General features: G+C 46.5%; 1 protein-coding gene across 4 annotated transcripts; it reads right to left on the reverse strand.

The window, feature by feature from the left end:
- Nucleotides 1–3498: 3498 nt before the first annotated feature.
- Nrp2 (neuropilin 2) lies at nucleotides 3499–119874 on the reverse strand. 4 transcript variants are annotated; one of them, XM_052191950.1, is made up of 17 exons: nucleotides 118951–119873; nucleotides 103940–104117; nucleotides 84562–84743; nucleotides 78688–78918; nucleotides 77565–77720; nucleotides 75774–75943; nucleotides 73853–74008; nucleotides 62013–62157; nucleotides 59728–60077; nucleotides 57750–57894; nucleotides 53720–53836; nucleotides 50680–50820; nucleotides 38558–38820; nucleotides 36914–37010; nucleotides 35758–35778; nucleotides 9440–9490; nucleotides 3499–6812 (listed from the first exon to the last, which is right to left on the reverse strand). In XM_052191950.1, exons 1-17 carry the CDS (start codon nucleotides 119021–119023, stop codon nucleotides 6508–6510), a joined length of 2781 nt encoding a protein of 926 aa, XP_052047910.1. In that variant the 5' UTR covers nucleotides 119024–119873; the 3' UTR covers nucleotides 3499–6507. The 4 variants fall into 4 exon arrangements, with proteins under 4 accessions (XP_052047910.1, XP_052047909.1, XP_052047911.1 ...); XM_052191949.1 differs by having other exon boundaries at nucleotides 35743–35778; XM_052191951.1 differs by lacking the exons at nucleotides 3499–6812; nucleotides 9440–9490 and adding an exon at nucleotides 22667–26265 and having other exon boundaries at nucleotides 35743–35778; nucleotides 118951–119874.
- Between the last annotated feature and the right edge of the window lie 24305 nt (nucleotides 119875–144179).

The following is a 144179-nucleotide window of genomic DNA, read 5'->3' on the forward strand; positions in this document are numbered from 1 at the left end:
CTCTGTGGATCTCATAAACATTTCCAGAAGGATCGAGATAAGAAAAAAAAGTTCTTCTGTAAACATTAGATGGCTAGCAACCAGGAGATGTTATTAGTTTATTAAGATTTTAAAAATACCCAAAGCTCAAGTAAGGAAGAAAGAGATGTGCTTACATTTTACGCTCTGTTCCTGTTACAGGGGTCAGTAACTTGTTGGAAGTCCAGGACTCAGAAGGCCTCTGAAGTCCATGAAGATCACAGGAGGGGCCAAGAGCTCCGTGGCAGATTTGACTTGAGGTGACCTTCCGCAGCCTGGGAGTGAGAGGGCGACTGCTCCTTCTGAAGATGAAGGGAAGCCACAGACTCATTCAGATAAGAGAGGGTCTCCTCACTCTGACCCTAGGGCTCCAGCATGATCTATGCCCTCAGGAATCAAACTCTTAATTGACTGCTTTGTGTCCTGGGAAGGCGGTGACCTCTTTTCCCTCAGAAGGAACTGAGCAGCTGTCTCTGAGGCCTTTTTTCTTAGCTCCTCCTCCTCCCTGGAGTTAGGACAAACAGCATCCTTTTGGAGGCCTTCCTGGAGGACTTATTTAAGACAGTAATCCTGGTGATTCCTGTTAGAGGCACCTGCTAATTGCTTCACTGCATTTCCTGTATGAAGTCCTGATTCTGGGTGTGGTGTGTGTTTGGTTATTTTTCCTCCCACTGGAGTGTAAAACGTCAGGAAGTGTTCAAAAACATTTTTTTCTCGAGACAGGGTTTCTCTGTATAGCTCCGGCTGTCCTGGAACTCACTCTGTAGACCAGGCTGGCCTTGAACTCAGAAATCTGCCTGCCTCTGCCTCCCAAGTGCTGGGATTAAAGGCGTGCGCCACCACTGTCTGGCTCAAAAACATTTCTTAAATAATACAATCAGATCAATTTTCTTTTTGGAGTGTGTGTGTGTGTGGGGGGGGGATGAGGCAAGTTCAGCTCTGGTTTATAGCTTCCTCAGGGAGTGGGTCATTGTAAAGTTCTACCTGGATTTGCGTGGTAACTTGTCCGCCACGGAACAGTACTGCCTTGGAGTGTCTCTGGCTTCCTTTTGCTTTCATTGTCTGGGTCGTTTCAAATCCCTTTGTGAGGCCAGGTGTCATAAGATAATCAAAGAAATGCAACATCTACCTCATAAGACATAGACGGGGAGGTACAGACAATCAATGGCTGACCGGAGATCCCTAGAGTGTCAAGACCTGCTCCATGACTCTGCAGTGGACCATGCTAACCTACAAAGATGTACAGCCTGGTTACTGCTCACAGGCTGTTTCCTTTCCTGTTGCTGCAGACTATGGTTTCCCACAAGGAATGTCTCCATGGGCTCATTCTGATAGTGCTGCATCTAACAGATGTAGGATGCAGGGAGAAGAGGCCAAAGATGCGTAAGGACTAAATCAAGGTTTAGATAACACAGTGCTGCCAAGAATGACCTGGTTAACATGGCAGCTGCTGAATATCTGGGGGAACAACAAGTAAATCAATAACCATTGGTATTATATAACCAGTTGCAGCAAGAAGTCACTTGTGTGATTCTATACAAATGTTCGCAGGATGAAGACTGTGTGTTCTTGTCCCACATGGATAAAGTGTGGCATTGCATCTACCCCCGGGTCTAAGCCTCCTCTGTAATCCCCCAAGTCCTCAAACACTCCATCTCTTGACCCAGAATATTCATTTCCTTTAGACTTGTGGTAGGTTTGGTTGATTGGTTGCTTTGCCATGGGTTGGTCCTTTATTCCTTTTTTTGGCCAAATCATATTCCATTGTATGAACGTTTTTGTTTACTCAATTGAACATCAGGATTTTATTCCCTCTTTAAAGGTTTGTCTTTATTATTTATTTATGTCTATGTGGAGAGATGTCTCTGTGTGCTCATGTGTGCAGGTGCCCAAGGATGCCAGAAGAGGGTGCTGAATGCACGGGAAGTGTAAACCCCTCATCAAAGAAACTTCCCTTTGCAACTGACGGGGACCATTACAGAAAACCACAACCAATCAAAATGTAGAGTTGTGGAGTTCAGTTGGGGACATATCTATGATACACTCCTGTACCTAAAGATCAGGGAATATTGTGGAAGGAGTGGAAGAGAGATTGCAAGTGCCAGGGGATCAGAGAGTTTGCTGTGAGATTATCTCCTAGAAATGTCAAGCGACACCCATAAAATCTCAGCAGCATCACTCCCTAAAAATGATCTGTACAGGATAACGCCAATAGACATACTTAGTGTGGTTGGGGGAAAGACCGCACAGGTTACTAAGGAATGCTGAGAGCAGGAGAAATAACCGTCCTCAGGGAAGAGCATGCTGATTGGTTAGCCAACACTAAATAGTCAGTCCTAAAAACATACATGCAAGTAACATTATACAGACAGAGCCAGTTATATTTAGGAATATATATGTATGTACACATACGCATGTAACAACAGTTAATAAAGCAAGGGACTATAAATTTAAAAGAGAGCATAGAAGAAAGGGACGGGGGAAATGATGTAACTTTAATTTCAAAACCTAAAGAAATAATTGAAAAAAAAAACTAAATAAAACACAACTCATAGAATGGAAGAAAACATTTGGAACTCATATATTGAATTAGAGAGTAATACCCAGAGTAGAGACCAGTGGCTCCTAAAACAGAAAGAGCCTCAGGATTCCCTGGTGGGCTTTTTGAAATACAGAAATACTGCCTAGGCTCTGTCCCCAGAGTTTCTGATTCATTAGATCCGGGATAGAACCCAAAGTGTGCATCTCAAGTGAGTGCCAACCGACGCCAGTGCGACTGGCCCAGGGCCATGCTGGAGATCTCTCGTTGGCCTTGAGGCCATCAGAGCGGCTGAGAATCAAGTCAGAGAAGAAAGGGAAGAGACAGAAAGGAGGGGCAGTGAGAGGGATCAGGGCTCCCGAAGTCTGCCGGGTGAGACCTACAGTTAGGTGTTTCGCCTGGCTGGATGAGCCACTGTTGACTTCAGAATATCTTCATTTTATAAAATGCCAACAAGTTATACAGCCTACTGACTCCAAGGTCAAGTAATATAGTCCTACGAGAATGACCAACCATCTCAGTTCATTCACAATTGAGGGTGTTTGTATTCTCTCCAAATTCATATAGTGAGACTCTAACTTCCTCTGAGGTAGGTTGTGCGGTCTTAGATAATAGTTAGGTTTAGAATGGGTTACAAGGATGAGGTTAATACTCTTAGAGGAAGAAACAGACAAAGAAACTTGAGGGAAAAGCCAGATGGTCTGTGAAGGGAAAGCAGATGCCCACAGATTAGGAAGACTCTTAAGTGTGCTGGTAGTTGCCTGAACTTGATCCCAGCTTCCAGCATTAACTGGTTAAGTCTAAGTCGCCTGATGTACAGTATTCTGTTCTAGCTATCCAAGATGACTAACATGAAGTATTTCCCAGGACACAAAACTTTGAGTGGTAAAATCCAGACAAGTCCCCAGTCTTTGTCCTAAAGAAAGACAGTGCAGGAAAAATAGTTCTGGTATATGTTTATTTAAATAGTAATCTTAAAAAGGCTTTATACAAATCATATAAACACCGTCTGACATTGTTTTATTTTTTTTACATTGAAGAATCACAGTAAAAGCTCTCGAGTTCCTGTGATCTGGCTCAGCCAGTGAATGGTCAAATACCTTCAACAGCACATCCTGGAAAAGCTTACTGTCCCCCTTGTTTTCTTGTCATTCATGCTCATTCCTTGGACCCTCATCCCTGTCGACTCCCCATCCCCACAAAAGAGAGAAAGCAACCCTGTGGCCCTGTGGACTGCTTAGTCCGGGAGAGCGTGGAGGTAATGTGTCATTCAGTACAAGGCAAAAAGGAGATCAATACTGTGAATTAGATTTCCCAAAGGGAACAATTCAAAGAGATGGGCCAGCTAGCCTACCTGCGGACAGAGACAACAAATGCACCAAGGTGTCCCCTGGCTACCTTAGAATCAGATCCAGCTGTCTTTCTTTACATCTTAAAACAGACCAGCCTCTAGCCTTGGTGAGGTATCTACATGTAGCCCTGGGGACCCTGCTTTTGTTCAGCCCTCAGGACCCACCCAGAGCCTCAAATTAGCCAAAAATGGTGTGGATGCAGGACTTGTAAAGGGATGCAGGTTGAGTTGCACATGACTTTAGACAGGGCTGATCTTTGGGGGTAATTATGGTAAATGGTCCACTGGGCATGTGAGGGCCAGGACCCCCAGAGGTGGCATGTTTCTCCTCCTTAGAAACCCTCAGCTTTCTGAATCCTAGCTGCATGGGAGGGTGAAGAGGAGGGCAAGCTAAATACCAACTTTCTTCTACTGTATGCCCAGCTCAGAGGGCTTCTAATACTATGCCCCCTGGGCTAGACAAATGAACTTTTCACCTCTACCACTGGGTTGACTAGTGCCAAGATCAGCAGAACACTCAGGCTCTAGGTCAAAATCACAACACCAGCACTGAGTCCCACGTTACCACTCACATACACAGTAGATACAGAGAACTCAAGGGTGGGAAACACCACACACACACACACACACACACACACACGGGAATAAATAGCTGTCAGTATGACTATTCCCCCCTGCATACAAAACACTGCGACATTACCATCTGAACTAGGGTTTTCATAAGTTAACATTTAAAGGGACCACAGCCAGTCCCATTCACCCTCCCCCTTTTGCCTGGGTACAAGACAAATGAAATTGTGGGTGATCACAGCAGCAAAAATGGTCAGACAGTTTACCACTGATATGCAACAGTCTGGACATACTGGTGGGGCTTAGAATGTATTTCTAGGGCACAGACAATCTTTAGGCATTAACACAAAGTCAAGATTTGGATCTCGATGAGGACAATCTTATCCTTCATACAACTTCATTCTCTTCCTGATGCCTCCCTTTCTGGAGTCATCTAGGGCTCTGATTTTCACCCCGGGTAGCCAGACTCATTCCACTGTGGGTTGGCAGTGGGTAGGGGGGGTTGGGAATGGAATCACTGGGGCGAGGGGAGCAGGAGGATTGCCTTAACTTGTGAGACAGGGGTGATTCCTACCTAGAGGAAAATACATTTTTCTTCATTGTTTTCAAGGCACTTAATAAAAAACACATGAACTGCTCTGTGTGTGTTTGTGTGTGTGTGTGTGTGTGTGTGTGTGTGTACATGGCACATATGTGTATGAATAAGAACTCAGGTCTCCTGAGGTTGAAGCTCTGTGTGAACAGCTCCATCTATAGAACTCACAGACCTGCATGCCCTTGCACTTACATCCCTGTAAGAATGAAGCCTCCCACAAGAAATCAATGTTCTTAACCTATCCAGGACCCTGACTCAACAAAACGTCTCTATCCACAGAGGTCATTCTTCCCAATACAGGCTGTGCTTCTCTCTCCTCCTTTGTTATTCTTTCCCTCTGCTCTTAGACTAAATAGAGACCGCAAAATCTCTCCCTTCCTCCTTCCCTCCCTCTCTCCTCCCCGCTGTGTGTGGTGTGTGTGTGTGTGTGTGAGCACATGAGCTGTGTATGAGCACACTGCGTGCATATGTGAATATATGCAGAAGAACAAATAGGCGGGAAAAGAAAAGGCAATGCCACCAGCTGAGGCCCCACAAGGGACACCCCACACCCACAAACTCTGGGTCTAGATTAAGAAATGGCACCCAGTCATCAAAGCATTTTAAGGCTTGTCTGTGTCTAACCATAGAGGTGTGTCTATGGATTCTGGTGTGTGAAGTTTCTGTTCTGGTTTATTTTAAAATCTTATATAAGAAAGAATTGTTCAAGCTGACCCTAAAATGGCAATCTTCCCCTGGATTAAAAAAAGCTAAAGGCAATAGCATCCTACTTCAATATGCTAGGACCTGAAACAGCAGCTCCTAAGGTTGGCTGGCAGAACCTGAGCACACCCCAGCAAGTCTCTCGAGTTGGGAGACCACCCGAGGGTGAGCTGAGCTGCGTGGCTTTCGTTTCTTCAGTTCCATTTCTCAGGATGGAAGGGCTGAAAGGCCCCTTTGCTTTCCAAGTGTTGACTAGAAAGAGATGTGGAGAACGGTGATGATCTCTCCACTTCCTGCGCCCGATAAGCCATCCTCTTCTGTGCCACTCTCTGTGTCGGTGTCTCTGTCTCTTCTGCCTCTTTGAGTTGCTCACAGACCAAAAAATAAAATAAAATATAACCCATAGCAATCATAATCATAACAAACCCACAAACGAAACAGAAATGTGACTCTGAAGAGATGCACTTCTGTCTGTGTCCCAGCAGAGAACACGGGCCCGGTTCCTGCAGTAACCTGACCACCACAATCCTCGGTGGGCAATGATCCCCTTCACGGCTGCATCTCCCTTTCTCCCTAGACTGGCCTGTCTGTCCTGTCCATACCTTCAGTATTCTGGATCAGTTTGATCCAGATTATGGCATTCAGTTTCCAAAGGGGGGGGTGTGAAAACTGGAATCTTTGCTAGCCCCTCTCACTGGAATGAAACGCCAGAAGCGATTGGGACGCCATTGGTCACGCCTCCGAGCAGCACTTCTGGTGATTGATTTTGACCTTGTGCTTGAGGCCATCGTAGAGCTCAAAGTTGTAGTTCTCCAGTGTGGTGCAGCTCCTCGAACTCAGACCGGAGTAGGAGCAGGTGCAGTAGAGGAGGAGACCGGCACAGGTGGCGCCCAGCAGGACGCCCAGCGAGCTCATGGCGATGATAGTGATCAGGATGGGGTCCAGTGTGTACAGCCAGCTCTTTTCTTTGCCTGATGAGGGGCCGCCGGCCCCTGAGGTAGAGGAAGAAGAGTTGCTCCAATCCCCTTCATATTCATCTATGGCACAAAATACACAAGATTTTAAACATGGAGACAAAAACTGAGGCTCCCCAGACCCAAGTCACTTCAGGGCTCAGCAGTAAGCAGCAGGCACTTGGCAACCTTGCTGTGTCCTAGCTGTGCCCTTTGAGGCAGGTGACCTAAGCCCTTCTCTGACTCCAGTTTTTCATCGTAAAGTGGAGATGGCAATAAAATGACCTCCCTGGGTTATTAGGAGGATTAAGTGAATTAATAATTGTCAAGTGCTTGCAGCCTGGCACAGAATAAGTGCTCTTTCTGTGTCTCTGTCTCTCTGTATCTCTCCATATATGTGTGTGTGTGTGTGTGTGTTTTACATATATATGTAATATGTATACATACACACATATTACACTTTATTTATAACAGGGTATCCCAGACTGGCCTTGAACTTGCCTGTAATTCATGAGTAGTAGGACTATAGACATGCACCACCATTTCCAGTTTTATGTAGTGTCAGGGATCAAACTCAGGCCTCAGCATGCGTTAGCCAAGCACTTGGCCAACTGAACTGCAGCTGGCCTACAGACTTGATTTTTAAGGACTGGGGATATAATTGGTGATAGAGCACCTGCCTAAAATGGATGGGGGTCCTAAATTCAATCCCCTGAGCCACAAGATAGATAATAAATATCGGAGTCTTGAGTAAGCTGACTTACATTAGGTGAGTTCAGATTTGTTACTGTTTTGCTTGCTTTTGCTGGGGACGATCAAACCCAGGGCCTTTTGCATGCTAAGCAGGTGTATCACCATGATGCTTGCTCTCTCTCTCTCTCTCTCTCTCTCTCTCTCTCTCTCTCCTTTGTTCCTCCTCACTCTGTCTCTCTCTCTCTCTCTCCCTCCTTCCTTCCTCCCTCCCTCCCTCCCTCCCCCTCCCTTTTCCCCCTTCTCTCTGTCCCTCTTTTGGTGGCTCGGGTTCTAACAGGCTCCTTGGGGTACTTTGCGATGCACAGGACGACGGCCATGTGTCCCAGGCACGCTTCTTGGTGTGCCTTTACATTCCTCATTTCCTGCTGCTTCAGGTTAAACCAACGACTGGCTGAGATTGTTTTCATGTCGAGAGCTTCTGCTCTTAGCCTTCCTGGCTATGTATGTAGCAGATCTCCTTTCTGGCCCTTGGACTTCCCCTGACATATACACTTTATTGATACAGGTTCAATTGGCCTCGACTGTTCTTGTTTAAGTTCAACCCCTTACTGCTTTATTAGAATGTGATCTTATTAGGAATCAAGGCCTTTGCTGATCGACAAGAAGCCATTAGCTGGGCCCTAACCCCAATCTGACCGGTACCCTCATGGAAAGGGAAGAAGATAGACATGAGCAAATATGGAAATGCTCATGCACAAGCCACTGAGAGGGAGGGACAGAAGAGAAGGGGGAAATGGGAGGGAGGGAGGGAGAGAGAGAGAGAGGGAGAGAGAGAGATCCTTATAACCAGCCTTGATCAAACCTTCATCTATGACAAGCCTCCAAATCAGTAAGAAAATAAATTTCTGTGAGTGAAGCAACCAAGCCTTGTGCTTGCTCTAGTCACCCGAGGAAAAGGATATGCTTACATGTCCAGTGTAGGAACAAGACATGCGAGGGCTGAAGGACCTGGTGACCAGTGACTGGCACCAGACTGTGAGCAAGCAGTTAGCACAGGGCCGGGAGCCAGCCTCCAGCCTCGCAGCCTCCTCCCTGTGATCTGCTTGCTCGTGCTACTGTTTGATCTCCTGCAGACTCCCATATAGGCCAGTTGTGCGTTTTTGCCCATAAAAGGAGACCTGGAGTGGGGTTTGCTGCAGCCAGCTGACAAGGTGCTGTTTGGGTTTGCCACTCTACTTTCTCTGATGGCATTTGAAGTTTCTGATTAAGGTCAGGTGAAAAGCAACTGTTCTCCTAAATGTTCATGCTTGGTCTGAGGTTGCTCTGTGAGTAGGATCCCAGAGATCAGGCCTGATAACTCCCACTGCTGAGTTGAAGGCAGAAATGACACCTAAGTGTTTGCACCCCCTCTCAAGACTCCAGAATTAGCTTCCAGAAGTATGTGCATTTGAAATGCAAAACTAGAGCTTGGAATAAATATGAAAATATGAGGTGGGCAGTGTAGACAAAACCCCTAAATCTTCAAGAAACAAGTTCTGGCATCTTGGATAGTATTACAAAGCTTCCCTGTGAGCGGGCGGTGGGATGAACTGTCCACGCTAGCCTGAGACTGTTCACGTTCAGATAATTCACTCTGACCTTTCTGCGGAGGAGGTCATGGGGTCAATCAGTGACAGCAAAGAGGGTGGGGGTCAAGCAGTGATGGCAGAGAGGGGCTCACTTTACACTTCTGAAGGGATTTCCCAGGTTTGAAGTCCATCCATAGAGAAAGTTGCCTGAACCTAGGGGCCTGTTTCATATTAGGCCGAAGGGATCCGGTAAGCTTTCTAAGTCTGGAGCTTTGACCCTGGCAAGGTAATTAATGGTTCCTTCATTCTTCGCTGGGTCCTTTTCACTTGTATTTCTAACCAATAGTTCTAAATTCGGGTCCTCCAATAGCCAGAGCATTATTTTCATTGACATTTTTATAACCAAAGTTTGAATTCCATGATTATCTGCTAAATCATAGTAATACCTACCATCAATCTCATCTTCATAGCCCTCTCCTCCATGGATTTCTGGGATGTCCACTATGAAAAAAAAAAAAAAGGAAAACAAACACACCAAAATTATCAGAAATTCTATCATCACAGTTACAAGGCAAAGAGCTAACCATTGTTGAGCCAACTCCCATTGTGGTGAGTCTCTAGAGAATCAAGCCCACTGTAAGATCACTTTGCATGCACGCTGCTGGATTATTTCTCTTACAAAGGAGCTTTCTTTCAACAGTGACCAGAAAACAAACTAAGAGGTCACACCTTCAGTGGCAAGCTAGCTCAGCCTCTTATGTTCCCATAACTGTTGCTCATTACCAGCTGTGGTTTGGGGTTTCTAGGAAGGCCTCTCAGCACCTATGTTACATCCTCAGCCACCATTACAATGTCACATACTTAGCATAGCAAACCGCGTCTCCCCATATATGTGTACCTTAGAAGACACGTGGCAAGCGAAAGAAGTCATGCCTCATCATTAGCGGGCTTAATATGAAAGAACTGGAAGAATGTCTCAGTGTTCCCCTCTCACATGTGTGGGGCTGTCTCTTGTCTTCCCCATCCCAGGCTATTTTTGCGTTGTTACCCCCCCAACCCTACACCATTTAGAAGAGACCAAACACTGGCACCCAATCTGACTAGTCCAGGCGTGAATAGAGTTAATTTGCTCTGAAATTTTCCAGTATGATCATTGCCTATCTTATTTTTTTTATATGATAATCTGAAGAATGTGCAATATGGGTGAATTTTTTTGCACAAAATTGTCCAACTTATAGAAATAAGAACCCATGAAAATTACTCATCTAAAATGCTAAAACATCTAAAAAGAGAGTCCAATATGTGGTAATAAGCAGGGTCTTTTCATTTCTGCTCGTGTGTCATGCTGGTTAGGACACCTAAAACCTCCAGAAGCTGAAGTAGCAATGAGAAGAACTGCAGACTACACGGAACATCTTGTTCATCTGTATCGTGTATCCTAGACCATCTCCTTGACCGTGAACTGAGCTGGGATGGATCTATCACTGTCACTCTGGAAATCCACTCATTTCCAATCATTGTAAAAGTCTTCTTCATTCCTGGCCAGAGTGCTGAAGCATGCTCACATCCCCTCGGCCTCTAGAAAAGGACACCCGGAACACCCTGCCAAGATTCACCGGAAGGGACCACTGCCATGTGGCGCTAGTCCTCTGTGAGTCCAGCCCGTTCCTGGCATGCTTCTAGTACAGCAACTGGCACCTGCAAGCCATGCCAGCTTTCCTACCTCGGTGCCCATTATTCTCCATAAATCAGGCTCCCATAAAGCAGGCTGTTTCTTTGGAATGAAGATGTGAAGATGATTGGACAAGACGCAGGTGGTGTCTGTCACAGGGATCACAGTGAGCTTATGAAAGTCAACCCAGCCTTTTTTAAAAATAGAATTATGTATTGAAAAACAAGAGGAAGCTGGAAAAAGCTCACATTCCTGACAATTAATCACTTTGATGGAATGCTCATATGTCTTAACATCTTCATGAGCAGAGGATATAGAAAATGGATAAGAGTATGTGAATCAGATATAGGCAAGAACCTTGGGGATTCTTACCAGTGACCATGGGGCCAAACCCTGTACTTGATTTAGGTGTTTGGTCTCTGTCAAAGACAAGAAGAAGACCAAGGCCACCACTGATATGGTGGATGTGACATTGGTCTTGAAGGAAAGAGGGCAAATGCGTGGCAGTGACAGTGAGGACATTTCCTCCTAGGCCTGTCATCTCTAGAGGCAGAGGACTGGTGAGATGCCTTCCTAAGAGCTGGCCCATTCCTTGGGTATTCAGAGCTTTTGGGCTAATATCCACTTATCAGTGAGCCCAAAAGCTCAGAATACCCAAATACAACTCAGAGAACACATGAAGCTCAAGAAGAAGGAAGACCAAAGTATGGAAACTTTGATCCTTATTGGAAAGTGGACCAAAATACCCATGGCTCACAGCCAATCAATAGAATGAACACAGGGTCCCCAATGGAACAGCTGGAGAAAGAACCTAAGGAGCTGAAGAGGTTTGCAGCCCTGCAGGAGGAACAATAATATGGACCAACCAGTACCATCAGAGCTCCAAGGGACTAAACCACCAACCAGAGTACACAATGAGGGACCCCTGGCTCCAGCGACATATGTAGCAGAAGATGACCATTTCAGACATCAATGAGAGGAGAGACCATTGGTGCTGTGAAGGCTCAATTTCCCAGAATAGGGGAATGCAAGTCAGGAAATTGGGGGGTAGGGATGAGCAGGGGGTGGATAGGGGATTTTCGGAAGGGTAACTCTGAAAGGGAACACCATTTGAAATGTAAATAAAGCAAATATCTAACAAAAAATTAAAAAAAAGGAAAAAGAAGAAGAACTGGCCCATTCCTACGTTTCAGTGGAATCGCTTGCTCAGCCCCAGCTGAGACGCCACACCTGGAGAATCAAAGGCCACTTAAGGTAAGGAACACTTCAGTGGCTCACCTCTGCTCTTGGAATAATCGTGATCCTAGGAATTTGGGTGAGTGGGAAGGGGTCAAGAAAAGGATAAGTTAATCAACATTTTCAAAAGCGCATCTGTTCGCCAAGCCTTAAAGAGAGAATAGCACACTGGGGAAAACCCAAATAAAAGGAACATTTGTACAAAAACCAATTTACTTTGATAGCAATTTCTCCAGTCCCCTTGCTCATGTGCTTCATATCTGTATTTGATTAAGAGATTTTTCTCTCAAAAGCATCTTTGCTTTTCACTGGCCAATTGCCTTTTCTGTTGCTCACACTAAGTAAAACTAGGAATGCTTTTATTTATTGGGAGTTTTGGTTTGGTGTTTTTTTTTTTTTTTTTTTTTTTTTTGATGAAGACTGCAAGAAGGTGGTTGGTATAGGGAGTTCTGGAGTTCTGGCAAAGACAACATAAGAGAAGGATGGGCACTTGCTGTCATAAAGTCCAGAAGGAGAGGGTCCTGGCTTCTGCATGAGACAGGAAGAAGGATGAGTTTGAGCACCAGGCAGGGAGTGAGGTAGCAGCTGTGTGGGAGGGAGAAATGTCAGCCTCAGGATGCTGAGCCAGCTGGGAAACCGAGGACAGGTTGGAGATGACAAGGATTTAGAGTCTAATCGCAATGGGAGAACCGTTTGGCGAACATGATCCAAAATCCCTATTAGTGGTAAGGTGTGCTTGTGAGTGTGAGCGAAGCTAGGGAAAGTGAAATGAGCCACAGCGCACAGCAGGACAGGTCAGGAAGAGATCTCAGCACCCACAGGACTTCCACGTTCAGCCTTTGTGCTCCCATGACTCTGTATTGTTCTTGGTCTCTGTGAGGAGTCAATCTAAGCCTTACCAGAGCCTGACCGCTAACTCTCAAGACCTAATGCAATGGCTACCCTGCTCACTCAGTTGGTTACTCAAACTGAACTGGACTAATGGGGCTGCTGAGACTTGTTCAGTTTCTCTAGGGGGTACACTGCATTGCCACACACATCTCTACTACTATCCTTTGGTGCTTGTGTGTGTGTGTGTGTGTGTGTGTGTGTGTAAGCAAGAGGATAGCCTCAAATATTATTCCTCATCTTGCTTTTCTTGGTTTTGGTTTTTGTTTTAAAGACGGTCTCTCACTTGCCTTGGAACTTGCCAGTCCAGCAAGCCTGGATGGCCAATGAACCCCAGAGATCTGCCTCTCCATATCCAGTGCCTGGGATTATAAGCATATATAATCTCACTTAGCATTTCTATACGGCTTCTGAAGATTAAACCTCAGTCCTTACACTTGTGATGCCAAATGAGCCATTGTCCCAGCCTCTCTACTCTATCCTACAGAAACAAAGCATCTGCCTTGCCTGAGATCCCAAGTGGCAGAATATGCATCCTCTAGACACTTGGCTGGATCGCTCCGGATCCTCTAGACACTTGGTTGGATCGCTGGCTCATCACTTTGCTGGTATCTTCTAAGGATTTTTTTATTAGTGATCTGAAGTTTGGAACTTCGAGATTTCTATGATAGGCATAACCCAGAAAGAGGAGGCTGAACGGCATTCAAAGCACAGTCTCAACTAACCATTGGCCAACCATCACTTATAAAGAAGGTTTACCAGGTGCCCAGAGAGCACACTAAGGGATTCTTGTAGTAAAGATGTATGGGATCTGGTCTCTATCATTAAGCTACATCAGTATGACTGGGAAACAAAGACACCAGAAGAGCATAAGGAAAAATGAAGCATTTGTAAAGGGGACTCCACAGTGCTGCTGGAGCCCAGGGGAGGAACTAGGCAAGGGAAGCTGGGCCCTTGTCAGCTAGGAAGCTGTGGGAGCATAGAGTTGGATATTTCAGAGTTCAGGTTACTGCAAGGTGGGCTTGGGGGCACTCCATGTCCACATCTGTGTGACTGTCAGGATCACATCTGAGCCTCTTCACCCACACATTTATCTTTTGGCTTTTTGATTTGCAATCCTTTCTGACTCACAACTCTCCCACCTTGCATTTATCCACCAGTGAGGCAGATCTCTGCTCACTCTCAGTGGCTGAAGACCAGTATAGTGAGATGAGGAGATGAAATCAGATGACTGAAAGCCGTTAGTTAATTTGGTTTGAGCAGCCAAGGTGGCAGAATTGCCTCCATTTTAGAATGAAAACAACCCAATGAACAAAACCCTGGCTGCACTGATGCTGCAATGGAATCTGAGGCCCGGGAGTCACCTTGTCTCCTCAAGTCTCCCTTCTTTTTACAGAATCAAGAGCCCATAGTCGCAAGACGATGAGTGTCTCAAGTTCTAACCTAGCTCCTGTTAAGCTGTTTCAGAAAGAGAGATACCACAGCTAGTTACTAAAACCTCTCTGGACTGCTCCAGAGTCATCCTAGAAGAGTCCTGGTAGTGTCCTGCTTAGCAGACTGTGTACTACAGCACAAATGGTGAGCAGCCACACCCAGTCACAAGCAGCCTTCTCTAATGAAAAATGTTTCTCCCTAAGGAGGCCTGGAGCTGTCAGACCCATGCTTATCGGGGAGACACCCCTTGACACTCCTACCTGCAGTTGGGAGACTCCCACCAACCTCTCCAGTAGGGGGGTCTTGCTCTCACATTCTCTCTCTGCTCTGTCTCTGTCTCTGTCTCTCTCTCTGTCTCTCTCTCTCTCTCTCTCTCTCTCTCTCTCTCTCTCTCTCATTCTCTGGGGTTAGCACACCTTCATTAGTTCGCCTTTCTGTAGTTTCTAACAGGAAATTCTCAGCCTTCACTGTCTCTGCTTGTTATGCTATGGTTTCCTGTGAGAGCATCAGCCTTGACAGTGCTCTGTGTAGTTTCTGCATCGTAAGGAACTTCACAAGATTGCCAGGGGAATGGGCAGCCTGCTTCAAACCTCCGGCTGCTTTTAGATAAATAATGTAAGACCGTCCATCCCTGGGTCACTTGCATGGATCATTACAGAACATGATACACACTGATTCTCTTCCATGAGGCCCTTCCATGACAACTCTGGGCAGGGGCTAAGGAGACCAGACTTGCCACCCAATGCATGGGACAAAGACACTCAGAGGAACACTTGGCATATATATCACCCTGTGCCAAACAGACGTGGCATGGGTGTACAGGCTCTGGGCCAGGAGCAGATGGTCTTCTGGTTCTAGGTGTCAGAGCCCCTTCCTATCCTGACCCCTCTGAGTCCACTCTCTGCCCCTCTGCTCTAGAATTCCATCCTTAGCATTTCTTTAAAAAAGTCACTAAGGTCTACATTTTTCAACATTTGCTTGTTTGACTTTGGAACTGCTGCTGTTAACTGGAGAGTGGGGACCTGATGAAAGGGGTACCTTGTGGCCCCATCTTATGTCTCCATCTTAACTGGGGCTGGGTAACAACCGCTTATAGAAAGCTAGTCTGGATGCCTTCTGAAACCACTAACATTCAACTCGATTTGAAAGAATTCAAGAGCCTCTTACAGGAAACCTCTGGACGCTTTCATTTGTGAAGGTACCAGGTGGCACTACTTCTCTTTTATAGATGAAGTGGCTGAGGAAGGTAGAAAAATGTAGGAAGCCACTGAACAAATCATCCAGAGACCGAAAGCAAGCTATGGGGTTTCAGCACCTTGTTCGCAGCCTGTGATTTATCTCCAAGATGCTCTCAGCTGCCGAGAGCTGTTGTTGGATTTGATTCCAAGTTCTGGAAGACCCCCCCCTCCCCACACACACCCTCAGCAGCCAGCTAAATCTGTGGGTCATTCAGGTGGAAGTCGCCTTCAGAAAATTCTCTCAGCCATTCTGTTTTATATTTTTCCCCCAGCAGGAAGCACAACACTGAGATCTCACTAAACCAGAAATAATGGAGGACTAAAGAGATATTTCTTGGCACTTCAAAATGTTTAATTTGGTTTCGCATTTAGTGTTGGCTGAGGGTTCTCCCTCCCCACCACACTTAATTTCCCTAATTCAGTTTGTTCATCCCCAGTTACAGTGAGGAGCCAGAAGTTCAGATGTTGCTACAGCCTTTGCCAAATCTGCATTAGAAAGTCAGGCTACTTGAGAGCTCTTCATCTCTTGCTGGGCTTGGCCTGAGTTTAGGAGCCCACCAGAAGATCCTTTAGCATGGATTTTTTTTAATCATTCAGGGTTCAGCCAAACATATGGAGGGTCACAGAAAAACAAGTGTTGGAATTTTTCCATGTGGTTTTCATTAGGAAAAGACAAAGGGGGTTGGGATGAGCTGAGTGAGGGAGTGTCAGCTTGTGAACAATCATTATTTTCTATTATTCATAGTTAAAAACCAGGAAGAAACCCTTAAAAGGCTTGGAAATACTACCTGCAAATGAGAAGCTTGTGAAATGACCTAGTAACACCTTCAGGCGTGAAGGCAGATGAGCAACTGGGCCCAGGAAGTCTCCACTGAGCCTCACCAATGGCATGGAAGAAAAATGCAGCCAGAGAGACATTTATAATCTGGATGGGCTTACAAAACAAGGGAGAATATTCTGGTATTTGTTTTTAAACCAACTAAGTCTTTGAAAAGCCAGATATTCTCCATCCCCCAAAGTAGGTGTGACACCAAGCAATTGGCTCTCTGTACTCTTTCGTTGGATCTAGTTTCTCCTAAGAAATGATGGTGAGGAAGGTACAGAGAATCTAGGGGAAAGCGTTCTACCTTTCTCCACATTCCTAGAGATGTAAAATAATTCTAAACTTATATGCCAGAGATTTTTCTTTTCCAAGGGGGAATTTGGATATTTCTTATATCCCTGAGTCCCAGTAATCAAGACGTACTGAGCCAGTCAGCTTGTTAATGCTGACCAAATGCCTGAGAGAAACGAAGGGGAGCTGTTTGCTTGGCCTCGTGGCTCCGTGGGACTTGGCAGCTACTGGTCCCATCACCGTGGGCTCTCAAGGAATCAGAGAACATGGCGAGAAAGGAAGAGCAGAGCAAAGCTATTCACCTCATGGAAGCCATTGGGAAGCAGAGAGAGAGAGAGAGAGAGAGAGAGAGAGAGAGAGAGAGAGAGAGAGAGAGAGAGACAAGAAATGGTGAAGGCCAAGATACACCACTCAGAAGCACGCCCTCATTAACCCACTCTCTCCAGCCACAGTTCACATTCTAAAGCCTGTTTAGTATTTCCTTACCAACGGCTTAACCCACTGATAAAGTCAGGACTCTCCAGATAGTCACCTCCCCCTTCAACACATGAGCCTGTGGGGACATTTTATTACCCAAACCATAAAGTAAACATAGAAGAAACAGCCCTCAGGTAGAGTGGTTTGATGCCAGCTTGGTCAAGAGGAAAGACAAGGCTGAAGAATCAAAACCAAATGGGTATTTTCTAAAGGATTGGCGAATTCTACTACTCTGTCCCCACACATGTCCCTTATGAGTTGGACTCTGCTCAGACATTCTTATAAGTAAGAATGAGTTACTCAATAATATAATTTTACAGCAGCTAATAAGGAACCATTCTCAATCCATTCATGAGAGGAATTTCTCCAGATGCTGGCTTGGGGTTGAGGACTATAGTCTCAGCAGAAAGATTCTGTTGGCTTTAGATTGTCTTCTGAGAACCTTTCTCTTTGGGGAAATACCAATTAAGCTTTTGAGTGAAGGATTCTGACCTATGATTTTTCTGGGAGAAGATGTTGGAAGAAGGATGGTAGAGAGTGTGTAAAGACACCAGAGAAGAAAAGGGACCACCAAGTCAGGAGAAGATGAATCTGAAGATGAACTTCACTCAGTACAAAGGTAGGGGTGGAGACTGGGTCCTCCTTGGGGGAGAGAGAGAGGCACTATGGCCTTATCTAGAATTTGAGACCCAGAAAGAAATGATGGGCCCGACAGTTTCCATGAACACTATTGGTAGGGTCACACTTTTGGTTTACAGTTGGCTTGAACAGAGGTGTCACCTTTGGAGCTCTCTGGACATACCCTTGCTAGCTTTGGTCTAGGTTCTAATGAACCTAGATGGTAATGACTATCTTCTTGTTCTCAATTCCTTATGTTGGAATTTTCCTAGGGGAGCAATTGAAAGGTTCTCAATAACCTCTCCAAATCATTACACTTCTTCTACTAGATCTCAGTCGTATAATGAAATACAAACAACAAAAAGGCCGTTGGTGCTGAAATGTGTTTCAATAACCAGGAGACCATCAGCCAATAGGATTTTGGTCAAGGACACATCCATCTCAAAGTGCTTTGCACATTCCTACTGGAGCTGGTAGCTTTCTAGTGAGTTGCAGAGATGTACTCTCACCTGGGTTGGATTCACTGCTTTGAGAAGTGATAATGTTATTAAAAGGGATCAAGAGTGTACCACTGCATAGAGAAGACAAAATAGGATAATGTGTGAAGTGCCTGATGTCTGGAGCTTACCAGGTCTCACACTGGCAAGACTGCTTTCTGAGTTAAGTGTTCAAGTTTCATGTCCAAGAGGAAGGGTTCCTGAATCTTTGGCAGATAATAAAAAGCTCACAAGGCACGTAAATGGCCCTACACATTGTTACCTATGCTCAGAGCTAATATGATATTATTATGACTCTCTTGCCTCACATATAATGGAACTTAAGGCAGTGCTCTTGTTGGAAATAGTGTTTTGGACTCAGGTCTCTTGGCTTCCCCTCCTGATGCTATTCCTTGCTTGAGCTCTGTGGGGTAAACAGATTTGCCTACATATCGAGACATCCCACCAGAGAACAGCCCTGCTGCCAATATCTTTCTTTCATTGCCAAAGCTCTGAGCCTCCTTGGAATAAAGATCAGTGCCTCCTCTCCGCCCACAGGATCTGTTCCTCTCAGGGCAACACCCCTTGGGGAAGCTTCTAGGATCTGAGACTTCCTCTTGGCATGTGGGTCTACCTGAGGTTGCTGGAATCATTCGGTTTGCAGTGCAATGCCGTGCAATGACCTTAAAGAATATTTTTACATGAATTTTTCAGTAGAAAACATAAATAAATAACAACGAGGCACAACACAGTCGCTCTTTGGAGAAACCAAGCAGAACTCATTAATCATGGACAACAGGACTCTTTGCTGAACCCAGGGACAGAATTAACTTGGGCCACAGCTGCCATGTTCAAAAAGGATTGTATTCTCTACAACTTGGCAATTAAAAAATATTTTTTAAGTCCTAGAGAAGTACTCCCTGAGTTTCAAATTTCCTAAAACTGGCCAAAGTCTTCTGTGGCAAGGACTGTGCCTACTCTAGAGAGTCACAGAGGTTTGGCAGTTTGTTCAAATATGGCTGTCCCCAGTTTCTGCAATTCTCCCAAATGAAGACCGGTTCCTTCATATATAAACCTTTCGATATTTATTTGCAGCGTTTATTAAAATGGAAACAGGAATCTCTAAAGAGGCAACTTCAACAGTGTCCATTGCAGTATTGATGATAACAGTAAAAAACAAAACAAATAACAAAAGAAAACTAGACACAATCTGAACATGGACAACACAGATGGGACAATTAATAAATGACCGGGCATCAGCACAATATGGCCGGAAAGGGTGGAGTAAACCTGACCATGCCTACTGAAGGATCTTCAAGATGGCATTTGAAAAAAAGCAGGTTGTCCAGCCAAGAGAAGAAACACTGTGATACTCTGGTGAAAAACAAAATGAACTGCAGCTAAACCAAACTGCAGAATTTGACACGAACTTCTGTATCTATAAAGGTATAAAGAGGTGGCTTCAAATCCTCTTTGTGGTCACTTCCAGGGAGGAGACTGGGGTTGGTCAACAATAAAATTAATTATTGCCTTTTCTGTATTATTGTACTTTTTGAAAGGTAGCCATATACATTTGTGAATTGAGAGACAGACAGACAGACAGACAGAGAGATAGAGAGACAGGAACAGAGACACAGATACACACACAGACCGAGAGAGAGAGAGAGAGAGAGAGAGAGAGAGAGAGAGAGAGAGAGAGAGAGAGAGAGAGAGAGAGAGGGAGAGAGAGAAGCACCTGCCAGTTACCATTTGAAAAGTTCCCCCTCCCCCCCCCAACAACCTTGTTTGGTGTTGCTAACTACCAAGTGTGCTTCCAAGGGAAGGTGTTTTCCCACCCAACGCCCAGCCCTGCCTCCAGGCCCTCTGGTTCTCAGCCCTTCTGAAGATGCTTCTCATTTCTTGGTCTAATGCCCATGAGAATTTACATTAGATTATCATTAACTATTTATAATTACATCGTGTGTCTCTTTAAGATCATGATGGACAATCCCTAAGCAAAGACATTACCCACAAGAGAGATACTTGTGGGTCTCTTGTCCATAGGATTTGGGACAGAAGTGGCTTCTGCTGGTACCTGAAACTCTAGATTTGTTATCCCACCACCCCCATCTTGTTAACTAGGGTCCTGCTCTGTGGAGAATTTCTAAATCCTGGATCATTCCAGTTAGGACTGGTGCCATGAGAATGCTCCCAAGGGGTCAGTGCAGACAGCCCAGGGCTCTGTTCATGGTCTGATGACTCTTAAGGGAGTAGATTTCTAGTTGGAGTGGACCTCAGTACAAACTCCTGTGTACCTGACTGAGATGAAGCTTAATTAAATCCCCCACCACTTCTAGTTCTAACTTCTTTGTCTAGGGCAATTCTCCCCACCCCCTGCTGATTCTAAGATGATCTGCTTGTGTTCCCCTCACCCCTCCCTTTTTCTCTGGCTGGATTCATTTTGTGTTTTCTTTGGGCCATCATTGAAGTGGATGAAAGGCAAATTACAGCTGGGAGAGCCTCAGTGCTCTGCACATTGAGAGAGAGAGAGAGAGAGAGAGAGAGAGAGAGAGAGAGAGAGAGAGAGAGAGAGAGAGAGAACAACAAAACCAAGCTCACACCTAGTGATCTGCAGCTTGCCTCAAATGGGCAGCCACAATACAGACAAATCAAAACTTCAAAATGAACCGCTTTTCATCACAGTTTGCAGAAGGCCACAATGTTTGTGCAGAATAACCACAGTCAATGAAGAACATGAGAAAAACAAACTCCATACCACCCTGGTATGGCCGGGCTTTGGAGGTCTGAGCTAGGCGGACCAGGGTTGAAGCAAGAATGTATATTTAAGTCATAGAGAAGACCCAGGTAGGGGCAAACACACAGCACACTGGGCCTCGACACCTGCTACCTGTGATTCATGGAGACATAACTCCGTAACATTTATAATTGGGCAAAGTCTGCAAAGCGTGCAGGAATGTTTTACTGGTGAAAGCGCTCTGAACAATGTGTGAAATTGACTCGTGACTGTTGCCATCCTCCCTGGGAGAAGGGGTACCCCTAAAATAAATCTTGGCACTAGGGTCAAGGTGAAATACTTCCCACAAGTGGCTCCAAAACTCTTAGTAATGCCAACAAAATGTAAGTTCTGATGTGTTTAACTCAGCCTGGCACATAGGGTCCTCCTAAGTCATCCCAGGCAAGTATGGACAAGTCTTGGTCCTTGTTGGAAATAAACACTTTGAGAAGCTTCCATTTTGCCTTTTGCTATCAGGAACCAAGAGTTTTAGGCCAGCCAAATGTTACTTAGACAAAATGGGTAATTGTGCTTGGCATAGGAAAAGCAGACAATGTTCTAATCATGGACATTCGGCTCTGTGCCCCTGCGAAGGACAGACAATGACATCTACCCTGAACCATCTGTACTAGCAGTCTCCTGTGAGTCCTGAGGAACTAGGATTCCCTTTGCAGTGTTAGGACAGGTTTCACATATGAAAAGTGCTGAATCCTGGGTCTCGCTTGTGATGGGACCTAGGAGGAGTCAGGGCTGTGGCAGAAAGAGGGTCCTCTGGACAGGTCTCTTATTGCAAGGCCATCTAGGATGGCCATTCGGCCTCTTAGAAAGATCTCTGGGGTGACATGAGAGGCAATATAAATCCTCCTGTGACAAATTCTTGCCTCCCATTGAAAAACTCAAAGCCACTTGGAAGTTAACTTTCCTACTCTCTGCCCCTCAGAATGTCTCTCAGATTTGGACATCTACCACAGCCACATCACTATGAAGTGGACTAGACCAAACCGAGCAGAGCATAAAACTTGTTGAGTAAGTCTCCTTACCCTAAATGCTTTTACATAATGTTCCTTTTATAAAAGGGCATCTCTGGGCTTGTGGTGTTCATCGCTTCATTTCCATTTTCTGTCCCTAAACGAAATCTTAACCACCTCTGAATCCTGACCGTGCTACAAGTTCCTGTTCCCTTGCTCCAGGGACATCATTCATAAATTGGAAATCAACATCCCTCAGGAAGTAATAATTTGGTAGGTGTGGGACAAGAGGTCACCATTTCTTTTCCGGAGGAAGGGCCCTGCCTCTGTGGGGCTGAGTACCTCATGCCTGAGGGCTGCACCCACTCCCCGGTCGGCTAATTTGAAAGGAGATTCCAGTGTTCAGGGATTTGCCATCAAGAGAAATTTTGTGGAATCACATTGAGCAATTTAGCACTTAGCAACTTTCACAAAATCCCACACCAATCATGAAAGTTGGCTCAGCTGCACAAATTGGCTAAAACTCCTAACAAGCAGTTATGGAAATAAAAAGAAAGGAAGGATGACGTTCAGCCTCAAGGAGAGAACATCCCTCCATCCCTCCCTCCCTCCCTCCCTCCCTTCCTTTTTCCCTCCCTCCCTCCCTCCCTTTCTCCCTCCCACACAAATGCCCTACAGTTCAGAAGGCAATGTGTAAACTTTGGAGACATCAAATTTTTTCTTTTCTTTTTTTTCAAAGCTTAGATTTCAACTTTGTTCTCACAGGCAAAGGGGCAGGGAAAAAACCCAGATGTTTGTATAAAAATATCATCATTTTATTACATTCCACACAATACATTTTCAAATAGTTTTCAACATCCACAAGTTATTTTGACACACAGGCAACTGAGCAATGCAAAGGGTGTCACAGTTATAGGGAGGGATAAGAATAGGAAGTAAAAATCTGTAGGTTTTCTTGTTTTGTTGTTCTTTGGTAGATTTTGACCTTTTAGGTGTTTGCTTGCCTGCTAGCTTTTATCTTAAAGACGGGGTCTTTTAAAAGATGGGGCATCAACCTCAAAAATATTACTTGATCTCCTATTATGGTTTTAATCAAAAGAAGTGGGACGGGGGGAGGGATGACTTTATTTTGGGCATCCTGTTTTGTCAATAGCAATACTAACTTGTTTTGTTTTGTTTTTCTGCTTTTGCCAGCAATAGGAGCCGGCAGCTGTTAGCATACTCTCAAGGAAAGGTTCTTGTGAGACCTCTAGTAAGGCGAATGCTGTGTAGCCCAGCTGGCCCTTCACCTCATTCACACCCTCTTCCACATTTTAACAGTTGGCATCACTGCTTTGTCTTCTGAGAAGCAGTGCTTACACTGGTGCATGCGCAGATTCATCTGTCCAGTCCAGTCTTTTTAGAAGAGAGTGTCGCTTTCCTCCCTAACAGAATCTAGAATTTTGCTTTCTAAAGCAGCAAGGCATGGCATTTTACACACGAGCTGCCCTTTTAGATAATACTATGAAAGATGCTGGGGGGGGGGGTAGAAGGAGAAAGAAGAGAGAAGAAGGGAGGGAGGGAGGAAGAGAGAGAGAGAGAGAGCGAGAGAGAGAGAGCGAGCTTAGGCATGAGTCCTAGCTGAAGGTACCATGGGATTCACCATCCTCTCATCTGTGCTGTGTATGTGACTATGATGCTGTATGGGGCATCAGATGGGCATAGAGTAAGTTCACAATGTGGCCGCCATTTTCTTTTAAAGAGGAAGCTGCTATGCTTGATTGATGTTCTAGCTGTGGCTTTCTAATGCTTCCACAGGGCACCTGTAGGAATGTCAATCATTTGCAAGGAATGCCTGGCCCTAAATGCTCAGTTAGTGGTGAATAAACAACTCTGTTTAAAAAACAACAACACTAACAAAAACCCTTGCTAACCCCGAGGGCATGGTTCTCTCAGCCCTCAGGGCTGTGGCCCACCTCCAGCTCACACTTCCTTCTCTCCATCGTCTTGAGGGAGGACACCTCAAGATAGCCACACTCTAGCCTTTCATCTTTTCTTTCCGTGGCAGGGCTGCTGTGGCGGAGACAGAATCGCTCTTTGAAATAGAGTAAGAGCGAGAGAGCAGTGTCCTTTCAGGAGGATGAAAGGAACCAGATGCAAAAGCTGAGAGTGTGCTGGAGGGACCTATCTGGCTACCCTGAAAGAATGCTGAACGGCTCGCTCTCTCTCCCAAGTAATAATAATGGGGAAAAAAAAAGAATAATTAGTATTTTGTTCTTAGGTGTCTGGAGGGTCATGTGACCAGGCAACCATCTTGAGAGAATTGTTCACTTTCCAAGAAACTTTTTAGTTGAAAAGTAGAAAACAAATGGCTCCAAGACTGAGCCCTAGGATACTTGGAATCTTCAACTAGACACTTTGTTGCAATGAAATTGACTTTGCTGTTTAATGCAGCCTTTTGCACAGTATCCTAGGGCCACTTCTAACAGCTCTCTCAGTGGAGAGTTTGGGGACGGAAAAGTCAGCTGCAATGGGTGTACCTTCACCACGGCATCCTCTCTCTGGCCACGCTAGTGCAGCTGCTGATGCCAGAGTGGACACTGGGGGTGTATGCAGACCAGACGTTGGGGGAATATTAGCCAGATGCCATGAGTACTTTAACTGGCAGCACGTGGGTTCATTTCAACAAATGATTCCTTTCTATTTTCTCATAATATTTAACTAAGTCAGGAGGACAGCCACATACTTCAGTAGCTATAGATTCAGGCACACATTAACACCATGAAAGGAAAGCAAATAAACCCCCTTCCCTCATATTTTACAAACGCTATTACAATGACCAAAATAATACCAAAGAATATCTTTTTCCTCAACCTCATCCCATATTAGGCTCAATGCAATGATGCCTGGGGGGCAGGGTTAAGGAGGCTCTGCAAAGACAACATCTGGGTCTATCTATCTCCCTTCTATCGTCCCCTGCTGCTCGCAATTAAAACAGACTACTGAGTTTACATCAGCCCAGGTGTGTTATCCTTTATGACTTATTCCACAACTGGACCGTCAGAGCTAAACATTCACCATGAACGTTTTATTCCTCTTCTTTTTTTCTTTTTCTTTTTCTTTTCTTTTTATAAGGCAACATGAGACACATTTGCTTCAGGGCTGGAAGTAGAGATGACTCCATGCACCCAATGGCTGTTATCTTGTGACTTCAAAGACACCAGGAAACATAACAAAGGGGGTCATGTCTGGGTGCACTGGAGGAACCACAGTCTTGGGTCGGGTGGCTTGGGATGGGGATAAGGATGGGTGCGGCCACATTGTATTCCGAACGGTCTCTATTTTTCTAGGTACCTGGAGATGACAATGACAGCCAACAGAAACCCAGCCAGAGCGTAGATAAGGCAACAAAAAAAAGCTCCAATCTCTTCTCCAAGTAAACAAAATGTGTACAGTATATTATTTTCTTGAAAAGTACCCCAGAAGAAGCGACGCAAGAAGGGGCCCCTCTCTACACGCACCAACACATTCCCCCCTCCACAGTGAATCAGTCTCTCCCTCACAAATCCACCACACACACACACACACACACACACACACACACCTCTTCACATGGGAGTGTACTGTGTACATACAGGACCAGGCTCCCCTCAAGACTCCTGGCAACCTGCCCAGGAGAGAAGGGATGGGGTAAGGCCAGGGGAGAAAACAACAGGGCCTGTCTCTGGAACAAAACCAGCAGAGCCTTGGGTTGTGAAGGGCTTAGGGGCGGGTCTCTTCTGGGATTCCAGATGCAGCATTAGAGTTGGGTTTAAAAACCATTAGGAACAAAAGGGGGTCGGGGAGGGAAGAAAGGAATAAAAGAGAAAAGTTAAAAAGGAAAGAAGAAAAGGAAAAAATAATCATAAAAACAAACAAAATCAGAGCAAAGAGAAACTGGAACCAAGAACTACAACGAATGGTGTGGGGTACAGAAGAGAGCGCAGGGTTGGGGACCCTGGAGAGAGAGATGTCTGAGGGTTCACGCAGAGACTAGGCAAGGAGAAAAAAAGTGCAAAATCGAGGCAACGTGTTTGCAGTCTTTCTTGGTTTTTTTGGGGGGCGCTGTTCCTGCTTCGGCCCTCAGCAGTGCGAGCCCCGCTCTTGCTCTAGCTTAATGGTTAGGGTGGGCTCGACCGCCAAAGGGGCCCCGTTGGTGTAGTGGGAGGTTTTGTAGGTGATGGAGTGATCAGTCTTCTTGGCCGCATAGCGGAACCGGTGGTAGTGGAGCACCAGGGCCAGGACGACGGAGACCAGCACCAGCACGGCGCCCCCGGCCGCCATAACGTAATACCAGTAGGCTGGAATAGGCTGCACGGGCACCGTGTCCACTGTGGGCTCCGTCCCTGGCGGGAGGGTGCCCCCTGGGGGAGAGACACAGAGAGTGTTGCTAGGCTGAGAGCATGCGGACTCATAAAAAATCAATTAAAAGAAAAGAAAATAAAAAGGAAAGAAAAGAAAGAGAGAGAGAGAAACACACATGCTTTCGGCCATAGAGCAGGGGCCCGGGGACGCAGGCGATACTTGGCCTTCTTATATACCAAGCCAGTTTATAATCTGCAATCTCTCCACTGGTCCCTGTATGCATCAGGTACTTTAACCCATTCATTCTACAGATGAGGAAGCAGGTTCAGAGAGGTTCAATCGACAATTGCTGCTCACCTGGTAGTATAATCCTACCCTTACAAAGTTTTCTTTACTATTTAACCAGAATTACTTTACTATGTGCAAACGCATTACAATTTTCTCTCATACACACTTCTCTTCTTCTTTTCTCTTCTCTCCTCTCCCTCTCTCTCTTTCTCTCTCTCCCTCTCTCTCTCTCTCCCTCCCTCTCTCTCTCTCTCTCTCTCTCTCTCTCTCTCTCTCTCTCTCTCTCACACACACACCACATGCCCACAATGATGCTGCAGTATCTGCTAGTATTCAGATTGGTGAATTCTTCAAGTGGGTGGAAAAGCCATATTTGGTGTGGCTGGCCAGAATTCTCAACAATGTATTAATTAGGCTGGCTAGACTTGAAGGTAAATTCCACTGTGGTTTGCCAAGGTTTCTGTGCCCATTGAAATGAGCTTGGACTTGTCTAAACAGGTCAATTACTACTGTCAAGCAATGACTAACCCGTCTTCATTTTTTTAATTGGATGGAGAATTTTAAAAGCAGATTGGATAAGGAGTTTCAAGAAAAAAAATATGAGCACAAAGCGATAAAGGAGTGTGAGAGAAGGGACTTCGAGCGAGGGAGGAAAGGAAAGAGCCTCCTTCTTAACCGTGGAGAAGAGCAGGGAGAAGCTTGGGGGTGGGGAGATGAGGAGGCAACCGAGTTTACTGGCCAGCCTCTGGTTGCCATGGAGACGCTGTAGTAGAGTTCCGCTCAGGGTAACTCAGGGGAAAGACTGGATTGACTCCCACTCCATGCAAAATAGTGCTACAACTTGATTCTCCCAAAGATTTACATCAGATGAGAATCTGGCCCAGAAAGGGGCTAAGGCGGTTTTGAGCTTGCCAAAGGCAGACATGATCTTTACTTCTGGAAAACGATGTATGCTTAACCTATGAGAAAAGCTTCCTAAGCTGCTTGCACCATGCGCGTGGCTAAAACTTGCTTCCTTTACTTCCAGGGTGCGCCTCCTTGCTTATCCTCTGCATCTATTCTGTGGACCCATCTCTGCTCACCACGCAGGCTGGGCCCTGTCTACCTTTCTTCTCTCCACCCCCAGCCCCCACCAGACTTAAAGCTCCTGAAGTAGAGGAAGCCAGACTCAGCCTCCACTGAGGAGGACATGCCGTGAAGGTGCCCTGTAAAATGCCTTATGAAGCAGTTGCTGACCCACTGAACGGAAGCCCACACCCCCAGTTCTCAATTCATCCCGTTCCCGCAGCCTGATCCCCAGAGAGCTAAGTGGAACGTCAGATCTCATGTCTCCTCAGAAGTGAGAGGAAAATATGGGGATTTTTTTTGGAAAATCTGACGAAGCCTGTCCATCTTGAATTACTCTGAATTCAAGAATAGCTCTGAATTACTGTTTCCTTCAGTTTGGGGAACCCCTTCCATCGGGGTGCAGTTTCACCTTGTAGGCCATCAGAAGTCCTCTAATGTTGGAAGAGCTTTGGCCAAGACGAGTTGCTTAGTACACAACTTGATAACCACATCTGTATCTTTAGGGTGAAAAAGATCCCATTATCCCAGAACTCCTAAGAGCTGTTTCTAAGACCTCAGCCTTTCCCATGCGACTATATGTTCTTTCCCTTTGTCCTAAAGTATTTTCATCTTCTTTTGTTTGCTTTCTTGAGACAAGTGTTCACTTTTTAGCAGAGGTTAGCCTGTAATTCATCGTGCAGCTAGCCTTAAACAATCCCCTTGCCTCAGTTTCCCAAGTGGTGGGACTACAGGCATGAGCCACCACACTCAGCTCAGATTTCCATCTTATTTTTTTTTAAGATTTATTTAGTATTTATATGAGTACACTGTAGCTGTCTTCAGACACACCAGAAGGGGGCATCAGATCCTAATACAGATGGTTGTGAGCACCATGTGCTTGCTGGGAATTCAACTCAGGACCTCAGCAGTCAGTGCTCTTAACCACTGAGCCATCTCTCCAGCCCCTGATTTCCATCTTTAAATTCCTTCACCTCTCTCTCTCTCTCTCTCTCTCTCTCTCTCTCTCTCTCTCTCTCTCTCTCTCTCTCTCTCATACTCAAATTGAAACGAGAAAAAGAAAACAAAGTATTGAGAATGGTTCCTTGAAGTGGTCAGGTTGCAAGTCCCAGTCAGCTGACATCAAGTCCTGACTCAGGTCACCAAGAGCACCCGGTGCTTGAACCGCCTTGCTACTGGATTTTCCTGTGAGCTCACAAAGCTGTGGGGACCGCCTAAGTGCACGGGTGGCTCGTGAGAGCCGTCTTTCTGTGCTCCTTGGCTGCGCCTCTGATTCTGGTTCGCTGCTTTTTGAGAACCAGCCTCTAATGAGCTTGCAGCTCGCCCATCAGAGAAAAGGCAGCAGCCCTCTCTGAAGTGCCTGACCACAAAGATAGGAACAGCTACAGCCACTTCTCTTTCCTCTGCCACCACCTGGCTGGCCCCAGTACAAAAGTTCACTGCTCCAAATGCTGGGGCTGGGAAGGGAGGAAGCCGTGGTGCCGCCTTGAAAGTGTTTCTGGTGGTAGACATAACTTGGGGACACAGTGGGGAGACACTCCTTCCTCCCATGAGACGACAAATCATAAGGAATTAGTATTCAGAATCAGATGTGTGGGCTGTCTTCTCATCCCCTCAGAGTTATCCTGTGCTATCGTGGAAGGAAGACAGAATCCTCTGTATGCTGAAGATTCCTCCTTCCTACCAAGGAACACACACACGCTGGACCTAGGCCTCCCGGCACACATGTAACACATGTGCAGCTTGATCTTTGTGTCCCAAACTGGAGTGGGGGCTGTCCCAAAAGCTGTTGCCTGACTGTGAGGTATGTTCTTTTAGCTGGGCTGCTTTGTCTGACCTCAGTGGGAGAGGATGTGCCTAGCCCCGCAGAGACTTGATTTGCCAGGGTGGAGGAATACTGGAGGGGGGAGGGCCCACCCACTCAGATGAGGAGAGAGGGGATGGGGGGAAGGACTGTGGGAGGGGATGATTGGGATGGGGGCAGTGAGCAGAATATAAAGTGAATAAGAAAACAAAACAAAACAAAACAAAACAAAACAAAAGGACTCCTCCTTTCCCACCAAAGCCCTCTTGCCTGAAATTATCAACATGTACACTATGTGATAATTTGAATGACAAGAGATAAGTTTGTCTTGACCTCTTAAACATATTCCTTGGACATGTGTTTGGAAAAATGACAAAACATACTATATTATTCTGTTAACACTGAAGGAGTTAGAAAAAGAGAGGCTATGACGAACAGTACCTCCCTTATGTCCCAAAAAGGAGTTTAGGGATATCTTGTAGGCACCAGAAGGTTCTCAGAACATTCTCCAGGTAGATTCCAAAAGGCAGTGGCTTGGAATCTGGATCTTCCACAGTCATGAGGGTTATGTGTTCATTAGGTTGTGGTGTGCAAGTTACAGAAGAGGAAGGTAAGAAATCAAGCAGGGCTAAATCTCTACTCAAGACATCTTTCCAGCAATGGGAGAAAATCTAACAAATGCCAGATGGATGGATAAGTAGACAGATGGATAGATAGATGGATAGACAGACAAACAGAGTGGTGTAGGAATGCCTTTTGGACCAATGTTCAGACTCCCTGGGAAATGCTGATTTCCCGCTAGACTTTACAGAAAAACTCTCAGAAGGTTCTAGAAATGCTTCCCACTCATGGTGCCACATGGGAAAATAGAAAAAGATGCTGGGCACACAGGGAGCTGGGCTTCAGTCTTGTCCACCCCATGTTTCTTATGGCGTGACCAGCCTATATCGTCATAAATAAAGAATCCTGGGCTAGCTACACCAACCTGTGAATGAAAACTGTAGATGAGCCATCAGGCTTGCCCAGAGCTGTAGTGTGCGTCCCAACTTTCCACCACTTGCTCACAAATCCTTTTCTTTTCTTTTCACTTGGAAAAAAATGTTTTCAATTCCTCAACCATTTTTTATTAATTTCCATCCCCCCAATTCTCCACAAAGTTTTCTCATTGTTTGAGATAATGAGAAACAGATACTAAATAGTCAATAACTCCGAGTGCATTTGCAAGGTTGAGCAGGCTCCCATCTGCAAAAGTTCTGAACTCCCCGGAGAAGAGAAATGTGAAGGCTAAGAATTTGGAATTCGAGAAAGAAACTCTTGAGAAGTCACACATGGGGAAAATGAAAAGATGTTACCTGTTACAGAGTGAGGCTTCCCACATTAAACAGTGTCCCTGGCTTACTGAATAATTAGGGACTGTGACTGTAAGAACAGCGACAATCGATGTTCCTGGTGTCTCAGCCCTTGGTTCATGGGCTTTACATGAATGTCTTTATTTTCCATGAGTCTTAAGTGGGGAATGTGAGGAGCTAAGAGGGTGAGCAGTTTGGAAACCAAGGAAGACAGCAAAGTGGCCCAGGGGGAAGTCCCAGGCTTTCTGAAGAATGGCTTACTGCTGCTATGTGACTGAGCCAGGCCGGAAACCAGCTTTACAAAACTCTCAGCTAACTGCAGCCCATTGCGCATTTTTATAAATAAAGTTTTATTTGAACTCTGCTATTTGTTTATGCCCTAAACAACCTGGGGTTGCCTTTGTGCTTCATTGGCGGAGCATAGTGCTTGCCAGAAGGGCTATATGTGCTCCAAAGCCTGGAATATTTATTATCTGGTCTTTCATAGTACAACTTTGCAGATTTTGCTCTAACCAAGTAAGGCAGGAACAGGAAGCAGCCTTCTCTCCCTTTCTGCCTCCTACTCTTTCTGAACCTGTCAGAGAATTGGCACAATGCAGATTCACCATGAAAAAAAAAAGCGTCTCTCACAGCTATGTTCATGAAATATCACTGGGACCTGGAGGAGCTACCCAGCATCCCCAAAGGAATGTTCTGAAAGGCACCAAGGGTGGGTCTCTCTTTCTGAACTTAAGAACTGTTTTATACTGCAGGTGAGGGGGCCCTTTCCACACCAGCTGAGAAGAAACACAGTGGAAGGGACAGTTCAGGAGAAGCGGTTGTTTCATCTGTGGGATTACACAAACACAAGAGAAAGCTTGGATCCGCTAGAAAAGTTCATGGAAGCTAGTGGAAGAATGTGGCCAGGCCTCCTGTGCTTAGGGGATGCTAAGTTCGAAGTATTGCTGCTGGACAAGCAACAATGCTGAGGTAGACCCATTAGAGGTTTGCAGTGAGCCTGCAGAAACCTTGGGGACTCCCCACTCTGTCCCCTCCCCTGTGTCTATCTAAAATGCCTCCTCCGTATTCAACCCCTTACTGGCTGAGGCAGGCACTTCTCTTCTGGAGTTTAGGCTACATCTTTTTTTTTTTTTAAGATTTATTTATTATTATATGTAAGTACACTGTAGCTGTCTTTAGATACACCTGAAGAGGGCATCATATTTCATTAAGGATGGTTGTGAGCCACCATGTGGTTGCTGGGATTTGAACTCAGGACCTTTGGAAGAACAGTCAATGCTCTTAACCTCTGAGCCATCTCTCCAACCCCGAGGCTTAGCAGGTCGTGCTGTTGGAGAGAGATGTAGGGGAGAAACACTTTTTGCTGCCCTTTGGCAGCTGCTTAGATGCCCTAGCAGGGAGGGGGATGTGCCCTGTGCCGGTTTCTGTGTCGGAAGAGGCTGAATATGCAAGCAAACTTCACAAACAGTGCCTAGGTGTCTTGTGGGCAGAGATGGTGGCCGAGCAGCGCACAGTAGTTCCATGCTTCTCTTCCTGTCCTCCGCTCTTGCAACACCTAGTCTCAAGTAGGCAGCTGGAGATGGGGGTGGGGCAACGGGGAGGAGTCTCGCATCACTGCTGCCTCTCTGGAGCCTGGTGGCTTTGGGGGTTTAGAGTACTTCTCTAACTTCATCCACGCGCATGAACTCTCTCTGCTTCCCAGGGAGACAGCGCTGTAAAGGGAAGCTGCTAGGAAAGATACTCGGATGGGGCCTTCCAGCCCTGAATCCAGGGGTGGGGTGTCTTACTGGCATGCGAGTCTCTGGATTCGGAGTGAAAGGCAGGTCATGAGAATGACCGTGGTGGTAGAAAAGAGATGTGGGCAGAAAATGGCAGATTGGCCCGTAGGACCCAATAAATTAACTCAAAATCTGAGGCATAGAATCAGGTGCCAGCCTGACCTCAGCTTTACCCTACATGCATTTCCCTTACGGTGATTCCCAGCCGTATCCCCAGGACAGCCTTTGATGCTCATTTTCTCTTGGTTGTATCTGGATGAAAATTGGGGGGTGGGATGGGGGTGGGGGACAGCAGGAAGGCACACAGTGGAATCCAAAAGATGGAGTACAGTAGCCTTAGAAGTCGTTGGAGACATATTCTCAACCGTGGGACTATCAGAGCATACGCAAGCTCCTTTTAGGGCCCTTAGTAAGAAGGTAGTTCAAGGGTACCTTATCCCAAGAACCCCGTCACAGTCAACCCCGCCTGGGGCTCCATGATTTCCGGCAGGTGGTCTGCTCCTACTGCGTTCAAAACACACAGCCTCCTACAGGAGCAACAACTCTTCACCAGAAGCTACTAAAAATGTCCACCTGGTCAAGAGCCACAAGATTCTGATTATGGGCATTATATATTTTTTTACTGGCTTCTTGCTTTACTGCCTTTTTTTTTTTATTCAGAAAAAGATAAAATAAAAACAATTCATCACCTTCATTTTACCGCTTCTCGGTCTTTTCCCCCTTTCCCTTTATACATGGTTTTTTCATTTGTTGAAGCTCAAACCTCAAGAACAAAGATGCATGATGACACCATGTTTCTAGCCACTGCTTATGAAAGCAAGGAAGCACACCCAAGTTACATTGTTTAAAGCATGACTCATCAAACAAAAAGACCTTCTCCATGGCATGGCGACACAGTGTTTCACTTTCTCTGCCTCCTCTCTATATACGGTTTCTCTTCCACACTAAGTCACATCCAGGAACCCACCCTGCACGCATGGCATGCAGCAGAAAACACAATGCAGTTAGAATATAAAGACAGACGTGCGTAGCGAGAGGCCAGTGAAAGGCAGAAAGCGGAAGATACGCCAAACTAAGAAAGATGGAGAGCAGTCCATCAGCACAGGTCCAAAGGCCACTTTGTGTTTCCTTAAAGATCCACCAAGAACACACTGTTCTCCTGTAATGAATAGGATTACTTCTGCTGCCTGACTAAAGTAAAAAGAAAAGCAACCCTAATTCTAAAGGCACAGAAGCAACACAAATGTGGTTATAAGTGGTGTTCCCATATCAGCTCTCGGTAACTTGCCTGTCTGAGTCTGATTTTGCTGTGATTCTCTGTTTTGAGTAAAAATACTGATTTTATGTCTTGAGCAAGAGTCTCCTACTGTCCTGAAGAGAACAAAAACCATATTTCCTTGGTGGAGACCATTTGTTTGCATAAAGATAGATGTGTGAGAGAAGGTCTCCATGCCTGGTCCCTGGTTCACCTGGCTAGCACCCAGGAGTATCCCAGAATACATCAGTGTGGCGGAAACTTCTAATTCCCACCAGGCTCTTGGCTCTCTGTGTTCTTGAGCCAAGTCTCTGCCTCCCTAACACTTGGTTGCCTCCTTGACATAGCTGTATCCGTAAGCCAATGCTTGCAACTAGAGCCCTATCTGTACAGCCCCAAAGCATCAAGAGCATTCTGGGAAGTCTTACCTTCGAGCCACTGAGCCCAGTATTTATTTAGCCTAAGTGCACATTTGCCACTCAGATGAGACTTTATTTATATGTATTTTTACAGGCGGACAGGCTGTGCAGTCTTGTGCTGCACATGACTTCAAGGAGAGCACGTGTGCTTGGTTTGTTCATTCTCTTAGCAAAGTGCAGCCCTCAGTCACGACCAGACATGGCCCGTGCACAGCTTTTATAGCAGTTTCTGGCCAGTCTTGAACTAGCCTTTCAGGGAGCTTTGAGGCTCAACAGTCTACAGAGAGTCGGGAGCAGACTTCTCTTCCCCAGCATAAACATTGTGCTGTATCCCGAAGGTTAGAACCCAGCTGCAGTCCAAGCTGTTCAGTGTGCACCCTTGCTTTCCTTGTAGGGCTTTGCCTTTGCAGCTATAACCCCGGGAAGCAGCAAGATGTGCACATGATACACAATACTTCCAAATGTGGTGGGGAAGCACAACAAGAGGGGAGAAGAAATCAAAACGTATCCTGGCCCTCTGTTCTACCACTTCCCCCATGTTGATTGCCTTAGAGCTAGGGATGAATGGTAAATTAGGCAGGAAGACTTGGATTCAGGGAGCCCATCTAGGGGTCAAGCCAAGGGCTCATTTCTTTCTAGTCAGGAGCTAGATAGATTAATGAGAGCGGAGATAAAATATGGAGATGTGGGATATATAACACGGGGAGCTTATTTCTAAAATGCTGTCACCTAGAGGGTTGAACCTCGGCAGCACAAACAGGGTGTAATGACCCCCTCACGGCTGGCAGCAAACAGGCCCTTAGGACTACGCATTGGACGAGGGTCTGTGAATACACTGCAGCCAGCCAGCTGCAGGGGAGCACTTAGCACTTAGAGCAGCCACCGAGTCTTCAGTAGTAGAACTTGGGCAGCAGCAGTGGCCAGGCTGACTGTGGAGGGCAAGTGTAAACCCACTGCATTTGAAAAGCACAAACATAGCCTTTGCTCCAGGCTGGGAGGCCTTGTGTCTTTTCTTGGATGAGGCGAGCATCCCAAGTTCCCTCTGCTTCGTTCTCTATTTGCTTTCTCAGGGAGAAAGTGTCCCTTTCTGCTCCCAGCCTTGACATTCAAGTGCTCTGACTCTAGTCAGAGAATGAGCCTTCTTGCTCCCTCTACCAGCTTCTGAATTCAGCACCTTTCCCCCTGTTGAGATCACAGCCCTCCTCAGGGTTTTTTTCCCCAACATCTTCACTAGAATTCCTGGGACTACACCTCACTGAGGGTTAATCTCCCCACAGCCTCTCCTTTCTCACCACTCCTGCATTTTCAACCTCATTGCTCCCAAGTGGACAATGCAAGGCTCAAAGGTTTATCTGTAACTTATTTGTCTCTATTACAGGTTTCTAAACTTTAATTAAATGAGAGACATTGAGGATCTCAATCCCCGGAATCTATGGGTGTCGCTGTTGCCACCTAGTGGTGAGAAAGTGAAGCATTTGTTTTCTCCTGCAAGCTTGTTACAATGGGGGTTACTCCCCCCACCAAATTCACATCACATGGAAAGAGAAAAAGCCATGCAAAACAAACTTTTTTTTTTACCTTTAAAATCCTCACCTGCAAAAGCTGAAATGGGTTCTGAAAGAGAAACAAAACGGAATAAAGGTTGAGTTAGATAAAGGAAAAGTGAACAAATACGACATAGAATCTGTTAGGTCAATTGGCTATGGCTACAGAACGTTGTCCGCCCCTTGCATGTTTTCTAGACTCTGCCTACAATTATCATGGGGCTAGATGATGAGTAGAGAGGAGGATGCTCAAATCCTTCACAGAGCAACAGGCCCCCAAGGCACTGTAATCAGCACTTACCACTGATGGTTTTCTCAGACCTGGGATTAGTTTTAGATGCCCAAGCCCTGAGAGTTGCCTTGGGGACTGGGAAAGTCCCAGTCGCTCCTGACATCACTAGGCACAGACACCCAAGGTCCAAGAAAAGCACTTAGTAACTTATTACGGCAACTCTGCCGGCTGGGATCAAGTCCTAGTCCTTTGCAGGACTCCTTTTCTGTCTTGGGGAAGACCCATCCTAGGGTGGGAGGTGGTCAGGGTGCCCTGAGGGAACCCCTGCTCAGGGTGAAGCCTTGGGCAGAAATGTGTGCACTCCAGGAGGGCTGGCTCCTAGCACTTCTGACCAAAGAGATAGTGAGGGGGTAGCCTTTATCTGCTGGTTTTCTACTATGCTATGCCTAATCCTACAAGTCTAGACTCTTGGGCATTAGAAGTATTAGCTCAAAGACAAAATGTAACGTTTGATTTCTTATGTGGTAATTTTCCCTGCAGTTCATTCATGTGAAAGAACAGTGTGGGTAATTGTGTTAGCATTCTTATATAGCACAGGTACCATTTTTGCCCACCACTGAAGGCTTCCATTAACTCCATCAAACCTTCCCAGCATGTAATTCTGACTGGCAGGCACTCCTGTCCTCTAGCATTTTCTTTGCTTAAAAACTGGAGTCTGAGGATGGGGTCTTGGGACCTTGAATTTTCATATACTTAATGCACATCTATTTCTAATTAGGAGATGGATATATAACCCCCACCTCATGTCTTACCCCTCCCACCCTTGCCCAAGACTCAACCAAGCCCACACTTCACCTCCTGCACTGACTGGTGTAGACTGACCCGCTGGGAAATGTTAAGACAGCAGATGCTTGCTTCTGCGTATCTTAAAGCTGTATTTGAAACAACCATGAAGGGAGAGGAAATCACGTACCCATGCAGTTCTCCAGTGGGACATCAGTGCTTATCCGAATGTCGTCGATGGAAATCTCTCCTGATCGCCCCTTCCCTATCACTCCCTCGAACACAATCTAGAACCAGAAGGACAAGAGTCACGATTAGCTCATCTTCCCGGTTCATCCGCTGCAGACTTCCAATTTTCTCTTAACAGCCGTGTGTGTGTGTGTGTGTGTGTGTGTGTGTGTGTGTGTGTGTGTGATTGCCACCTGGTACACATCTGTGGACCACATGGCTCCATCTCTTGAGATCTTAATTTAAGAAGAGTTGGTTCAAATCAATTACATATTTGAGAGGATAAGAAAATATAACAAGTTGATGGATATTGTTGTCCAGTAACAAGAATATACTGATTAAAAGGACCCCAATTGAAGCAGCCTTGAGGGAGAGGGGTGCTGAAATGCCCCTAGCTATTTCAGAGGTCCCTTTCTCGTGAATCCTTCAAATGCTCAGCGCAGGTATTTGAAAACTCAGAGCAGGTGATGGTAATGAAGGAAACATGGCCTTCTGCATGACCTCTCCTTGCACTCTGACTTAGAGATCTGTTAATACAGCAGCAGGGAAATGATTTACTCTTCTATCAACAATTTACTGAGCAGTTTCGATGTGTTAGGCACACAGATGAGATAGTAACAAAATCCAGTAAGATACAGCTCTGCCTGGAGAAACTCAAAAAAGACAAAAAACCGGAGACAAAAGAACCTCCAACAGGTTCTTCCAATGCCCGGACTAAAGTTAATAAGTGCACCGGTGACCCAGGTTGGGGATCGGAGGTCTCTGGATGCCTGGCAGTCTCAGGAGTGAGTGACTACACTTTGGCCCCGCCCACGCATGGAAGCCCCTCAACTCTGTGGTCTTTAACCACTCCTCACTCTCGCCCTCCCCAGGTTCTTTCTGCGAACGAGCACGTCCTCTGGCAAGCTGAAGGAGCAGTTGGCTGCCTCACCAGCCATCTGTTGCTGCTCTTCGCCTGGGGAGGAGCAGGTTAATGCTTTGGCTGATTCTCAGGCACCTCGTCCACAGTGTGTCTACTCCTATCCAAGATGCGGGTACAGATGTGCAGGCCCATCTGTGCCTCAGTCTCTTGCTCCACCTCGGGACAGAAATAATAGAAGCTAAGAGAGAAGCCACTTGTTTGGGGCTCTGGGGTCTGCTGGCCACAGATGCATGCCCAACCATCTATGCCCCTTTCTGGATCCATGCTCTCTGGAGCAGGTCTGGGAGGGCATGGCCACAGCCTCCGGCCTTCTGAGCCCACCGCTGCCTTGGGAGTAGAGGGGACATTTGTGCTTATTTCCCTGGCTTGTGTGTCCCTTTGTCAGCCTACCTGATAGCAATCTAAAATAAAATGGAGAGAAGAAACATTTGTTGGAGAAGATTTCAGCAATATAAAAGGCAATAGGAGGAACAAAGAACCAAGTCTGGGTATAGAGATAGGCACATTCTGAATAACAAATAAGAGTGTCATTTAGTTGCCATGGCAACATAAGAAACACAATGAAAACAGCGGAGCTTAAACGCGTTCCTTAATGATGAATGGACAAGGCTCTTTGAAATATTGGAAAGGGGGTCACAGTGATTCCCTTGCCTCAGGGGCACCCCCTTTTCTTCCCTGACTCACCTGATACTCCATGTCATAGCTGGGCAGGATAATTCGTCCATGCTTCCACTCGCTGCCCTGGTCCTCACGGATGACCCAAAGGAGTTTGCTTTCCTGGCTGGCTTCCCGAACCACTTGCAGTGCCACCCCGTGGCCGCCCATGGCTTGGTACTGGAACTCCATGCACACAGGGCTTCGGGGCAGGTGCACCGGCGGGCTGATGAGCCGCCCATACTGACCCTCTCGTCGTCCATCACTCTGTAGTTTCAAGAAGTTCTTGTCATCTGGGGGAGACAATCCAAACACAGGTGGTAAATGCTTGGGAGACATACCACTTTGTAACTGTGGGCTCTCCATCAGAAAGATGGACAGGAGTTGGGGTGTCTTCAATGTTTTGAAACATGTTGGGTCTTGCTGGCCTTGAACTTACAACCTTCCTGCTTCTGCCTCCTGAGTTCTATGACCACAGGTGTGTGCCGCTACGCTGAGCCTGCTGTGCTTTTTTTCTTAGGCCCGTTTAGACTCTTGATTCAAATGCTCTGTTCTCTTGATGCCCTTTCTTCAATCCTTAAGTCACCCCTTCAGCTCTCGCGTGTCATGTCCTTCATATACAGCCCCTGAGGTGGTCAATTTCAGATCCTGGCTATGGACAGACTTGTCTTTTCTCCCTAGAGTGAAGAGGCCTGACTCGTGTCTTCCTCATCTCTGGCTTACCCAAAGGGCCAATGCAGTCTAGTGAACTGAATTACAGGGATCAGTTTTATAGGGTGAGGTGGCTGCCAGATTGGAGTGTGACTCTGGTCAGGTATTGTCTGGCTTGGCACTGTCCAAATGGAAGGCATTAAAAACCTTCTGTCTCTGCCAGGGTTGCTAGATGATGCCTAAGCCTCAGTAACTGTCACGCAGACACTTAAGTCAACTCTAAGCAGACCGGGAATGGGGGCAGCTGGCCACCCCACTTTGTGCCTGGCCTTGGTCTTTCTCAAGCAGCCATGCATGTCTAGCTCCAGTGGCTAAAAAGGTATGCCATTATCGTTAACAAAGGCCATGTCCTTAGCAGAGAATATATGTGTTCTGGGAAATTAAGGGCTCGCTGTCCAAATGTTTCAAGAACGGCCTTCTTGGCAGACTGGGTTTAATTCCTTCGGATACTTATGCAGAAGGCTGAGCTCCTGTTATGGTTGGCAGCACCTGTGCCTCACAGGCACAGGTATGGAGTTGGGAACTCCAGCCTGTGTGCAGAGAGCAAATGCTCAGGGAAGGAGGAGTTCCCAAGACCTTGGTCCCTGGAGCATGCATGGGTCATGGTCTGCTAAACCCCTCTGCAAGCGGGTCAGGGACATATCTTCGCTGTACAACCAACTTAGAATGTGAGCAGGCCAGACACTTCAGGGTCTGGCTAATTTGATGCTATGTCAGTCTGAGCCACAAGCAGAGGTTTTCAGTCTGTAGGAATGGTGAATACCTCGGGTTCTGTTGGAGAAGGACGGGCTGGGGCTCCAGGAGCCTGGGTCTGCACCCCTCAGGGGTGGGGATCTCCGATTCACTGCTGTCATACCTGCTGGTGTTATCTTAGGTGAGAGCTAAGCCTGCGACAAAACCTCCTCAGGCAGGCCTACTCAAGGCAGAGATAAGGGAGAAGAGGCTGCCCGGAGAACAGAGCTTTAATGATGGGGTCGGGGAGGAGGGGCTGCTGATAGCATCACCATCACTCGCTGATCTTCCAGCCCTCTGTTTCCACATCAGATCTTCCTGCTATCACTATTAATGAAGATAATTACAACTCAGACTTGCATAATGCCTTTCAGGTTACCCAGCATCCCGCCATGCCATCCGTCCCCTCATCCTTGGTGTAGACCTGTGAGCTAAGACATCCTAATTTTACTTTGCACATGGCGGAGAAACCAAGAAAGTTTGGAGCATCTTGTCCAAGAAGGAAACGCTGGTGCAGAGGTAGGTAGACCCCAGACTTCAATGAGGGATCCCACATCTTCCTACAGTGAACTCTTCAGCTGCACATAAGTGTCTTGCCCCAAATCCTTGCCATCCCTCCCTGTCCGAGGCAAACCGTCTTCCCCCTGGGCCTGTCTTACAGCCTCGCTGTACCCGAAGCTCCTTGCTCTTCCTTTTCTCCACCTAGTCCGTGTCTTCTGCCAGCTTCTTCTGGCACGTGCAGTAGTTGCCCTCTCTTTCCTAACTATTCTAGTATTTGCTCAACACCTGATCTTACCTTTAAAAGGAGTTTAGATTTTCCATAGTGACTACCCCCCTACCTGTCCCTCTTAACAGGGCCATGCATCTTCCCTACATCTCAGATTTTTAAAAAAATATTTATTTATTTAATATGTGTGTGTGTGCACATGTGTGCACGTGCTTGTGCGCATGAGTGTGCCACAGTGCACATGAGAAAGCGAGAGGACTATTTGTAGGAGCTGGCTTTTTTCTTCCCACTATGTGGGTTCCGGATTAGGTTTGGTGGTGAGCACCTCTACTCAGTGAGCCGCCTTCCAATCCCCTGTCTCAAATTGTCTTGCACACAGAAGGTTGAGTATTGCATCTTTCCCCTCTCCATAGTCTGTGCATATCTACAGAAATCCTATTCCATGAATGAATAAATGAATGAATGGCAAACACACAGATGAGAATGGAAGATATGTAATGAGGAAAGAGAATCTGTTAGTCTCTGCCAAGCCTTCAGTTCACACAATCCCTTGCCACCGGTTCTGTTTTCCTGAGCCAGCAGGGCCCCTTTTAAAGATGAGGTAACCTAGTACCGGGGTCACCTGTGGAGGCTCCCAGTAGACTGAGACACCTGTGAGGGTCCCTGATCCCCTGTGCTCCCGTAACTTCCAAGTCCTTACCCTTTCCACCCCATCTATAAAGGAAAGCAGATTTGAGAGCCTTCTTATTCAACTTTCTCCCATCACAGCTTCTCAAATAAGACCCACTTGCTGCCTGAGAATTGCTTGGCGGAAATTCTGTCACTTGTGTGAATTTGCATTCTTAAGCAAAGGAATCATAGCAGGGTGGTTACAACTGGGAAAGCCAAATGTGTCTGGGGTGTGAGATGGCAGGCTGCAAGGATTTTCATTTGGGTCTATCTTGTCTTCCCACTCTGACATTAGAATTCAACCAGACCAAAGGTTCCCCAGTCAGCTGGTCTGGAGTCTCCAGAGCCCCAAAGCCCCCGCCTTTCTCCTTTCTTCTCTCCTTCTCTCACAGTAGGCTGATAATCACTATGCATGATTTACAGGACCACGGCAGGAATCGAGTTAATGCTAGTGGCGTGCTTAGCACGAGCAGCTGAAGGATCATAATTCAGCGCTGACATCTGAGCTAATCCATGGGTTTGCAGAGTCTCCAGACAAGCAGGCCTCTGGATTTCACTTAGTTAAATCATTTGTGCCCCACTTGTCTGTTAAGTGCTATGAACTCCAGGGAAGAAAGATGATATGTAAATTTAAGGAATTAGCAGGGACATCAGTCAGAGGGATGCTGAGCTGCAAAACATCCCTGCCTGTCATGACAGAGGCCTGATTAGAACGAGGAACACCAGGAAGGGAAGACTCGGACCAGGATATGCACAAGGAAGGGAACCAAAAACGCAGAGGACAAGGGTGACCAAACTGAGCAGGTTCTTCTAGATGACAGACGCTGCAGCTTTACCTTCAGTGATGGTTCGTAACCATGCCCGTGCAGTGCGGCCAGCAATGTCACCTCTCTCTCTCTCTCTCTCTCTCCTCTCTCCCTCCCTCCCTCCCTCCCTCCCTCCCTCTCCCTTTCCCTCCCTCTCTCCCTCCCTCCCTCCTTCCTTCCCTCCCTCTCTCCCTCTCTCTTTCTCTCTCCCTCTCTCTCCCTTTCTTCTTTCTTTCTCTTTCTCCCCGTCCACCCTCTTTCTAGAGTCCTGCTAAGTAGCTCGGGCAGGCCCTGAACTCATAATCTTCCTGCCTGTCGCTTTCCAGTGCTGGATTAGAGATGCGCCCCCCTCCACATCAAGCTCATTTCCCCTCTGAAGCTTAGAGATATGAGCTCATGCTTCTAGGATTAGTGCTACAGAGCGACACAAGTAGGCTCTGGACCCAGATGAAACTGAGTTACCTGGCTGGAGGCTCTAAACCTTTGAAAGCCTTAGTCTTTCCATCTATACAGTGGGTATAATAATGGTATTACTGCATGAGGGTGTAAGACTAAGCCCTGTAGGGCACTCTGCAGGGTAACAGGGATATAGCAAGAGCTCAGTTGAACTACTGATGCCAGTCCACACACTGCCTTCCGTACAGACTGAAGACCACCATAAACCTGAGGAGCCAATGCAAGATACAAAAAAAAAAAAAGTAGGATACATCTTGGGGAAGGTATTGACATTCTTTGAAATAAGATGCTTTTCCAGACCTGTCTCAGCCCCAGGAACCAGCCAGCTCCCAGCTGTCCATTAGGCACCCCTCCCATTGGCACAGGTTTTCTGTGCCAATCTACAGATGATGAAATAAAATGAGATACTGTCTTGGACCATGAGTGGAACCCCATGTGACTACTAGCACTGGCCAGAAGAAGTCTGTGGAAACATCATGACACCACACCACCGCCCCTTCCCTTCAGAAAGAGGCTCCACAGCCACACTGGCAATGTGTTCTCCAGGACACAACCCCGGCTGTCAAGAGCATCTCACGTTCAGTTTGACACCTTCCTGCTGTCATGTGGACACACTTCCTCTATCTATCTCTGATGGAACACAGCTCATTTCCGTTCTATGACTTAGAAGCATTTTTATTCATAAGGAATTAAGAAGTCCAGGGGGCTGGGGACATGGCTAAGCGTATAAAGAGTCTGTCTCACAAGCTTGATGAGCCCAAGACTGAAGTAAAAGCACAGGTCTGCAAACTCATCTGTAGTGCACCCCCACAGGGAGATGGGAAGAAGATACAGGAAAAAGAATGGAAGTTTCTAGGTTAGCCTGAGGTACACTATGCTGAACAAACAGACACTATTTCAGACAAGATACAAAGGACTGACATCAGAGGTTGTGCACTATGGTGCGCGCGTGTGTGCGCGCGCACACACACACACACACAAACAGAGAGGGGAGAGACAGAGAGGGAGGGAGGAACGGAGAGACAAAGAGGAGGAAGAAGAGAAGAAGGAAGAGAGAGAGATAGGGAGAGAGAGAAGAGGAAAGAAGAAAGGGAGGGGGAGAAAAGGACAGAGAGAGAGATGGAGAGACAGAGGGAGAGAGGGAGAGGGAAATGGAGAGGGAGAGGGGGAAAGACAGAGATAGACACACACATACACACACAGAGAGACAGAGAGGGAGAGAGGGAGAGGGGAAAGGAGAGGAAGGGGGGAGGGGGAGAGAAAACACACACACACACACACACAGAGAGAGAGAGAGAGAGAGAGAGAGAGAGAGAGAGAGAGAGAGAGAGAATCAATTAAGACCTTTAGTCTGTGCTTCCCCAGGAAACACAGCCCTACTTGTCTTTAAATCTTTCCTTTCTGGGTTCATGGAGTGCTTCAGCTTTCCAAAGTCCTGACATTCAAACAAGGTACTGAGCTTGGATGTATTCTGAAAGTGAAGACTTTCTGGAATGTCCCAGCTTAGGGTCTACCACCACCAGATACTAAGAAAGGTCGAGCACACAGTGGCTGTGGGTCACCTGATAGAGAGAAGTGTGGGCATGGCTGGGGTGGGGGCAGGGCTGCTTTATGAATCTCCTTAGTCCTTAGGAAGGAGCCCTTTGGATTGCAAGAGGTTGTCCTAATATGACAAGCAGCCAGCTAAGACCCAGTCCTGTCAGCTGGAAGCTGCCTGTCTGTGGCTGATAGCTAGGATACCGGCAGTGAGTAGCTTCCAACAAAAAGACAATGGAAAGGAAATCTCTCTCAGCTGCTGACAGAGAATGAAGAAATAATGTCCCTAAGATACAAAATCCCTGTCCTCCTGGACCTGACTTATTTAGGAGGCAATTTTGCTGTGTCCTTGCTTTGCAATGTCTGCTGTTGCCAGTGATACGGAGCAAACAATCACACGGGAATGAACAACTCAAGTTCCAAAGGGCAGAGAGGAAGTGCAGAGGACAGGGTCACTTAGGCGCTTCACCTGACGCTGGCTCTAAAAGGACCTCTTGATATTTCACCTGGCGATTTATGGTCCCATCTGGCTCCAGCTGCTTTAGTGTCCGATGGACACGTGACTGAGGTTGGCCCAATCCGCAATGGATTCAATTGTGTCTACTCTCCTCTAACCAACCCTAAAATAAATCACCAGCTTGATCCTCCTGGCTATTGCAAAGCCAAACACGCCATCTGTCCCTCACACGCATCTCCTGGCTAGCATCTTGCCCTCCTACTGGAACAACCATCTGAAAGAATATTTAGTGCAGCAGGAGATGGAGTCTCTTAGTATAGGTCATACTTAAAGCATGAGTCAGCCCCTGCGCTGGCCTCCCAAGGTCAGTCTATCTGTGCTAAGGTCCTCAAATTAACAACCAGTTAAGGGAAGCATTGACTTTGGATGAACTCAGCAGGATGTTTTCAAGGTTTATGACAGAACATTGGGCAGGCATTTAAGGATTCAGCCAGGCCAGTCCTTGCAGGCAGCTAGCTACCTGGAGGTAGTTTTCCATGTGATGTGTCAGTTTACACAGAAAGCTCTGCCATCTACATAGTTCCTTCTCAATTTCCGCCTTTATCATCACCCCAGTCTCTCTCAAGTTTTCAAGAAAAAGGGATAACAGCTTCTCTCTGTTTTCTTCTTTTCCACAAACAGAACTGTTTTCCTCCCATCTTACAAGAGCCTCCCTTCCCCCTATTCTTTCCTGTTCTAGTTGAAATGATCCCTTGATTATTGCAGGCTCTCGCTCAGCTCTTCCTGTCCTTTCATTATCTATTATGGTCCATAGCCCCAGATTTCTGGTTTTATATTTTTAAGGGCTATGCCTTAGCCAAACTGTGGCCACCTCTTCCCAAGGCAGGTCAGTCTGAGGCAGTGGTTCTCAACCTGTGGGTCTTGGTCCCACCAGAGGCTCAAATGATCCTTTCACTGGGGAGACATCACATCAGGAGGACCTGTATCAAAGGGTGGCAGCATCAGGAGAGCTGAGAACTACTGATTCGACAGTGTCTGAATTGAAAGCTGTCACCTGATCTTTTGCGCATAGAAGGAGGTTTTTAAATTCAGAGTCATTGCTAGCTTACAGTCAGAAAGCAAGCCTGTCTTAAATGCACCCACCAGGGCTCTGGTCTCCTACTCTGCTGGCGTTTATCAGCAACCAAGTCTGCAGCAAAACAACCCCAGTAAAAAGCTACCTACATTTGAAGGGATGGCCAACATGGGTAGTGCTCGAGTGTTTACATTCTTGGCTTCCTCCCTCAAGCTCTCCTCTGAGCCTCCTGCAAGCTGGACAAAGCTCCCTTCACAAGTCTGTCCTAGTCCAAGGAGACTTTGCCTGTTTTCTTTAGATGCTTTCATGGCTTCTAGTTACCAAAGTGAGGGAGCACTGTAATCACACTTCCCAGGGCCAATCAAAGTATGAAAAGGCACACACATTCCAGAGTGAAAGAGCACAGTTTCCAGATCACACTTGGGTCTTGATAGGGAGGCTGACTGGGCAGAATCCTGTTCATCTCTGGTCTTATCTCCTCCTCTTCCTCCTCCCTCCCCCCACCCCCTCCTTCTCTCACCCAGGGGTGCCTGGGATTGGATTTAGTCACTCTAGACACCCCCAGATGCTAGGTGAGCCTCTAGCTCAGCTCTCCTGCTTCCATTTTCTTTTGAGGCAGAGTCTTGCTAAATTGCCTAGGCTGGTCCTGAACTCATTCTGTAGCCCAGGCAGGCCTTACATTTCCAATCCTCCTCCCTTGGTCCCTCAAGTAGCTGAAATTATAAGCTAGCAGCTCCAGGCCCAGGTCTTAGTCTTTATAACAATAATGACCATAACAATAACAAGTCTAATACTATTGGTATTACTATTTACTTAGTGTGCTATTTCTGAGTGACCCCATATAGTCCTTAGTGCATTATCCCTTGTTAATTTCCCATAGTTGCCGAGGGAGATAGAGTGGCATGGATGGAAAATCAAAATAGCAACACATGCGAAATGGGCTAAGGCAAATCCACCTCCCTAACTCCCTGCTTCATGGTTCTCACTAAACCAAGCTACAGAAGCATCAGCGGGGATTAGGGGCTTGCTCTTCTGCTGCCGCCCAAAGGCGCTACAGCAGTATTGCCCAGTACGTTACTGTGATGTCGCTTCCATGCATGGACAGTATGGTCTCTGCATCCATGAAATAAGACCAGTGCCACGGCAGAACTGAAACATTGGGTGAATCGATTTTAAGTCATTAAAATTATACTAGAAATAGTCACAAACAGCTTGGCGGGGGGGAGATCCTTACTCAACATTAGAGAACTGGACACCAATCTTTGGGGGAGCTTGTGTTCTTCCTTAAAGACCCAACACTGATTAACTCTAAATGTGCCTGTTCTAACAATGACCCCATGTCATTGCAACTTCAAAGAGAAGACAAAGTGGCTTGTGAGGGAGGGTGGGGCCCGCTCCTCTGCCACCACCAGGGGTCACTGGATTTGGAACACAGTTGGTGGGGGTGGTGTGAATACTCTAGGCAGCTTAGCCACAAGAGCTAAAAAAAGAAGTTCTGAGTGGCTTGAAAGGCAATGTTGAAAAACAAAAACAGTGGAATGAAACCATTGGGTGTCTTGTCAGCCTGGAGCAACCATTACCACTAGCCAAAGGAACAGAACTAATTGCTGACTTAAAAGGGAGCACGGAGAGGAAAGAAAACACGAGAAAACAACTCAATCAGAAAATATCTCAGCAATGTAAGTAGTTTCCATGGACACAAGCGATCAACTGTCTGTGTGAATTTCAGCATGGCCATCCTTCCCTGCCTCTGTCTCCCCCTTCATCTTCACCTCCTCTGTGTTTGACTGAGATACCTCTTTTCCAGAATGTAATGACTTCTCTTGCACACTCATTGAGGAGATGAAGCATGCCGCATCCTTCTAGCGAGCAATGCTCTGGTCTCTTTTTGGAAGCTTAAAGTAGGGTGACACAGTGGCTTTCAGGGTTGGGGCCAGGAGTAGGCCATTCTGGGCCCATTAGCACCCTTCCCACCCCAGCCCAGCAACAGCTGTTTCCTTTCTCCTGACTGCTTCCCTTGAGGCTCCATTTTTTTTTTAAAAGAACAAGAAGGGATCACCCCAAACAGAACGGGTGTCTGTCTTCTGCTTGCAAGATGATTTGGTATTTTGTAAGCAGGTCAGTGGGAAACAGAGAAGATGGGATTTTTAATCATCTGAGGGATAAAGGGTTCTGAGAACAAGATTATGATTTTGTTTTCTGGAGTCAGGTTGCAAGTGTCCCTTTCCCAAACTTCAGTGATTCCTCTGGAAAAGGAAAATAATTATTTCCCTTCCTAGCGTCTTGAGGCAGGAACAACATTAAACCCAGCGGTTCCTAATGGCCCTAATTTTCTTTCTGTGCCCATCGATTCAGCCAGAGGTTGGAATTCCGCGTGTTCTGAAAAGCATCCCCCCACCTCGTCGCTGCAGAGTGTAATGAATCAGCTGAAAAGAAGACAAAGGCTACCATTTCCAGTGAGTAGCAAGGGTCAAGGGATCAGGTATTCAGGTGAGGGTGGAAGTACAGGGTGGCAGGCTTGGGCAGAAGGGAGGCAGAAGAAGCAGAACTGCCACTAGCTCACTGGTGGCCTTGTGGTCTAGCCTCAGACACCATCAGGAAATCTTTTCAGAAGTATATGGAGGGGAAGACGGAGGATTAGAAAGGACCCAGGGTAATAGATGATAAATCCTCTTACCCTACAGAGAGTCCACGTGTACAACCCTGTAAAGGGCCTCGGCCAAGCCAAGCCTTCTTTATCTCTCATGCAGACGGAATGTAACACTCACTCACACACACAGACATGCACATACACACACACAGACATACCACACAGAAACACACACACAGACACACACAGACACACATACACAGACACACACATATACACACACATAGACACACAGACACACACACAGACACACACATACACACACACAGACACACACAGACACACATACACACACACAGACACACAGACACACACATACACACACACAGACACACACATACATACATACATGCACACATATACACACACATACACACACAGACACACACAGACACACACACAGACACACACATACACACACAGACACACACATATACACACACATACACACACACAGACACACACATACACACACACAGACATACCACACAGACACACATACACAGACACACACATATACACACACATACACACACACAGACACACACATACACACACACACACACATACCACACAGACACACACACAGACACACATACACATACACGCACATACAAACATACACACATACACACACACACACACACACACACACATACATGCCCCATTCACCTTTCTTACATTCAGAAAAAGATGGGGGCTGGGGAAAAACCACCAATTAATTGCTCCCAGTCTCAAAGGAGAGGAAATGAAATGAAAAATCCAGGCTGGGTTATAAAAATAAGTATTTTTTTCCCAATGTGCAGGAGGCTCATTATATTAATTAAGCATTATTGCAGAGACTGAGAGGGGGAGGGGCAGGAGCTGGGACTGGGGTAAGTGCTCTCTCTTGTGCCCGGGGCTGCGGTGATCCTTAGATACAAATCTCTCTGAGCCAGCACTCAAATGCTGAAGAGATAAACACTTGAAATATGAAAATGTTTTTCTTCAGAGCAGATGCTGTGACCTCTGGGAAAGCAAGTGTGGCTGTGGCAGGAAAGTGGCCCCACTTGTCCTTCTAGAGCTTATCCCTGTCACACCTCTAACTCCTGGGACCAGAGGAGGCGCCATCAGCAATTAGGGTGAAGGTGGCTCTGAAGAAGTCAGTCAGGGGGAAGCCCCCCCCTTCCACTTTCTAGCTCTTCCCCAGTACACACCATCAACAATTAGTCTGCTAAATTCCCAGAATTAAATCCCCTTTTCTCTCGGAGACTTATTAATGGCCATCTGAGGTCCAGGCAAGAGGTGTATGGAAATTGAAAGCTAACGGAAGTGGTTTTTAGACCAATGTGTACTGGCTTGTGAGGGCCACTTGCTAAATTTTCTGGCACTTCACAAGCCAGTTAAATATAATCAGTATTAAAAATTAAATCACATAAAGCTATATTCGATTATATTTTAAAAGGAAAATAATAAATACCTCCAATTCAACATTTCCTAATTATTTCAGTATACCTTGCTCTGGAAGTGATTTATGTTCCTTGTATCTGTACAATGGAAAAACACTCCCCCAGCCCTCCTCCTGCTTGTCTCAGCTCCACCTCAGAGTCTGTGACTTGCTAAACTGTGGAGAGAGTAATATTTTTACTATTGAATGTGGCACACCTTGTCAAGCAAGTTTGGGACTTTGTTTCATTCAATCCTTGGGAAGTCTATTGTTAAATATTTCCAGAGGGCAATTGTTAAAGCATGCACTGTAGAACCAGCAGATACCTCTCCTTTCTCCTTGTTCACAGGGCCCAAAAGCAGTGCCAATCTACAGTGTCAGGACGGGTTTCTGAGATCTGGCTCTTGCTAAGACACACCTACCAGCATCATCACATCTGTGGGGTTATCCTTTCTATAGGGCAGCATTTCAGTCCGTTGCCTTGATTGACTCCAAGAGGTGGCACTCACAGAACTGGGAGTCACAATCAAGGCCGGCAGTTTTCCCAGTGAACAGCTTTGGAAACAATACCTACCTTGACAAGAGGCGATGTGACAGTAGTAGCCAGTGCTGGCTAGGGGAACTGGAGGACACTAACAGACCCCTTCCATCTCCTAAGGCCCTCCCAACGGCTTCTTCTTTCCCCCTTATCCTGGTTTCTCTTTCTTCCTAGCAGGCTGTGCTGAAATTCTCAGCAGGCCAGGAGCTACACACCAGCTAGTGTGTGTGCTGATGTCTGTGGTGGTTTGTAGTTAAAGAGCAGACCAATTTGCCTTTCAGTGGGAAATTCTGAAGCTTGCAAGGGACTTGGGACCCGAACCTTGCAAGCTGGCTTTCCATCTCTCATAGGACACCTCCGCTGCCTTACCTGGAAACGTTCTGTCGTTGGGGTTAGCGCTGCTGATCCAGGTGCTCCGGAGCCACTTGGCATGGTCGTACATCCAACCGCAGGGCTCTTCAGGGAAATCAAAGTTGCAGTTGAATCCGGAAGGAAGTTGCAAATCTTTGTCTACAAGGGAAAGAAAAGAAACTGAAAGGCCGGCAAATGAAACAGCACTAGAGAGCAACCACGGGGCGCTATTTCAATGGCTGGCAAGACCTGAGAAAGGCAGAGAAAGAAGGGCTTCCCATTGCTGATGCATTTCAGACATCTTGGCGATGGCTGACGTTCTGGATCAGGCTTTGGTCTCATCTTCCCGGGCATGAAAGCCAAGTCTGCCAGTGGTTCCCATAGTAAGCAGTTAGAAATGAGGCCACCAAATGGCTTCAGGCTCTAATCAGCCTCCTCTTTTTACCTCAGAGAGCAGACAAATGTGAAAATTGCTGTTCCCTAAATGCCAGAGAAGAATGTCTCCCCAGTGTCTCGGTGGAAGGCTGGCTCCCTAAAAGGGTCATCTCATCTCTTGCCAGCCTGGCTCTCAGAAGTGACAGGGCAGCCCATTAAAACCCAGAGGGACCTGAATGCCAGGGAACTTCTGACCGATGCAAGGAAAGTGACCTGGGAAACAAGGCTGGCTTGCTTGTTCTCCTTCACCCCTTGGGGACACGGCCCTTCATTTCAGAGGGCCGGTTAGTGTGGCATTGCCAGGTGGGCAATCTGGCATATTGAGAGTGAGGGCAAAGGTGCTGTCTGTCCTTGGAGTTGCCCACCACAGTGCTGAGGAAGATGGGTATTTTTATATGTTAGGCCTGGCGGCTCGGGCCTGTAATCCTAGTTACTCTGGAGTATACTGGTTGAGATCCCATGGTAGGTGAAGAACATGTTCTCCACAAATCTCTAAAAAGTGACTGCATAATAGCTCACCATGTCTACTTTTGGAGATTTACTGAACTGAGCCCCAAAGTGGAACCAAGTAGGTTTTTTTTTCCCTGGGGTTCCACTCAGATCTAAAAACCCAGTATGAGGTAATACTAGTCTTGGAATTAAGTGGGGGGTGGTACGGAGTTGGGGAAAGAGAAAATGGGAAGCCAAACTTGTACACTTGCCAGTGACCGAGGACAAGCCTTGGCAAAGCTGGTAGTAGGGAGGAAGTGAGGTTCTTGGCCTTCTCACTTCCCTTCCCAGGTTCCCAGAGAGGAATCTCTATGGGGAAGGCTCAGAATTCTGGCTAAAATGTCTAAAGGCAATAACGGCTGGGTAGAAACCACTTGCCCGCCATGGGGTGGGGGCAGCTTGGCTTCAGAGGAAAGAGTTCTGCTGATCTCAGCAGCAGGAGGCAGTTGCCAGTGGACCCTGCTCGTGTGCCCCTTCCCAAGAGGGAACACCAGTGTTTGCCCACCCTTAGCCAGAGTCAGCTGGAGGCGAAGGAAACACATGGAAACCATCACGGAAGCATCAACCTGTGGCTTGGGAAAGTCAGTCTTCAGCACTCGCCAGGCCCTTCTCTCTGCAGTGCCTGCATGTCTATTTTTCCATTCGAAAATACAGAGTAATTCAATATACCATAATTCCCCTGTAATGTTTATATGCATACAATCTCTCAGGAACCAAATTCCACAAAAGAGATCTTTGCCTAAAGAGAAGGGAGGGACCATCAAAGAAACCTCAAATCAAACAAACCGCTGTAAACGGTAAAATTATATTAAAAATAAACTTCTGAAATTTTGCAGCAGGATCCTTAAATTTTCCTTTGGATCGCCGTTTAGATAGACTCGCCATCCCCAAGCCTCCTGACATGCTAACTCTGTGAACTTAAAGCTATGCATTAACTCCCTGTGTGTTTCATTTTCAGTTCTCTGTCTCAGACACGTCTTGGAAGATTCTCCACTTCTCATTATGAAACTAAAACAAGTTCATTAAAATGTCAAGATTTTGTATTCAAGTAACCCTGACCAACAGTATCCCCTACCCGCACAATACACCAAAGTATACACCCCAAAGCATGTGAATTAAATTATCATTTTTCAGTCCCAAAACTTTCAGCATTAATGTTTGGCTTCCTTCCCATTCTTCTTAGTGGCTATTTTTTGGAGACATCCATACCATCCAGGGAGTTTCCCATGTTGCCTCCTGGCTAGGAGCAGGCTCCGTGGTCTCACCAGCTATTTACATCTCTGCATCCCTTCTCAAGTCTCCTTGGAAATCTTCCCTCATTTTGTTTAGTGAACATTTAATAATGATCAGTAATTTACTGTAAATCAAGGCTGTCGAACTTTAAAAAAAAGTTGTGGCTTCTTAGCAATGTCCTAATACATGGGGAGTTGAACAGTAGGATCAAGAATTTAAAAAAAAAAAAAAAAAGACCTTATATTTGGGATCTTTCAGTTACAGACTTTACCTAACTTGGATGTGTTTAGAAGATAAAATGAGGGAGATACAGATTTTCCATGTGAAGAGATGATCCAAAACCTAGGACCCCCCTGGGGTTCCGAAGGACTGGCTGAGGGGCCTCACGCCCTGCCTCTGCCTGTGTGATCACTGCAGATGGGATGCAGTCTGGTAGAACCACCCCTCCTACGTTTTCATAAATCGAGGTCATAGCAAGACACAGGGAAGTGTGATTCATCCTTCTATATCACAAACAATGCCCCTTCCCCAACCCCACCAACCCCCAAAAGACATCAGGTCTTCCTATTACTATACCACAGAGGAACATTCTAGCAGGAAAGGCTGACATCTCTAATAATTCTAAGACTGGGGATGGTTTTCCTTTAACTAAATGAAGATTGTGAGGACTCTGCCCCTCATCTTAACCCTGGATTTGTATCTTTGGGCTACACGAGTTGTTACAATTTCTAGCGGCTGCCCTCAGGCCACTGAGCATCTGTACCTCCCTGAATCCTTCTGTAAGTTCGTGTGGACCTCCAAGCCAAGGGATCTGAAGATCTTGCCTGATCCTGGGCCATCTGCCTGGTTCGTGGTACCCGTGTCACCCAAGACGAAATACGATTCTCATCCCAGTCCTTACCATCCTCAAAACTGCAGTTTTCCCCACACTCAGTGGCATCCTCATCCATGGGATATGGGGTGGTAGTCTCTTCACTCTTTACGGTGGGTCCCAGTGTCTCCACGGTGGGCTTCGAGTCTGCGGGAAGGCGAACAGAAAAAAAATTGCTGCAGAAGAATGCACTGCCACCCAGCAGGAGACGATGCCCCAAAATGAAGTCTTCTCTCCAGGTGTGGCCTTGTGAGGAGGAAAGGAAAGATGGACACAGACCCGTAAATTCAGGCCTGCGAGCTGTTGGTGGAGCAAGGGATCTAGAGCTGCACCAGAAGAGGCGTGGACACGAACCCACCCTGCAGGCTCTAAGGGCAGCACAGAAGGAGCAACCATGAGGTCTTGGGTGATGTTGACCCCGGAGCGGAGCTGAACTGCATTTGGGTATTCTGTTCAGAGGGCACTGCGGCAGGCAGGGCACACAATCGAAATGAATGTTACCCACCAAAGCCAATAGAAACTTCTCCATGCATTACGAAGCTTGTTTCTGTTACGTGCGTGGGAAATGGGCCCCAGCGCTCTGTGGCTTCAGTGGCTGCTGGTGAGTCTTACTGGTCCAGCTTTCTCAAAACACACCCTTTCACTATACTAGACAGGATTTATTCGGACTCAAAGTGAATCAATCTGGCCCCCGGTGCCCACCTACGGATAAAATAATCAGAAGCACTTGTCACCAAAGCTGTAAGTGAGACAGCAGCTTGAGAGACCTTAAGGCCAGACTGTGTAGTGTTTCATGGAGATGGACAGATGGGGACATGGATTTAAAGAGACTTCAGCTAGGTGAAAGTAGTTTGGCCCAACCTTCTGGCCTCGGTATGGCAAATTAAAACATCACTGGATACAGCTACCATTCTGTGGGGGTGATGACTACAGGCAAAGGAGTCGGGCATGGTGGAGATAGTGGTGGTGGGCACAGGCGCCACCAACGCATCATGACTTGATTCAATAGACAGAGGTTCAGAGAGCAGAAAGTCTACTCTCACTAGTTCTCCCAAAAGACCCTCCCCCCACCACCCAGCAAGGGAAGCTTAGCATTCCTTAGTAAAACCTCCAAGGATCACAGCGCAGAAGCAATGCTAATAATAAGGAACACACAACAAACCTAGCCTACGCTGTAGGCTGTCAGTTCCCACCTAGGCCAGGTAGGTGACTCACACTTCCGTTCATTCACTTGTATAGATGCTGCCCCGTCCTCACTCATTCATCAACTATTTGGGGAATGAATGAGGTTGTGAGTCAGGCCCTGGGTGGGGTGGGAAAGGTTCTGGAAAACTTTGTGTTACAGAGTGGTGAGTGTCTCCTAGAGGTGTCCTTCAACAAGGTGTCCTGGAGAACCGAGAGGAGTGAGGGCGCCGTCCGTCAGTCCGTCCTGCCTTTGTGCACGCTCCTTTGCACTGTTAGATGCGATTCGTTGCCTTTGTGGGGCACCTTTCAGGAGACTATTTAATAAAGCCAGGAGCTGAGGCCATGGGTAAATATGCTGAAAAGCTTTTTCACGGTCGACTTCCCGCCTTTCTGCTATTAAACACTACGTGCATAACCTTTCTTGTTGCCCATTGCCACGTCTGCCTTTTGCTCAAAGTAAACAACAAATAACCTCGAAGCGTCCTAATTTGTGAGTTCAAATTTGTCACCGTGTCATCGAATCTCAAACTCAATTGTAAAGCAAACTATGGGCGGCAAGGCAAGAAGTAATCATTCGAAACCTATACAAACTGGCTAACAGGTGAAGCAGGCCGGTTAAATTATTTAGCCGGACCGGTTTAGCTCAGCCCATTCGTTTTTCGGTTATCCTTTTTGGGGAAGAAAAAAAAAATAAAAAAGAAAGGAACCAAGGGCAGGTTGCCGACAGAGATGGTGATTTTAAAAACTAGAAGAATGTGCACCAAGAACTGGAAGTTTCAGGCAGAGCTGGGCAGTTAGTGGGAGGAGATGAAGTGAAACCCAGGGGCAGGGAGGGGCTGATCACGTGACGAGTGGGCAGGGTGTGGGAGGCAAAGCGGGGAAACAGGAGCCCGCCTCCGTGCCCACTGTTTGTACTGGGTGCTCCGAGGTAACCGTTTCACCAAACAGCAGTGGTCCTCCAAAATTAAAACCAGATGTCAGAGACTTCAAAGACTCGGAGCTGGGCAGAGGGAAACACACCCCAGCTCTGATCTTCCAAGAGTAGGGCTGGGCTTTGAAATGGGAAACCTGTTGCTGTCGCTGGGGCAGTTTGGGGCAGGTTGCTGTTGGAGGGGACAATGAGGGAAGAGGCCATCAGCGCCTGACCAGCTGGTCATCACGCAAGGCCAGCCTGGGAGAGGTGCGGCACAGAAGGAAAGGGGTCAGAGGGAAATGTCACTTGGCTCTCAGACCACTGGATGACCTTTCTGGGACTCAGTTTCCCAGTCTGTGAAAGGGCTTAGTTCTGTGCTTTGTTTATGAACCGTGTATCACACTCATCAGTAGACTATGGAATCACTGTAATGGGTTACCGTAGCTTATTAAATATCTGAGCAGGACGCGTACAGGTCGAGCACTGCGTGGGGATCCCCCTCCTTCTGTTCCATTTGTCTGTAACCTGCCTGCCAGTGTTGGGTGACAATCTAAACACATCCTACGTTATTCCACGCCATTCGTATAAAGCCGCAGGGCTTTGAGATAGACCGAAGCCACCCCCACTTTCCAGGTAAAAGATGGAGTCATTTGTCCTGGGCTCTGCAATCACTCTGGAGATCAAGAACTTCTCCATATGTCCATGGATGTCCTCGATTGTCAATGAAAGGGACTGCAACAGAGATTCCATTTAACTTGAAGCACATGATCAAGCGTGGAATCCACTCGCCTAGAGGTTTCTGGATCCTCTATAGATCTAAACCCAGAGTCTGGGGTGGGTAAATAAATCTAGTTTATGTCTGAGGTGGGTTTTTTGTACTGGCGAGGCACAGTTGACACACATTCAGGCACTGGGGAACTCAACCTTACCCCTGCAAGCATGTATGGGGGGCAGGGGTGAGTCTCTCTCTTAGTATATATTCTATGGTAGTGTCTTCACTTCCAAGCCTAGAGATGAACTTGGGCCCCATTCCTGGCCAGCATTCCTGCCCAGGATTCCTCTGTGCACGTGTAGCCCCCACACAGGCAACACTTTTCTCCCTGGGAGCCCATAGCACTTCCCTGACATGCCCTTATTAATCCTTCATGCCATCCCGACAGTGACAGGTACAGAAGACAGGAAAATGGGATTACCTGGGGCCCTAGTGGGGAGGGGCAGGAGAGGGCAGCCTGCTGGCGACTCCTGCTGGCACTGGGTGGGGCCCTGAGCTCCAGGTGACCTCCAAAAGCTAATTTTGACAGTCTGCACCAGCTCTGAGGAAGAAGCAGGGCCAGTGGCCAGAGGCTAGGTGGGGCCTGACTCGGAAGGGTGGGGTCTTTCTAGAAGTGAGCTCTGGGGCCTCACCCTCACAGGGAGAATTCACAGAGACACTAGCCCCAGGCCTCTGCTACTTGGTAGGTCAGGAAGGAGCAGGAGGACAGCTGCAGCCTGGGAAGATGCACCCCTGAACCGTTGTCCCCTCTGAGCAAGTAGATGCCTTTTACAGCTGTAGCTTTGAAGCGAAAATGCTGTCTCTGAGCTTCTGACATCTGGAGGCCAGATTCAGACATAAACGGATTACTTTATTATCATGAGAGGGTTTTTTCTTTCCTAAATCAACAGCCACAGCCCCCTCTGGCCTGAAGAGCTGGGGTCTAATTGAATTTGGGTGGGTTGTGGGTGGTTTTGATTTGTTTTTGAGAGACTCCTGTTGAAGAACTGAAGTGATCCCTGACAAAGGACAAAATGCTTCCCTGGAGAGATTTCTCCAAGTTCAGAGGTGGTCCAAGAATATAGCAAGGACCAGGCAGCAGGTATACAGTGATGTCTAGCTGCACAGGGGCTGACTGCCTCTGTCTCCCTCCTAGGATACCAAGATCACAAGATCAAGCAAGAAAGGCATGGAGAGGAAATCCCCCTTACCTGTCCAGTCACAGCCCAGGACCTCCAGCCTCATCCCAATGCCTGCTGGTGACCACCTCTCTGGGTACACCCGCACATACTGCGCTGGAACTGGATCGAACCTTCGGATGTCAGGGGTGTCATAGTGCATGTTCCCTTCAAACAGCTGCAGGGAGACAGGTTGTTCAGCCCCCATGTGGGGTTCTTCCCCACATGCCTCTCCCCAACCACACCTAACCCAGAAGGCAGCTTCATGGTTGACTCATGGGGCCATTGCCCTCTGTGAGTTTTATTTCAAACCAAGGTCTTTGTTCATTTGGAAAGTCCATGAGGGACCTTGGGATATGGAAATCAGGAAGCATTAGAGTAGGCATTGTCAGGGGAGGTCTAGGCTCCAAATGAGGTTTATGCTGACCTTGGCCAGAATGGAAGACAGGGTTGGCTGTATCTACCATTTCAGACTCCTTGTCTTATTTTTTTCAGTTTTTTAAAGAAGTGTTTACTTTTCTTAATGCTTGAGAGTCTGTGTGTATAAGGTATCTGAATGGGATGGGGTATAGTTGGTGTATGCTTGCCTGAATGTATGAATAACTTCCAGCTTATTCAATTCCCAGAAGTACAAAAGGGGACAATAGCCAATAGTTTCCAGTTTACTGACAGTTAGAAATAAAAATGGCTACTCCTTCTTTAGGATAGTAATGGGGCGCTTGGTTCCAAACCAATAGCCTGAGATTGTCTTTTAGATCCGTATTTATTAGAAGCAATTCCACCAAAAGAAAACTTTCCTAGATCACCAATGTGTAAAACTGCTCGCAGAAGTTGAGGCTACGTGGGCATCCCATTCAGAGCTACTGTGTGGTCCCTCACATAAGGAGAGGACAGTTGTTGAGGTGGTTTTGTTTAGGGATGCCTGGGCATCAGCCAATTGCAGGTGCTCAGGGTCTGAGCCTTAAAAGAAAGGGTGCTGCCTTAGGCAGGGCATGTTCTGAAACCGGCCAAGATCATTTCTTTCTCCAAGAGTCATGGTTAGCTGTTGCTGGGAAGCCTGTGGTTCAGTTCCTGCACTGCTCATGGAAAGTTCTGCTTTCCAGACCCTGAGTTTTTCCAAGGCCCTGGAATCGTGATCTGGAAGTTAATATCACTATAAAACCTTCAACCTAGCCCTTGTCTGTGCATTCAGAAAGCAAAACCTTGGTTATCATAGGGAGGAGTCCTTTCTTGTTAAGAACCCTACACTTCTGCAGTCAAAGGTAACTTAGAAATGAGGAGCAGCTAGCCTGGCCTGCCAGGAGATGAATCTGAAGAGGGAAGAGCTATGGAGTCCTCTCCCATCTGGGACTCCTTGCAGACTAGGGTGAAGATCAGCCTTCCCTTCTCCCATGGCCGGGGATGGGCTGTTCTGGCCTGAACTTCTATCCCAGCATAAGATTCTCTTTCTTCTTTCAAACTCAGTGTGAGAGGCAGGAAAAGATCTGAGCAATCAAGACTAAGAAAATACTAAGGAGCGTAACATTCAGAAAAACAGTTATTTTTGGAAGTAACTCCCAGTTTCTATAGTTTGGTCTCCAACAACCACATCCCCTTGGGATGTCTGGCCCGTTTGAAGTAAACTTTATCCAGAAGAGACTATGAAGGCTTCATAAGCAGGCCATGCTAAGCACTGGTTAGGTATCTGGGTTTTGAAGTCCAAAGTTTGGTTTCCGAATCATGGCTCAAGCACTGATATCCAGTGTGACCCTGGATATAACATAAGCCTGAGTTCTGTCATCTCTGAAACATGACTGACCAAAGACTAGACTTTGTAGAAAGATTATGGGGGTTAAGAATGAGTCTAACTTAAGCAACCAGGCCCTATACAACATTGTGTCTTGGTTGATACTTGTTTTGTTGTGCTGATGGGGTTTGCTGGATGTCTACTAGATGGGAAATCAGTACCCCCAATTCCAGGTACCCCATTTAACCTGTTTAGAATAGAAGTAGTTTGCTGGGAATGGCCTACCTTTGGCTGCTGAGTCTTGGGGTCCTGGATATACTCCCAGTCCTTGCCATTTAGGCTGTAGGACACTTTGAACTTGCGTACGAACGCCCTGGCTTCCACGGCAGTAATGCTGTCTCCTCCACGGGCTCCCTGGATGATGACACCTTTCACTGTCTTGGGTGTCCCCAAGTCTACCTGAAGCCATTCTTCACCAGGCTGGGCTTGAGGGTTCCGAGGGAACCAGCCAGAGCGACTGCTAACCAGGCGGGCAGCACTGGGGCTCCACAGGTATTCTCGGGTGGAGGAGGCAGAGATCTGGGTATCAGCAATGAGACCGGAGAGCATCCCCAGCATGTTGGAGCAGGGTGCATCTAGGAGAGACAAGGAGGATACTAGAAGTCGTGGCTGAGACTTACTAACTGGAGTCCACCCACTAAGCAACTATCAGGCCACATGCTTATTCATTTTATTTTGCATTTTGAGGCTGTGTAGCACTGTGATTCAGAGGCCGAACTTGGACTCAGAATGCCTGGTTATATGTTTACCCTGCTGCTTACTTGGCTGTACAGTTTTGGTCAAGTGTTTTCAGTGTTCCGTGCATCGAGCCCCACAATCTAAAAGTGTGCTCTGAGCAGTGCCTACCCGTTGTGAGGACTCACCTCAGCACAGACCTTAGAATAGTGCCTAAGTACACAGTGGCTGTTAGCCATCTGAATTTATGGCTCTGACCAGGGCTCTGAGAATGTGTGTTGTTGGCACATTTATCCACAACACCAGATCCCCACTGACTCCCTCAAGGACAGCGAGCACAGTGGAAGATCATTTTGCCTATAAGATGGGCTTGCGGTATCCTGGGTACAGGTCCTGGTTCTATCACCTTTTGTAGGGAAGATGATTGGGCTAAGTTATTGCCTTCAGAGTCTAATATCTTCAACATAATCATCTTAGGCATTATGAAAAACACACACCATAATGCACAGGAGAAAGGCATGAAAGATACAGAGAAGGCGCAGAGGCAGCGGGCTTGAACCAGAACCCATAAGCAGGGTCATTCCATGGCGTCCTCTTAGACAGAGAAGGAGTGAGAAGAAGTTGGCTGGTGGATGCATGGACAATGAGGACCCTTCCATGTCAGAAAGGAGCAGCTTGTCTTTCTAGGCGGAGTTCAGAGTGGAGATGCCTAACCTGTAATTATTCCTATTATTGCTTGTCTAATCACCATGGTCTAACAACTATACCATTGTGCCAGTCTATCAAAGGCCTCAGCTCCTACTCTGGTGCTTTCCACTGTGCAGGCCTTGGGTCTTAGCCCATGTGAGCACCATTATTCCTTCGGATACAATTCTCATATAGTGTTTCTCCATTCTTTTGCTATAGTGCGAACAAGCAAGCAGTCATCAGTGCTGAGTATGCCTTCTAATCACTCTTCAGCAGGTAATGTCTGGTTTGTCTGCCCTCTGACCTCAGTAACTCATCCTTACTGAAGTATTTCTTGACCTGCAGGGCTATGTCAAGTCTTCCGTAGAACACTTCAGGGATCATGAGGCCCTCTGTTTCCAGATCTTCTTTATAGTTCTCTGATTTTACATTTATTTACCATCTTGCTTGCTATTAATTCATCCATCTAACTTGTCCATATGCCCACACTGGCCTGGGTCTGGCACACTCCCATTGTATCTATAGAGCCGTGTCTAGATCTTAGTTTGCACATGAGGCAGCAGAGAGCATTGTTTAAAACTCAAGTTACCTAGGTTACTATGGAACCATCACTTACTGGGGACTTAGTTGTTTTGATTCTTAGTTTCCAATTGTGCAAAGGGAGGACAATGATAACACCTATGCCACAGGGTCCTAACAAGAATAATAAAAGATAGGACACTTACGGTGGACTGCAATCTGGTATCAAATTAGCTCTCAACAGCTTTTAACCAGTAGAAATAAGCATGGGCTTAAGCCAGGCAGTGGTGGCACATGCCTTTAATCCCAGCACTTGAGAGGCAGAGTCAGGCAGATTTCTGAGTTCAAGGCCAGCCTGCTCAATAGAGTGAGTTCCAGGACAGAAAGGGCTACACAAAGAAACCCTGTCTTGAAAAACAAAACAACAAAACAAAAAACAAAAAAACAACAACAAAGAAAGCATGGTCTTAATAAAAACATATTGGAAGAAAAGATTAAGTCTGGTAGCCCTTGAGCCACTCCTTTGGAATGGTCACATAAACACAACCTTAGAGATTCAGAAGGAGGGGAGAAGCCTCGGAATTGATTGATTCCCGAGTCTCACCAGAACCGCAGCTCCCTGACCTCACCTGTGACCCGGCAGCCAAAGAGCTCCAGTCGCAGGGCAATGCCCAAGTGCCAGGTCTGCGGGCGGATCCTGACGAACCGAGTCAGCAGCGGCGTGTGGAGCTTGTTCAGCACCACCTCTGTCGCATCGCTGTTAGCTTGGAATATCTGCAAAGGAAGGCACAAAGCAGTGTCACTGAAATCCTTGTTTACGAAGTGAAACCTTAAGCAGTCACCAAGAAGGGGGCAGGAGAGTACTGTAGGCATAAACATCCCCAGTGGCTTTGCTGTGTGGGGTGTTTTAGAATCACTGTGGGGAAAAAAATTAGTTTCTCATCTTGCTCTAACTAGAAAACAAAGTTTTGGAAGGAAGGGATATTTTGCTTCTGGGCTGAGAGCAAACAGAGGAAGGAGATTTGAAAAAGAAAACACTTCAGAAGCTAATAAAGAGAAGGGGGAAAGCACAATCATTACTAAGGAGGTGGACGTGTCATCTGTCAGGGCCAGCAGACCTCACACATTGGCTTGAACTTGACACGCCCTCTTCCTCACATAGCAGGCACTCGGGGCTACTTACAGGCAGTTTCTAGCTGCACAGCCCTTCACTGTTGTTTTCGTTAGTTCCTTAGACACTTCCCCATTCTGAGTGAGCGAGCGGGTGAGAGGTGTCCTCTAGCCTGTACCCCATGTCAGTCAACACTTTTCTTGGTTCTCTCTGCTCTTTATTGTAGGGTCAGGGTTGCAGACAGCCTCTTAAGATTGTGCTCTGCTTCCTCTCAGTGTAGCCCCCAGCCAGTAATGAAATCCATCCCTGTCCCCAGCTGACCGGGGCCTCTCTTATGGGAGGAAAGGCTTTTTGGAGTAGCTTCTGACCTAACATGGTAGGCACAAGCCCTGGTTTACCAGATGGCCCAAATCAATAACTGCCATATGGGCCTCATGTAGCTGTATGTTCTTCATTAAAAATAAGTAACCAGAGCAAGAATATGTGTTTAGTTTCCCTGGGTAAGGGCGGATGGAAAAAACCAAGCAGCTGACTGTCATTTCTAAATCATGTTTGCTGTACATCTAATAACCATAGGACCTTGTGTATTTACTCACGGACAATCTTCATGGACCAGTATGCTGGGTTTAGGCCACAGACAGGTTGGGGGAAAAGAGAGATGGAAAACTAGTATATCTGAACATCTGTGAAGCCAGACACTTTCAGCACAATGACTGGGTACCAGACTTACAAAGGAACTGCTGTGTGGATCTGTGATGTTCAAATCTACGGGTCCTTCGTTAACCCTTAGCTCAGCATGCCGCCTGGTGGCTAGGGTCATGATGCTCACGTATCCCATCATGGTTTGAACAGAAGTAAAGTCACAGACCAGGGATATGACTCCATGATGAGTTTACAATCCCACTATAGAGTGGTTTTGGGAACAGCAGAGTACCACGCAAGCTCATAGGCAATCAACAATGCACTCTATAAGCTGTGAACCCTACCACTATTTGGCAACCCTGAACCCCCCAAATTTTCTATTTGCTAAGGTCAAAAGATAGAGGCAGTTAAGAATCCCCCGCAGATGGGAAGAGTAAAGGGCAGGAGTCATCACACCCTCCCTCCGTAAATGAAGTTAGGTGAGCAGCTTGTTCTACAGAGAAAACAAAAACAAACCAATGCAGCAGTAACAACAAGAAGGATGTCTTCAGTCCATTGTGCTAAACCCACAAGATGAAACCCACCAAACCTGGGAGAATCCTATTCAACCACCCTCCTCGCTGTTCCCTCTTCTCCTTAGGTCGCTCTGCTATGCTGGATCCTAAGGCAATTGATGTCTCCTTCTGCAGCTTTTCTAACAGGGAGAAGGACCACTCCTCGTGCCCAGGCTTGATCCCGCTGCTGCCTCTACAGTGACTGCAGACAGGGAGTGAAGAGACTAGGTTAGGAAGAGAGAGGACCTGGAGGGAGACAGGCCAGAGCCAGCACCTGGCAGAAGGCCTGTGGGGAGAGCCCCCTGACCCTTGCAGATCCTCATCATTGTGTGGACAATCAGATCTAGGAAAGACCTGGCTTTACTAGTGGCATTTCTTCCTTCATGTTGACAGTGATTCTATCACACTGAGGAAAGGGCTGGAGGAACTGAGTCCAAGGAAAAGAGACGACTCAGTTCTTCTAGAGTTTAGCATGCAACAGAGACTTTTTGTTTTGTTTTGGCAAGGGAGCAGCAAATGAAACGCTTTGCTGACTTCAGACGGGTGCTGCGAGCAGTGGGGGCCGCCTCTGGATGTTCCCAATGGACGGTGATGGTGACTGTGTGTGGCCTTCATCAGGAGATACGAAGCAGTTCCCATTGGAGGTGGCTCTGGTTGGCACATAAATATGTAACTGGAGAGCTGAAAGGATTTGAACCTGCACTCAGCTGCTAACCCTCAACCCACCTGCACACCATGCTGGGGCCATTTAGAAAAATAGCATGTTTTCTGCATTTTTGATATCTAATTTTATCTTATCTGAACCCCCTGATTTCTCAGCCTTGGCACAAAATTCCAGGAAACCTTTGTTTTGTTTTTCTCCTTTTCCTTCTGCCTTTCCTGGTACAGGGTCTTACTTTGTAGCTCAAGTTGGCCTGGAATTCATGATGTAGTTGAGTCAAGTTTGAACTTGAGATCCTCCTGCCTTAGCTTCTTGAGTGCTGGGATTGCAGGCACATACCTCTGTGCCTAACTCTTGACTCTCCCTTCTTAGAAAAATGATTGAATAGCTGCAATATCCTAAGAGGTGGGCAGTGTAGGCAGAAATGTGCTGCATGTGGGCCCTGGAGTGCACACACTCAGATGCACCCGCCAAAAGAGGTTGATCTTCCCGTGAATGCATGTGACCATGAGCTTTGGGTGAAGGCCCTCAAACTCCACCTCCAGTAGATTCAGTCAGGACGAGAGACAGGTGCATGACTGATCGGTGTGTCTCACATGGAGTTCTACTCTGCTGTTCAATTTTGCTCTCTCTTTCCCAATGTCTGGAAGCAAACAATACCCCCCTTGAATTTGAGTTCCAATTATTCTTCACAATTTCAAGTTTACTTTCTTCCTGCTCACTTTTTTTGGCTTTCGACCTTGCATCTCTGCCTGCCCTGTGTCCAGACTCCACAGAGGAAGCATCAGTTTTCTGAAAATTTCTGCACTCCTTACACTCTGAGTGTGGCAAAGAGAATGAAACAAACCCTGTCACGTAATCAGGAGCCTGGAGCCAGGCTCCGCTGCTAATTAGCTCATAAGGTAGGCAAATATCTCTGTCTCCCTCGGGGCCACAATGTCCTTCACTGTTAAGTGGAGGCTCTGTGTGAGTTGGTTTGCTAGGTCCTCATTGGCCAGCAGACTCTAAGCCTTTCTCCACAAGAGTCTGCATGGTTTGAACTCCTCTCAGAATATCCACTTTGTAAAGGGGCACTTGAATGACCCATTGTTCCTTACGACCTAAGTGCTTTTGTGGGCAATTGCCCTGGATATTTAATTCAATACAAATAGTGCCCAGAACACATGGCGACTACTCCATTCACAGGCAGGATATACCTTGTTGATGTGTTGGTTCAATAACAGTTCAAATTATTAATAACCAAGAGTAATGAATAACGACGCCTTAGTCCTTATGCACTGCCTTTGGCCCAAAGATATCAAAGTACAATTTATGAAAATCCATTTTTAATGAAATATTAAGCAGTTTCTATTTCTCCTGACCCAATGGATTTACAAGGTCTCTATTTTTCTCCCTGCATCCCCCCTATTTATAGCTGGTAAATGCTATCATATATTATACATCTTTATGACTTTCTCAATGCTTCTGTGGTTTTAGAATCACCCGTCATATGTTTTCTGATCAAATCCCCTAAGATGGATTCTTGGCTTCCAGTCTAGGCATTGGAAAGTAAAATGGGTGGTGTGCCTGGGAAATGGTGCCAGGAAATTGGTTTTATTCCCTATTCTCTGCCGACTCCCTAAATCACTATAGGCAGATCGATAACCTTAGATACTTTAATTTCTCCTTTAGGAAGGTAAAGTCATTAGATGCTTGCAGGTAGATACTATAACCTACCAGCCCTGTGGCCTTCTCCAGTGCCTGCACAATGCCCAGGCCAAATGTTGGAGAAGGAACCAAGTCACAAATGGTAAATGGGCCTTTGAACAATTGAAAGAGTTCAGGCTTAGGAGACTACTCACTCCTAGTTCCTGCCTATGCTCAAAACTGTCAAAGCCAAACCTTGGCACTGAGGCATTTGAAATGGTATAGATTGCTCATGTATCTTATACCCTGATAGGAACATACAAGCACACTGATAGAATTTTAACAACCGTTTAAAGGCTACAAGTTGAAGGGGGATATACATTTTATTCATTTTAAACGAAAAAAAAAAAAAGACTACTACAGCTATTACCCAAAGGACAACCAGGAGTGTGCTCCAGCTGACTCTACCTTCCTGGAGGTTGTCAATCCAATACATATATGTGTGTTTTTTTAGAAGGAGCTATGTTGACTAAAAAGCTCTCTTGAAGTGCTCTGTGCAAACCAGGTCCAAAAAACAGTTCAGGGCACAAAGTGGCTTGGTAATCCGTTTGGTGCCTCACTGAATTCTGAACACAATCCAGCATTTTCAGATTGATTCTTGAGGCCTCTGCTTTATTTTCAGTGGGACGGAAGCTAAAGCCCAGCAGCATGGATGGATTTCTGATGTGCACCTCTGGGGGAGGGGGAAGTACCGGCCAAGTAAATCAGCTGCTATCTATCCAGCGCCACAGCTCGGTTCTTATCTAACACCCCCAGGAAAAGAGTGCGCAGATTCACTGGGCTCATGACCCCCAGGCTTGGATTCTATGAACAATATAATATAATGCGGAAGAAAAAATACTTATATACAAAAAACAAAACAAAACAAAAACCATCCTTCTAGCAAGACAGGATCACCAATGATTTTTTTGAAAAGTACGGGGCAAGAACTTTGCAGCCTGCTCTACGTCCCCATCCTACATGCTATTCATCTCTGTTGCAGCATCTTTGTGTCTCGGATGGGATGGGTGTTACGGGTCATCTTGCCTGCCTCGAGGACAAAGGAAAAGATTCTGGCAAGGCCGTTGAGCACCTGAGAGCAGGGACATCATTCAGGCCAAGTTCAAGCTTCCTAAAGGAGGATGGCAAGCCACCCCCCCTCCAATACGAGTGTGGTGCCCAGCGTGGGAAGAGCTTCCACGGTCTGTCTCTTCTTTGTATGTGGCTGAGCCTAGTGTTTACTCCTGTGTGGCTGTAAATACCTGAACTCTCTCAGCTTCAGGGACTGCAAAGAAAGCAGAAACAGTTCTCAAAGGTGATTCCATGCTCGAGCCCTGAGGTAGAATTTATGCAGAGGATTTCCTTCTTCAAAATCATTTCTCCCCATTAATAAATGTTTCACTGCATCCCAAGCTCTCTGTTTCATTCTGTTTGGTGCAGACACTGGAGGAGAGCAGGGCAGGCAGAAGAAGAAGGGGGGAGGGGAAACGAGGAAGCCACAGTCACTTCAGAACGGCAGTAACTTATCCTGAGGTGGGAACAGGCACACCCCCACCCCTGTTGTGTTGTCTCACATTTTCTTTCTAAACCAGCCATCACATCTGCCCATAAAAATAAATGGTTAATCAATGAACGGCATCCCATTTAATTAATTTGCTGTACCAATCAGGCAAGGTGGAGGGAGGGGCCCTGGCACGAGGGGAAAATTATGCTGAGGGAATGGGCTCTGTTGTTTCCTGTTCTGTTTGTAAATCAGTCTTAACATTTCTCCCCCTTAAATTTTTTTTTTCTTAAAGGCCATAACAAAAATGTTAAAGCAATCTGCATTCATCCCTCCCTGTATCTTCCATGAATGCTGTATATGATTCCTTTCCAGCTTGTCCTAGTGTATGTGGGAACTTAGTGAGATAGAGTCAAAAGGGATGTCTGTGTGTGTGTGTGTGTGTGTGTGTGTGTGTGCGCGCGCGTGCGTGCACACGCGCTTATCTGTGTCTGTGTGTGTTTGCAGATCTGTCTGTCTGACTATCTATCTATCTATCTATCTATCTATCTATCTATCTATCTATCTATCCATCCATCCATCCTAAGGGAGGGGAAGGGGAGGGGCAAAGGAACTCCTTAATAACCAAATGCTCATTTGTGCCTGTGATGACCTCTGCCCTCCTCCTCCCAACTGTAAGGCTGTTTTTGTCATCAACTGCTTCTTTTGGGGGTGGGTTGTGTACACCCCATCTGTGTGTGCCTTTGGGGGGGGGGGGCTCTCCATTTAATGCAGGATTATGTTACTCCATGGAGACACTGAGCCCTGGAACACAGCCTGCTAACAGGATTAGGGTTTCAGGACTTGAAACAGGAAAGCATCAGGGAAGAGAGGAGAGGAGGACACTTGGGGACCCAGGCTGGAGGAGTGGCTTGAGGAACAGGCTGGAAAGGAGTCATACACACCATTCACGGAAGATGCAGGGAGAGACAAATGCAGATGCTTCGTCAGGGCAGGAGAGGCTTCCTGATGCCAGTGTCTATGGACTATTTTTTTTTAAAGGCAGCCACACCAATGTTCTGTCTGTGTCCCTTTCTTTCCCAGAATCTCTGTGCACAGTCTTGGCCTAGGAGCACAGAGAATCCAGCACCAAGGTTGGCAGCGCCAGGGAGGCTGGCCTCAGCTCTGAGATGGTTCACCGCCCCGGAGACCCAGTAAAGCTGGCTAACAGCAGCCTGACATAGAACGGCTCAAGCACATGTATAATGAAATTTTCCCTCGAGCTTCCTAAGTGGAGAGGCTAAAGGTCTGAGCTCATCCCACGACAAATGGATAAGGGACAAACTGAATTACCCAGCACACTGGACTCCTCTCAGTCCAATCGGAGGGAGACACACAAAATGGGAGACTTGAACTTGGAAAGGGCACCTGCCCTCTTCAGAGCGCATAAAACCGTATTTAGATCATGCACTCGCATCCACGGCTCTGGACACTGATGCCCTATCCTAGCTCGAGGTCTGAATCACATTCTAATCTTTATACAACAACAACAAAAATAACAAAATGACAAACCACAAAAGGAGTGAATCACGACAAGAATTCATGAAGATTTTTTTAAAAAAAATCTTCAAAATATTAATTGGAGAAATAATTACATCCTCAATAAAAAAATGAAGTGGCGAGGGGACATTTATCTGCTCATGTGCAAGGCCTGGATGACTTCCTTCTGTCCCTTCCAGGTCAGGGGTCTGTGTTTTAAAAGATTTTATATATATATATATATATATATATATATGTGTGTGTGTGTGTGTGTGTGTGTGTGTGTGTGTGTGTTGTGTGTGTGTGTGTGCGTGTGCGTGTGTGTGTGTGTGTGTGTGTGTGTCTGTGTGACTGTGTGTCCCTTAGGGACCTGTTACTTTTTAAATTGACAACTTGCTTCCCTGCTCAAGGAGAGCTTTGTGCTTTAACCCTTGATTGCATCTGAGGAGCACCTTCCCTCTGCAGACGGCCAGGTGCTCCTCTGATAGCAAGCTGCAGTGCTCCGCTGGGAACATGAAGACAGAGCTGAGAAGGGACTCTCCAAGGCTGTGCACACCATTGTCCCAGGAGATTGACAGCAGATGTCCTGTGCTTCCAACACATTGCCAGGGAGGGGTTGGCGAGGTGGCTTTCTGATGCTACTCTTTCCTTCCAAGGCTCAGCTTTACAAAACGATTTGTTTTAATTAAGAAAATAAATACAGGGTGGGGGCGTTGGGAAGTAGGGGCTCTTGTTTTGAAGGGATAAAGCCAAAGCAAATAAACAGCCGCTTCTTTGAACTCTCCATCCTCAGGCTCCTGTGATGGAGTCCGAGTTCCCAGCACAATGCTTAGCCTTGAACCCTGAACTGCACTGTCCTCCTTTAGACTCTGTTAATAAACAGGGACTCCAGGCTCTGCACACCTCTAGGCCTCCCAAGGAAGCCACTTTCCCTGTGGTTGGAAGGCAAGAAGCAAGGCCTAGGACAGGCTGTCTAGAACATCTGCATCTGTGTCTGAGCCTGGTGACCAGGAGCCTCTCCTAGGGACTCGGACATCCCCCTATCCCTGGGGCAAGTTGCTTAGACTCTGGGGAGTTGCAATTCCACCTGTGAAACATCATTCTGAATTCTGAAGCAGCTAAGTCTGTGCCTGAGGCCTTGTAGAGCCTCTTAGCGTTTGTCCTTCCATTAATGTGATCTCCGAGTATGCCTCCACTTACTGGGTAATTCTGCACCGTCATGGTCCCAAGGCTGATTTTACTCATCCTTTCTATCCTCAACCTGGCCATTGGTGTTTAGAACAACTAAACACCGATTTTTTTTTTGTGATTTTTTTTCAACTAGAAAAAACACTACCCTGCAACACCATAAATAAGGGGAAGGTATCCAAAAACTATCCCAGCAAGGGACATGAAAGCTGGCAACAGTCTTTGTCCCACTGTCCCAACAACAGTCATGTCTCCATTCCTCAGGCATAGACTGCCACTTGGTTACAGACTTACAGGATCAGAATCTCAGAGGAGGGAAGGATCGTGACCAAGGACTGGGGCCAGTTAAGCTGTTCCCATTGTTCTCCGAGCACGTTAGTTACTTGGTGTGTATGCATATTCCTACACACACTTGTCCCCAAGCACAGGGAACTTCTCAATACTGTTTTGATAGCACCATGTCTACCTCTGGGATGCTACTCACACAGCTGGAAAAACCAAAAGGCATTGGTTTCTGCTGTGGTTTCTGAAGGGTCGCATGTGAAGTCATTTGTATAATCTGAGGGAGCACATGAGCTGGTTATGGGCTCTAATGGGAGGAGGAGCTCTCTGTTTTGTGGTTGCACCATAAATATGCACAAGGAGGCCACGCCTATATAAAAACCATGGGTTCCATATTTATGGCATGTGAAAGCGGGTGAGGACTGGGGGATGTGTCATGCATGTGGTCTGCATAAGCAGGCTGTGTTTTTTGCCAGGAAGATTCTAATAAACCACTAGCAACATCGACCAAGCTTTTCACGGGACCCTCATGAATACTTGTTGACCATAAAAAGACGAGGAAGAGGCTGCTCGCTGACTGGAGAGGCTGGAAAAGAGTTCTTCGGTCTTCTACACCTCCTGGTAGTAAGAGGAAAGGCACTCACAGCTCTAGACCTTGCCTTGCCCAGTCTGGGCAAGAATTGCCATGATGTAGCACAAACCATCCCCCACCACCTTGAAAGCCCATTAATCTTGTTTTTCTCTGGATTCTCCAGTTCCCTGGTCTCTGATATGCTCCATTGATGTTGACAGTGATCAGGGAATTGAGACCGAGTTTCCAAATTTGTGCCCCAAATGTCACAACACGCTCTCTAAGTCCTAGGCACTGGGAAGATGTTTTCCAGTTCTTTCCCTGCACTCTAGAGCCCAGCAAGTTGCTGCCACTTCCTCTGTTCTGCCTTTCCCTTAAGTCCTGCTGTCTGAATTTCACTTTCAAGCCCACCACGTAACGCCAGAGAGCTTGGCACTGTGCCCAGCATCCAGAAACCACAAAAAGAAACTCGGTGGTAAGACCAGCATGGATGGGCTCCTGCCTACAGCCTCACTGCCCCCCAGTCCCCTCCTTCCCCCTGCCTTCTTGTCATGGCACCAAATCAAACTGCGGCGGACTTGACAAATCTATTTGGCATGGTTCACTCAACTATTTTCGACCTCAGCAGCCCAGGGAGCTGCACATTAAACACAGCTATCTGGGGGAGACCTGTTAACAAAGAGGCTGCGGAGAGCATCCTTTGCAGAGGAGAAGGACCCCGAAGGCCTCTTGGCTTCCCACCACATGCACAGTGCAGTGGAGCTGGAGACTAATTGGTAGGCTTTCCATTTTCTTTCCTCATTTTAAGTATCAGGAGGATGTCTTTCTAATGGAAAGAGAGAGGCTTTTCCTCTGCCCCACTTCCTCTTTTGCGGGCAAAACTGATCCTCTAGCACAGAAACACAAACAAGACCTCCACGTTACCCATTGGTTTCCTGGGGAGAGACATTCTGCCAAAGGCAGGAAGAGGATGCAGAAGAAGCTGAGGCTGTATTCGACACAGGAACATTGAAAAGGATCAGCCTGAAGACTAGAAAGCTTAATTCAGTTCTCAGGAATATCTTCCCTGCAAAATTGAATAGCAGGGATAAAGCCAGGACGGCGTTCTATCAAAATGTGCAGTGCTAAGGTATTTCCAAAAGCAGATTTCTTACAAATGGTGTTTTAAATAGCATCCCAGTCCATCTGTGTGCTTTTAAAAATCAGCTTATGCCACAGCATCCCCCTGGCCAGCACTGCTTAGTCATTGAACCTGGACAAGGAGACAGTCAGGGGAGCCTCGTGCTTCTGCCCAGGACCTACTCCTACCTGGCTGCTGGCCCTCACCTGCTAGCTGAGCTCCCAGGTTTTAGCACTTTCTTACTGAAACCGTGGGTGGAAAGGGGTGAGATGAGGATTCCGCTCTTGGGACCTCCCCTGGACTCCAGTGCTGACTCAGTTCCTGCTTCTAGCCAGTATCCGGCTTCCAAGTTAAGGCAATGGGAGATCAGACCCAGCCCATGGGTAAAGGTGAGGACGTCTTTCTGTTGCTAAATATTTCACTTTATTTGCTGGGCATGTGAAGCAATGTATGTTTGCACGTAAGAAAGATCGCTGGTAATAGCTAGAAACCATATTTTCATATGAATGGCGCCATGTTACTATGGCGATTTTTGATTAAAAAAAAAAAACTACTCCTTTTTAAAAAAAACCTCACATTTTCTGAGTGAGACTGCCAACATTATAGGGCAGAATTTTGTAGGTCCAAGGATTCTAAATGTACTTGTGGTTGTAGAGCATGCAGCCTTGGGACAGTGACAGGGGCCAAAGAGATGTACTTTGGGAAATGCTTATTGGTTGTGGGTGCCTTATTTTGATAACTCACATCTTTGCAGACCAGAACCTGATGGGACTGCAGCAAAGGAAGAGAATCACACCTATATTTAAATCTCTCTTGATTCCTTTCCAAGGGAGGGTCAGCAGCCTCTGGGGGCCCCGGTATGTCTCCTTCACCAGGGCTTTCAGAGGTCACCTGGAGACGTGTTCCCATCGCAGAGGCACCTGTCCCCGCTCAGGTGAAGACAGAACATCTCTACTGAGCCCTTCATGTGCCAAGTGCAGCTCATTGCCAGCTGCAGAGACAGAATGCCACGGGTTTTTAAGAATGCCGAGTGCCAGACACTCATCCCGGCATACAACAAAAGCCTCACATCGCCCACGTGGACCACATGTCTGCGAGCTGCAGACACTGAAGGCACCGGCTGAGAGGATTCAATGCCTCCCCACTAATCATAACAGCCAATTCAGATCCCGACCCCAACAAACAGGATTTCTTCTCGTTACTCATTGTCCTGGCTCTTCGTGGGGACACTGGGACTCCCTCTTAGGGTTTATGTCCTTTTATTCCCAGACCTCAGTAACTCCTCAACTGGCATTTCATGCTGTTTTGTGATTGTTCACCCAGCGTGGGGAAAGAGTCTCAGGCCATAAATGCTCAATGAGTCCTGCGAGGTATGGGAAGGCTGGGATGAGGTAGGCATTTTCTCCTTCATTAACAGTCAGGTAACAGTAACGCTCTGTAAGTCCCCCCTCCGTCCCCCTCAGCTTTGCAAGGAGCAACAACAGTCAGGCTGCCGGAGAAATGGAGTCTTCCAATCACTTTAACATGAAAAAGTAAATTATCAAGGCCAGTGTATCCCATGCCTCCAACAGTTCTAAAAGCCTTATTAAACAACGGCTCTTCCCCAGCATGGGGTCATCCTGAAGCTCTTCTACCCTCTTGGGGAAGCAGACCTACCTTGTGGTTTTTGCCATGCCGGTAGACCATCCAATCTTCACCGTTTGTGCTGACCTCCAGCTTGTACGATTTGACGTAGTAGCCTTTCTGGGTTTCCCTGGAAATGGCTCCCTGTGTTGCGATGGATGTGAGCATGGTTAGGAAGCGCAGGTCCACCTGGGAAGAGGAACCAGAGAGTAAGGGGACCATTATTCCCAACAGTATCTGACCTAGTCTGCAAAGGGTACGGTTGTCATGCTAAGGTTGCTAACCTGAGTGTGTGCCTGTAACCATGTAGACAAGCGATTCCACTGGACAGTTAAAGTCAACTAGCTCTTACCATCACAGACACTTTCCTTTGAAAACTGAAACTTGATTTTCTCTCTCTCTCTCTCTTATTGTTTGGTTTTCCTTCCACTTGCCAATCTGAATGGATAATATCAAGTTTCTTCTAACTACGGAATACTTAGACTTATGACCTCTCATTAACCTCTGGTCTGCTCCAGACCGTGAAGGCAGAAGTATCCTAAAGGAACACTGAAAGGTAAAACTCTCCTCAATTCCAGTGAGATCCACTGTAAAGCCCCAGAAGTGACAGTCCATTGCTGTCTTTTCAACCTTTATTCCCTCACTCCATTGTGTTTATAATCATTCAGGTCACCAAGGGGTCAAAGGGCAGGCAGAGTCTGCCCAAGTAATTAGGCTTATGCACCAAGCCCTGACCTTTCACACTACAAGGAGGACAGCCAACAGTTGAGGTTCCTCCCCTCTGACAATGCCAAGCCCATTTGGAAATTACTGGATGTTGCTCCTCTCCTGACTATGGTCTTTCCTAATGGCAGTCTCTATGTGCGTTACTGTGTGCAAATTGACGAAAGTCAATTTGGTAAGCACCTCTTGGCTATTCACTGTGTGCAGGGCATCATGAAACATTCAAAAGAAATGCACAGTAACTTCTTGTACACAAGAAAAGGTGAATAGCAATAATGAAAAACAGACTACTAAGGGGCAAACATAGGATATAGAAAAATAGACCTTAGCAACAAAGAACTTTCTAGAAGCTTTGCAAGATGAAAGGATTTTTGGAGCGGCAGAGGGGAGAGACAGTGACAAATGGCCGGAGAGTTGTATTCTTAGAGCCTCCGTGGCTCCCTGGAGTTTCTAAGTGCTCTCTCTCCCTTCCCTGATGTCTGCAAAGCAGTATCCATCTTAGAGCAGAAGCCACCATGTCACATCAGAGCTGGGACAGGCTTGTCAGTGGGTCACAAGGCTGTCTGTGTGTGTGTGTCATAAAAGCAGTATAGAACTGGCAGTTTGTTCTTCCAGTTTGCTTATTCCCAGGGGAACAGAGCTGGACCCGTGTGCAGTGCAGGAAGATTACTCAACATGAACTGCAAGACTTGCTCAGGAAGACGGCAAACAATAGTCTGAAGAGACGCTGCCGAGCATCTGGGTAGCTCGAGTTTCATTCCCCGTAGTGACATTTCCCCATGTGTTCTCTGATAGCTATGTGTAAAACCTTCCTGGCAGGCTCCTTCCAGATAGCAAAGATCAGAAGAAGTTGCCATATTCAGCTAGCGCCCAACAAACCTGCCTTTAGGAAAATGCTCTCCTCACATCTCAGATGCCTTCCTGTGCCAAGAATGAGGAAGATCTGGAACTATTTATAGAACATTCCTTTGATACTGACAGGGCAAACAGTATCCTGGCCAATCAACTCTTCTCGGGTCCACTGATCCACAGAGGGGCAAGTGGTCCTCTTACTTATCACTTTATACCAGCCCACAGCATGGCATCTTTTTGGATGGATGATGGATGGATGATTACAATTCTCATGCATTTTATTTTTCAGTATTCTCTTTTGACTCTAGCTGAGGGGCCACACCACTATCCCATCAACAGATGCATTCGCATCCCTCCCCACGAGTTTCCAAGTAAGCACCTGGAGATACTCCTTGTTGGAATCCAAGTTGGGTGTCCAGCCATTGTCATCGCCATGGAGCCGGCTCTGTTGAGGAGTCCACCTCCCATCAGAGAAGGTGGAAGAGGCACTGATCTGTTCATTAGCAATCCGGCCAGACTCCATTCCCAGAGGAACATTGCACTGAAAGTCTGGGGAGTGGAGATCGGTCAAGGGTAGAGTTAGGCATCTTAACATCAAACTGCTGGGGGCCCCCAGACACGGTTTCCTTCTAGGGACAAGTCCTTACAGGCACTCCCTCATCTCGAATCTAATTATAAGCTCACATTTTAAAAACAACTACACTAAGTCACATAGTTAACAACCCCTCTGGGTCTTCAAGGAACTAAATTGGACCTAAAAGAAATTAGATGATAGATAAATAAGAATCATCATATAAATTAAAAATACCACCTAAAACACAAGTGCTTCGGGCTATGGGTGCTTTGAGGTGCCAGACGCACCAGCCATGTGGTACAGGTGAACATGACAATCTGGGTGGGCCGAACCACTGTGGGAAGCCTGGGTTATTAACCCACACCCAGGAGGCACCTTTGCATGTCTCTCTCCTTCAGCCAAGCATTTCCCGATTTCTGGCATAGAAGACAGACTCTACAAAGTATAAATACCCATCTTTGGGAAACTTCTCTGTGAGGACATGCACGCCCCATTGAGTTCCCCTACACTAACTGGGCTAACAGACCCAGGAGTCTGACCCTGGTCTTATGCCATCAGAGAAAGTGCCATCTTTCTGCTAGGTGCTGTAGACAATGACCAGTGTTTGGAGAAGAAATGTGTTTGATAAAAACCGGCCACCTTTCTGAGGTATGCAATCTATTCCTCAGCTCTCTGGCTGCGCTGGCCATTTACTGTGCCAGCTACAGCTTGCTACATGGTTTCTCATGCACTCTTCAGGGGGCTCTGATGGAAAACACAGAAGCAAGCACTCAGAGTGAGGCCCCCTCATTTTCCTGGCAGGTCAGGCTGCTGGGTGGCTTGGGTTGCAAGCTGTCTACAACAGTAGCAGGAGTTCTTTAGTTCTCGTTATCTGAAAGTGCTTGGTTTTTTTTGTTTTTGTTTTTGTTTTTCCTTTAGGAAATCATTTGTGTCTCTAAGCAGCCATGGCAGTGTGTCTGAAACACAGGGCTGGGAGCAGATGGCTTAAAATTGGGCCTCAGGATGGGAGACCAGTGGCACGGGTGACAGGTTCCACAACAGCTGGGCTCACCGCAGCATTTTGCAAATGCTGTGCGCAGTGCCTGGCACTCAGTAGAATCTCCCAGATCCGTATATCTTGCGTGTATGAAATGGAAGTCAGAGGATTGCATGGTCTAGCCAGAGAAACTCTACTCAGAGCTACAGATCTTTATGTAATATTGAGTTACACATGGCTGTTCTTTTGACAATGGCCTTTGAGGTCTGGAGATGGAGGAGCTGATCTAGACCTGAAAAGGTTAGACACATATGCACCATCCGTAAGACACTTTTCCATCCATGGAAGAGGGAACGGAGGCTCGAGATAGTCCCATGACTTTTTCTAGGGATAACTTACTTGTTTGTTTGTTTGCTTGCTTTATAGGGTAGTGAGAACCCAGATGAATATTGTCCTTTTCCCAAGTGGGAAGGAAAACATGGCATTCCTCAAACTCAGATAGCACCACAAAGTCTTCAGCACTCCTGTCAGACTGTCTTTAAAGAGGTCAGCCCCTTTTCTGTACCTACACATGTCCCTAATGAGAAGACAGGACAGGGATTCCCAAATGGTCAACTCACTCTCAGGCGGCTCTTGGTGGACCAAATAGTAACGCGCGGAGAAGCCATCCTTGGCCACTGCCATGTCCGTGTGAAAGGTCAAGGAGAGGATCCCCGTGGACGAGCGGAGGTTGGACGGTGTTTTCGTCCCACAGTACTTGCCAATCAGAGGCCCAACTGGATAGAGGAGACGAAAAGTAGTCAGAGAAATCTCGAACTGGCTTTCAGTGATTTTTTTCTTCACAACACCTCACTGCCAATGCCTTGATGTAAAAACTGAAGGTGTGCTTGGAGAATAATGTCTGATGTTTCCCCTGAACATTAAAAAGTGCTTTCCCTGAGCTGGCTTTGTTCTGTTCTTCCTTCCCTAAGAGATGGGTCAGAAGGTATCATTACAGTACCTGCTCTACAGAGGAAGAAATTGAGTTTCAGAAGGTCGCGTGAAATTTCCCTGTTCACATCACTAGGAAATAGCAGGGCTGGGAGCCAAACCCTGTTTGCCTGCCTAAATCTTATGCTTTTTTCAAGATGAAGTTGCTCCTATGTACCAGGTATCCTTTACATTAGAAAATACTTAGAACAACCACAAAGATGAACAATTTGTTTTCTTTCCAATACTGATTACATGATCTGTGTTGGTCCTTCACCTGATTTATATAGGCTCCTCTTGGCTATAAATGATTGCTTTTCAATATCCATGACTACATTAATAGTAATAAAATAATAGTGATATTTATATAATATAATAATAGTGACGATAGGTCATTTCCCAGACAACATACTAAGAGGTTCAATAACTTGGCTGGGTTGTACAGCAGAGAGATTCAAGTCCAGTTAGTCTGGCTTTAAGTCCTCCTATATGGTCACAGCATATGATAAATTGATTCACTTCTAACTTAATAACTTGTGTAGAAAGGAACACCACCTATAGTTTTGCAATCTCTGATGGTTAATCTCAGTTTTCAACTTGATGAAATTTAGAATCACCTTAGAGACAGCCCTCTGGGTGTATCTGTGGGGGAGTACCCTGACTGGGTTAACTGAAGTGGGAAGATGTGCCCACTTTGGGTGCTACTGTTCCCTAGGCTAGGGTCCTGACCTTTATGAGAAGAAGAATGTAAGGTAAGCATAAGCAGTCACTCACCATGTGGAATGCCATCCCAGATGTCCAGCCAGTCATATTTACAGTCTCCTTCCCCTACTTGTAGAGGGTCATGCTCCAGGTCAAAGGTCAGGAACTGTAGGATGATCTCCATCCTGGGTTTGGCTAGGATGGTGAAGGTACAGTCTAGATTGTGAGGATACTTTTCTGGAAACCCTGGAGATTCAATGGTCCCATTTGGACTTGTAAAGTTCTTGGAACAATCTTCAGAGCCTGTGTGCCAGAGAGAGAGAGAGAGAGAGAGAGAGAGAGAGAGAGAGAGAGAGAGAGAGAGAGAATTAAAGAGTAACCTTTCTCATCTGCCTTTGGGTTATTTAAATGTTTGTGTATATGTCCCCCTACTCATATGGTTTTTATTTCTGCTCAAGTGGCCCTTGGAGCAACACACCCTTGCCCTCTATGTTTCAAGTCCTCAAGCCAGTCTCCCTTTTGGACAGAAATTAGGGCAGTGCAGCTGATTGCTTTGAATATTAGAATAAGAGCAACGGTCAAGGGATTGGAGGGCAAAAGGTAAAGAGGTGTGTGTGTGTGTGTGTGTGTGTGTGTGAGAGAGAGAGAGAGAGAGAGAGAGAGAGAGAGAGATCTTGAAAGAGGAACAGAGTCCTCTTTCTCAATCACTCAGCTGCTCACTCCAGAATGTAAGTTATTTCAATCCTTAAGGAAGGCTTGCTGGTTGCCAGCAGAGAAAACAATGTTATCCCTTATTTATTGCTGACCTCAACACTAGCCTCTATTGTACCCTAGCCAGCTCAGTGCCCCTTCTCCCTCCAAGTTCCAAGGTGCCTCAGGGGAGGGGCAAAGGGGAGCCGAAGCCTCATTCATGTCCTGACTGTATTAAAACGGGCTGTTCTGTAGTGGTGGGACAATTAACAATCGTGGTTTTTTAGCCGGTGGATCACAGCAGGGCGTTGGGGATGTTAAAGGCCGTTCGGGTGGCGAGTCTGGAAAAATGCAGCAGTGTATTGACATTTGGAAGGCTTCTGGTGCCTTTGTGGTGGGGATGGCCTTGTTTCTCTCCTATGCTCTTGGGTTAGCTTTCTGGGGATGTATCCTGATGAAACATGGCGCACACTCACACACTCCGCAAGCTCGGGCAGCAGCCGGAGCACTGAGAGGATTAGAGCCAACACCACCCCAGACCTCAAGGTGGAGTCATAGTAGAGGAGCCCTTGTGCTTTAAACCCAGCAACTGTTGCTCTGGGCAGAGCCAGGAATGAAGGCTGGAAGCACAGAGACCCAGCATATACAAAGGGCAAGAATGGGTAGGTACGAGCTAACGGCACGGATGACATGCTAGCAATTGCAGTAGCTTTTATTCACCGTGTTTGGATTTTAAAATAAAATCCAAAAAGGAAGCAGGATTTATGAAGGGAATAATAGACACTCTAAGCATGAAGAAAACAACAACAATGACACAGAAATACTCAGTAAACCAGGTGTTTACTGGCAGGAAGTGTCCTCTGAGGATCACACTGAAATATAACTGTGGGTTGTCAATATGCCGATCTTAGCCCACAGCGACATCTTTATCGGAGGCTCCCGTAGCAGGGCCCTCTCTCTGCAAGTCTCTTTATGGATGATGACTTTCTGGAAAGCTGCAAATATCTGTCTTGGAGAAGGTACCATGCAAATAAGCCTATGTGTATTTGGGGTAGGCTGGTAACTTTCTGTAGCTCTGGCAGCATAGGAAATCCCCGGCGTCTACAGCTGTGTCCATTGACTCCTTCCTCTGCCATTGGTACTGGTGCACCTTGGGTTGTGTGGAGATTGAGGACCAGGAGGTAGTTGATTGGAGTTGTTTGGAGTTCTAGGGCCTTTCACTCAATAGCACAGAGGCAGCAGGGAAGTCCCAACATCGCCAGTGGGCAACTAGCCTGGGTGGGCTGAGCTGGGGTGCCCCCGCCCCTCTTCCTCAGTTTTGTTTACCATCAGGCAGCAAACTCCTGAGGGCTTCCTCAGTGGCCTGGAATGAGGTGATTTGGGAAAGCCAGGCCAGCTGGCTGGTCTTCAGGGGGCCAAGAAGAATTTTGAAAAGGTTAGAGTTTAAGGCTGCTATGCAGATTTCTTCACAGTGCACACAGGGAGCCTCACTCGGTGCTGGATGGGAATCAAGTCTCTGTTCACAACTGACTTGAGAGTTAGCCTCTTGAGAGTTCCCTCCTAGAGCTGGCTTTAAGAGCTGGCTCTATTGTCAACCCTTTAGAAGGCACGGAGACTCTGGCACCTCCTTGGGAGTTGGGAATTTATGATAGAATCTTTGATCCTAGTTATCCGTGGGGGAACAAAGTGTTTGAACAATGGCCGTGTAGATCCTAACGTGGGTCCCGGAGAATGTGAGATTCTAAAGCATCTGTTTCAGGATCCTCAGGTCTAGCATGTAACTGGAAAGGATTTTTCAACTTTAAGTACTTAAGGCCAAACAAATAACCAACAAACAAACAAAAGGAAAAAAAAAAACAGTGCATGTCTGACACTCGGTTAGAAATGGATACATTCTCTGGCTTGTTTTGAGGGAGGTGAGAAGACATTATTGTTTTATCCTTTGCAAGCAGAAAAACAATCAGGCATCTTTCAAAATTATATATTTGTCTCTAGTCCTACCATGGTCAAAGCACCCGAATGGCAACTAAAAATCCAAGGTCAAAAAAGGATCCTGGAAACAGAGGCCAAACTTGAATCTTGCAGAAATCTGACTAATTCATAATCCTTTCCTGCAACATGTTAAAAGGACAATTATTTTTTAAAAAATACCTCGCTGACAAACGTTTATGTCGATCTAATGATAAGATTACTCTGGAGGTTTGGGCCAATGTGGTGGCTCATATCTGAAATCCAAGCACTGTAATCCTAGGAAACTGAGGCAGGAGGACTACTGGGAGTTGTAGGCAAGCCTGAGCTACGTACTGAATCCTAGGACAATGTGCTACAGAGTAAGACTCTTGTCTCATAAAACAGCAAAACAACACAAAACTGAAGTTGTGGGGCCTGGACTGTAGTGAACGATTCCTTCCTTTGGCGTGCAGAATAGTTTACAGCATGGATGTTAAGGAGGAGAAGCCTAATCCTTACAAAGATAACGAAAATGCAACGGCCTATCTGAAGTCAAGGCCTTTATCTTCGGGTCTCAGTGTACTGGGCATTCCTCTTCGCATGGACAAGTCTCACAATTTCACTTTCAGGAATGCCACTGAGTAATGGACATGGAGAGAAATTTGGATTTTAAATTTCTGCTAAGAGAACAACAGAAAAGCGACAAACACTTCCAACTGATTGTGCTTCCCACTTCACCTTTCAAGTTCTTGAAAAAACTTTTCTTTCCTTATTCGGTTCCAGGTTTGGTGATTTCAGATTGTTTCAGTTTGCAACTTTTTCTGGGCCTACCCTTTTCCAGGTGACACAACCCAGTGAAATCTACAACGTTTTATCCTTCCTTTAGGGTAGACATGACCTTCCACTCCAGCCCTGTGCTCGGTTTGTCCCAGCCTGAGGGTGCATGGGTCTCAGTGTAACTCTGCAGCAGAGCCTGCAGAAAGGCAAGCTTCCAGAGTCTTCTGTATGGCTCTGCGTATCTGTGTTTACACTTTCCCCTCTTTCTTTTTATGCATCCGACTGGCAAACATAGCTATGTTTGTTTGGGTTCCTTCAGCGTGTCCACCCATTTCTCTCATGTTCTGTGGATGATGTAAACACTGTGTATTTTCTCACAGGACTGTAACCATGGAACTAGGGACACAGGGCAAGGCGCTTACCTAGAAGAACATACACCTCCCGAAACTACTTGGTTTTGACTTTCTCTCTCTTGTGCTTTCCTATGCTTGGTATTTATAGAAGTGGCTTTCATATCAAGAGCTACTCTTCCTGATGACCCTGAGGGGTCCTGGACTTTCTTTTACATACTCCCAGCCTAGTAGTGCGGGGCTGTCACTCACTAGAGTATCTCTTCCAGGGGTCGTCCCCCTCCGCATTGCTCTAGGCTCCAGTCACCTACATACCTTAGCCAGCACTACTCTTTTAAGCTCTTCACAGACTTGCTGCCTTATTTAAAATTCTATTTCTGCATGTCGTCTAACCAGCAGGCTGTGTCATGAATCTCTCTTGTGTGTTTTATCTTGTAATGCCCTCTTTCAAATTTGTATGGGGGATGGAGTTAGCATCCTCTTTTTTTTTTTTCTGGGGCTTTCTGGACATTGTGTCACCATGCTTTGAAGAGCACTGAAGTATGGACCATGAGACCAGAGATAGGCTTTAAGGCCCCTGGGAGGTCCTGCGTGGACCGATTTCCTTCTGTGGTTTGGCACCCAGGAGCCCTTGCTTGTAGGTTCCAGAGTTCTCCAGCTGCATTTCCAATACAGTGACAGTGACGTGTGCCCTCGCATAACACTCATAGGACAGTTCGCTTTTGATGTCACCAGAAATACAGCTGGTGTATTCTGTGTGATAAGGGTTTGTCTACCTGTCTTTCCCACAAGCCAAAGACAAGAACTCTGCCTCATTCCTTCTTTCTCTCTCTCTCTAAGGAGAGGATGTTCATCGGTATGCTGATCTGCATCTTGCACTGGGTCTCAAAGAATCGTGGATTCAGCAATGTAGGGGGCTCACAGCAGCCCCAGCCCAGGGTACATAGATCAGTTCCTGAGAGTTTATCATGGCCAGAAACATGAAAATGCTTGGCAGATAGGCCATCTTAGGTCTATGCGCGCTGAGCACTTAGGCTCCCGACTCTGACTGCTGACCACACCCCATTTGATTCCATCTTTGCAGGCAGACAAGTCCAACAAATATTTAGACAGAGTGGATATAAAAAGTGTGCTCAACAGCCACCACTTCCTTCCAAGAACTGTTTAATGAAAAAAGACGCTACATTATGAACAGCTCCTCTTGCACTCAGCTTAACAGAAGCCAGACTTGGGCTTCTCAATGACAGGATGACAGCTTCTCCCGGAATCAGACTCCATGTTGGAATTACAGAAAACACTCAAATATGGAGGCAGATCTTCTGAGGGAAGATTGCCCTGAGTGAGTGAGGTGAGGGGGGGAATCAGAGCCATCCCTTCCTTAGCCACAGTGAGGACTGGCATGAGATAGAGAGGGCACATCTCTGGACGAGCAGAAATGCAGCCCTAACACAGCATTCAGATGAGAACTATTCTACTGAGCCTCAGAAGTTAGACCTGCCCATAAAGGCCCAGAGCACCTAGCGAGATGCCTAGGCCCCAGCAGGCAACTCAAAGAAGTGTTACTATGTTTTCTGCCCTGGTTTCCACTAACTTCCAGTAGTTTTTCAGGGTGTCTGATTCCCTAGCGTATGGGAACTAGGAGTTCAGTCTATAGGGTGGTAAAATGGATTGCCAAGGAGGAACGTCTAGGAGTCATAATTTAATTTAAAAGCAGTGACTGACCCCGTTCTGGGGGTCGTGGTGAGATCTTTAGAAACCCTAAACAATGAAAAGATTATATCCTCCAACCCCATGTAATTCCAAATAAAGACAACATTAAACCATGAAGTGGTTAGGATGGAGTTCAACCAAGTTCAACCGTGAAGAGCAGCTTGATTTAAAAAACACAAAACTCCAATTCTTCTAAGAGATGTTCTCATATGTACACCCCTGACCCCTCCTCCTTGGCTGGTGCTTCATCTCTCTCCTCAAATTGGAAGTCACTCAACCTGCCTTTTATTATAAAGGCATTTCCAGATTCCCCTCAGACCTTTCCAGGCTTACTTTAGATGTCCCTTCACCTGCCACCATAGTCAGGCCTTCCACTGCGGCCTCACCACCTGGTGCCACCAGGGCTTCTCCCCTCTATCTTCCACCCCTCTAAGACGCCCATCTGTGGCCTCCACTCAGCCCCACTAACCTGTTTTGAAGATCTCGTAGCGCAGGGAGAAACCTGCCCCCTGCCGGGCATAGTCGGAGGTGAACTTGATGTATAACACGGAGCCAGAGGAGATGATGGTGGGCGGGGCGATGTTCCCACAGTGCTTGCCCAGGAGGTCAGCTGACTCACTGTCCCCATCCCGAATCTCAATGAAGTCATACCTAGGTGGGGGACAGCAAAAAGGAGAGCAGCTGAGAAAGGACCAGTCTGAAGACCTGGGAAGGACCTTTGTCCTCTTTGGACTCTCCCTAGTCTTTTATAGACATTCAGGTGTTACAGACCGATCAACAAAGGACGCCGTACTTGCGTCGGCACACAGACAAACACAGCCACAGGAAGTTGCTTTGTTCAAGCTATAGAGAATGAGTGCATGGGTGGGAGGCCTTATCTCTTGTTCACATCCGAGCAATTGCATCATTCCGTCAGGATCTCAAAGCGAGCATTGTTTTGTTTTGTCCCCCTTGGGTGGCGGTAGCATCCTTTTCATTTCTATTGTGACCTCTCTAAATCTTTGTCTCTCCTTAAGTCTGTCATTGCAAGTTACTGTAATGCTTTGAGCGTCAATGTCTTCAAATGGAACAGGAGGAGAAAAGTAGCTGTTCCAGCATGCTGACGTGAAGATGGGATGAAAAATTACATGTCAGAGACTGGCACCCTGGGGACGGTTCAGAGGTGTTTGTTCTCCTGTCCCCTAAGCTGTTTCAGTTTTCTCCTGGGCTGTCCCCTCTTGTTCTTGTTTTTAATTGGCAGACTCTGCATCTGTAGCTCACCTCTTTCCCTGAGATGTGCCTACAAAGTTCCCACTGGGCTGTCTAGTCAACAGGACTTCAAAAGGCAGCAGCACTAAATCAGATAAGGCAATTAAAACTTCCCCAAAGCCTGATGTCTTCCTGAGGACTGTGTCTGCATACCCACAACTAGTAGCCTTTTAAGAGTTAGCACTACCTGGCCTCCCCCAAGCTGCAGCTCCCTTCAGACTGAGTCCATTGGGCCCGGCATGGGGTATAGATGTCTCACAGACTTCCCTGGTCAGGTTCACAGACTGATTTAAAAAAAAAAAAGTCCTTCTTCTTTCTGACAGACACATTGCTTTCAGCCGGGGCACATGCCCAATAAATGATCCTGTTCTCCTCCTTCTAAGCTTCTAGTTGCTACTTAAATCACAGAGCTGAAGTGGAAACTTCCTCCCAGACAGGAAGAAACAGGAGTTTCTTCAAAAACCATCCATCTCTCCATCTCTCCTCTCCGTCTCTGTAGTTTACATCAACCTGTACAAATAACACACAGGACATTTCTTCCTTGTGTGCAAGGAGAGGGATTGACAATGTAGCCCTCCCTGGGAGGGCACCTCCAGCTCTTGTCACACTGGTCTGTGGGAGCTGGCTGTCTTCACAGGGGTTTGGAGAAAGTTAGAGAGGCCTGAGGCTCTCTTCAACCTCTGGGAGCCATATTTCAGAAGCCTCAGCCATTTCAGAATAATAGACCTGTAAAGGAAGGCTAAGGAGTGTAGTCTATCCTGAGGCCCTGGAGGGACCGGCTCCTGCAACCAGAGGAAGGACCCGTGCTGGTCCCTGGAGCGATCTGGAGGTGGTGTGATAGAGGCTGGAGAGACAGCCATACTAGAAAGGCCCCGGGGTGGGGTGGGGGATCTGTTTAGGTCTGGAATTTTTCAGTGTGAGAGATAGTACTGACTTTGAAAGGAAACTTCCTCAATCCCAAAACAAAAGCGAAAAGACACTTGTTTGGAGGGAAATTCCCCATCCGTTCTGGAAAGCCCCTCGGCGCCCTTCCACTGTGAGTTAAACCCTGCTCAGCAGTCAGTCAGCTGAGCACTGGTGTGCTCACAAGTCAAGCAGCATCGCCCCTCACTCCTCACCTCACAGACTATAGACATTTGTAAAAGTAAAGTGGAAAAATCAAATTTAGTGAATACATCCACTAAAAACTTCTAAAAAGAACTGAGAAAATTAAGCTTTGACTCTTTCTGAGCCTCAAAACCCAGGGGAAAGAGGGCTGAGGAGATGACTTAGAGAGTAAGTGCTTGCTGGACAAGCGTGAGGGCCTCAGAAGCCAGGCAAGGCTGGATACAGTGGAGTATGTCTGTAATCCTATTGCACCTAGTGAGACCAGGGTAGAGAGAAGATAGTCTGAACGCTTGCAGGCCGGCTAGACCCTGTCTCAAACAAGGCAAAGGCTGACACCCAAGATAGCACTCAGACTTCACACACGAACTATGGGGCACCGGCACCTTCGCGCGCGCGCGCACGTGTGTGTGTGTGTGTGTGTGTGTGTGTGTCACACACAACACATACAAATACTTTGAACATGAAGATATAACAGTAAAAGAGAGGTATTAGGAGCGGTCTCCTTCCTTTATGAACTTTGCATGACTGAACTTCATCTGCATAGAGTTATTACTGTGTCTGGCACTCAGTTTGTGCTTAAGAAAGCAAACTGGTTTGTCAGATTCTCACACCCATGCACATAGATGATGCTTCTCTGAAGAGATGAGATCCAGGAGCAGCAGTTCAGTGAGTGTGGAAATGTAAGCTCTTCAAATATTTGGAAGGTACTCTCTCTCTCTTTTTTTTTGGTGGCGGGGGAGCAAAAATGAGACAAAGTTATTATGTACGCAGCCTTAAGCCAGAACCTTAGGCTTTTTCTTCCCTAAGAAAACAATCAGTTTCCCTAAGAAAACGTAAGGATGTATGTGCCTCGTTATAAGTGTTTTTTAAGAAGCATATGAAAAGCGAGAAGATGTTTCCCTTATAAATAGCATCATGTTGAAAACTCCAACTCCAGAGGGCGAGCAAATCAATTCTGGTGTATTTATAAAATGAAGTATTCAGCTGCTACAGAAAAACAGTGTGGCAGGTCTGGATTTTTTGGCTTTATAGGAAAAAAGTTCATGCTATACTATTAATGTAAAAAAGAACAGATTTTTAAAGTCCATCTTAAAATGTACACATGAATTTTCTTGCCTAAGCAGCCAGAAAACTGAAGTTGAAAAAAGAAAAAAAAAACTACATCTAAGATGCTAGCAGAGAAATATCACCAACAGGGTCACTTCACCTTCTATGTTCTCTTCTACCATCGGGATTATTAATTTAAGTTCACATTCCTTCAATAAGAGTATATTCATAAAGAGAGCCACAGTCCTGAAGTTTTCAAAGCAGAAAAGCTGAAAAAAACAAAAAACAAAAACCCAATCCCTTAAGATTTCGCAGGGATGGGCATGCTGTGCTTGCCAAAGTCCTGTCCCTTGGGGACTGACACCGGAGGGTCGGAGTTCAAGGCCAGTTTAGGCTTTGTAGTATTCTGTCCCAAAAAACCCAAACAAAACAAACAAAAAATGAGCAGATAGGTGTGGATTCTTTTCCGAGATCACTCTACTATCCATCTCCCTGAGTTGGAATCTGTAAAAGACCACGCAAGCAAAATACAAAGAACGGCATTTCAGACGTCATACTCAATAAGTAATATTTTTAAATATAATTTAAAAACCCTAATGTGTGGCTTTATGTTGGTGTTTCAAATTTATATTTATTTACTTATTTATTTATTTACAAGGGATAGGGAGACACTGCCACCCCCACTGGCTTGTCCTCAGAAGTGGGCAGGTTTTGTCAGGTTGTTCAATCACTTCTGGAGTCATTTAGAGGATTGACAGACTCAGTCAGAAGGCAGGGCTACCAACAAACACCATTGCTGAGGGTTTGACTCAGTTTACTCAGTGACCAGACCAAACCCAGACCGACCCCATGTCTTTGTAACCTGGCCAGCAACAAACCCATGTTTACTTTATCTGTACACACCTAGTGAAGGCAGTATACAGTGAACCAAGGTTCCTCTAAGCCAGTGCTTTTTAGTTAAGAGGGCCCCCCCACACCCCAATCGCTTTGTGAAGCAAATAATCAGGACTTAAGTTTAGGAAAACTGGATTTTTTTTCTATCAAGTGTGCTTGAGGGAGGCAAGACCAGGAGTTACAAGTCGACATGCAAGTTTGCTCTCCCTCCAGGGCCCTGGCCACACCCTGTGGACAAGTCCCACTTAGCCATGTGGCCTTCTAGAAGGGCTCTTGATATAAAGGGCACAGTTCCAGTGTTACACTGGCTTCATATAGAATGTCTCATTTACCTCCTGTGTGACAGAGTCATTTGGGGAAATTTTTTATTATTAGGGATTTTGCTGCAGCTGGAGTAAATCTCCTTAGAAACTTCAGTGCTGTCAGGTTCATTTGTGAAGGACTCGGAGGAGGCTCGGGAAAGTTTGTGGCTTTGGAATAAACGCAGGCTTTGCATGCAGCCTTGAATCTCCAGTGTTTGTTTGATCAAGAAATCTGGGGTGCAGACTTGAGCTTCACCCCAAGGACAGTGAAACGGGATAACTTGAAAGCTGCCCTCTCTCCCCTCCTGTTACTGCCTCCCAGAAGCCAGCATGAAGCAGCTAACAGACATATTAACTACAGTGTTTGCATTTCATTATTCATAATCTCTCTCAAATGAAAAAATTCCTTTCGAAGCTTTAACACTACCTCTTCTTATTTTAGTTATTTATTTTTTCCCCCTGAGCCAAAGTGGCCATCTTTACCTCAGCCCTGTTTTCTTGCTCAGATGGCCCTTGAGTGCTTTCTTTCCTGTCAACACAGGGCATCAACAACAACAGCTTGCGACACCTGCATGGGCAGCGTTTGTCTAGAGGACGCTTCCTCCACTCTCTCAGCTTCAAAGTCTTTATTTTCTTTGCCCCAAATTCACATTGGGGATGGGGGAGGCTGGAGTTGGCATCAAAGTATGGGCAGTGGAATTAATGTTCTGAGTTGGGGGGTGTGTGGAGAAGAGAGACAGGAAGAGACAGAGAAGAGAGGCACCATCTCTCCCTCCCATCATGTGGAAAACACACACAAAAAAATCTCTCTCTGTGTCCATATCTCACTGTCCCAGTAGGTCACCCAGGCTAGGCTGGCTACTACCAAAGATGCAGAAGGCTTCCCCTCTAAGGCCTTTGTTTAGAGTACTTTAAGGTCTAGCCGGGGTCTTACCTGCCTTTCTGGGTGCACATATGTCTTTGAGGAGGGGTTTTACCCCTAAGGCACAATCCTTAGGTCCTTATGAGGATACTATCCCCGACCTCAGGATTTGGATCTACACATAGGAATGCCTGCACCCCAAGAAACCACTCTTTGGCAGATGAGTCCTGACCCCCTTCCTGTTGCTTGCTCCACAGATGTTTATAACCCAGACGGAGAGCTTTCTCAACCCCTGGGCCCTTGCCCTTTCTTGACTCTCTCGTGCTCATTAGTTCTGCCCACGGCCAGTTCCAATCTGTCAGGCCTAAGTGCAAGCGTCACTCCAAGGCCTCTCGTGACTTTCTCGGTCAGGTGGCATACCTGCATTTGTTTGTCCACTCCTGGCGAAGGTTAGCCTGTATACTCGCCTATTGCTTAGCTCTGTCTGTTGTACTAGGGAGGAAGCAGGATGAAGCCAGATTTGGCTCTTCATTGGTGGATTTGGGATATTTTGGGGTCCTTGGCACAGGCGGGGATCACTGTGTATTGAGGAAATTAATGAAGCCTGGATTTGCGGTTGGTGTTGTGTGCTAGGATGATGCTTTCTTTTCTCCTGGGGTGACGGGTCGGTCCCTGGTGTACCTTCTGCCTTTGTGCCCCAACACATCCACTGAGCTATTCTGGTTGTATGTGAAAACCTAAATGTTGCTTCGTGACACAAAGACATGAAATATAACATTTTGTGGAGAAGAAACATCTCAAATCCTGCTGACAGCATTTTCACTATTAGCGGCAAACAAATCAACTATAATTAAAATGCTGTCAAAGTGATTGGAGATTTTTCTCACACTTTCAAAGTTCCATATTTCATGAGTGGATTATCCAGGCCAGAGAATTTACCACCTCCCGGAGTGCCTTTCTTCCAGGAAGCTCAAAGACAGCTACAAACACTGTCTTATTAATCCTTACATTAAAACCTGCAGGGTAAATGGGAGGAAATGCCACCACAGTCACTTGCAGCTCCCAAAAAACTCCCAACAAAGAAGCCGCCTGAGACATACGGAGGCCGCAGGGTGGGTCTGTGCAATGTTGCGGTCTCGGGCAAACACAGGCCCAGAGCCAGACCACCTGCTTCTAGGGTCCGGCCTTTACAGAGAAATTGGCTTGCTGTCAGATTAGCTTTTTTTTTTTTTAAAGAAGTACATTTCATTTCCTTGAATTTCTAACTCCCATTGTTACCACTCCTTCAGTAAGTAAAGCAATGGAAAGCGACCATATTTTATTGAGCAATTACTATGGAGCTGGGCCCCCAGTTTAGATACTGTTTCATTTAACCCCAGCTTAATACATATGAGGCTGGTCATGGGTCATGGTCACCACTCATTTGGAGAAGCACAGATGGAGCCTCAGGTTAACAGCCTAAGGTGATGACCAAGAAAGGTCAAGGGTAGGATTTGAACTCAGGTGACCTCACTCTGCCACACAGGTTTCACCTCCTTTCCCTTTCTTCGCGGTCTGGAAACACCAGATTGCCATAGCCATAAAAGCAGGAGCGAGGCCAGGAGGGAAGAAACCTTCCTTCCTCAGGCTTCTACAAAATGGGCAGAAGTATAGAGCGACTTCACAGAACCCTGCTCTTTTTTCTCAGTCATTCTGATTACACAAAGCCCGCAGGACGTGCCAAAATTAATAGACAGATCACCAGAGGGAGCAGGGAGCAGATTTGAAATGCACGGCTTCAAGATTTGCCCAGTGCAAATGTGGCTCCTGTGTTCAGATGGGATATCACATTAATTTCTGTAAGCGCAGTATTTTTATAAGCATGTGTACACCCGAATGTGAACATATGGCCCGTCGAGTGAGAAAATAGGATCCAGTGTATTTATAAGAGCTTCAAGTACCATCCACATATTCTAAAGTCCACAAATTTCCAATATGGTCCATGCAGGAGTTTCAGTGTAATCGTGCGCTGAAGTTCTGTATCTTCCCATGCAGGCCTATTTTTTCAGGAAGGGCTCTGTGACAAAGCCCACCTGAAATTATTATTATACAGATCCATGTCCAAGAAAACAATGGACTCTGGGGAAGGACGCATAATGTATGGACTTTGGGGACTAACTTAGTCTCAGGCATTAGCTACTAGTGAAATCACAGATAAGACACCTACCCTCTCACTGTCTCAGTTCTCCATCTGTAAAATGGGAATAATTATACCTACCCTGGGAGCTACTTAGAAAGACTGGAAAGATACACGCAGCCCCAGCCCAGCGTCAGATGCCTTGAGAAGGTTCTTTTTATTATAGCCACCATACTAACAAAGCAAAGTGGTGAGAGATGAGTTGCATACCTGTATACACACACACACACACACACACACACACACACCACACCACACCACACCACACCATACCACAGAGCATCTTGAAGATAGAGAAGATTACATGAAAAACCACAGCCTCAGCCTAGCTACAGTCCCGGTGCTGCCAACCTTGGGGATAGGTTTCCACAAATCTACATCTTACATAAATCCATGTAGTTGAGTCTTGAAGTTCTGAGCCTGGGATCTGGGCCCAGGGTGCCAGGGATGGGTCCAAAACCATCTTTCGTTTACTGGGTTTTGTTTGCTTGTTTTTAAGCAGGATCTCCTATCTCAGGTTGAATGTTCCATGTAAGCAAGGGTGGCCTTGAACTCCTGATCCGCTAGCTTCTATCTCCTAAGTGAAAGAACTACTAGTGTGTTCTACCACATCCAGTGTATGTAGTACTGGGAAGTGAATCCAGAGGCTTTGACTATTGTGAGCAAACATCTACCAACTGGGCTATATCTTCAGTCAGAAGAGTTCTCTGTCTATCTATCTATCTATCTATCTATCTATCTATCTATCTATCTATCTGTCTATCTTTAAATGGTGTTGGGTTTGAACCCAGGGACTGAACACTGGAACAACCCCCTACCATTGACTGATACCCCCAGTCCTCATTTGCTGTGTCTGAAGCAATGGGGTACTTACTCATCTTGTCAGCCTGTTGAACCGAGGCACACAATTAGCTCAGCACACTGGCTGACACACGGTCAGTCCTCAGTGAGCGGATGCTGTCACCATTGCTCTCAGTGTCACTGTTATTCATCTCCCTCTAAAACCCCCGTGGTTCTAACACCGGAGGGTTGTTTGCGTGTCCGCACTGGGGCCCGGCGCCTTTCCTACAGCAGCTGTGTACAGTTGCGCTTTCTTCCTTCATTTCTTCAAGCCACAAATCTCTGATGTTTGCAGCTTTTCGTTGGCAGTCCCCTCCCAGCCAGGGTCACCACGCTCGTTAGGAGGGAGGAAATCTGACCACCCAGCAAAGGAAGTGTGGACAGAGAATAACCCAAAACAAACTGGAGGAATTATTCTAAAAAACCTTGAAGGCAAGAAAGTGGAAACTGCAAATACCATCTATTTATAATCGCTGCTTGTTTTTCCGCAGAAGCCCCGGGATGATGTAGGGGCCCTGGGACCTCATTGTTCGTCGGGTTGCAGGCTGCCAAGAACCCTCTCAACATGAGGAAGGAGGCTGCGCCAGACACGGTGTCTGATAAGTCTTCTGTGGGTCACTTTCAGAAAATGAAGGGCACACAGCAAAGCCAGGGGCATTCCTGCCCTGCCCTGAAGTTGCATACTGCTCCTCACACTGCCCTGCTGTCCCAGCGAGATACATTCCTGAAGCCACACAACTAACAGATCTGTACCAGCGGGTACTCCGGAGGTTGCCTGGATGGAAAACATTTGCTTATCTGACGCAAGGGGTGATTTTAAGGCAACTGGTGAAGTTGAAGGCTCGGGGCTGGCTCTTTCCAGCATGGCTGTCAGAGCTTCTTTTTTATGACTACAGAATCCTCATTCTTTAGCTTCAACTTCAAGAGCCCCTTGCTAGCGTTTTGTAATAATGCCAGAGGACTAAGTCGGTGACCAGGGCCCATAGTTTATGTCCATTTCTCCTGGGAGGGGGGCAGCAGTAGCAGCAACTCGAACTCTGATGTTAAAAGTGAAACCCCCTGAGCCAAGACTTGCTAAGTTGTCTCATGCTGGCCAGGGTCTATCATGCTGTCCTTCCTTGGTTTGTCTCACCTCATAAATGGGCACAGAGCTCATCTCTTCACCTCTTGGGACCAACTAGGGGCATAAAGGAACTGCTAGTCATGGAGGGGAAGCCAGAACACGTCACCCTGGGCCCCTGGCGTGCTGGCAGCATCTCTCTGCTTGGCTGAGAGAGCAGCTCCCTCTGGGTAAGGAGCGCACTACCTCTGCCTCCCGAAGGAGCCAATTGTAAGAGAGAAATCATAGCCTCCTGATCTGTCCGAAAAAACGGAAGCCTGCTGGGAACAAGTGTGCCAGCCACCAGGGAACCAATCACCATGTCAAAGTTCATTTGCGTTTTCTGGGGAAAGGATCCCAGTCACTTGACTATTCCCCTAGCCTCTGTCACAAAACTTGGAAGACACAAGACTTGTGTCTGAAAAATGTGCTATGAGGAATTCCAGGACAGGGGCAGTTTGGGAGCAGGTGGCAGATGTGGCAGCCAGATTTTGGATCCTATTCTCTTGGCGTTTCAGGTTACAGAGAGCTCAGAGCTTCCCTTGGCTCTGGGGGGCAAACTTGTCACTACTGTGTGGAAAGCACCGGGGTGTGGAAATGACAGTTACACACTAATGTCCATGCAGGAAGGGGCTGTAGCCACGCCAGGGTGGAGATTCTGAATGTAGCCCTTGGTGGCCAGTCAGCTGGAACTGCTTCCTGCTCTCAAAGTGCCACTTGGATGCTGTGCCCCAAAATGCATCCTGAAAGACTGTGGCGGTGACTCTCAGAGCAAAGCCAGACCGGGTCAGGAATGCAAGTCACAGCCCCGCCTCACTGCATGGAGGAAACGCGTGTGCTAAAATCCAGCGTTTTCTGAGCATGGAGGTAGCACTCCGGAATATAGGAGTTATATATTAGACTGAGTCACACTGGACTGTGAGGAAATATGTCTAGAAAGTGCACAAGCTTCTATAAGAAGAGAAGCAGGTTGCAGGAAGTCTCTGAGCGAGATGGAAACAGTATGGGGTGCACTACACCTAAAGGACTTATTTCTCCGGAAGCCGGAAGCAGGCCATCTGTGGTGTGTATGGACCAGCTGGTTGGCTGGTCCCCGCATTGCGAGGACCAGTGGGGACCCCGCAGTGTGGAGAAGGCACTAGTGCTAGGGATGAAGTGTAAGAACCACTTGTGGAAAAAAGGTTCGCTGGGAAGGGTACAACAGTGAAGACCCCCAAAAGAGGAGTCCGTGCCTGCATTTAACCTAGCAGCCCACCCTGGCGGTGGGTGGAGTCTTGTTTGACAGGACCTTAGTTTTCTGAGGAGACTCCCAAATAATAATAATAATAATAATAATAACACTTTCTTACCCTCCCGCAGTTCTCAGAGGATGACACACAGATAAATCACTTTGAACTTTAAGATGAAAGGTGTTCCATAAACCCCAGGTCTCATCAACTGTAATTGTTACAGTAATTATTTTAATGATGATAATGGGAGAAAGGGGGTGGGGCAGGAAGAAACCTCCCACCTCAAGACAAAGAAAAACTCTTTCGTTCAAACCTGTGCCATGCTTTTTTCTGGGCCTAGGCTGTCGCCATCTCTTTCAAACGGCCAGTTCCTGGGCTGAAATATTATTTACTGCTTTCTTTTCCAATAAAACAATTATTTGTTCCACGGCTCTCCCTCTCAGCCCCTCTCCACTGTGTCTGGCTCGGCCCTGACAGCTCGGCTATGAACTGCTTACACGTCTCGCTCACCCGCCCAGAATCTGGTTCAGCTCCATTGACACTAAAGGCAGGGGCATTCTCTGTGTGTGAGGAATCAATTACTTCCGCTGACACTCCATTACTGGCCTTCACATCTTTGGATTCCAGATGGAGAGAAAAGGTGGCAGTGGTGGGGACCCGAAGAGGGTGATGAGCGTGTGTGTGTGTGTGTGTGTGTGTGTGTGCGCTTATGTATGGTGTGTGGTGTATGTTTTTTGTGTGTGTACGTGGTATGTGTGGTATGCATATTGTGTGGTGTGTATGTGTGTATGTTGTGTTTGTGTGTGTGTGTATATGGTATGTACCTGCCTATATGTGTGTTATGTGTGTGTGGTGTGGTATGTGTATGTGTGTATGTGTGTGTGGTGTGTGAGTTTACGTGTAGTGTGTAGTATATGTGGTGTTTGTGTATAGTGTGGGGTGTGTGTGGCTTGGTGTGTGTATGTGTCTGTGTCTCTGTGTGTGTGTTTATGTGTAGTGTATAGTATATGTGGTGTTTGTGTGTAATGTGTGCTGTGTGTGGTATTTGTGTGTTTTGTGTGTATGGTTTGGGGTGTGTGTGTGTATGTGTATGTATGTGTCTGTGTTTGTGTGTTTATGTGTAGTATGTAGTATATATGGTGTTTGTGTGTAGTGTGTGGTATGTGTGGCTTGGTGTGTGTGTGTGTGTGTTTATGTGTAGTGTGTAGTATATGTGGTATTTGTGTGTAGTGTGTGGTGTGTGTGGCACTTGTGTGTGTGTGTCTCTCTGTGTGTGTGTGTCTCTGTGTGTGTGTGTGTGTGTGTGTGTGTGTGTGTGCAGGAGTTCATGGGATTCGGGAGCAGATGATGAGGGGCAGGTGGAGACTATTAACAGAACCAGGCCTCCAGCTTGTCCTTTAAGACACAGGAAGCCTTCTTCCTTGACTGCCTTGTTGGCACCCACAAGTGACCGTGTGGCGGGAAGAGGCGAAGCAAGGTTATTAAAAGAGGAAAGGAGAGGCCTGCGGGGTGCTAAAGGGTCAGAGGCGGCACGCCCTGTGCTGGACAGCAGGTGACTGCTCCCGACACATTGAAACAGGCATGCAGAGGCAGCTGAGGGCCATCTGGCTTCCAATCCAGGCCTCCTGCAATACAGGTGTGCTCTCCCAAAGCCTCAGGAATACTACTGGTCCTGAGTGTGCGGGTTGCTATGGGAGATAATGTCTGATGCCTTTGTGAGCACATGGATGTGTGCGATTGCCTAACTGATGGTCTTCCCCCACAAACACACAGCGTGGCCTCTAACATATAGAGCTGAAAAATTCACACAACAGCCCACGATGATTGACTACACAGCCACGAGAAAGGCATTACGCAATTGTGTGCTTTTTCTTTTACCACATGGTCCTCTTGGACCCAAGCCAAACCTGGCTCTATTTCTTTCTTCTTTTCCTTAGTTTCTTAAAATTTAATTTTGACCCAGCTAACTTTTTTTTTTCAGGGATTTTCCTTCTAGGAAAAAAAAATTCTGATTATGTAAATTGAATACCCATCTATTCTGCAATCAACTGGGATGGGTTGTGAGCCAAAAGGTCTCATGATGAAGGTTTTGTTTTGTTTTGTTTTGTTTTTTCCCTAAAAGACAAGACAAGGACTGCCTGTGCAAGTGATAGGCATGAATGGGAAAAATGGGATTAAGTTATCTCTTAAGTATCTCTTATCAGGGTCTAAATCTCCTCAGCAGTAAGACAGACAGCAAAGAGTGTAGATTTTTTTCTGCAGGACTCGTGACTACAGGAAAACACAAATCCCTCTGTAGAGAAGACTGATGTCTTAACAGGTTATCTCCCCTTCTAGGCTTTAGCCCCTCCACACCTTTTTCTGTCTCAAAGTCCCTCAGAATTTCTTAAGACAGCCTGCCGGTGTAATTAGATGGGAGAATTACACCGGGTTACATGGGGCGAGGTGCTGGCCCTCTGGGATCTCCAGGCTTCAAGAAGGTGCCAGGGTTGAGAGGCAGAGCAAGGGGGATCGTGTAGTGAAAATCTCAAGTGATTTTCTCAATCAGAAGATAAAATGCATTGTTAAGAAAGGCAGCCACTGTGAAGCTCGCTTGCATGGAGAACGCTACGATTGCAACACCGAATATTCAAAAACAAACAGCCAAAAATAGCTGTTGTCCCAACTGCTCTTTAACCTTGGGAAGAGGAGGAGAGGAATCTGTGGGCTTTTGCTTCTCACTTCTTGGGTGAGCTGAAGTTGCTGGGCAGAGGGAGTCCTTGGTCAAGGTTGTGGAGGGCGGGGCAGCTGGTGGCTGGGTTCTGGCCAATGTGGCCTGGTCCTGCTATTGCACCAACTCCCAGAGGTGGATCTGTTTCTGTCATTAGGAGGGTTGTTGCAATACAGAAAAATACTAACGCTCACCGGATCCTTGGAGAATGGGGATATTTCTGTGGTGGGCAGGCAGTAAATCTGTCATGACGTCATGAGTAATCAACCCCGGGGTCCCTCCTCCTGAGCCAGCACATGGCACCTACCCTCTTGCATCCAGAGAGGCTCTGTTTTGACTTCAGGGGATCCCAGCTGAAGCCACACCTCCAATTGGGTAATGTGATTTCTAAAAGAAAAGGGACTTAGGGTCTAGACAGGAGTAAACCGATGAGGACTACATCCAGATTGTTACCCGGACTTCGCCAGAACAAACCACACTCTTCATTCCCCTAAGGACATCTGGACACAGGGATCTAGGCTGAAGAGTCATTACAACCTGGGGAGGGCAGACTGGTAGACTCCCCATAATCCCAGCCTTTCCTGCTTCCTGCTCTGGGTCGCTCTCCTAAGGCAGTGGGGGAAGTCGCCTGGCCAGGAAATAGAGTTAAGTAACATCAGCAGGCACCTTTTGCCAGGAAGAGGGTTTGTATCAAAAGTCACAAGGGCAGCCTTCTCTTGCCCCTGCCCTTACAGCACTCACAGGGAAGGAAAGGAAGGTCAGCCTTGTTTATGACTGTACTTCCCAGAGCTATCGGCCGGCCGGCTGTCCTCTCTTCAGGTTGTTCTGAGAGCCACCCTCACACATCCCCTTTTGCTGGCTGACTCCTCTAGGGTCAATATAAGTGTTTCCTCTTCCAGGGAGCCTCGCCGGGTCTTCCCGCCTAGGCTGGGTCTGGGCACTGTGGACTCAGATAACAGGCTCCCATCATGTCACAGTCAGAACATGCAGTATGGGGGAGGGGAAGGCACACAAGATGAGAGTAAAGACTGGCAGGCTAGGGTTCGAATGCCTATCCAGCCCCTCCAGAGGGCGGGGCCGGAGGGCCACTTGCTTATGCCCTCTAAGAGCATGATTCTTCACCTGTGGGGCTCGGGGGAGCCACTTCCTATGCTTTCCTGTCACTATTGAGACAAAGACAGAACAGTGCCAATCCACTGCCAGGCCAGACGCACTGTGCCATCTGGGACAGTCTCACCTCATCACCTCCTACTCTGGAGTCCCCAGAGCTATCATGTCAAAGGGTACAATTTACTAACACCACGTATTTCCAAAACTGGCCATCGAGTTTGGCAATAAGAAGGTGCTTTTAAGCACTTCCTGGGCACAGAGTGAACGACCTATGGCCATTTGTCTGGTGATAGACCCAAGTCTGATTGGCTAGTGACAATGTACAGGCCAGATTCTATCATCTTTCTCATTTCTTTGTAATCTCGGATGGAAGAATGGGAAAAGCCAGATCCGCCCACCTTCCAACACAGTTCATATCACAGTCTTGGTGTAATCAGTGGCAAGACATCAATGAAAAAAAAGTATGTGCACACCCCGGGCTAGGCGCTGCAGTTCGTAGACGGGGTATGTGGTCCATGCCATTGGAGAGCTTACCCCTCAGAATGTGAGATCACCACACTGGAATAGACAGTGTGTGATCGAGGTGGCTTGGAGGAGGAGCCAATAGAGGACAAGGAGACCGAGCCAGGAGCCCCAGGGAAACTTGGGTAGGGAAGGAGGGACAGCTCACACTGTGGGAGCTCAGGGAGACCTCACACAGATGGAGAGCTGTGTTTGGTTGCTGGGAATATTGGCTGTTCACTGGGCACAGGGAAGCATTGATTGCTCGACATGAAGGGACCAGATTACTGAGGTCTGGTTTCTTTCCCCTGTTTAGCCTCATGGTTAATTTATCAACCCAGGAATCTGCTACTTGTTTTAAGGGACAGACACATCTTGTAAGATTTAGAGGGACCCTCTGTGGTAAGTAAACACAAGCACATTTTGTTTAGCTAGGACACTTGGCAAGAGGCCAAGTCCCATATCCAGAATGCAGGGGACTGGGAAGATCAGAAGAGACAGGACTCTAAATCAGCGCTGAGATCTACGGGTGCCGTGTCGTGCTCAGTCGGGGTGGGGATGGGGGGTCAGTCTTCAGGCAGTCCTTACTCTGTCGTGGCCTTGGCTGGATGAAGCAAATAAGGAACACTGGCCTTGAATTTGCAGACTTAGGGTTGAAATCTTGAACCCCAGGACCTAATCTTTGGCATAGACAGCAAAGATCATCTATGGCAAATTTGATACATATGAAAAATAAAAGCAAGTCAGAAGAGAGAGGCTGAATGAGGAAGAATACTCATAACAAGAATTGAAAGCAAGAAGTACGAGGAGAAAATAGTCTCGAGTTTCCCATGACCGAGGCATTTAACAAGCTTGCTAACTCACTGTGATAACACAAACAAGTCACAGCAAAGTACTTGTTATCATGGTTTGGGGGAAGGGGTAAATGGAGGACTTAAGATGTTTAAAAGCTCAACAAAAATGCAAATGTAGACTGAGGAGGTGGCTTGGTGGTTAATCTCTTGAAGAGGTCCTGAGCTAAGTTCACAGCACAATCATCAGGAAGCTCAAAACTGCTTGTAAACTCTGGCTTCAGGGCATCCTGAGCCCTCTGCTGAGCTCTGCTGGTACTGCATGCAAGTGCACACATCAGATCCAAAGAGGACATTAATTGGCCTTCCTTGTGCACGAAGGAGTGAAGGGTGATTTACCATCCTAAATCATCAAGTATGAAAAGCGACTCTCCTCAACGTTTGTTGGCTTTGTTTAAGAAACAGGGAAGTGAGGCATGTGATTTAAAATGTTCAGGACTTCCACGGAGGACTCCACCCAGAGAAACTGTTCTTCGATGGGTTTCACTTTGACCCGAGTGAGGTGGTTTTGTTCTGACTCTACGGAGACTTACTTGTGAGGTGGCCTACGTATGAAATGTATGTTCACAGCTTCCTAGTTTCTGAATTTCCCCCAAATATTTTCAAGATACCTATCTGCTTAGTACTTGTTCTTTCAAGGAACTAGGTCTTGATTTTAGTTACCTGATTGGGCCTCTACAATGGTGTGTGTGTATGTGTGTGTGTGTGTGTGATGTATATGTGCACGCACATGCACGCTAGGCCTACTTGAAGACTGGTGAATAAACTGTACAGGATGGCATGTTGGTGAATGTTTTTTAAGAGCGCATACAGTTCAAAGTTTAGAAATGGAAAAATACTCAGCGTTGTGTGTATGTTTCTAAAGCCATAACACTGAACCCTCTGGCTGATGACTCAAGCGAATGGCCTCTCTCTCTGTCTGCCAAGGCAGCAGCCTCCTGGTATCTTCTGCTCCCAAGGGGATGAAGTGACTTCTTTCTGTTTGCCCAGACAGCCCTGAGTCCTGTCTTTTTGTCCCTTGACACAGGTAGCTGCCAATGCCACAGTGGCCTTTGCCTCTCCCTGTAGCTGCTACCCAGTCCCCAGGACAGCACACTGGTGCTTAGGGTTTGGCTCCCTGTGGATAGCCTTAGGGAGCAGACAGGCAAAGCTAAGAGAAAGGGTGGCTTTGGATTGCACTGGCACAGAACGGCTGATGCTCGTGAGTGAAATTTTCCAAGCAGACAGCAAGCTTCAGTGAAATAAAATGAACTAGCAGTGGTCAGGAAAAGCTCTTTCTGGGGTTTGCACAGTAACTGCCTTGACTCTGGAATGGAGACTTTAAGTTACAGAGAGGAAAAGGCTTAGTTAGGTACCACAGACCAGAATAATCCTCCGTATAAGGGCTGGTCTTAGGTCAGAGGGCTGTATTTGTAGTTCATTTCATGCACAGAAAGCAGAAGAGGCAACGTGGGCAGGCGTGCAGCCTGTGCCCTTTCATGTCCTCTTTCTTCTCCAAGCTGTTGCCCACTCAGAGATGGGCAGCAGAGGCAGTTTTCTGTTGGGAGAGGTATCTGCCTCATAAACTTTGAGTTAAACAATTGAGCATGTCTCTAAAATGCAAAGAAAGAGGGGACTTATTTCCTTTGGTAGCAAATGCCATTAAAACAAACAAACAAAAAAAACCCAAAAAACAAATAAACAAAAATAACGGCATGGAAGAGAAGGAGTCAAAAGGAGTGTAAGATAAGAAAAAACTTCCAGGCTTTAATGAGGCGAAGTGTTCTTTTCTCAAGAAAATAAAGTGGGCAAGGCCCCTTGTTCTGCATGCAGATGATCTCCAGTGAGAGGCCGAGGGACCAGATATGACTTTCTAAATATAAAAATTAATGACAGAGTCAGAGGATGGGGAGTGGGGGGGACCTGAGAGCGAGGGGAAGTGGGCCTAGAGGGGCAATTTGGCACTAGGGGGAAATAGATTCCAGAAAGATTTTCTTTCTGACCCTTGTGACCTTTTAGGTTGCAGCCAGCAGCAAGGATGAGGAGTGTGGAGGAAAACAGGAAGCTGCTTAGGAAGGGCTGAGAAGCTGGGAAGAGAGCCTGTAACTTTGCCGTTTCCTCTCCTCAGACTCCAGCAAGGGTGAGGTTCGTGTCCTTCTGCTCCACACCACGTTCTCCCCACCCCGGGGGATGGATCCTGAGGCTGGTGTGTGCTTCCCTAGCCCTTTACTCTACACAATATATTTGAAGCTTTGCTCCTTGCCATCTGAATCCAACCTTCTAAAAAGCCGGGCCCTTTTCCCCTGTCATCGTGAATATCCATAAAATGGCCTCTTAGCAATTTCCCCTCGAGATTTCGCTAGGATCAGCAGAACCGAATTTGGCCCTCCATCCAGAGAGGTGCTTAGTCAAGTTCCTCTGAGCTCATTCTCGAGCACCCTGTGCATTATGTTTCAGTTGACGCCAGCCTTCTGCAGCTTAGCCAAAGACTCCATCCAGGACCCCAAAATCCTTTTACAGAGCTGTTCTAACCCAAATTCTTTGTAAACGCCGCTGCTGGGGAAGTGGAATGCTGGGCTGCTGACTCAATGTGTCCAGTGTGTCTGTGTAAGACAGACAAAGGAGGAACTGATGTGCTATGTCATCCAGGCAGCCAAGACCGGCCCTGGAATTAGAAGCCCCGTCCTGTGACTCTTAGTCACATCCATCCGGGAAACTCTTTGGTTTTCAGCACAGACTACCTCCTGTTAGGAGGAAGCCATTCTGTAGGTGCAAAGTGGTCCTGGGAGCATAATAAAGATGGCAGATCTCCAGCCTCCGAGTCCAGTGCTGGATACAGAGGAAGTGCCGGCCTGGACGGAAGCCTGCTCTACATTAGAGGCCAGGAGCGGAGCGTCACCTGCTCTCTTATACCTGTCCCACCAGCTGTCCTCCTTATTAATTATCCAGGACTCCCAGCGCCTTGGCCACAGGAATGCTCGGAGTGCTTGGGTGTCATGTGGACACTCATCAGAACTTAGGGTGCAAAGATTAAAACTGCCCTGGCCACATTCGTTTCTGGACTGAACCCTTTCACTTTTTATTCACGAGGAAAGCACAAAGGATGGAGGTCTAGAGACGACACAGCCATTTCTGTTATTGACGTGACTATCCTTCCTGTTTTCCCATTTTTCTGACTGTCTGCATCTCCAAGGTGACTGAGCTGATGTCTGGTTATAAGATTACCTGGAGTAACTGACTTAACCTCTCTGTGTTTCAGTGTTCTCGTGTCAAAATGAAGATCAGGATGGCACTGGCTTCCCAGGGCCGCTGCAAGAACAAAGTGGCTTAATTATTTGTAAAGCAATTAGAACTGTTTGTAGAAGGAATCTATACCTGCATCTTTGATAGTAACCTGTGCAGTGTGGGCCTCAAGAATCAATTGGCGCCTTAACCCCTCCTGCATCGACTCCACATTTCTTATTCTTTTAGAGCAATGAGCAGCATCTTCCGAAAACAATAAGCCAATCCCCATTGCTGGATATATTTGAGGTTCCATCTACCATTTTATTAGAGAAGCTGGTAGGGCTCCCCAGTAAGGTAGCAATTAAGATTGCGGAGGCCTCCAAAGGAAGGCACATCACAGATACAAGAAGTGGGGTTTGTAGCCTGCTTCTTGCCCCCGTGGAAACTCTTCCCACTGCTAACTGCACCACTGTTGTCTGTACCTCATTCCAGAAGGTTCTTCACAATACCACAGAATCAAATCCATCCTACCTCTCCTAAAAGCTAATGCAATGTTTAAGTGGCCTCTGTGGGTAGGGCCCACAATTGCCCTTCGGTGAGAGAAAGGATAGAATATAAGAGCAGTGGTCTTATACGGCCCAGTCATGTAAGACTGGGCTGTGCTTACTTGCAGTCATGTTTCTCGATTTCAAAGTGAGGGTTGAAGTTGAGGACAATCTTCTGGTTGGGTTCAGGGGCGTAGACAACCCACTCACAGTTCTGGTGGGAGGGATAGTCCTGGGGGTAACCTGGGGAAGTGATGTAGCCAGCATCTTTGGAATTCAGCCGACCTCCGCAGGGTGGATCTGGAAGAGAGAACAGCACCAAAGAACTTCAGATATAGCCTTCCTTCCACAACTCCTCCCTCCCAGTGGCTGATTACAGCTGTTTTAAGGACCTTTTACGGCAGTCCAGGAGACTAATCTAGTTATTCATTTGGTGGAAGAGATTATTTCAACTCTTCTCTTCTCCTAACCACACCCCACAGGCAGAGACATACACATAGACACACACATATAGATACACACACACACACACACACACACACACACACAGGCACACACAGAGACACAGATACACATACACACACACAAACACACAGACACTCACACAATCACACACACACACACACAGGCACACACACACAGGCACACATACACACCACACAGGCACACACACACCACACCACACAGGCACATACATACACACATACACACACATGCACACACTCCAGAAAACGGTCATAAATATTTCAATTACATGGCTGGAGATTATAAAAACAAGAGTGTACACTTAAGACTCCTCCCTGCCTTTTCCTGTCTCCCTTTCTTGGCCCATCTTCCTCTCTTCCTTCAAGCCTCCCATCTCTACCTTTGTCTCATAAATCCTTCATTTTAGTTGGAGTCTTTTAGCCCAGCACAGTCAGCCAGCAGCCCGGCTCCAGGAACTGACAATCATGGTTTTGTGGTACCAACCCATGAGTGGGCCTGGCAACAATTATGAGAGGTGCAAAGAAGCACTTTCAGCTTTGGGCCAGAACAGGCCCTAGAGGGTGATTTCAGCTTATTTTTAAAGAAACTCCCCGAAAACATTTAATTCCACACACAGCACAAATTTGATTTATTATTTCATTATACACCCAATGGAAGAATCTGAATCGAAGAATCTGCTGGCTCCAATCTCAGTGTTTGCACAAAGGTGCTTTGTGTTGAGCTACGAGCCGCCTGAGCTTTTTCTGCGATTTCTGCCCACTGTCCCCCTGCCTCCCTCACCACCAGAGTGTGCTGCTGCTTTGTCAAGATGCTCAGAAGGAAGGGCAGAGCAGGGGAAGAGCTGGCTCCCCCCCCCCCCACTTCAGTGCCTGGTTGGAGGTAAACAGCCTCTGTGGGCCAGGAGGGAAGGGGCAACCTTCAAAGGCAGAAAAGGTAAGTGATGACATTTGAAGAACCTCATCTACCCAGGAGGGAGCTCCTGCAATCCCTAGCAGGGGTTGGGAAATAAGGGGGTGGGTTGCTTAATACCAGAGTTAGAGCCGAGAGGCACAGGAGACACTGGAATATTCTGAAGCCTCTTGGAGGCCTTCGTGAGCGTCGCATGTCTCTGAGCATCAATCACGATTTAATATCGCCATCTGCATGGACCAGCGTGGGCCCGTGAATTATGTATTACAGCTCAGCAGATACCCTCCAGGACGGGGTCTTTCTCCTGTGTTCCCTCAAAGAGGGAATGGGTCATGCATTTTTAACTCTACAGGTGCACTTTACCATCCCCTGTGTCTGTTGGCATTACTGTCTTCCAGCCCTCTGCTGCAGAGTGCCAGTCTGACAGGCTTTAAATGCATAAATGATAGTCACGATGCACAATGGTGGTGGGACACAGATCCACACAAGTAGCCTTTTTGGCATCTAGCTTCCAAGGGCTCAAACTGTGCCGGGTTGAACTGCCCAGAATCGAATGGATTCAGGTTCATTCCCTACTGGGTGGAAAACAAAAGTGAGCTGTTTCCTCAGGCTAACAGCTACCATATCATCCTCTACCTAATGACCCTGCATCCTCCCCAGGCCCGGAGGACAATGGGCCCACCGCTTCCACCCAGATGCAGCCACCTCCCCTCCCCTGCCTCCACAGCTTGTGCCTGCAGGCTTTACAAGAGCCCCAAAGCACTCCCCCAACCCAGGGCACCAGTCTCTTCCAGCTGGTCATATGGTGGCCCATCAGTCTTGGCTTATGTGGGTGAAAGGGGCTGGGTGTAGCCCTCTGTAGAGGCAAATGCGTGGGTATTTGGATATACTAGGGTGTTTTTTCTTTTCTTTTCTTTTTTCTTTCGTTCTTTTTGTTTTTGTTTTTTGTTTTTATCTTTTGGTGTTTTTTGTTTTTGTTGTTGGTTGGTTGGTTTTGGCCAAACTATCAGAGACAGGAATGTTCTGCTGGGCCAACCCCCTGCTGGGTTATTTTTGCAGAAAATTGCCCCTACCTCACGCCTTAGAGCTCCTGGAGGGAATCTGAGCAGAGCTCCTGTTTAGTAACCCTTATGGTTTTCCCATCATGCAAGTCCCTCCATCCCTGCCTCTCTCCAATTACTCTTAACAGCAGACTTTCTCCCCTTCTTCCAGAGCTTTCAGCAATTAGTCCACGCACACAGATCAGCGGTGGAGACAGGAACAAAACTTTCCTTGCAGAAAGGTTTTCTCTCTTATCTACACTCAGTATAATTACTGCCCCACAAAAGAAATTTTGTTCAACTCTGCTGTGCTCTATAGCCAATAGTCTGCACTCCTGTGGCTGAAATTTATTAATGGGGAGACAAAGGACAACCCCACTGCTTTCCTCTGTCTCCCACCCCCAACCCATCATGTCTTTATCAGAAGAAAATCAAGCTACTTAATGAAATATCTGTGGACTCCTTAACATCTGTCTCAGTTGTGTGTTGTTAACCTTTTCAATACCCATATATTTATAAATAGGCATTCTTGCTTAGACCGCATGCACACACACACACACACACACAGATACTGAACGCCCATCAATTACACATACAGAGCAGTAATTCACACTTCAGTCCTGTGCACACGTTTATGCCCTCTCATAAAATATCACACATCATTTGCGCAGACATACATCCACAAAGACAAATACTAGAATTTCTGGCTCTATTTTTCTTGGAGAGAAGAGAGTTCTTGAAAGACAGCAGTAAAAGCTGGAAAGAAAACACACTAAATCCTTCTTCTACGTCTCTTCTTGATAACTTATCTTTTCATTTCTAAATGGGGTGGGCTTGTGAGTCTTCGAAGTGCAAGCTGGCCCCAATAAGAATTGGCTAGAATTTCTTGGGAAGAGCTCCATTACTTTTTAGGCCTTTAGTGTGCTCCAAAAGAACGTCACCAGAATCACCAGTGCTTTCTGTCTTGTCTCAGGCATCAGACCTCTAGGAGAGAGAAACTTGAACTCAAGGGTAAACTCCTTAAGGCCAATATCGTACTGGAAAGAGGAACCAGACACCACGGAAGCCACAGAGCCTGTTTGGTGAGCTGACCTGGGACCTAATTTTGCAACCGTGTTGTACACACCTTCCACCTGGGGCAAACTTAGCTCCCAAAGAGAAACAGCAAACTCAATCTGGGAGGGAAGAGTGAATTGGGTCAGAGGTCAGTGGGTTAGAGGTCACAGAGGGATGCCTCTTCACATACCTCTGGGGAAGCAGGCACTAACTCTTTTACCTACAGAGTTTAGATTTTTCCCTCAGAGTGAATACTTAGGTGCTTTCATTTGAAAAATAAAATGTCAAATATATATTTTTCTAAATTTCTACGGCTCGGTTTGGGTGTGTCTCAGTATGCTGATCTTGCCTATGGGTTTCCTGACCCCTCCCCCAAGATAAAAGAATTTCCTATCGGTTCACTTAGGTCCTCCCAGAGAGCCTGAATTAAGACTAATCCTTGACAATATTTGATTTTTAGAAAGCATTGAGAAGGGGCAGAAAAAGAACCCTTACAAATCTAATCTACCATCTAGGAAATTTAATTGGAAAACTGTATTGCCTGAATTTAGTGATATAACTCAGGGTAGACCATGATGGAATTTTGTCATATATATATGCACATATATATATATATATGTGCATATATATATAAATGTGCATATATATATATGCATATTTATATATGCATGGGGTCCCTAGAGTTCAGAAGAGGGCATTGGATTTCCTGACACTCTCTTGGAGTTATAGATGGTTGTGAGTCACCTTGTGAGTGCTGGGAACTGAAACCTGAGTCCTCTCTGTAAGAGCAGAATCTTTTTAACCATTGGGCCATCTCTCCAGCCCCCTGTGGTGAGGACTTTTAAATAATCAGAATTCTACTGGTTTGCTTCAACAGCCAGAATCCTGTGACCACAGGTGAAAAGCAAACAGATTTCAAGTTAATCAAAGGCACAGAAAGCAAGAACAGGGACACTTAGTAGTTGTCTGACTCTGGAGTAGTGAGGTAACTGTCAAAGGTATTGCGTGTATGCATGTATGCGTGTATGCATGTATGCGTGTGTGGGGGCACTTGACATTGGCAAAAGGGGGATAAACTTACTCCTTACTTGAGTGGGGCCTTCCTAGGTTTCACCTTTATATGCTAAATTCCGTGTGTGGATTGTATTAGGTATGTAGTAATAACATTTTTGTGTTTTAAGAAGTAGTACTCTTTCCCCTTGGATAAAAACTCTACCAAGAATTCCAAAGTACTGTGGAGGTGGAAGAGAAACTCACTTTGGATGCTCCAAGGGAAGGAACCAGAAACTAAAGAACATTACTTTGGCTTCTAAACTGCCCTCATTTCTCAGGGGATTCTCTGGGACCTCCTGAGAGGTGCTGTTTGAAACCCACTGAGCTAGATCTCTGTGATTTTAAAATGCCATAGAGACAAGAGGGAAGATTAGAGACATATATTTCTTATGTGGGTAGCCCCACTCTTCTGTAACTGCCCCTTCTGTGGGTCTAGTTATCTTATTGGTGGTCAAAGGCATTGCTGTGCCTTGATAATTCTCCTTCTAGCACATAGTTAGAAGGTCAATAGCAGCCTATTACATACTAGCACACAGCATCATCAAGAGAAGAAGAGTACATTAACTACAGATAGATAGATGATCAATAGATAGATGATAGAGTACATCCATATAATTTTTATTTTGGTACGCTATTGAAATTGTTACATTTTTATTATTGGCTACTGTTAATCTTTTAGTATGCTTCATTTACAAGTTAAATTTTGTCACAGGTATTATGCATAGGAACAAGTTTAGTCTATTGATTTGGGCATTATCCATGGTTTCAGCTGGGCATGCAGAACAATTCCTCACAGAGATGTAGAGGTAACAGTATGATTGAAAATTGCTGTGTGCCTGTCTCACTTCCCTTGAAAACTTTGTACAATATATTCTTTACTTACAACATAATCCCATCCTGTCCTTAATCCCACAATAGTACTTTCATCTAATTATTCATAGCAAGGCAAAGAAGATATTCTTCTTCTTCTACTTAAAAACAGAGGTCGCTGCCACCTTCCCATGGCACTGTTACTCGCTGTTTATGGACAGTTGACTAGAATAGCAGTGGGTGGGGATGGAGAACCCCATAATCAAGTGACAAGCTGTGTGGCTTTGGGTAATTTAGGCCACCACGCTGAGACTGCGCCCTCTTGGGTGAAAGGCTATTTCCAGTTCTAGAATTCAAAGGCAGGTGGGGGAAAGTTCCTAGACCTCAAATTCAAAGGAGTCTCTTCCTTCTGAGACAATAGACTGCTTGCTCAAGGCATTGGCTTCTGCTTTATTTGCTTGGTAAGGCTGAAACAAAAGCTAGGGACCTCACATGAGCCTGTTGGTCTTGCATTATGGAGAGTTCGAGTGTCTCTTTCAATCATGCTAGCTGTACTGATGTGAGCCTCTTAACTGTCACTGCGGCTGCTTATTTATAAATATTATGAACACATGGTTCCCTGTGAGAGCACGTGAACAGGGACCCATGAAAAGAAGACCAAAAGCAGTACATCAAATCCCCCATCCAGACCATCTAAGGCCTTTGCTTGGGCTTTTAACCAAGTTTTGCTCACCGGCTCAGGATAAGCTTTTTCAAAGAGTTATTTCTTTGAGCTGAGGCTAGATTTTTGTTTTATTCAAAGTGACTTCGGCCTGTCATGAGACAGTCTCATAAAATCCCCATCTTGGCTTAAGCTGAGGAGAAATGAGCCAATCCATCAGCCAGGAATGCGACAGTTTGACCACTTCCTCAGGCAACTGGAAGGGGTGCCATCTCTTCAGTTTATGGGGCTGGGTGGCAGTAAGCAGCACCCCTGGAGGTACAGTAAATGAGAATCTCCGTGAACTTTTGTCTTGATAAAGTTCAAGATCTAAATAAAAGAACCGTCTGGGAAGGGAGGGCAGACAAGGAACTGGAAGCAGAAGTCAGCTCTTGTTCAAGGAAGGCAAGAAGAAATGAAGCAAATTGTTCTCCACTACACCTCCAACTTCCCCAAGACACATCTGGAAGATGGGACCGGCAGCAGGACCTGAGGATCGCCTCTCCCTCTTCTGTCTGGATGCTAAAACAAACCCTCATTTAATAGGAAAATATAAGGTTGATGTGATTGCCTGCCCTGACCTCGAATCATGCCACCTGTGGTAACCTTGTGATTTGTCATCTTAGATCATAAACAAATGCAGTTCCAATAGGGCAGCCGATATAATATCATTAGTTTATATTTATGTCTGCTTTTTCCCAGACCTCATTGCAAATGTTGTTTTGATGCCATTGATGAGACATCTGGGATTATAAATCTTGACCATTTTAACAGACATTTGGGAAAGGAAACAGAAGACAAATAATTTTGAGGTCTCTCCAAAAGCCAAAGGAAGAGGGATGGCTAATAAAATATATAGATATATTTCCAGGTATTTTGATGAACTCAGGTTGAAATGTCAATTGCTCCCCTTTGGCTAGCACATGAAACTTGAAGCCCCTGGTCTTGCAAATTGGGCCTTGCCTTAAGCCCAAGCCACTACTTCTAACTTTATTGGCAATCATTTCTAACCATGTATTCTAAACTGCAGCTCCCCTAAACAAACTCAGTGAGCATGTCTCTGTTCTCGATTTCCTTTCCCACTGAATGTCTCTTTCTTGCTGATAATCTCACTATATACACGCACGACCCTCCTCACCTCCACACCAGGACTACCAAGGACTACCCCTTTCTTCTCTCTACCTTAAAAACTGTGGTCTTGAGCATCTTCTAGGGGATGTTAAGAGTTTAGATGGCCTTATCCACCAGTCTTCTGATGTCAAGGATACTCCCTTATTCATCCTTGGCAAGCCTTATGAGAACAAATCCAGACTCTTTTCCACCAGTCACAGTCAATGAGATTTCAGCAATTAATTAATTAAGATGCAACTAACATAACACTGAGTGTATCACTAGATATCAAAAATTCATTTTACCACAAATTGTAAAACACCAGCAACCACCTTTCCTTTCCTATCCTCAACTGCTATTAAATACAGCTTTTAAAATGGTGCCTTAATCATCTGAGATAATAGCACGTAGCCATAGATCAAGATGGTCTTAATGTGAGCTGCGTCTCCACAGACACCATAACCTTAGCTAATGATGAAGACCAGTGATACACAAGTTATAACCAGCAGTAGAAAACATTGTTTTCTGAAGCTTTTGGTTGATTGTTTATTGTTTGCTCTTCCTCCTCACTCAAAGGAGTAGCATTTGAAAGACACAAAAACTACAACAAGGTCATCAGTGAGCCACTGATGGTATTGGATTTTCTCCTACGTGACTTCAACTCGCCTCTGTCCACTAAATCTGTCCTGTGCCTTTATCTCTGGCTCCTACTGTGCCTTCAGGGAACATCTGCTTTATTTTCCCCCATCTATTCGCACAATTATTATTATCATTTGGTCCAGTAATTTGCAATTCCCTTTATCTTCTTCTAGGACTGGCTCTCTCCAGAACCTAATTGCTAGTTATCAGAACATCTTTGGGGGCTGGGACCAGGTTACCAGACTCTCCACTCTCTCTCTCTTCTCTCTCTCTCTCTCTCTCTCTCTCTCTCTCTCTCTCTCTCTCTCTCTCTCTCTGTCTGTCTCTCTCTCTCTCCCTTCCTCCCTCTCTTCTCTGCAAGCTCCTGGGAAGAACTTTTATTTCATTCCCATTCTCTCTGTCTCTTTTTCTGGATTAGACCATGCCTCTTTTATGAAGACCCAGAGGGAAATGGGATTATTAAGAGTCTTGCTGGGTAAAAGCCATTTTGTCTTTCTGACTACTTTCTTTTGAGTTCAGTTGCTGAGGGGGCACTTAATGCCAGAGTAGAAGTTATTACAAATTCGGAAGTGTGCCTTAACCCCCGCACCCCCTGCTGGGTACACTTTCAGTCAGGAAGGATGGAAGGAGAGGGGAAAGCAACAGAAAGAAAAAAGACAGATTTGGAATGGGGGAGGAATGGAGCCAAGAAAGTGGAGAAGAAGAATGCAAAGAAGGGCGCCCTTTTGCTGGGCTGAGAATCCTGCAGGAGTGCTGGGTCTGTGGAAAACGTTGTGAAGGAGATGAGCTGGTGCTTATAAAACACAGACAAAGGTTTAGAGAGGGAGCAGCGAGAATGAATAAATGTCATAAAAATAAAATCAACTTCCCTTGCATGAGATGGCTAACCGGAAGACTGAGTGACATCAGAAAAGACTCAGCAAGCATTAATTCTATGTTATGTCACAAAGCACAGGCATCCTAGGTAGATACTATTATCAAACACACTTTTTACAGATAGGGAAACTGAGGCACAACGCCATATTAAGTACTCTAGTGGCACAGAGTACTTAGAAGACAGAGCTGGCAAGGACTGCAAACCCGGACAGCCAATCTGGCTCCTGCCATGCGGACCAACACCAGTGCTCTCAGACTTCAGGGCCACTTACTTACTGGTGGCATTTAGGGAAAGATAAATATTTTGCCCCTTTCAATACCCCCTTTCTCTGCCCATGCCAGTCACTGGCCAGTGTGAACAATGAGGGATGTGTTCGAGGCTGGGTGTGAGCAGGCTGGAAACACTTAACACCTTCTCCATTGCCTGCGTGTACACCGGCTCCCTGGCTCCCTGTCACGCGTGTGCGCGCTCTTCCGGCATCCTGGACTCCTCGGGTGGGGTGTGGGGAGAGAGGCAGGATGCTCAGGTCTGTAGTCACGTTTCACAGCATCACAGATTTTTTTTTTTTTTGTCAACACCCAATTCCTCCCCTTTCTTCTCCAGCCCGCCTGCTTGCGCGTCTCTGTCCCAACTGCCACGTTGTTATTGTTCTACTGGAGAGAAGCAGCATTTTCAGAAATGGGGGATTTATTTTTATAGCACAGCTGGTCTGCCAAAGGTCACATAATTTGGCATCATTCCCAGTGGTTAAAAATTAATTTCTCCTTATTAATACAACCAAGGTCCCATAGGATAGGGGCTCAGTCTTATCTAAACTTGACAGCTTCCTAAACCTTTAGAAGCTTTCTCCTGGGCTAGCCAGGACAAGGCCAGTGTGTCCTGGAATCCAACCCCACTAAACCATGCTTGGGAATGAAACGGTTAAACATTGAGGGGGACAGGGCTCTACAAGGCAGATAAAGCTTTGGAAAATGCAGTAGGAACTGAGAGTGTGTATAGGGGCTGGGGTGGTGGTGGTAGTGGTGGTGGTGGTGGTGGTGGTGGACACAACCCTGTAGTGTCTTCCAGAAATGAACTAGCCATCCTCTTCAAAAGCTAGAGACAAGTCTGTTCCTGGAAGGAACAGGACAGTGGCTAACTCCTGGGCCTCAAAAGACACATCTGCCACTCAAGGTGGGTACCTCATTTGGTAAGTGATGACCAAATGATAAGCTACTTCAGATACTACCATGAACTTTGCTCTGAGGTCACTTTTTTAAAAGTCCTATCTCCTTAGTTCAGGGAATTTCAAATGTGATAAGCTTGTCAAAAGACAAAATAATAATATATTTCATTCTGGGTCAAATCGGCTTTTCTATTTGGTTCACAACCTGGCAACTTGTTCTATAGAAGGACCCAGCTAAGCTGGAGGGGTTTGTGTGTGTGTGTGTGTGTGTGTGTGTGTGTGTGTGTGTGTGTGTGTGTGCTGTTCTAGATTAGAGGGCTGGGGCAGGTCCAAGTTACCTTCCTCACCTGGTTAATGCAGTGAGGACTTCAAATCCAACTGATTCCAGTATGGAGGCCTCCTTCCTATTGGTTGCTGTGACCCTGCTGTTTTGTTATATTTAAATTGGCCTAGTTCAGTGTTGAGTTGGATAACAGAGCCAGCATTTAGGACAAGGGCTTCTGATTTGGTTGGGTTTGATCTTCTGGCTGGAAAAGGCATACATGACCAGGGTCAATGCCCCGTCCAATTTACTTAGCATGCCTTGTGCTTTCTACAAAGGAACATCTCACCTTAAGATCTTTGCAAACTGGATCTTTGGGGAACATGTTCTGGTCACTTTCAACGGAGCCTGGCTCTTGAATTTTGTCAACTTAGAATGTCCCACACTTGGTTTACCCCCAGTAAAGTTCTTTGTTTTGAATGCTCTAATGAAGAGCCGAATGAGATTTAGAAGACAGTGCCCCTCCCCCTCCCCCTGCCCAATAACTGTTGCTTGCACATGTGCCCCATTGCATAAGAACTGGTGTTCCTGTTCCTCACTTTCCCTATACCTAGAGGACAGAACCTGAAGAAGAATGCCCACTATCCATTGAACAGCAGGGGGCTGGAGCCATTTGGTAGACAGCGGGGGTCCTGTCTAGAGAGCCCAGCCTCTAGTCCCTGCAGTTTTTCAATCTCACACTTTGCCAGTTGAGTGCTCTGAGGACTCCACAGGATGACATAAAACCTCACCCTGGAGGTGCTGCTGGGCATTTGCTATTCTACCTGGTGAATCCCGGACAAGTAAGGGCCTGCCGTGAAGCCCTGTGGGGCTCTCTCCCCTGTTTTATACTGTGCACTCAGTTGGGAAAAACAAAAAAACCAGCCTCACCACCTCCAGCGCTTGCTTCTGGGGAAAAGGTGACCGGGCACTTACTTAATGAGGGCAGGAGACAAGTCCCCAGAGCTCTAATCTAAGAAGGCTATTCAGAATCTTGGAGTTTTACTTGTAAATGATTATACCCATCCGTGCCATGAGGCATCTGTCCAAAACCTTCGCAAAACTCCCTATCAAGCTCTTGGGCTATCACTGCTTCTGTTAGAGGGTTTGTTTGAACCCCGACCCGTCTCCCCCAGCCCATTTACACCTTTTATCTGATCACCTAACTCAGACTGAAGGTTGAATTGACCCAGTCAGCCCGTGTCCATGGCAATGGTGTTAAAGACCATCACAGATCAAAGCGCTCCCGGAGTAAGAAGGAAGGGGGAGTTAGATGGTTATGGGGTCTGGCTTCTTTCTGGCCCTGAGCGATGGGTCTCAAGGGCCTGAGGGGAGAAGGAGTAGACATTAAGTCTGGGTGTTGCCACCTTCTGAAGAACCCACAGCAGGGACAGAGTTGACTTCCTGGCTAGAAAGCAAACCCCTGCGGATCTACTCTAGCAGAGCAGTTTTATGGCTCGCGCTGTTGGGAGAAGGCTAGCGCCAGGGGGCTCTCCTCTCTGTTAGAAACTGAAAGGAAGGGAGGCTGAGAGAGCCAAGCAGGGAGTCCACGCCAATAAACCGGAGCGTCCATTCCCTTCCCTTACAGTAGAAATTCAACCTGAGCCGCAGGAGCTGCGGCACAGATGGGAGTATCCGCTACCTAGATCTGGAAAGCTGATTCCAGTGCCCCTAAACCCCGGAGATTCCCAGAGTGTCGCTCAATCCGTTCCACACCCCCTCACACACGCAACGCCCACCTTAGGACAGTCGGTCCACTCGTGCCCCGACGCTGATACCTGGGACTGGTGGGACACACTAGGGACGCAGGCACCCGGAGGCGAGGGGTGGGGGCAGCCGTTTAATTACAGCTAGCTTCGCCTCCATTAACTTGTGTTGATATTTAAAAGAAATGAATCAGGGAAACTGAAGAATTGGTCGTGAACACTGTATTTTTTCCCCACGTGGGCACGGGCAGCGGGGTGGGGGGGGGGGAGGCACAATCTGCCTGCAGGCGACTGCAGTGGCTGATCTGGAGGACAAGCCGCAGCCACGACCTAACTTTCTGGCATTGGGCAGCGTCAGAGAAATGCCGCAGGCTTCTATCTGGGGGTGTCCTTACTCTGGAGGGGGGAAGGGCCGGCCTGGAAGAATCCTAGGCCGCCAACTTAGCAAAGGCTTAAAGCCTCGGTTCTGCTTTTGCTGGGAATATTTTTGCCTAATAGAATGTTTATGGATTGCTCAGCTCTGTTTCTGCTGCGTAGCCCAAACAAATCGATGCGGCGGTAGGGACGGCGCTGGGGGTTGGGGGTGAGAGCGCTGGGGGGCGCCCACGTCTCGGCCACGTGGATGCCCGCACGGCGTGCTCTTCACCTGTTTGTGCGCTCGGGCGGGCGCTAGCCGCACTGTGCTCCCGCAGGCTGTGCGAGTGGCGCGCATTCCTGCGGCTTAGGCTGCCTGGCAGCTTCCCGCCTCTCTCCGCCCTCGGTGCTGCAATCCCACCCTGGCATCCGGCCTCTCCGCCAGGCTAGCACGGGAATCTTTCGGCGTCAGGCCCCCAGCTTCTACATGCTAGTTCTCCAGGGGCTGCGGCGAGCTTGCAGCGCCTAGCACAGCGCCGAGAGTAGGAGGGGGCGCTCCGAGCCGGCCCAGCCCAGCTGCTCAGAGTCCGCCAGACCCTGGCGGGAGGGTAAGCGCCTGGGAGTCGGAAGCGTGGTGCCTACGGGGCCTTCCAGCTACCGCGGACTGGCCGGGTATTTGCTCAGTTGCCCCCCCACGTGTACCCGCCACCTTCTTTCCCGGCTTCCTTCTCGGAATAGGTTCCTGCCGCCGCCGTAGTGCCAGGGCCAGCCCACCTCCTGGCGGGCGGGCATAGGGTGAGTCAGAGGTCTAGCTTGGCCTCGCCCTTAGCCACCCGGGCTAAGTCTCCCGGTACCAATCAGTTACTCGACTGAAACCAAGACCAGAGATTGATCACCTTTTCGGGGAGCTGAATAATATCTACTCTGGGCGGGGCGGGTCCCGCCCCCGGTCCGAGGCTGCCCGCGGGGCTCTTAGTGGGTGATGAGCTTCGCACCCCGCGCTTTTGAGCTTCTCTGGAAGTGACGCAGCGTGAGCAGAGATTGGGATGGGAGGGGGCTCTGCAGAGAGCGCGGGAGGCAGGTGGCAGAGCAGGAGTGGGTCCGAGCCGTGTCGTACACACACATGCTCCACGCAGTGCTCAGGGACAGATGTGCGAACATCTGGGATAGGAGATGGTCTTCACAATCCCTCCACAGAGAACCTGAAGTTTGTGTGTGTGTGTGTGTGTGTGTGTGTGTGTGTGTGTGTGTGGTGTGCCAGTGTCAGCGCACTCGCACACCGGGGCCTACTGGAGTCCGTTCTTGAATACATAATATACCATGGGCATTCTCAAGGAGCGCGCGTGCGCGCGCGCGCTCACACACACATACATATACACAGCAAACCACACACATACATAATTTACGCAGCATTCAGGTCCGTAGGAGGTAATTTAATTTCTATTCAGACTGGGAATTCAGAATTAAGGCAAGATGGAATGCTAGGCCTAGAAAATTTCCCCAGGACGGACCTGCACCCTACCCTTCCTTGGCTCAGGCTTTGCAGCTGCCTGTAGGACCAGTTACCGCAGAGAGGGAGCTCCAGAGGCTTGGGTTTGTGCCTCAACGGCATTCCCCGCATTCCCCACTCTGCCAAACCCCAAAAGATAGCCAAAAAAATTAAATAAATAAAGCCAATATGTGTCCCACATAAAGTGACTGTAGGTGTGTGTTAGGGAAGGGACAAGAAGCTAGGTAACCGCTAAGCTTTCGCCTCAGGACCCGCTGAGCACGGTGCGGGGACGCCAGGGTGGCTGTGAGGAAGGAGACCCACCACTGCGGCTGGGTGTCTCCGCCAAGTGCCTCGAGGAAATAGCACTTCTCCGAGTTTTTGTCTCGGTCTTTCCTCCCTCCTTCTCTTGTTGTTCCCCCATTTCCTTGGTAGATGGTATCCCATCCCCAGTCACCTGTAGGAGCAAACGCTAAGAGTTTGGTTTTTTTTTCAGGTTCCAGACACTATCTTAGAGCTGAGGGAACACCCCCAGAAGCAGTCCCAGGGTGGAAGGACCGCATTCCCTGAGACCAGAGACCTCTTTTTCAGAGAGGTATCTCTTGTCGCACTCCACAAGAGCTGGCCCTGGCCTCTCCTAGGCCGGGCTGTGCTTGTCTCTGCAGCCTGTGTCCACACCACACACCCTTTTTGGCAGTGGTTGGGAACAAATTCCACTCAAAAGTTTCTAACCACTTCACAAGAGGAGAGACTGCCGAGGGTCACGCAGTTTGTTTTATCTTTTAAGAAAAGGAATTTAAAGAACATAATTTGCTTTCCCAGAAAACACAAGGCTTCAGGAGCGAGGGGGAGACCATCGACTGCCCACGGGGAAAGCTCCCATCACGGCTGGCCTGCTCGCCTAGCTTCAGCCCTCCGGTTCTGAGATGTATCCACCCATTCTGCAAAGAATGCACACATCTGAAAAGCAAAGCTGGACTCTTGCTTTCTTCCCAAGCCTTTCAGCTAACATTGCTCAATGTAGCTAAGTAGAAGGAATGCAAATGATTTATATTTCACTGGCTAGGTTGAAGAAACTCAAGGGAGATGTGTTCTGCTTCAAGACAGGGAGAGAAAAAAAAAATCCCCAAAACTGTAATGCAAAGGCTTTGTAGTATTTTTAAACCTTTGATTCAGTCCATATGTGACATCTGAACACCGCCAAATTCTGTTACAAAACACACACACACACACACACACACACACTTCCTTAGCAAGAGAGAAAAGTTGGGTTTAGCAGCCCTGGTGGTGTAAAGAGGGCCATGAGATCTCCTTTAAATTATTGAGTATTGAGGGAGCCTCCTCCTGAGCGGTTGAGTGCCGGCTCTGCATTAGGCACTCAGTCGCCTTTAAAGGGTGAACCATGTAAAAATGAAGAGAAAAACTTTGAAGGGCTTACCTTGCTGGCTTCTCACTTTGTGTCCTGAGAAGTACAGCGCTAAGAAAACCCAGGTAAGATGAAACATATCCATTTTTTGACAGAGAGGTTTTCTCCGGGGCTAGGTTTGTGGGATCTCGCGTATAATTATGTCTTTGTGTTTTTCCTCTCTAATTTTCTTCCTTGTGGTGTCTTCTGCAAAGGTCTCTAACCATCAGCGTTTTTCCTCTCCTGGGTCTTGGCAGTCCGTCTGTCTTTACCTTTATTCTTGCTGGAATATCTCCACCTCACTAGGAGATAGCTCCTGAAATCAGCAAAGAGGGAGCAAGCTAGGGAAGCGGAGACCGGTTTCCTCTTCAAACCCAAACGCGTGTATGTTCTCTCAGTTCCTCAAAGTGTCATTTCCTTTATCCTACAACATCACGAGGGTTTCCCGAAAGCTAAGCGCAAAATAATAGTAATAATCATAAAAAGCGAAGCCAAGAACTGCCCTGGGCATTACACGGCCCCTAGGCAGCTGTGTGGTCTCAGAAGCGCAAACTGACACAGGTCTCCCCGGCACCCGGGACACACACGCGTGCAGAGGCACCGACCGCTGGACAGGCGGAGTGGTAGGCAGTCAGGCGCCCGGCTCTTGTCCTCTCCGGGTTCCCCTAAGCGGGAGCCTTCCCCGGCGGCTACACCCGCTTGGCCAGTCTCTGGAGAGGAGTGCAAGGCAGGAAGCTGCTGCGGTCGGTACTGCTGGTGCTGCTGCGGGTGCGGCGGCGGCGGCGGCGGCTGGGATCGCCCGCGAGTGTGCGAGCGGCTCCCCGAGTTCGCTGGCGCCCGCCCTCACCTCTACCTCGCCCAGCGCCCAGCCGAGTGTCTGTGCTTCTGAGGATGTGCCGGGGGCGGGCTGCGAGCTGGTGCCTCGCTCGCCTCCTCTGCCTCCCCTCCGGCTCCCCCCTCGCCTTTTCAGGCCGAGCAGCATGTGGATGTCAGAGCCGCGGCAGAGCGATCCGATTACGCGCCCGCTCAGGGCCCGCCCCTTCTGTGTTCCTGATTAAAGAGGCAGCCGCGGAGACGCGCGGCGCAGAGCCGAGGACCGCGGCACCCGGCTCGGGCGGGGCGGCGGTGGCTCGCAACCCTGCGGCCGCGCGATCAAAGTTAAGCTGCCACGCAACCCTGCCGCCCCTCTTCCAGTCCGCACCTCCCTCTCGCCCCGTGCACCTCCATGTGGGGCTGCGGGTGTGTCACACCCGGAGCAAGGAGCGCCCTCCCTTAGGGCGCGCTGCCCCTGTCAGAGGGGAACTCCACGGAGCCCAGGAAATTCTTGTTCCCCCTAAATTCCCAGACTTAGATGCTACACACTCAGAATCCAACACAATGCCACCTGCAATGGCGTTACAGAAGGAGTTGAATGGTGGATGGCGGACCGTTTGGCGTAGGGAGCCAGTCGGCGTCTCAGTCCTGTGTTCCCAGAGGCAGCAATGCGGGGCGGCGACACACACACACACACACAAACACACACACACACACAGTTAGCCTTCGCTGAACCAAACCTCAAATACTTCTTGGATTTACTTCTCAGATCCTTTGTTATGTCCCAAACAGACTCCTCTGCAGTCTGGGTTAAGATTTACTTCAACACGAGCCCTTAACTTGTAACTATCTTTAAATGAGGGATGATTTTATTGAATAAAGAATTTCTATGGGCAATTAAATCCCCCCTCCCAACCCAATACACCTTCAGGCTTCGCACATAATACAGGTACAGGAAGGCCTCTTGGACGGCTACTGTAACTGCTTCAGTTCACGTTTCCCCAAGGAAATGTGGTCACAATGTTGACAGAAAGAACACAGCATTGTGTTACCTATTTTTAAGTGGAGACATGAAAACTGTTTCAAGGTGCTATAAGCTAACAATTGGGGGAACACGTGCATCTTTTTTTTTGTTTCTGAGGGTGGCTGGGTGATCCCTAAGTGTCATATTCACCAGGCAGCCTTGCTTTACCCTGATCAAGATGCAATAGAGCACACCTGGCAACCTCCCAACCTCTTTCCTAGCAAACTAAGAAACATAAAGTTTGGGTGACAAGGGACACGTCTGACTATAGCATTTTCCCCCTTGGTGTGGACTTCTGGGTTCATCTGTGTGGTTTCTCTTCTTATCTGGACTTGCTGTTAGTTAGCTTTGTTTATCACAGCGTTCGAAAAAATAATCCGTAACTCTCACTTAACTCTTATTTACATGGAGATAAACCCAAACAAAACTGAATCAGAAGTGATTTGCAACTAGTTAAATGAAGCCATAGAGGGCTTTTCCAGCCAAAGTCCAGAGGCTGAGTATATGGTTAATCTCTTAGCTGCCTGGCCCCCTGGGTTCTTCCAGAGAACAACAACAACAACAACACACCACCACCACCACCACCACCACCACCACCACCACCACCTCAAATACTCATAGGGGCTAGTTTTGATTTCCTTTATCCTTTCTTTCACTTCCCTGGTCCCCTCTCCCCAGCCCCAGGCTTAAGAGAAAATCGGTATCACTAAAGCTCCAAAGTCACATTTGCCTGGTTTAAAGTCCAATTGTAAAGAATGATCCCCCCAGTCCCAAATGTTTGATGAAGGAAGAGGGGAAGTCTGGATTTTGGACCTTAAGCTCAAATCCTGGCTTGTCTTGTTGGCAAAATACTAATCCAAGAACAAACAATGCTATCTGTACTACCAGTGCCCGGGAGGACAGAGTTGCTTAGTGTCACAACCCCACTGCTCTCCAGGCATAGCAAACCATTCCAGCTTGAACTAGAGATGCACAAAGCAGCTCTCTGAGAACACAACAGATAGGGTTTAGGCAAAGAAAAGAGAGAAGACAAGAGAGAGAGAAACCAAAAAGCCATTGGGAAACCATAAGGATGACAACCGGAACTGCAGAGCTTGGGACCTCAGACTTGAGGGTTCCCATCTAGCTGCTGCCAGGGTTTTCCTTGCTTCTGGGAAAAGCCAGTAAGATTTAGTGTTCTGGTCCAGGATCCTGCTTTATGGATCTTCGTTTTTTTTTTCAGAGGTGTTCGAAAGGGGGAGGGGGCACGCGCTAACTTGCTTTCTGGGAGCCTCTGTGCCTCTGCATGCAAGACTTCACTGCAGTCCACTGGGAGCCTCTGCATGTAAGACTTCACTGCAGTCCACTGGGTGCCTCTGCATGTAAGACTTCACTGCAGTCCACTGGAGTGAAGGCTTCCTGTTCTGCAGATGGCCAGAGGGAGGGAGAACCCCTGGGGACTCAAAGCGGCCAGAGCTTTCCCAATCCTCTAGGGGGCAGCACTCAATAAATAATGCCCATGCCACCAAAGGCCTCTATATGCGCTGGAGAGCTCCTGCCTTCTCAAAGGACTTCAGCAGACCAGGGGAAATTCAGGCTACTGAATCCTCCAGCCCACTCTGAACCTCTGGCCTCTGGAGCGCTTAGAATTGCATTCACCTAGGACTTGCAAGGACTCTTCAGTACAGAACACAAAGTTCTATGTGGGGCACATGGAAAAGTTTCCAGCCTGGGACTGGCTCAGATATGTCAATTGTTTTTAATCTAGAGTGGAAATGAGGGGTCTGCTGCCATATGTTTGGATTTAAGAGCCAAGCCAGAGGTAAGGTGGTTGAAGAGCTAGGCTCCGCACTGACACATGTGTCCACATCTCTGATCCTTGCGTATGAAAAGACCAGGAAAATGTCTGTAACAATGATTTTATGAACGGAAACACTGAACTGGCCCCAAACAGCTCATAGTGAAGCAAAAATTGCTGAACTTACCTCTCATTCAGCTTGGATGCCCACATCACTGTCCTTAATTATGAAATAATAGTAGTAGTAGTAGTAATAATAATAATAATAAATAAATAATAATATATATCCTACAGTCCTTAGATGGGAAGGAGTGGGTTAGGGGAACATAGAATAAGTTTCCAGATGATGCTAAATGGAAACTGTCCTCAGACACTTCCTGTGGAAAGTCGGGATATCCTGAACAACACAGTCTCAAACTTGAAGGGCATTAGAATCATGAGGGGCACGTGTTAAATGTCCAAGTCTTGGGTCACCAGCCTCCTGTGGGTAGAATTCCATAATCTGAGATGACTTGTGGGTATCTGTATTTTTTCCCAGGCATGTTTTAGATGATTCTGACCCAAAGGCCAGCTGAACATTATTCTGATGTATGCCATTTACTGTACAGTCTTCAACATTGAAGGATATTTGGAAAAGGATTCCCTTTGCACTTTCTCTGTGAACACCTTTCAGGTGGGGTCTGATGTTTCAGATTTCAGGAGAGCCTCACTAAGAATATATCCATGAAAGTGCCAGGATGGTGGAGCTCCAGGCTTTACCTTGTGACTTTGAGACGCAGTGGGTCTAAGAACCTATTTGGAAACCATCTCAAAGTTGACCTGGGATAGTGGGGAGGGCTGGAGCAACATGGTGAGAGGACCAGTTATTGGAGTTTGCGGATTCAGCTTCTCCTCCCACCCCCACTCCATACAAGCATCACTGGCTGCCGCTACTAGCACCTTCTTTAGGTATGCCTTTCCATTTGTGTTCATCAAGTTGTATTAAATGTTCATAGATGCGTGACTATGCAGGGGGGCATGAAAACCAGGCAGGCACCAGGGTACAGCCTCCTGGGAACACAGGATCTCAAAGCTCCAGAAGTTTTCATGCCTCCACAATAGACACCACCTGTCACATGGCGTTCCCTTATCGGAGCCCTCGATTCCACAAGCTCTCACCCTGAAAGGGAGAGATAGGAGGCGTAATTACATCTTAATCTGCAATTTACTGCTCTGCCCCAGTTAATGTTTAGCTGCGTCTGTCTCAGAAGGAAACCTTTGGTTAAAATGTAATGGATCCTCATTTTGTATTCTCTCTCTTGTTTGATGTTGAAGTCCAGGTTCTGATCAATAGGAGCCCCCCATCCCCCCAAGCCCCCAAAATACTTTGAAAATACTTATTTTTTTCCTTAACATTCTTGAACACCACTTAATTGCTTCTTTTTGGTATTGTATTTGGTGGGTTCTCAGAATCCTTGAAGATTTTCATGAAGTATTGAAATCTTTTCCATTCCAAATTGTATGAATGTATGTGTCTCGGGTCTTACTCAGTCGTAGACATAAATTTGACAGGAGGAACCCTTATACATAAAAGACAAGAGGCAACCAAATGCAAAATGTATTCAAATATCCCTTGGCAAGAAAAAACAAAGTCTTCCTGCTCCCTCTGCTCTCCTTGGGGTTGTCATGAAGCTGAGTTCTCCCCTCTATGCTAATTTGTACATTTGGAGCTTTGGAACATCAGAAACACTGACCGAGCAAACTCCTTCCTCTAAGGGAGCCCCTTTTAAGGTAACCCCACACCATGATGGAAAACCTGTGCTTTTCACCTGGTGTTGTGTATTAGTTTCTTCTGAGACTGAAACCTTCCAGCTGTTCTGGAACTCTCTCTGTAGACCAGGCTGGCCTTGGACGTGGAGATCTGCCTGTTGGGCCTAAAGGCACGCACTGCCATGCCCAACAGGGAAGTTCTTTAAATGTCAAAGTACACAACTCAAAGCAGCTTCAAGAAGACCCTGAAACTGACCAGATTCATTAGAACCCTTCCTGCCCAAGCAAACAAAAGACCTGAGAGTTCCTCTAAGAATGAAGGAAGCTGAGCTGCAAAGAAGACTTCGAGACCAGACCAGCGCCTGGAAGAGGTTTAGAGCAGAGTCGTTTGGAAGGGACGCTCTCCAACCTGCTGAGCTGCCTGCAGGCTGTGCAGTGAGCTCCAGGTTCGCAGGGTTGTGAGCTGTCACCCATGCTGGGAGGGGCTTTGGTGATGTAACTGTCTTTGAGTAACTTCTGTTTCTGTAAGCAACCCCTTACCCAAAAATTCTTGTAAGTCATATCATAAAACTCATTGGTTCACCAAGTTGGACTTTGGTGGTGTCTGTCATTTGTACCTATTGTTAAATTGCTATCTGGGGTGAGTAGGTGAGTAGACCTGTCTGTGTGCCTCCCCAGTAAAAGTTTTGTCACACACTAGGTGGCTTTTCTATATTCAAAATGTGGCAAGTGTGACCAAGGGACTGAATTGTAGGTTGAATTTCATCGTACTCATCTGAATGTGTTTACCACCTACCATGGTGGACAGAGCAGCCTTTGATAAGGAGCTGGACATTCGCCATGGAAACCCAGCACACTCCACATCCTTATAACTCTGAGGCTCACACACTTGTTTACCAACAGGGGAATCTCAGCATCTGTAGCAGCTCTGGCTGCCAAGGCATGCTTTGAAAATGCAGAGAGGGTGTCTGTTAGGAGGCACAGCTCAAATCATCTAATGACTTGTGACCTTGCTCTGTTTTCTTAAATGCGTTTTCCAGAATATTCATGGGAAATCAGGCTTATCCTAGTCCTCTGTGAGTTCCTGTCTGGAGCTCCAGGCCAAGAAGACAGTGCAGAAAACAGGTCAGACAGAAGAAACCTTGGGGTCTCAGAAGATCTTGAGTGTCCTTGTGAAGTTTGTGAGTCACTGACTGAATGAGGGATTGGTTTAAATGACCTTTATTCTTACCTAGTTTGGGATTTGGTCTACAGATCTTCCTTAATCCTGTTCCCACTCCTCATGAACATAAAATAATTCCATATACTGAAATTAATGTTCTTCTTTAAGTCTGAATGGGGCTATTCTGTGAGTATTACATAGCTGAATGTACTTGTGATTTCACAATGCATATATGATAGGAGATGTTAGGGTTACAATCTGAAGTTTTGTTTCCTTGTTTGGAACTGAAAATTCTCATTCTCTTATTAAATTTACAGGCTCATTTTCTCTGGGAGTTTGACCCCCAGCAGCCCTGAGAGCACTTTGCCAGAAATTGCACGCAGACACACCCTAAGCCCCCCCACCCCCCCCTCCAGAATTGTAAGGGAGGTTTTTTTTTTTTTGGCATTGTTGTATGGTGTTGCTGCTTTCAGATTTGTAACTCGTGACTTATGGTGCCTTAATTAGGCATCTACATGTCAGGTGATTGTTACATTATGGTGGCAAGAGCTGCTAATTTGAGCATGAAAGTCATGATGGAAAGGCAGGAGTCAGAGAGTTGACCTTTCACTATGGAGGGTCCTCCAGGGTGGTTTAATCCACACCCACCAAAGTCATTAGTTCTCACTCTCCTCCTTCATATTTACTCCTACACAGTTTACTGAGCTGCCAATCAACCCTTAGTATCAGACGAGTGCCCTGACAGGGAGGGAGGGGGCTTGAAACAGGCTGGCTTTCTGCAGGAATCCAGAACACATATACAGAGGCAACCTTTTTCCATATCTATACTATACCGTGATTCAATTCCTTTTTGAAACTTTGAAAAGAAAATACATTTTACACATATTTTTTTAATAAATTCAAATAGCTTGCAAGGATAATGAAAACTTCAAGCCTACTCCTTGCCTTTCGTCCATTGCCGTAAGTAATGGAGCCTATGGACAGATCCCATAGGTACTGAGAGTGTATTCCAAGTGGAAAGTAAAGGCGCTTTGATGTTTTTCTCCAGCTTTCCCTCTCCAGTTCTCTCTCCCTCTCTTCCTCTGCCAAAGCACACAGCCGTAATGGCCTTGAAAACCATTAGGGGGCAGCTGTGACCAAAAAAGGAAACCACAGGAAAAGGGAAGAGCTAAAATCTTAAGAGGTGCAAAAGGAAATGAACAGAATGCTAAGGAGGGAGGAAAAACCAGAGAGGAAAAGGAAAAAAAGGAGAAAATTAGCTAAAGCATTACAAAATCGAAGGAAATGGGATATGGCAGTGACGTAATGGTATTAAAAAGCTAAAGGGAGTGTGTGCACGTGTGTGTGGGGAGTGTACGTGTGGTGTGTGTCAGTGTGTTTGTATGGTGTGTGTGTGGTGTGTGTCAGTGTGTGAGTGTATGTGGTGTGTGTGTAAGAGAGAGAGACTGTGTTTGTATGGTGTGTATGAATGTGTGGCGTGTGTGAATGTGTGTGTGTGAGGGTGTGTGTGTGGGTATGTAGGTGTGTGTGTGAGAGAGACTGTGTGTGTTTGTGTAGTGTGTGTGAGTGGGTATATGAGTATGTGTGTGTGAGTGTGTGTGTGTATGAAAGAGTATGTACGTGTGTGCTGTATGTGTGTGGTATGTAAATGTGTGTGCCTGTGCATGGGCAGTCCATGTTTAAAGCAAATCTGTACAACCTGAATCCATTCACTGTTAGCAGAAAGCAGGGGCTCATCTTTTATTGGCACTTGCTAAGACCATACATTCTTAGAACCTGTTGTGAGCATCTTCTGTCCATTTGGGCTTGCGATGTGGAGAGGGGGGTGGGTGGGAAGGAGCCCCCCCCCACCTCTGTACAGTGCTTGCAGCCCTCAGCCAGGCAGTGTGGAATTAGCCTGACTGTAAAGGTGCAATTCTGTGTCTCAGAGCAGCCGAGCGAGCGCAGACACCAGGAATGGTTTCTTTTGAAGCCGATGCCATAATCAAAGTGCTTTCAGGTGCACTTCGGGCAAAGCTCTCTGGCTTCTCCAGGTTAACGTCATTAAAGCTCCTGGCTGCGCTTTAATGTTTCCTGGCTCCACCCCCACCCCTGCTTCCACTCCCGCCCCCGCCCGGGTGCATTAAACACAAACAAACCCTCTTGGGAGTTTAGGACCCTGATGTTTTGCATTGCGAATGGAATTTAGGCTGAGGTGATATTAAATAGAGACTTGCTTCTAGAGCCCAATAAATTCCATCTCTTTAGTTAATGTTTTCGTGTCTTTAATCCAATGTCCTCTTCCTGACTTTAAAAGAGACAAAACCATTAGGAAACTAGTGTAGAGTCACCAGACAAACCGGCAGTGCCGGGGGGACTCCTCTGCGTATGACACGCTACATGTGATTCAGAAAGTCCGCTGCTGCCAAGCTCTGCCCGGCTTTCCACCTTAGTGTGCTCTTGAAAACCAGGAGAATATGCTCTTTCTAGAGTCAAAGCCTTAGTTCTCAAGTATCTCTACAATGGTCCCGCTCATCTTTTTACTGAAGGCTCGGGGTGGCCAGGGGGCACGTTAGGTGTGCTCTAGTTATAGAGGGAACCCCCCTACCCCCTATGGGTACATTTACCATAAGGGACCCCTAAACCTCTTGTCAGACAAGGCTGGGACATTCTCAGGTGTCCAGTTGCAGTTCTGATGTTAGAGTAAGTTACCACTGAGCTTTCAAAACCAGGCTGGGTTTCAGAATTTCGAGCCTTCCCTAGAACTTGAAGTGAGAAATTCTCTCCAACCTTTCTGTAATTCCTCTTTCCTGTCACATGCATTCTTAGAGTTTAATTTCTAAGAACATTTTCTAATTTGTTTTTGACAAACAAAAACTCCTCTTAAACTCGGTCCTCACTTAATTACAAGTTGACTTGTTAGACTCTGGCAAGGATACAGGTTGCAAAAACAGAATCTGTTTCCTCTTGCTTTTTATTTATTCATAACTTGAAGTGCAGTTTTGAATTTTCAGCCCAAGTGGATGTATGTTTTCCTGTTGGTGTTACTGGTGGACAGTCTTGGCAGAAATATTGTGACTTTAAATACATGGAGGCCTCAGCCCCTCAAGATTAGGGCAGGTGACATTTAGGGCAAAGGAGTATTCTCCGGTGCTCCAGCCTACTTACATTATATTTAGGTTTAACTGTGTGAGAAGACATATCCCAGAGCACCCAGAGTCCAAACATCTAGCTTCTGCTTTTGGCTTTGTGGTTACTTTACATCAATAATTAAAAAAAAAAAATTCTGTCTCGTCACTCTCAAAGGCATGTCCTCGTTCTTCAGCAGTGGTTCCCTCACACTTCTAAACTGAATCCTCACTCAGTGTAAAGTAGCATCCAGTTCAGAGCATTCATTCATTAAAAGCATGTATTTGTTGAACATCTACTATATGCCAAGCTCTGTGGGGGGTGGGGGGTGGGGGTGGGGAGGTGGGGGGAGAAACATCTAGGAGTAACTGAGAGAAGATGTTGTCAGGGACTTTATTTCCTAACAGAATGGTCAGATAAGAGTCAAATCAGAAAGCTGGATCATTTCAGCTGGAGATAGTGAGTTCTAAGAAGAAAATAACACAAGAAAATGTGCTGGAGACTGGCAAACCAGCAGTCAGGAAACCTGGTTTAGCTCTTCTTCTTACCAAGGCTGTAAAACAAGCAAGGAGCCCATATCTTTAAGATGAGGATTTCTGCTGTAATTGTGTTTGTCACAGTTTAAACTGAGATCCCTCAGAAGATTATAAAGTCAGTAACGAGGATCACAATCCACATTTTAAAAACACAATCAATCAGAATATGGGTATTGATTTGTGGTGCTCATTTCCACATATACACGTATGTAGAAATGCACATGTATGTTTTTATTCACATGTAAATACACATGACATCATATATAAAATGTATTCTTTCTAATGGGTTGCCACAGTTTATGGTGTTTATGATATTAAGCTTTTTACTGATTCTATTATGTTTTTATAGCAAGAACCAAATACAGTATTGTTTTTGCCTCGATTTTTACTATCATTAAATAAATAGTATTGCTCTTCAGAGACTCCAACTGTTGAACTCAGCTTCAGGCATCATGACTGACACTTGAAATACGTTTTTAAAATTAATGGGGATTAGATTTACATACTAGGCCTTATAATAGACCCATCAGCCTGATAGGAATCACTAAAAATCTTACCAGTTAATGTAGCGAGGTAATAATTATATTTTTCAAATATAATATAAATATAAAACTGTTCCATAGAAAACAAATTCAAAATTACAGTGGTCTACCATCTCATGACACTAAGAAACTACGTTTTCTTGGAATTTTCGGAAACTCTGTTAAAAGTTCCCATTAGAAGTGGGGTAAAGGATCATAAAAATGTTCTTTTCCTCAAATAGATGAAACTATATTGTTATAACTACAGCCCAATAAACCCATTGTACTGTTTTAAGAAATAAAAGAATTCGTAAGGTATTTCTTGTCCTTGGGGACCTAAGTAACTCTGCCTTCAGGAAAATTCTTCTGACCTCCTGAGCTATGATTTCTTAAGATGTCTTTCTCAGAACAGCTGTAATCTTTTTTTTGCACACCCCTCCCCCACCCCACACCCTTAGTTATGGTTCCTTTATCTCAGAATCGTTTTCTAAATTATACATTTGATTAGAAATAGATGACCCAGGCCTTCCATCTCTCTTCTTGGAAACCCTTGTTGACTCCATTGGGAAGGGAGAACTGGACCATGCCGATCCTATTGAGGAACCAATGATACATCATCCTCAAGAAAGGCGAGGGGCAATGGGGCCTGCTGGGAGCCCAACCAACATCTCTGTGAGTTAATTTTCAAGTCCATTTCCTTAATTGCCTGAAAATCCATGGCCGGGCAAATTGACTCAGAGTTAGGATTGTTACACCCAGCCATCTATAAACTTTCCTGCCCTCCCCAAAGAAGGGCAGACACACCCATGCCATGCAGAAAGAGCAGCCAGCTGGCTCCCAGCTGCAACGCAACTTTTCATCCAGTCCATATCAACGACAGAGGTCCTGGTTCCACTACAGGCCACCTTTTGGTGAATCAATGCGCTCATACTCAAGATTTAATATAGGAGATCACATTTATGTAAATCAAAGTACGTTTGAATTGGAAGCCTATATTTTTAAAGTGAATATGGAGTCTGTAGTTGATCTGCCGTGAAGTTTAGATTGACATAAAATGAGCTAGAAGCATATCATCTCAGAACTGGTTCTCAAACCACTGTTCTCAAAATGTGCAAAGTTATGAAAGACCCTTGTATTGTTCTGTGGCATTATTTCTATTGCTATTGTTCCTATCATTCCTGGTTCCTGTTAATATGGCCAACTTGGTCAGGTTAGGGAATTCAAAACAGTCATACATTTTTTTTTTTAACATTACCCACAGCAAGACCTGAGAAATGAAAACTTGTCTGATGTCCTTCCTTAAGTCATTCCAGCTTTTCCACCACAGACTCTTTCACAGAATCATAGAACTATTTCACAGCAAAGTGAAATATGCTAAATCCTGAATAATGCAGGAAGTGGGGGTGGCTGAAGTTGACTGGTCTCAGTCATTCTGCGAGTGACACTCAGCCAGCTCCTAGCAATGACAGCTCTTAGTCAAGCAAACGGGGAGCTGTATTTAGGCTCTTTTGCAGCAGAATGACTGTGTTTGTTAAGAGTAAAATGTGGAAGTCTTAGGATGTCCTTAAAAGGCAGCGGTCGCAACTTTGTTTAAAGGCACTTACAGTCTGTGGAAGGAGTGTCAAGTCTGGAATCCTGACTAAATGTTTCAGACAAGACCCTTTACCTTTAGCTAATTGCAAAATAAACAGATGCCCCTGCTCTGGAGTTGTTTAGACAGTCCGTTCTGCCTACAGGTACAGGGATGTCAGTTTATTTATCACACGAGGAGTAGTTGGCTGAGCAGGAAATTAAACTCTAAACTTCTGACACCAACTTCTGTACTTTTACAACAGGGCAATGTTCAGACTCTAACTCTGGCTCTTCCCACATTTTTCTTCGAGTCTATTTATGTACACACCTACAGAAGAACTTGGTAATAGATTCCCAAAGAAATCTTGTAACATAACCACAAATTAGCATTAGCTGACAAAACTGGGGTCTGTCACCAAGGTTATTGAATTGGAAAAAAAGAAAGGAAGAAAAGAAAAAGAAAAAGAAACATTACCAGCACCATAATGCAAACATGTCTCCTGACAATAAGCTCCAAGATGTTCCTAGGATGCAGTTTGGACAACAAATAACATCTCTAACCTCTAGATACACCGGTAAGCAAGGGTCAGATGTCCTGGATACAACATACAGAGACCAACAAGGTCACTCTCCAGGGTGGTGACATGTCTATTGGGAGATATATTCAAAACCAAGCAGATGGGCTGTGCTTGGTCCTGGAGAGAACCACTGGATGTTATCTTTACTAGTTCCTATAGGAAGTAAGTTAAACAAACTCTTGCAACTGTGGGGAAAGCTGCCATTGCTTATCATATGACGCTCAAAATTAGAATGTCTCAGACATTTTCATGTAGCCTTGTTATTTCATCAAATTTTAATTAAAAGACTGATTTTCTTTTCCAATGCTTGAGAATAAAGGGTCTTGGCAATCAGAAGGATTACCATTCACTCACCAATAAGCGATTTTAGTTTAGATTTGAAATGTCCTCCCAAAGGTCACATGCTAAAGGCTTGGTAGCCAGCCTGCTACTGGAGGGTGCTGGGACCTTTAGCAGGTGGAGTCTAGAAGAAGTCAACTGAATTACTAGGAAGTGCCCATGGGGATGCGTGATCCTGGCAACTTCTCCTGTTTCTCCCTGCTTCCCTCTGCCCTCGGCTCCTACCAGGAGATGCACTATCTCCACAGGTCCAAGGTGACCAGGCCAAGCAACTGTGGATTAAATCTCATGAAACTGAACCAAAATAACTCTTTCTTTCTGTGCTGACTTGCTCAGGTATCTTTTCACAGCCCTGGAAAGGCAGACAGCGAACTCTCAGGGTTTCTCCGTCTTGCTCTACAAAGTGAGGGGGCTGGCATGGGCTGCTCTTCTTAGACGACTGGTCTTTTTACTCTGCAGTTCTTGGAGGTGTCTGTATCAATAGGCTTCTCTCAGGACATGCTCTTTCATGGTTCAAAGTGGTTGGCTTCGTCTGTCTTTTGGAAGAAGAAGCCTGGTGATTTGTAGGTTAGCATCTTTTGTCCCAAAGACGCTGGATGAGGCACAAGCACAGGCATGCAAGAATCATGAGGAACAAGAGGTCACAAGCTTTCTGGGTGGAGACAAGTGCATGCCTGAGTGTGCTGGGGTCCTGAGCTGGACCAATGGCAAGATTCCTTACTGTTCGATTACTGTGTGAGTCGTATATATATATATGGCTTTTTTTGTCTGATTCATCCAAGTCGATAGGGTGGTGTGAGAGGAGTCCAGACTAGAGAGTTTGTTTGTTTGTTTGTTTGTTTTTAAAATGAGTTCAGGAAGGTAGTTAGTTTGGAACATAAGGAACAAGTCCTGAATTATATAAGTTTTTATTGAGCGTGATCTAAGGATGTCATTGAATGATCGATCCAGGCTTTTCCTCTGAAATACATGGCATCAGGGAGCCAGGATTCGGGGTGCTCAGTGATCTGAAATACCGGGACATTGATGCGGGTGAATACAATGCTGGGAGAAGTGCCTAGGAATGGTTACTTGAACCAGGCTTGTCCTGGCTGGAGGATGGTCCCAAGAGTTACAAAGAAGTAGTGTACTTTAGGGGTAGAAGGGAAATGTGGAGGAGAAATGGGGGCAGTGGAACATGGCAGCTCAGTGGATGTGAATGGTACCCTGCAAAGGGTGCTCAAGTGATCAGGCAGGGAAGCTAAGTCCCTTACTCACTGAGGTCAAGCAAAGACAAGTATAGAACACACACACATACACACACACACACACACACACACACGCATACACACATGTACACAATACACACATGCACACAGGCACGCACACACACACACTCACACACGCATACACACATGTACACACATACACACTTGCACACATGCACACACACATGCACACACATACACATACATGCACACACACATACACACATGCACACACACACATGAACACAGTGTGAGCCAGAGTGAGAGAATGAGAGACTGAGAGAGCAAGAGAAAGGGGGGACAGAAATAAAGTGCATTTCTCTCTCTTTTTCCTTCCTCTCTCTCTCTCTCTCTCTCTCTCTCTCTCTCTCTCTCTCTCTCTCTCTCTTTCACCAAGAGGACTTGAGGCTAACTCAGCAGAGGACACAGGAGGTGGCAAGCTGGCAAGAATATCTCTACTTCTTCTTTTGAGCATAAGAGGAAGCCTTTGGGGTCAGGCAGGTAGCACACATAGGAAAACCTGGCAATGAAGACTTGGGTGCTAGGTAAAGAAGGGATGGGGAGGTTGAGGGTGAATGGTGTGGTGTGAAGAAGAAACAGAAGAAGGCCGCTGCTCCAACAATCTGGGTGGAGAACCCAATAGCTTATGTATACTTGACATAAGCAAATTAGACTCTGAATGAGATACTTTGCAAAGTTGGAATGTCACTGATTGATTTTATTGCTCTATGTGCTCCACCTGTCCTTTGCTGGGTACATGTTCTTCTCCTAGGAGTAGTGTTAATGTCTCCATCTTTGATATCAAGGTGACCATGTGATAAGATAGTGAGATGTAAATAAATAGAAGTACCATATGCCGCCTGTCAGGGGGCACTTGAAGGTCCATTATGAAGTCTGGTTATTGCTCTGTGCTGTCTCCACAAGAATGGCACTTGCCAGGCTGAGGCTGCCCAAGTGCTGGCCAGCAGGGCCTGGCTGTGGGTGAATCATGCTGATACACTCTGAACAAAACAGGCCTCTGTGATGAGATCCTCTGAGCTGGTCATCTTGATCTAGCAATTTCGCACCACTCCAGTTTTGCATTATGTGTGGTCTGTGATGAAGTGACAGGTGACATTTGCACTCTACTGTGGGACACTGGCAGCAGGAGGGGTTCTTGACCTCATACCATCTCCACTGTGATTGAGGAGAGATTGGGGAGTGATTGGGGTCTCTGGATCAGGCTGTCAGTTAAGCTAAACTGTTAGCCAGGTGCCCTGTACATTTCTTCCCTCATCAAGGGAGTCAGCAGTCAATTCCTAGGGACCCAAGAGCAGGTTGTTTGTGACCATAGTCACTTGATGTTTAAAAAGCAGAAATAAATACAAATAGATGGCCAAAAGGAAGCTTAAGGGTAGGGGGATTCTGTGGAAAGAGTCCAGAAATTTCCACTGACTCAGAGTGACAAAGAATGAGCAGTTTTCATCCAAAGGTGGGGAAGTGATGTAAAATTGGGGTTCAGTGTGTGAATTCCTGCTGCAGTCTTGAGTGGAGACAAGCTGAAAGAGAAGCTGGAAATGCCACAGGTCTTGCCTAAGGGAATAACTTTGTCTTTTGATGCTGTTAGTGGGGAATAACCCAGGAAATGGTTGAGAATCTGCCTAAACATTTGAGCTTTTCCTTGCCTACCAGGAAACTCAGTGAACTTGTTTTTCATGAGAACCTCTCATGGGCTCATGGAAAAGCCCCAGAAAGTCCCAGGCAGCCTCTCAGGAGCTCATTCAGAGCTGATGCAGAAGTGCCTAACTGTTTCCAGGACCGCGGATGTTAGTAGCTGAACTGGGTGGGAGGTAGACCAGATGACCTCTCAGACTCTTCCAACAAAAATCAATTAATATTTATTATTTCACATTATGGCTCGTGACATTAAAATGTCAAAATTGACTTAATTAGGACAAATAAGTACAATTAGATCTGAAATGCAAGAAAAACATGAAACAGGTAGAATTAAGCCCTAAACCCAGATGTCCCATTTTTGCCTGTAAGCCACATCACATTATCACAGACATGAACTGAGGTCCAATTAGTAAGAGAGTGACCATCAAGATGTTGTGCTTCAGCCTAATGGTCCATCCAACCAGTGTGTGTGTGTGGGGGGGGGGGCAAGAACAAAGAAATGCAACTGTCAATCATGAGAAAAATCCTGCAACAGAAGAGGAGAGAGGTGTAAGCTGATAAGAAAGGTCTGAGTTCCAGAATTTCTTCCCGATACTGGAGACAATCTGAGGCACAGAGACCCAGCCTGTGGCTCCAAGCCGGCTCCAGCATATTCCAGGGAGAGTGTGCCAATGCGATAGCTTTTTCTTAATTTCCTTTTCATCCCAAAATGTTCATTTTTTTCATCTCCTGTGAGGTTTCTTTCCCCCAGTGTGACAAATTTTCCAATTTTGTAATGGAAGCCAAGAGAAAATGGAATTCTCATTTATAGAAATCCACTTTGTAGCCAACTTTCTTGAGATGCTTCTACCCCTGAAAGCTATTTCCTTCCTCCGAATGGATGCAGCTGAGGTGTTTAGAGTCTGCTAAGTGGATCACTGACAATTTGCTCTTTTGGCTTGTGGAGATTAACAGCAAGGCCTTGGGGGGACACAGGGTGAGGGTTCCTCTTCAGGCTTTTCTCAAGCTGTGCTGAGTCTGTTCTCGGAGCAGTGATTTTGCTGGAATAGACATAGCATACGGGTTGGGATAGCTCTGGCTACCTCAGGGTACCAATGTTAATTATCCCTCACATATCCCTCCCAACACACTTGGGAATCTGCCTCACCAGACAATTAGATGGAAGACAAGCCATCAGACAAGAGTGGCGTCACAGCATGTCCCTGTCCTAGTCCCGAAAGGCCACTGAGGATTTGTAGGAACATGGTAGGTCCTGCTCCATAATAGGGCTAGAACTCACGTCTGGCTGGCTCCTTGCCCTGGCTTACATTCTAATGGTTTCTCTTTGGGGCACATTTATGATTATGTAATGGCAAAACAAAGGCGCTTGCTAGTAAATGAAATCATTTTTATACTTTGTGGGTGACTTGCAGGCAGTGTGTACCGCCAGGCATTGACACATTCCAACGTGGGAAATGTACTTGAAGCGCAACAACTGGCTCTTCTCCATCTGTTCATGTTCCCCATTTGACTCATCTCTGCTCGGTAAATATTCTCCGACTTGTTAGCAAGCTGAGCAAATTTCAAAGCTCTATGAATAAAGTGCATGTAGGTCAGAAGGTACCTTGCGGGAGACCCCCAAGGACACATAAACTTGCCTTACCAGGAGAAACCTTTCATCCATTTGACACTCACATCAAACTATGTCTCTCATGCAGGCGAAAGGGATGTGAACAAAGATTAAATGAAGGCCGGTGGGGAACGCAACTGGGTGAAAAAGAAAGTGCGTGCCCAAAAAATAGACTGGAAATCTACCAACGGGGCATGGCGAGCAAAAGCAAATGCTCACAAACTAGCAAGCTGGAGAAACTATTGGCAAGCTAAAAAGAAAAAAGAAAAAGAAAAAAAAAGAAGAAGAAAAGAAAGGAACACTGTGGTTCTTCATGGGTGCTTCACGAGCAGAGTCCTCTGTTTTATCTTGAGCGTTTCCATTACACATGTAAGCTGATGTGGTTACGAATGGGGTCGAGCCTCTAGGACACTTTTAGCTGTGGGTACAGACTCAGGACACTGTCTCAGGACACCGTCTGTGACTTGTCACGGTGGTCATACAAAATGTTACCCAACTCCATGGGACAGTGATGCAGTGTGTAGAAACAGCACCTGCATTTCTTAGGGCAAAGAATAAAGACAAAACTCTGAAGTGTATCTTGTGAGGTGGAGAAGAGCTGACGGAGTCTAAGTCTGTACCCACAGCTAAAAGTGTCCTAGAGGCTCGACCCCATTCGTAACCACATCAGCTTACATCAATTGAGAATTTGCTACAATCCAGGCACTGTTCCAATACTCTACAAGAGCAAGTCTATTTAATTTTCACAATAATAATGCTGGGGTTTTAATTTTGTCCTTCCCTTTATAGAGAAGAAGACTTAAGCATGGCGAGCTGTTACTTAGCCCAAAGTCATGCAGTTTGCCAGTATTAAAAGTCATGGCCAGACAGGGAGCTTATAGCCATGGGATATACATATCCCAACCCAGTCAACAAAATCCATGAGTTAGCAGACAGACAGACAGATAGAGAGACAGACACACACATACACACACACACACACACACACACACACACACAGTGAGTAGTACATCATAACCGATGCCAATGTAGCAAATGCACAATTCCCCCATGGATCATTGTTATTGCTGAATACAAGATGTCTGCAAAGGTTCATCTGCTGAGGGCTTCATCTTCAGCTGGTGGTGAGGCTGAGAGGCGACTGAGTTGAGGAATGTTAACTTGAGTGGTGGGTTAATCCATACATAAGTCTGTGGCTAATGCGGGGCTCAGGAGACAGGGCTGGCTAAGCATTCGTAGTCAGCGGAGCTGTGACTTTGAAGGTTCTATCTTATACCAAAACTGCTCATCTCTTTGTCTGCTTTCTGGTTTCCAGAAGGTGAGCAACTTTTTTCCACCACAGCATTCTGCCATGATGCTTTTATTTTGTCAAATAAAAGCACTCAGTGTTGCCGACTGACAAGGTATTGAATTGACACCTCTGGAACTGTGAAACCCACCACTTCCCAAGAGCACCATTTCTCCTTAAGGTCAGGTTTTCTCAAGTGTTTTCCCACAGTAATAGAAACAGATACACTTGGTTGACACTTATTAATCAAGTAGGAGACTGAATATTCAGGACTTCTGACCTTGTATTTAAAGAGTTTCCATTCTGACTATGGATCAGCACTGAATCCTATTCAGAATCACGACTCAAGAAACAGAACCCTAACATGTGAATGGATTTCCAATGGGATGGAAACAGGAAGGGTAAACCCAAACAGATGTTCTCATATCAGAATGGCTAGTAGGTGACAATATGGATTAAATATAAGAAGCAGACTGGAAGAATGTGTCTCAGGTTTTCTGTTTCCAACAAGGTCTCACTATGAAGCTTCGGTCAGCCTGGAAGTTGCTATGTAGACCAGGGTAGCCTTGAACTCGCAGAGATCATCTACTTGCCTCTACCTCCATAGTTCCAGGATTAGAAGCATTTACCATCATATCCTGCCAATCCAAAACTTTAGATAAGACCCCGGAATGTAAGGTGGTCTTGTTGCCTTTGAAAAGTGAGGTGGTTTCAAATGCCTTTCCCCCCTGCTTCATAGGAACTTTGAAACCAGTCGGAGAAGTTGTTTCCTCTGGTCAGAGGTTGGGGTTCTATGGTTTTCCTCCAAGAGCAAGCCATTTAGTCTTATATGTTATTCACTGGCCTGTGGTAGTATTAGTTAAGTCTTTCACTATTGGGGGGGATAGATATACAACTCAAATTAGCTTAAGTGTAGGGGGATTCATTGATTCATATAATCAGAGAATCGGAAGTCAAAGCACAGCTTGATCCAGGAACATAAATAATGTTGTCAAAGCATTGAGCTAGTGTCCCACAGCACACGTGTGTTCCCAATGACTCTCTCTCTCTCTCCCTCTCCCTGTCCCCCTCCCTCCTGCTAGGACTTGTCTCTGCTTAGTGGTATTCGAAAGCAAATTCTGTTTAAGTGACAAATCGCTCACATTCATTCTCCCAGATTAGCAATATCTTGGAAATGGGACTACTTTCAACTCACGTTTGCACATAAATCATCGAAAAAGAATTAAATTGGCCATGCTTGGGTTAATACCCAGCCCTTAGACCAAAGGACAAATAACCTGATTGGCTCACCTGGGTCACCTACTCATTCAGTTTGAAGGAGTAGGTGAGACTCTATGCTTGAAAGCCCAACCAAATTACATGGTGTTAGGGGAGAATTCCTTAATGAAAGTAGGTGACTAAATAGGGTGGGGTGGGAGAATTGAGACCAACCAAACCACAGCTCTCAGCCCTTAATTTTCCTTCTCAGGGTTGTTCAGTGTCCACCATAAGCACACCTTACGAGGTGTCTGCTTCAGTGGGAGTTACAACCACGAGCACATTTGTATTCTTATAACTGAGGGGTTCTCACGCTGTCTCATCTCCTGCTATTATTTGCCACTGGGAACCCAGGGCTTCTGTGCAGATCTGCCCAAGAGAAAAGCGGAAGCTTTCAGAAGCTCAGGAGATGACTCCGATGGCCCCACCACTGGGGTAGCAGTAGAACTAGAGATTGTGATTTTTTTTTCCTCCCAAGTTTTCACGACTAGTAAGTTGGCGTCCTAAGGAGATTTCTACCCTGGTATCTCCTGTCCAGAAATGATGCCAAAAAGTTCTGTTTCAAAATGTATCTGGTAAAGACTGTGCAGTGGATTTGTCTCCAGCACATACTGCGCCCTGGAATGCTATACATGCTCTCTTGACTTCCAGCCTCCTTCTAGAGGAGCCAATACAAGGGATTTGTGTTTATGAATTACTGCACTTGCCTTGAAAGAAGAATTACTGTACATACTTGAGATGCTCACATGGGAGGCAGGCGTGAGGCTCCCAGATTGCTAACACACATCCAAACGTTCATTCTGTTCACAAGGCCATTAAAAATTTCAGTAAAGGGTGAAGGTAAATTAACTCCTTTGGAGTGGTGTGGATGAATAGTGATGGAAGGATAGAGTTTATATCTGGAATTTCAGATGCCGAGGAGTGGGATTAGAAGGTGTCATTACTACAATATAACTGGTTATAGCTACTAATTGGGCTCTCATCCGATAAGCACCTTATTTACAGGGGAGGGAGAAAAAGAAAACAAGCAGCCCAGACAATTAAAGACTAAACAAAATTAAGCAAGGCCTTACAGCCATAGGTCTCAGCCTATAGTGATTTGCCTTGCATGGTTAGTGACTATGCATTATGAAGCACTTAGGGATGGTTGCTAATGGAGTCTCCCTCCCTCCTGGAGAGTGACTTGAACATTAGACTCTGTGACTCAGGTGCAGATGCTGCCTGTATTAGTGAGGGCAGAATGATGCTTAACTCTCTCACAGGGGTGTAGTGAGGCTTAATTAATTGTTGGGGAAGCACTTTGAGATTCTGGGATGAAAGGCACTATATAATGATAATAATTTGCATCGACAAGGTACATTTCTTCAGTGGAATTCCAAGCACTTTACAAACATTAATTAATCCTCACAACACCCTGGCAAGGCAGGTATGTTTTCCCAGGATACACTAAACAAATCCACCATATTATGAGTGGGAGGGAGGCTACTGCCTTGAACTAACTTTAATATTTATTCTTGGTGGGAACTTCCAGAGAGGTTGATGTGAACCCTGCTTTCCGTTAGTCTAAACCATCCGCCATTCGCTTTTGATTATCCACAAATATCGTATTCTGCCAGAGCACTAATCATTTTGCTTAGGGGACACGTGTCCTGAGCAAAGCTAGTCATAAGCAGCTGTCATTCCAATGGATATTAATGCCTATTGTCTCCCATTCTGGAACTCTGAGCCTCTTCTATGCAAAGAGAATGGCGCCGAGGGGTGGGGGGGGAAGGCAGGCGACATCTGTTTCAAAGACAGTCTGAAGCCATACTGGAGAGAGTGCACCTGGCTTCCACTTCCAAACCCATGTAACCGGTGGCTTCTTGGCCTCTCTTTGTCACCAGCAGATTCATATTTTATATTCTGGCTTTTCATCTCCATTCGGTGTGGGGAAGCAGAATGGAGGGGTGGGGGATGGATGGGGGGGCTGGATTACATACAAACAGCCAGGCAGCATTTCCAGCATAAAGGGTCTGTTATAAATCAGCGATGCAGAAGCAGCTTAAGTGTCAGGACCCAAACAGCTCCCTCAACCTTAGCCATCCCACAACTGAAATAAACTAAAAGGGGGAAAAAACAATCCTCCAGCCACATAGATGACTTCAACATGGTGAGCGGTTGGCTTGCCTGTCTTGAATGTCGCTCTGACGATACCTCTGTCACCATATCCTGGCTTTAATTCTGCACACACTCATTCACTGCAGCTTTCCAGATTGAAAAGGAAGAAAGAAACTTGCTTGCTGTCACTCCCCACAGGCGCCCGTGCTCCAAGACAGCTGTCTTTTGGCCAGCCTCCTGGGCTACAAGAGTGTGGCGCCAATGAATCAATGTGTCATCCTTGGGGGTGGAAGCAAGTTCCCTGTCAGGGATGGGAGTGCTCTCTCTCACGGTTGCCTGTGATCAAAGGGAGGGCTGGCAGCCTCTTGACCTTGCATTTGGTTGTGACTGAAGGCAATGCCTGATACCAATCTCTTGTCTTCTGAGTGAGTTACTCCGCCTGGCTAGCCTTAGTTTCTTCTGTGCAATGAAAAGATGGAAATGTACTATTTCCCAAGGTCTTTGTTAGCTCTACATTGTAATGAGAAGTTTATTTGACACAAATTTCCCAACTTGCTCTTTTTTGCTAAGCATTCAACTGGCAGGCCATGAACACAACATTAAGCGTGCATGGATTGGTTCTGCTCTTGAGATGGGTGACAAACCTGAGAGGGTCACCTTTCCTCATTTGTTTTCCTTGGATGCTCTACAAGTATTTTCATCTTCCCTGTGTGTTGTGGCATGAAAACTGTTGGAAGGAACTGTTTTCATTACTAACTGGGTGCCAGGTGAGTCAACAGGGACAAGAGACACAGATGTAACTTTCTCATTGTAGAGCCCATAAGCCCGAGTCTGGAGACAGAGTTCCTATAGCCATACTCAGAGTTCAAGCTGCTGCCCATTCATGTAAAGGAGTTTTTTAGAAAATACTCATATTGGGCTGGAGAGATGACTCAACAGTTAGGAGCACTGACTGATCTTCCTGGTGTCCTGAGTTTATTTCCCAGCACCCACATGGCAACTTACAACTGTCTGTAACTCCAGTCTCAGAGGATCTGATACTCTCTTGTGGTCTCTTTGGGCACCAGGTACTTATTTGGTACACAGACAGTCATGCATGAGATAAAACACCCATACACATAAAACAAAAAATGAAGGAAAAAAATTAAAATACCCAAGTCCAGCTTTCGATTCTGATCCCCAAAAGGGTGGTCAGATCTGGGCACTGATCTGTCTTCTGGCTCCCCAAGTAACTTCGGGCGTGCACCAACACGGAGGAACAAAGGGGTAGGGGGCAGGGCTGCTGGGGCATGCTACTCTCATTCAGGAAGTCATTGTCAAGCCTGGCCAGCAGATGGTGGGTTCTCTCAGCAAAGACAAGAGGGGAGATGTGAGCAAGACAGAACCAGTTCTGCTAGGCACAGAACTGCCACTGTCACCTCATAATGACCCATCCAACACAACCTTGAAAACTTATAATCCTTCCCGAACACTAGATTTACTTTATTTATTTTAGAAGGCAAATAACTACCTTGCCTATTTTGTAAAGAAATGGACACATGTCACCCAACTAATAGTAACCAGAAGCGTTCAGGCTTGGTTGGTGTCATCGGACTTAAGTGTCAATTCCCTTATTTCGGAAACCCAGCATGACAGACTGCAAAGGGTATGGACTCCAGGAGGCATTTGCACGATGTTGGACAAGGCACTTGAGGTTCGAGAGATGACACGATATATGCAAGCTTATCCACAGCATGGCCTTGCTGGAGAAGTGTGCAAGGCACAGTGGGGTAGCTAAGTGAGGGAGGTAAGTAATCTCAAGGGCAGCAAGATGTCCCGGCTCTTAGGGAGTTCACTGAGAGTTGAGGAAGAGCCACACCCTTTTCTTCAGGTTTACCAGGTTTCCCCAGAGCACAAACTGTAACAGCTAGATTTAGGGCAGAAAAACAAGACAAACAAAACAAAATGACAAACAAAAACCTCAGGAATAACCAATAAGGTAAGATTTGTCTTTGGTCCCCTGGTTGGCTCATGAAACAGATGATGGTCAGTCACTCCTAATGACTGATCACTTTCCGGTCTCAGGTCACTAATGTTGCAAAGAATGGTTCCAAATGGATCAGAAATCCATTGCTCAAAAACCCAGCCTATGGGTTGCAGTTGGGTGACAGTTTGCACGCCTATGCTTGAAGTGCCACATTGCTTTCCAGTCGTGTTTGGTCTAGACAGGCCAAGGACATGCTTCTGTCCAGCAATTCTGTCGAACTTCTCTCTCACTTAAGACAACGAGAAGACGAAGAAAGGAAGAAAACTTGGCTGAAGTTCAGTATGTAATACTGATGGGACTGAAGGACCACACTGTAGTTCTTTTAACATCCATAAACTGAAAATCATCTCAATTTCAATGAACAGAACAGATTGAATAGAACAAACAAAAACAAGCAAAAGATCAGGTGGTTTTAACATGACCTTTGTGCCATGACCAAGAGAAACTAAGGAAAGTGGTTAACTTCTAACTGTGGTGACTGTTAGCATACCACAGTGTAGACTGGCCTTCTGGTTCACCGAACACCAGCTGTTTCTCTCAGCTCTTCTAACCCCACCCACTAGTCTAACCTTGTATGGTTCATGGCTGCCCTCCCCCCCCCCCCCCCCGCCCCGCGCTAGTTCCCATCTTCCCCCTGCTGTTTCAGCCACACACTCTCTTGGTTGTCTTGGTCCATTCTTAGTCTCCTTTGCTCCCTCTCTCTTCTCTTCCTCTCTCAACCCCACGCTCCAAGGCCCAGGTCAGCCTACTGGTCAGGTTCAGCCCACTACTTTCTCTTCCAGATGCCTCCGGCTGCACTGTCCCCCTATCTGCAATAAAAAAATCCTTCCCCTCAACCATACCTTGGGGTGATCATGTCTTCATTTCATTCACTTTGCCATCATCATCCTCAGATGTCACTTT

This window comes from Apodemus sylvaticus, chromosome 9 (assembly GCF_947179515.1).
Source record: "Apodemus sylvaticus chromosome 9, mApoSyl1.1, whole genome shotgun sequence".
Lineage (NCBI taxonomy): Eukaryota > Metazoa > Chordata > Mammalia > Rodentia > Muridae > Apodemus > Apodemus sylvaticus.

Excerpts from the sequence above, each read along its gene's own strand:
- Nrp2 (XM_052191949.1), bottom strand. The coding sequence starts at position 119,023 with ATGGATATGTTTCATCTTACCTGGGTTTTCTTAGCGCTGTACTTCTCA. Across the intron at positions 75,944-77,564 it reads CCACCAAGAGCCGCCTGAGA|ACTTTCAGTGCAATGTTCCT; the intron begins GTGAGTTGACCA and ends TCCACTCCCCAG. Across the intron at positions 74,009-75,773 it reads CCAACAAGGAGTATCTCCAG|GTGGACCTGCGCTTCCTAAC; the intron begins GTGCTTACTTGG and ends TCCTCTTCCCAG.